Consider the following 121,923-nt stretch of genomic DNA (forward strand, 5'->3'; position numbering starts at 1 on the left):
CTTACTTTCCCTACTACAGAAGAAGTACATCATGATTTCACCAACAGTAGGGGCTGGTGGATAGGCATTCAATGCCAGTCTATGGAACAGTACTGTATTGTATGCAGTTCTGTATGGTACACATTCTTTACATGATGCCAAAACACGCATTGGGTGAGAGTACTTTCTCAAGTTAATGATCCTTGAAACAGACAACAGAACCAAACTGACTTCAGGACTTTTATTAGTTAGTCGAGTTACATTAGTTTATTATATTATTCAATATCTTGTTTGAAAGTGTGAACCACTGATAACATTCAACATCAATAAATTGTACCAGAGTACATAAACGCAGGCCAATAGGCTCTGCTAGTCGCTTATGGGTGAGACAGGAAACAGACTACCTTTTATGGCAGATCTAAAGATCAGGACTCAGGAGGAAGAGATTCTAATGTCTGGGGTCATTGTTAAGCCGCAAGAGTTAATACCCCCCTACAGTCTGAGATGAGCAACTCAAATCTTAATCTGTCCAGAGCCGAGGTATCGGAAGAGGGGATAGAGCGCTTTACCGGGAGGTAACGACCGGACAACCTTCACTGAAGCCATCAAGGTTTCATCAGATTAGCCAGTAAAGGGGGCTAGAATTCAAATATAGATTGGCTAGATAGAGCAGAGGCAGGGTAAGACTGTGGCACAAGCAGTGTTAGTAAAATGTCATTGTTCAATTCGATTAACACATCACTTCTTCTTCCTATCTTGCGTAGTGGTGAACCAAGCGTCCAGCAGCTTCTTGCTGTAATAGATCTGCCAGCCGTGCACCTGGACGGCAATGACCATCACCAGGTACATAACTGACACAGCTGAGAAGCCAAAGATGAACCTGTAGGCTTTGCCATGCCTGAGGAGCTGTTGTGCCACAGGAAACATCTCCATACCGCCATAGATGAGCGGAGCCACGCAGAACAGCCCAGCGCTCACCATGGAGATGACCAGGTAGCTGATGTTGTTGCGTGGCAAGGCCATGAAGCTGAAGATGGAGGGCAGGATGCTGAGGAGGTAGGGGTACTCCCAGTGATAGGGTGCAGCCACCACACTGTGGGACACCAAGTTCAGATGGCTCACTGTCACCTGGGCAGCAAGAAGTACCCAGATCAGCACATGGACGATGTTGAGCTTGCGGATTTCAGATTTGAGAGCCACACTTAAGGGAAAGACAGGAGCACAAGTTGGTTAAAAACAACACTTTATAGTAAGACAATGAACTGACTTAAGACTACAAATTATCATCCAAACTAGATACACTAAGAATAACATGTCATTGCTGCTTTGTACAGCTTGATTGAAAAATAAAGCATGCCAACCTCATCTGGTAGTGTGAAGCCACCCTCTCTCTGTGCTGGAAGTCACTCCCGTCAGTGCCCTCTGCCCGAGGGCCAGCTCTTGAGGCCATGAGAGATACCTTATAAAAGAAAATAACAGATGAGCTAACGGTCAATTCATGCTCAATTCGTGAAAAAAGTATGTTCTTCTATTACATATCCTAACTAAAATTACCCTCATAGACTAATTGTCAATAATCGAAGACTAAAGCAGCCAACACAAGTGACTGTGTCGTTTATGAAATGTCCCTACTATCCACAATGTGATTAACGTAGCTCTGTAGTTAAATATATGATCCCTTCCTGATCTAGACGGATGAGATGATGAGGATTTTGCTAACGCTAACTCTTTCTTGGCAGGAATTGCAGCATTACATGGGAACCTTACGAGTGGTCTTGCTTTTAGCAACCTGGTGAGTAGGGACGGACTATCAGCAAGCCAGCTTACTAGGCTAAAGTCACATAAAACGAAATAGTTAGCGTCAATATTTAAACATGCTTTGATTTGACTGACATTGGGCACATTCTACCAATCGTAGCAGCGGGAACTCCACCAAACTTTAGTGCTCAGTAAACTTTGGCTATCCCCACCTTCTGAATCTAGTTAATGCTGAATAGGGCTAGAAAGCTAGCGTTAGCTCAGTTGATGTGGCGCGTTGAGCTTGCTTGGATATTATTGCACTTGACTATCTGCTAACTAGCTAATGCTACAGTATCAACTGTACATGTTAAGTATTAGCTTACCTAGTCTAGTTACAATTGACACAGTATGTCGATAAAAGAGTACAGCCATGCATACCCGTTAATTTCAGTCTCACTATTAACGTGCCTAAGACGTAAGACAATCTATCAATATGGTCACTGCATAAAACCAGTGTGGTAGTCTACTTACTTTTAGTTCAGTACAGTCCCCAAAACGTTGTTATTATATTACGTTGTTCTCAAACTCATTTAGTAAATCAAAGAAATTAAAAAGAAAGAGGCGTGCTAAAAGTTTTTTGATCACATTCTATATAACTGCAGCTGCTGTGCAACTTGCAAGCCAAAGTGTTAAATCCGGAAGTTGTGACGGTGCAGCCTGGGATTGGGCAGACAACGGAAGTCAATAGTTTACACATCTGCTAACATTTTCGTAATTGTGTATGATTTAAGATAATTAGCGCAAAATTAAAGCTAAATTAACGATTTCCCCCACTGAAAGAGATGGTCGTATTTTTCTGTGTAATTTTTGCTTGTGTCAAACTAACTTATTTGGTCACATTGTAAACATGAAACAGGCCTTCAGCCTGTATACAGTTTAAATGCTATATTCCCTTAGTTATATTAGCCTACTTGGGTTGTCTACAACGTTCTTACATGACACACAAATAGTGTAGCTGGCATCAAAGATTAGAGGGCAGTCTTTATTATAACAATCACCTTAAGTATCAACAATTATCAAGAACACTAGCATATAATTTTTTTAACACACTTTTATTGAGAAGTGAAGAGTACAAATCAGTGCTAATCCATAATTCAAATTTAACACACATACTTCAGACGCAAGTTTATCATCTTCATTTGTAAATTCGTCTAAATTACAATCATAGAAGATAAGTCACGTTTGAATCACTTCATCTTTATTTAAAAAAACAAGAACAGAAATACAAAAATGTTAAACTATGTTTACCATTTGCATATACATTGTAGCACCATTGCCATTGCCACCATTCAGAAAATCTTCCAACACATTTTAATTATTTCTTTAAGGCAGACTCATTTACACACAATTACAGACAATCAGTAGTCAAACAAATAATTTACAGGAAAAAGATACTGATATATACCTTCATTAAGTGTGATATGTTACTGCATATATGGACCTAAATGTGCATTATTTTACTGGATGTACATGGCTTGAAAAGAAGGCAATATATGTGTCATACTTATTTATAATACATACATAATTGTGGACAGATAAAATTAACAGAGAGTAGGCCTATGTCAAATCTTGACACTAAATAATATTTTCATTTTCAATTACTGTAATGTAGGAGTTGCTTGCAAATCGGTGATGATTAACATATCTGAAATGGGCCTTGTACTGGCTTGTAGACCAAATTCAACTTCATGTTAACATTTATCTAATTCTAGTTTGTGGTTTATAACGTTGTACAAGTTAGAAGGTCAAATATACTTGAAATAAATAACAATAATAGATAACCCAATATAATTGAGAACAAGTGAAAAATGTGGATGTTACTTTGTCCTAACCTTCCCGTCCAAAAATAGAAACAAAACACGTTTTTATATGATGTGTAGCATTAGATGCATTTAGACTAAATTCACACTGGATTATGCCACAGGTATGCTTTTTTAGTTATGTGCCAAAGAAAAAAGCATAGCACGTGGTTTAACAGAGAGACATGTTTCTGTTTTAAGTTAATGGTTTGAATTGAAATAACATGTATGCTGTTGATATGCACAGAACTGCTGATGGACAGAGAATATGTAACGGTTTACTTTAGACTAAAACCAACCAAAATGTTTATTATTATATAATGTATTAATACACAATGTCCCAAAAGTGCATCTTCTCTATGGGCACTGACTGAACCAACTGCTTTTGAGTTTAGTGAGAGCAGCAGAAAGATCCCCCACATGCATTCTTCCTTATGCAGTTACATAAACATAAGCATACTGAACTGTTCCATTCCATTATTTAACTCATCCAGGCCTAGCAGTTAGTAGTTTTACCTCTTTGGGTCAACAGTTTGAAATTGGTCAAAAGTAAGCTAGAGGGTGTTTTTTTATGTCTGTCGTGGGGTTTACATTGGGTATAATAAATATCCAGAGAAAGATGAGTGGACATATTGACCGGCATAAAGTCCTGCGGCCTGGTCAGAAGGAAGCTGTACATGCACAGTGTCTCCTTGCTGTAAGGGGAGTACAGCACTCCCAGATGCCTGATCGAGGAAGCCCTTTTTGTACTCATCATATGTGTACATCACTGGCTCATTGTTCCTCATCAGAGCTACCCAGATATTGGCTCCTTTGCAGTGCACATGGTAAGCAAAGTAGTAGATTCCTGGTATGCTACAGGTGAAGACCCCATTCTGGGGGTTGTAGTTCTGGTTCCCATTGTAGAGAAGTTGATCAAAGACAACAGGTGAGCCAACAGGAGGGAATGGCTTCATGAGCTTAGCCGTAAAGGCAGGCATCTCCAGGCCATTTCTTCCACCAAATTCAGGCTTTGGTTTCTTATAACCACCTGGTTTCTGACCGTTTAGACCTGGACCCACTTCAGGGAGAATTTGTCCAAGACTAGGTGGATGAGCAGGGGGGCCAGGAGGGCCTGGAGGACCTGGCTGTCCTCGTTGTCCAGGCTGGCCAGAAGGACCACTAATGCCAGGTTTACCTGGAGGACCTAAAGGGCCTGGAACTCCAGGTTTCCCCTCACCTGGGTAGCCTGGTTTGCCTGGTGGACCAAGTTCACCTTTTGGCCCAGGAAGACCAGGAGGTCCAATTGGTCCCCCTGGACCTGTGAGTCCTGGAATTCCCTTGGGTCCCTGGTAACCTTTTTCACCAGGTTGTCCACCTTCACCTCTCGGTCCAGGTAACCCTGGAGCACCCGGCAGACCTGGCAAACCTTTGTGTCCATTATCCCCTTTTGGGCCAAGTGGCCCTGGTAGCCCTCTTGGTCCAGGTTGCCCACCCTCCCCTGGTAAACCTGGTTGTCCTGGAAGTCCTTGAGGCCCTGACTCACCAATAGGACCTGGTGGCCCTTTTGGCCCCCCAGCTCCACCTTCTCCTTTAGGCCCGGGAAAACCAAGTCCCCCAGGTGGTCCTATAGGACCTGGTAAGCCTGGGGGCCCGTTGGGCCCTGGAGGACCAATAATTCCTGGAAGACCTACATGACCTTTGTCACCTTTTGGACCCGGAAGACCAGGAAAACCACCGTGTCCTTTCTCACCTTTTGGCCCGGGATATCCTGGTTTTCCATAGCCAGGTAAACCTGGCCCCCCTGGAAAACCTGGTGGGCCTTTCTCCCCTTTTCCTCCTGGAAATCCTTGTTGACCAGGTAGACCATCTGGTCCAGGCTTGCCAACACCTGGAAGACCAGATGGTCCTGTTTCTCCTCCTTCACCTGGTGGCCCTGCCAATCCTGGTTCTCCTGGAGGGCCAGGTTTACCTGGTCCACCTGGTGCTCCTGGTAGTCCATTCAAACCTGGTTTTCCAACCCCTGGAAGGCCCCCTTGACCTGAAGGTCCTGGGGGTCCACCGGGCCCTTTCAAGCCTGGCAATCCAGGTAAACCAATCCCTTTGTCTCCTTTTGGCCCAGGCAGGCCGGGGATTCCAGGAAGACCTTTATGTCCAGGTTCCCCTCGGGGCCCAGGTTGCCCTGGAAGTCCCTGGCCCCCTGGCTTCGCAATACCTGGCAGGCCTGGGGGCCCGGGGAGACCAGATGGACCAGGCAACCCAATTTGTCCATCACCCCCGCCAGGTCCCAGCTCACCCTTTGGGCCAGGTAAACCCGGTCCTCCAGATTTGCCAGGTATCCCAGGAAATCCAGGTTTTCCTATACCAGGATAGCCTTGAGGACCAGGAGGGCCTGGCTTTCCCTGAGGTCCGGGCATTCCGTGGCCAGGCAACCCAGGTGGGCCCTGAGGTCCGGGAGGACCCTGAACTCCTGGGGGTCCCTCAGGTGGAGGACCTTCTCCTGGAGGAGGACCCTTATTACCTCTGGGATAAGTCTCACCTATGGATTACAACATAAAAACATAGTCAGGTTTAAAAAAAAACATTGGTATCATTGTTTTTTTATGGCATTAAAATGGTGTGCACCATTGTTGGTCTCCAAGTATATTTTAAATGTGTTAAAGGTTCCTTCAAAATGATGACCCAAAATGTTAAAGTGATAATATCATTTTCAAATGGGCTAATTCTGTACTACTATTAAAAGAACACAAGTCTCACCTTTGCCCTCAGTTGGCTGCCTTTCTTTGCCCATGTATGGCAGTTGGGGAAGCTCCTTCCTATACTGGGGCATTATTGGCATCTCTTTTCCATATGGTGCATGTGGCATCTCCTTTCCCAAATATGGTTGTTGTGGCAGGCCATCGTTACCAAGTGGCAGATGAGGTAACTGTGGCAAGGGTTGGTGTTGTTGAGGATGCTGTTTGTGCCCATAGTATGCCCCCCCATGGACATGGTTTAGAACACACAGCTGAAGTGCCACCACCAGGAGGTGAGCAGACAGGTAGGGCATGGCCTTCTCCTGTGGAGGAGAGAGGGTAGCATGTATGGCATTCAAGGCTTCGTTGATTCACCAACAGATGAAGGAAAGAATCGTACAGTATCGCACAGGATTTTGGTCAGAGGTACCTTTATGCGTATATATTCCCTTTTCACACACCTCAATTAAAACAGCAGCCCTACAACTGTATTGATAAAGTATGACAAGTAAGTATTTCATTTCAAACTACCTTAAATTCACGTATGTACCCAATACATAAATATCTGTGTACCACAGAAGCACAACTCTTCAAGGACAAACTGTTCCGAATTTACAGTCTAACACGAATTAGAGAGGGTCTTTTTATAAACAGAAATTTGAATTAGAATAGACTCATTTGGGGTTTGTATTAAATACCTTGTCTTTCAGTGTTGACCTTTTTATGCATAATTAATCTACCCGCAGGGAGTCAGATGGCTGAGTGGTGCGGGAGTCGGGCTAGTAATCTGAAGGTTGCCAGTTCGATTCCCAGCCGTGCCAAATGACGTTGTGTCCTTGGGCAAGGCACTTCACCCTACTTGCTTCGGGGGGAATGTCCCTGTACTTACTGTAAGTCGCTCTGGATAAGAGCGTCTGCTAAATGACTAAATGTAAATGTAAATGTACCCGGGTAGCTCATGTTAAACGCCACTACCATTGGTTAAAATGAGTTCACAAAGTCTATTTTTGGGAACTAACTACCCATGTTTTCATATGCGAAGGTGCATAGTGTTTCACACCACAATCAGCCTGGAACCAGATGGATACAGATACCATCTAGCATAGATTTATGTCTGAGGCAAGAGAACTCATGGACAAGATTAATGGTTTCTTATGACGCCAAACACACTTTCCAAAGAGCACTTAATTGCTTGTCCTTGTCTTTTTACTGGCTTTGAGAGTAGACTCCAGCCAAGAACAACATTCACAGCCATTCTTATTTACAGCAACTGAAACAAACACTAGCTTATTAGGGAAGCTACTGCACCTCATAGACCCAGTTAGCATACTATAAAAATCACATAAACACAAACCAGTTTCTAAGCACGTGCCATGCAACAAGCTTCCATAAATCTCTCAAACCATGACATGACAAACACATACAAAACACAATTTTTCCACCGAATCGATAAGAAAAATGTTTGTGGAGCCAACAGAGATTGTTAGCACTGCTGGTGCTACAATGTCCATGTCTATGACAAGATGGCATTGAAAGGTTTTTTATGGGTCTGACGAGTACATAAATTCCTTGTGTAAATGAAAAACCAACTTGACCAATTTGGAGACATTCACATAATAAATGTAAAGTCTGAGAAACACTACTCAAAGCATTTCCTTGTCTTGGATTAGATGTCAACTGAGGACCATCCTTTAAACACTAATTTTAGTTATGGTGTTAAGGAGCATTTGTTAAAAAGTGGAAGTATTTTTTTTTGCAAGGTTAGCTTTTACTTTCCAAGAATAACACTCATTACACTGATTAGTTACATATGAAAATCAGGCGGATCAAGTTCATGTTATTGCTATTTTAGCCCCGTCTGGATCAAAGTAAGCGAATGATAATGAACAGCTGTGTATGTTAGTCTTATATTGCAAATGTTTATGCATGTTTATTCTTACTGCAACATTAGTAGATTAAACCAGCATGAATTGTTACAATCAGAGGATTATTAAATAAATCCATAAATGGGATGACAAAATGCATTAATATGGTATTGTTGCGTATATGTTGATGCATATATTTACATTTACATTTAGCAGACGCTCTTATCCAGAGCGACTTACATTAAGTACAGGGACATTCCCCCCGAGGCAAGTAGGGTGAAGTGCCTTGCCCAAGGACACAACGTCAGTTGGCATGACCGGGAATCGAACTGGCAACCTTCGGATTACTAGCCCGATTCCCTCACCGCTCAGCCACCTGACTCCCAACGCTTGCATACAGAAGTATTAACAAGTAGGGTGGCAATAAATACAAGTAACATGTTGTTGTAAAGCTTCAAAGCAATTCTAAAAGCCACTTGGAATGTGTGGTTCCTGAACACCGTCCTCACAGTCACCTCTCCTGCCATTTTGGCATATTCACTTGTGGAACACTTTAATTAATTAATTCGTATTACCACTGGAGGGCGCTATTTAGGGAGTCAGAGGACCTATTGTACAGTATGCTGTTCAAAGGACCGTGCCTTTTCTCACCACCAGTACACATTTATGAGACATTGGTCAGATGTAACAATTAGGTTATAAAGTGCAGAATATGACAGATTGACATTATCATATCATAATATGCTGGATTCAGAAAAATATATAAATCAACACAATTTTGAAAATGTTGTAGAAAAATGCCCTTCCCATGTTCTGCTTGGATTAGAACTGATGTTACTAGAACAACTCAAGAGGTCAGAGATCAGGGCACATCCTCCAGACCTAACAATCACACCCCTGCCTCTTCCAGCATACCAACCTCTCTGTTGACATGTGTTCATGCCTTAAGTACCAACACTACAGGAACAAGAGATATTCCTGCGATCAACCAGCCAAGCCACATACACACTTCCGATAAGCCAAATCCCTCTACCTCTTAGACGTGTGCATTCCTCTTCTCCTCTTCCCTCAATTATATCCCCTCTGTTCATCATTACTGAGCCCAGAAGAGTCACGTTTTCCATTGGAGTGTGTGTAAACGGAGGATGTGTTGCTAAATGGGGGATAATTGAGATGCCTTGTGGGCCCACTGCTATACCGCAGAGCACTCACATTGGGTGTGTTAATCCGTAAAACATGTCCACCCTGTATGGGGATTAGCAACATGGGGCCGAGTGGTCAGTGTAGAAACAAACAAGGAGTTTTAAAGTTTGTTTGCTCCCCGTAATCAAAGGTGGGTATTATGGGGAGATGTACTGTACTATACTATATTGCACTAAAAGAGTGAGATATTATCTTCACCTAACCACTTTAGCTAAGGAACATCAAGTGGTTAGTGACACTAACTGGTCACATCTCCCCAAAAGATGTTGCATAGTGAAAGATGTTATCACACCAAAAAACAATCACAAAACATGCTAAATATTTTCCTTTCTGTCTCTCACTTTCACACACACACACTAGCTTCGACCATGGGACACTTGCTTGCTCTGCAACATCATATTCAGATCAGCTGTGGCATATCATGCCTAGCAAAACATTTCACACATATCAATAATGCATTAATGATAATTGCTTACCCTTCAGTCTCCTCTCCTCAAACCAAAGGCCTCACGATGAAGTCGGTAGGTCCCCTGTCTGTCTGCTTGGCTGTCTGTCTGGCTTGGCTGTCTGTCTGTCTGGCTTGGCTGTCTGTCTGCTTGGCTGTATGTCTGCTTGGCTGTTTGTCTGGCTTGGCTGTTTGTCTGGCTTGCCTGTTTGTCTGCTTGGCTGTCTGTCTGCTTGGCTGTTTGTCTGGCTTGCCTGTTTGTCTGGCTTGCCTGTTTGTCTGGCTTGGCTTGGCCCAGCTCCGGCTGGCTTAGTCTGCTTCCCCTCGTGTTGGGTTGCGTCGGGGTTTGCCCAAGGCATGTGCAGGATTCTAGCCACAGGTCCGTTTGGCTGCCTGGCTGGCTGACCGGCAGGCTGACTGCTGGAGTCGAAGGCCCTGTGAAAACGATGATGAATGGCAGAGGCTGATGTGCCATGACTTTTCTCAGGCGGCTGGTGTTTTAACACTGAGCTGCCATCTCCACCACCTGAAGGAACTTGGCCTTGGTACAGTAAAGACAGGCACTCCTCCTAAGGAAGGGAAATTTCAATAATGCAAAAAATTCCGAATTATCCATCCTGGGAAGTAAGATTTGATTATAAAATCATCCTCTGCTTGTTGGTGTTCCACTGTATATACAGTAGAGGACATATTGATGAAGGGTGTGCAGGGTGTCCTCTGTAGGAGACAGTTCTATGGTTCTGGAAGATGGTGTTCCTCATGCCTGTTTTCGTCAAACTGTGACTTTGCACACCCATCTAAAGGTACACCTATCGGCCGATCATTCAGGTACATTTCATCATGCCAGTCTGATTGCTCTACAGTCATCCATTCACTTAAACAAACCCTAAAAGAGGGTGAGACGGACAGCCCAGACAGTTGTCTTCAGAGGGTCAGGGGGCGTCTGCACATAGCATACCATGCTGTTCTCACCAGGGGGTGTGTCCACATGCTAATATGTATCTTCCCTGTACATACATTTGTACCTTCCATTTAATAGTCAATAATAATAAAATAACCAATTCTCAGACTGACTAAATATAGAAGAGGAAGCTTTCCAGCCACTTTGATTCTTGAAAATAATACTGGCAGTGCTTCAGCCAGACCTGATATTGTACAGCACTGATCTCTTAAGTCTCTTGCAGACTTAATAGACAAGCCTTTGAGCCAAGTGTCAACATTGTAGCAATAATCAGGTAACCTCAATCACCTGGCTATCTTAGTTTAAATGTTTTTATGTAAAAGGTGCCACTCTCAAGCCATGAGAACAAAAAAGCAAGGATATCTCAACAGCCTGCTGAGAGGAACCACACAAAAATACATCCGTTAAATTACACATTATATCTTCTTACAGTTTATACATATACCGAAGGTCATTTAACAAAGAAGTGCCTGGTTCCCAGTGTGTACAATAGGATCCATGTGAAAGACAGACATGGCTCGTCTTTCACAAGTATTTTTATACTGTTAACAGACCGTTCTGGATGCTTCCTACATCCAGACACTCACCAATTAGGTGACTTGTAAAAAGAGATATGGAAGCGGATGTTGGATTGTACGTAGACTTGTCAAAATAACAAGACATCAAGAAAATTCTCACCTAGTTCTCAAGATCAGGTCTATCAACCCTCTAGACGCTGTAGCATCTGTTGTATTCTTTCAACCGTGTGAAGATGAAATAGCAGAACATCAGGTTTGGCCAACTTGTGAAAATGAACAAGCAACACTATTAGCCCACTGAGCTAAAGCCTTGTAATTGGTATTAGCTCTAAAAACACCCTCACTACCATCTCAGGCAGGATTATTTGTCACCAAACCACCACAGCTGCATACAGTAATGACATAACAAAAGCAGTTCACGTAAACCTACAGGATGTCAACATTCGTCTTCACATTTTGCCAATACTTACAACCGCAGCGTGGTCTGCTTGGTGATGAGCCACAAGTCTTTTATTGCCCCTCCTCTGCTTTGAAAATAATCACATTTCCATTTCTCCTCTGTATTCTGCTGACTGCTTCCAGATGGGAACGCTAATGCTTGATAAACAAATCGTGAGGGAAAAGCATGCAAGAATACCGGCCATGTCATTGCTTACGGATATCTGCCTCCTTAATTGCCTGCGGTTGGGCCTAGTCTCTGTATTTCAACCAGATTGGTGTGGTTTATGTCTCTCCTCATCGGGGAAGTACAGTGAGCGAGGCAAGCAAATTACATGATTCTATATCAAATGGCCCGGCACCACCAATGAATCCAGAAACCATGTTGTTCATCACCAAGTGAAGAACAACATGCTTTAGAAAGACGAGAACGTGATGCAAAACAATCAACATAACAACAACTAATAATCTGACCTAACCCTTTATAAGACATACCAATCATGATGGTCTCACACACACACACAGACACACACATGACTGACAGGATCACCTGGAACAGGAGCCAAGCAAACATCTGGGGACTGTAAAACACGTTAGCCCTTTTAACCCCATCTATCACCTCTCTTCCCATCTGTGTCACAAATTCTACTTCTACAATACCTCACACCTTCTTCTATAACTCCCTGATCGCGAAAGTAGCAACGATGGGGAGAATTGTTGTGGTCCAATGTCCTCTCTCTAAACAGCGGTCAGTTGTTGACCATCAGAGCTAATGGTCACCTGATGCTGAGATTGTTGTCTTTCTTCCTTTCGTTCTTTCTATTGCTCCACCCAGCCAGCCTGTTTTCTCCTCCCTCTAAACCAGGGCCTAACGTTTCAACCCACTGTCCTCTCATATCCTCATATCGGTTCAGCCATCCTCCTTGCCATACAACTTTGGCAGCTCCGCTAAGATTTCCCAACTCACTGGGTGTGTTTGGAATTCAACAAGCTGCTCTATGGTGCTAGCGGCTGTATTGACATCCACACGGCCATGTCAGGATGATTTATCGCTTTATCCCCCTGCAAACAGTCCTTCCACTGCACCTAAATACCTGTCCACAGAGGTCAGTGCCTCTACCAACCCTTCCCTTGTTACGATAGTCCAGTCTGCTGCCCGATTCTAATAATTTGTGTGCCTCCTGCTTCCAGCATTCCTTCACACATAGACACTTTCTTTGCAGAACAGAACAGGAGCCAGGGGTCAGCCCTGGGTGGAATGAGAATTACATAAGCAGGTCAACAGCTTTCTGTTAGACTGAAAAGGCTGCATTGACCAAACTTTAACTGAGTCAACAAGGTTAACCAGCCTGCCTATGCCAGAGGGCTACCAGAGTGGGGGGGAAAGAGAGAAAGGTGGGAGATTGAGGGGGGAGAGGTGAGTTATATTGAGATGGAGAGGAAGAGAGGGAGGAGGAGAGAAAGTTCAGGCTTACTAGGAACTGGGTGGTTGACAAGCATTAAGACAACAACTATATGCAGAATCATATCTCCATTTTCTTTGGCTGTGTCAACACTGATCATCCTGTGTCCAAGAAGCATATGAAAACACTATGGGCCAAGATTTGGACAATGATAGTGTAAGGAAATTCCCAGTCACATGTTTACAAGAGTATTTCTTTGTGTGAATATAATTGGACAAATTATGCTGAAAAAATGAAGTAACTGTAAGCAGCACTGAGGTGTGGTCCAAGCAGGGTTAGGCACTGAGAACAGTGTTCAGAGTGGGATTTGGGCCCAGGTAATGATTTCGCTTGGGGGCACAATTCCGAATGAAAAGCTCCATGGATCAACAAACTCTATCCCTAAACTCATATGTAAGTTCCACACAACAGACTGTATGAATTAGACACTTCTGCAGTATCTCTACAGCATACATTGTGGAAGAATAGCAACGCGCAAATAGATGTGTACTCTGAATGTCATGCTATCAAATGTCAGGTGGCCTGACTGATCATGTATGTGATGTACACCACACATGCCATCTAACATCTATCATTAGATTGCTTGCAGAACTCAAATCATCCAGTTCAGCTGATTCAGTTAGGCTCTCTTCCTCTTCCAAGTGAATTCAAAGATAAGATATGTGCCACATCTCATGTGCCATGGAAACACAAGACACCTGCTGATTGGTAGAAGGATTGAAACGCTGCTGTTAGGTAGTATGGTTTAGGCTGGCAGCCAGGCAGGCTTTTATCGAAGCCACCCTAGAGCCCAGTCCTATGAGCCAAATACATTATTTTCAAGAAGTGAGAGAGAGAGAGAGACAGAGAGACAGAGAGAGAGAGTGAGAGAGAGAGAGAGAGAGAGAGAGAGAGAGAGAGAGAGAGAGAGAGAGAGAGAGAGAGAAAGAGAGAGAGAGAGAGAGAGAGAGAGATAGATAGATAGATAGAGAAAGAAAGAAAGAAATAGAAAAAAACAATACCTGATTTATTCATCTTTAAACCCCTCCGGTGTAACTGTCAGATTGTTGGTTTAAATTCAGCCATCATTTGGATTGAACAGAAATGCCAACCTGTTACCTAGCAACCTTTTATGTGCTCTGTGGGAAAGCTTTGGAATGCTCTGATTGGGGACAGGAGAATTCAGACGGCCTCAGGGAGGAGGGTCAGAGAACTCTGCCAGAGGAGCTGAGGGAAACCTGTGAGGTTTGGACATGAATGAGCCAGAAGCCATGGTGCTATCTGGACACACAGGGCAACAGAGCTACTCGATAGCTGCTACATCAGGAACTGGCCATGACATCAGTGGCACAGCTGCACATGATCCTGACTACAGTGTGGATGTCCCCAGTAGTTGCAACCTTCTTCTAAAAGGCAATGTTACAAATATTTGTGTTGCCATCAGATACTGCAGTAATAGCACAGTGCTTACCTAAATTATTATTAGGAACATAAATATATGCTTTCTGAAGAAACTGGACAGCTGAGGCTATTGCTCTTATATGTTGCCGATACCAAACATGTCAAATTTTATGTGGGCCACATTTTATGTGGACCTTCTTGTCCAGACGCTCTTTCATACACTTAGGACCTTAACAGCCAAGACACTTGCAGAGAATCTCCCTCAATGTGCATGACAATTTGTTCCAAAACACAGTCAACAGAAGAGGAAAGAATGCAGACATTTAAAGCACAACAGTGAGGTGCTAATACAACCCATTTTAGAGGATTAAAAAACACTCATGTCAATGAAGCCCTCCACGGTGACACTCGCAAGCATGTACGTCAGCGATCTTGAAGACAGCGATATCACAGAACATGTAACACCTCTGGGCTGTTCTTACCTTGCTCAGAGTGTTTCTGCGAGGAGGAAGTATCACAGGAGTAGGAGAAGTGTGGTACAGACTTCTGAGCAGCAGCAGACCGCATGGACGTAGTTTATATGTACAGGTGGGTGGAGCTCCACCGTTCCTCCCCAAAAAGTGGGCTGACTGAGACATGCTCCTTACGGAGAGAGAGAGAGAGATAGAGATGGGAGAGATAGAGATGGGAGCGATAGAGCTCGGGTGAGAGAGAGAGAGAGAGAGAGAGAGAGAGAGAGAGAGAGAGAGAGAGAGAGAGAGAGAGAGAGAGAGAGAGAGAGAGAGAGAGAGAGAGAGAGAGAGAGAGAGAGAGAGAGAGAGAGATGGGAAAGGGAAATAGAGATAGGAGAAGGGAAGATAAAGAATGAGATGGAAGAATGAGAGTGAAAGATGAAAGAGGGAGATGAGAGGATAGAGAAAGGGACATGATTCACACTATGCTAAAACAACCAAACTCCAGGCAAACACAATCCACATCCAACTTGAAGGGCCATTCTTTGCACGATGATTTCCTGCAGACAGGATACTGCTGTAAAACCTTGTGGTGTTAGGGATTACAAAGCTCCTCAATCAAAACAATAGAACATACTGGAGATCGGAAAGCCGCGCCTTGGTACAGTATCTCTCGCCTATGTTAGCTGCCAAACACAAGCTCTGCAGAACCCAAGGAGGTCGAGGACAGATTCAAAAGGACACAGCTGGTTCAAATTGAATGCTGAATTGGAAATATTGTGTTTGTTTGCATTGTAATGTTGCTGTTTGCCATGTCCTCCTCCCCACAGAGTTCTGTCTTATGGAGAAAACGTTATGAGAACCACCACCGATTTAACTGTCAGCGTCTCTATACCTGTTTCACATCAATGAGGTTGGCTCGTTACAAGAAATCATAATGCAAATAATTTGTTATCTCTCTCTCTTTCTGTCTCTTACTCCATTTTTGCTCTCTCTCACAAACACACCCCAGTTTTGGATCAACCTTTTGGCTGTGAACCTACACTGCCAGCTGCCTTAGATTAAACTGTAAAGAGGGACCAACTCACCCTTGTTTGTATCAACTTATCATTACAAGTATTATTAATGTCATGTAGACATATTCGCTTTAGCTAAACCCACAGTTTAGAACATTGAACAGCCAGCCGAATGGAAATATTGACATCATAGCTGTCTAGACTTCCTGTTAATGTAGTTGGCTCTGAGATCTAAGTAGCATGTTAAGTTGTTGATTTAATGTCAGAGCAGGCAGAGAACACTGGCCATTATTAAAATATGCTTCCTGTTGCTTGATCAGCTTCTTTTAATCGTACAGATGGCAGTCTGCAGTCATGACTAATGGAAGCAGGTGGATGATGCTATGTAAGCAAAGCTATTGCCCTGATCTTAGAAAAACACAAAATACATGATAAACCATTGAATAACAATATACAATATACCTGTCAAAACGAGAAAACAAGGATCGTACTCAATAGCCAACAGTTATCACCACTGAATGAATCCATTCTCAGTCAGAGTGCACCATAAGAAAGTGTTTTGTCTGCCTACCCCTTCACCATAAAAGTTATGTTCCCTTTAAAGTGATCAAGTGGTTCATAAAAAATTATACCAAAAGATGCTACCAAAAGATAACAATAAATGTTCTGGAAGAGTTTCTGTAGTACTGGAGTAGTACTTCTACAGGATACATTTTAGACTGTTTTCTTGGTTTCCAAGGCTCCGTATGGAGAAAGAAGGTGAGGATATGTAATGTAGCACCACAAGTTATGCTTGGGTTGAGCACCTAGCCTCCGTTTAGGAGAAGTACAGCTGTCAAGCTTGGCTGTTGAGTTGACACGTTTCCCTCTGAGAACATTTCATCGAGTCAGTCATGTGCTCCTCGAAAAATGCAGACAGTCCCTTCTTCCAGAGCTCGACAGTCAGAGTGATTTGTATATATGTTCCTGATTTGATGAAACCTTAATGATAACTGGTCATTTTAATATCGATCCCAGGAAGTAAAGTATGTATAGAAAGTACAAGTCACACATGCCATTGGTATGTAAACTGAAGTAACTCCAGACTCCAGAGTAATAAAAGACTGGAAAATTTTGACATCTCATATACAGGCCAATGACCTATTTCTATGGCTTAGCCTCTACAAGTTTGTGGATGTTGGCTGTGGTGTATGATACCTCATGACTGAACAGGTGAAGTCACTACTGGCCAAGATAGAGCAGAACTTGCTTGGTGAACTTGCCCCATGCATTTTAAGCATGGATTAACACAAAGCCCAACTCAGAAGCAGGCTGTAAAGCAATCCATTCACATTGCTTACCTGGAGAAAGTGTTATGTTATTGTTTCTGACGGTAGATCATATCTACAATTGTTTTGTGTATTGTTGTACACTTCTAAATATTGCGATTTTTATACCTTTTTCAGGATATGATATACCATGTTTTGGTACTCTTACACCCACATGGTCACAACATGCCACAGACCTTATCCAGATATACATATAAAGTGTGAGGTTTGAACTGACACAGATACCACTAGGATTAGAACTGGAAAACAGGACTGCAAAGACTGAGCCACTCCTCAGATTGGCCTATTTGTCAAAAGCTCCAGACTGTATTTAGTAAAGTATGCCTGTAACTCAAAGGTCTTGAGGAGAGATTTATAAACTTTCTGCATCAATTCCTTGTCTGTTCACAGTAGGTTGCAATCATTATTCTCACATTCACAGACCTATATCAAGTGTCGTGCATCATAAATAATCTAGTTTACATTTCCGAATAAGGATGAAAAGGGTTTAATCACAGGATTCAGTCATTTCCTAATTGTCAACAGACTGTTTGGGCCATATGATGCAGAAAAAACGGCATCCACTGCTGTGAAAAAAAGAGTGAGTCTGCTTGGCAGTAAACTTGTGAATCACAATAAAAGTCTGTTTAATGTTATGTCTGTATTGTTATTGGAACCTGTTTTGGGATATTTTTTGCTCAAGAATAATCTTTCCGTCATGATAAGGTTTCAACTATAATTGTCATGACGTTATTAAATTAAATGATGCAGCACAAATGTCATTTTGGACTATGGCGCATGTCAAAAAGCAATGAGGCAAAACTGCACTCATATGCTCACTTAATGTTGTGAAAGAAAAAATAGAAGGAAAAAAAGACTGTTTTCACAATGCATTGAATTGAATGTAAATGCAATACATCACTCTGTACTGTACTCACCACTTCCTCACAGTGACATAGTAAAACTGATGGAGGGGTTTTGCACTGGAAACCTTTATGTGGTATGAAAGTCTGGCCAGTTGTTTGCTTACACCCGGTAACCTCTGCTAGCGGGTAGAGCCTGAATTTGCTGTCCGGCCGTTAATCACCCGTCTCTGGGGCTGGCGTGGAGTCTGATGCCTGGGTTGTCCACCGGTGTTGAACACCAGGACGATGGCGTTGGGTGCAGAGGAACCAACAGTCTGTTTAAGTGGAGGCTACCCCTCTGCTAACAGTGATGGTGGAGGGAGTTTTTCTCTCAGTATATAACGGCAAATTTGAACACATACATTTCGGTGTGTACTGTACATTTACAGTGTAGTTAGTTACCATCATCCATACAGAGCTTTCTGCTGGAAACCGACTCAGCCTGTTCGACATCACTTTACATTAAGGTTACAGTAACTACCACCTTTGTAACTGCATAGTAATACTTATAGTAACATCCAACAAGGTTAACGCAAGAGAAATTAGACAGACATTCAGAGCACAGAGCTTTGGCCACTGGTTTCCACCAGGGTGCAATCCCTCATCCATGGGGTCCCCCTCAACCCCTTCCAGGTGTGACTTCCTCCTTTATGAAGAGGAAACGGCAGCCAAAGCAACACTAGCAGCTTAACGAAAGGAACATGGAAAACCATGAGCATTGTCTGGTTTAAACCTGACCTTGGTGTTTGAGATTCAGGACTCATGAATGGAATCAATGCAAGTATTATAACCTTTAACCCTTGTGCTGCCTTCGGGTCACATGACCCAAAGGTTCATAACGAACCATCGTTGTGTTTACCCAATTTTACCCAATACAAAAACAAATAAAAAATAATTTTCTTTTAACCTTTGCAATGTGGGGGGTCTGAGACAGCCCACGGTTAAAAGAAAATGCTTCACTTTGTTTTTGTATGCGGTAAAGTTGTCGCAATACGACGGTGGGTCACAATGACTTATGGGTCAGAATGACCCGAAGATAACACAAGGGTTAATAATGTCAGCATGTCCCACTGCAGAAATGCATATTAATATAGGCAGAAATACTGTATGCAGTGCACATTTGAAGATTTTCTTAAATCCATGGTTAGTCTCATAAGACTGTATGTCTTTTCATATGGTTGTATTGGTGAGTTTTTTTTTACTTTTCACAAAGTTTAACAAAGAAGTCACATTTTAATGGGTATGAAAAAACCTTCAACATAATTCTTTTTGCACACCTCACCCTATTTGTAGAGACCGCATAAATACAGTGAGTGTCATTCATGACCCCCGCTAGGAGTTTGTCAACATCACAGATGCCCTCTGTACCTTTCAGCCTCAATGTGTTTTCATCTGGTGAGGTCAGAGGGTGCTGTAGGGCAAACCAAACACCAGTTGTAACCAAACACACCTGAGGTAACAGGAAACAGCCAATTAGCCTTAACTGACATTCCTGCCGTGGGCACCAGTTCATGAAACAAAAAGTGAGGGCAAAATTAATGAAATATCTCCACAAACCCTTGATGGCTGGCTATTCTCAGAGTAACTTTATGGATGGCAGACGGTTCCTTTACCTATTGAAGAATTTTCCAGTCAACTCTATATTAGATCACCCTTCACACTTTGACACAAAAGGCATCCTTGTCCTTTTCACTTCTAAACTTTGTATTGATATGCCTAAACACAGTTTTCTTCCCACTATTTTTATTTAAACCTATTCTAATGGCAGGCAGTGAGTCAAACTGTTAAAAACATCACTAGTAATAGAATATTCTGTTCTCGTCTGTCTTTAGGTGTGTAAGATAATGTTACAATAGATTACCGTTGTATTTAAAGAAAAGAATCCCACGGAATTGACTACATATTGTTAATTGGTTTATTCTGGACAAAACTGCCTTGAATGTCAAGGTAATCCCTGACCATCAGATTATGACATAGTCTTTGATTATAGCATGGGATTCAGGGAACTTTCTCTTTCTCTTGAAAAATATTGTATTTATTTGTCCATGACCCTGAGCCAGCTGTCCTAGGTTAGGTTTTCATTCCAACACTGCCCTTGGAAAGCCCGCCATATATTTTAACTGGCAACTGTTTGCTGGGAAGTAAATGAATAGGCTACATTAAAGTAGATCGAAAAACTCTTGGTAACACTGAAAGCTGCAGAGTCATTGTCAAATAGTTGGTCCTTGTCTGGCCAATGTCTGGACAAAGTAAGTTTGAAGTAAATGTTTGAGACTGTTTTCAAAAGCGAGAAGTTCAAAGTCGTAGCAAGGTGGTGAGGAAGAGTAGACTCGCCTGTCCTCCACTATGGCTCTTTCTGTTTTTCTTTCCCTTCCCCTTCGAGATGGTCTCCTCCATAGCAACCAGTTGGCAATTGAAAGCTACAATTACTTTCTCTGATGCCTGATGCTGCTGTCTGTGAATGTCAAGTGTGAAAATCTTAAATCTGATCACACTGACCAACAGGTAAAGATAAATGTTGGAGGTCAAAAGGCCTACAATTTCTTGCATAATACACAAATAATGTAGTATTAGATAACAATAAACTATAAAATCAACTAAACCTGCCGTTTCTCTATTTTGTATGCAGGCCTTTTATGATGCCTTTCATTGTGACTTGCATAATTTACAAATGTCTTACAGTAGGAAAATGCTGATTTTGAAGGTTGCCTCATACAGTAGGTTGATCCCATTCAGCATGCCACTCTCAACTCTCATACCATCCCTTCCTTATGGAGGGAGATGAAGGGGGCCCAGGTTGAGTTCCTCATAGGCTTGCTGTTTGAACAAGACAAAATAGGTGTCTGGACACACCACAAACCCCCTTCACGTCTCTGTAATGAACAAGCCTATCTTCTGACTGACACATGCCTTAAGATAGAATGGGAAGGAGGGAGGGGGATCACAACACTTCTTACACTTTTCAAGCATCTCAGAATGTAGTTGACAGCCCTTGAATTTGGACTTCTTATATGATGTACAGGTTCCATTGAACCTGGGAGTCTAAAAAAAGCTTATCTCAGTTACTTGTGACAGTTCCTGAAGAAATACAGTAAGATCTGCTAGCTTTACTGAAACCTGAAATCCACAGGAACCTTGCGTTATCCAACTTGAAGAAAACTTCTGTAGATAAATGCTTCAGGTGTGCATGACAGACAAAAGTACAGTAAAAACAAAGCAAGCCTGTTTCAGGCACACAAGCGAGCAAGCACATCTAAAAGAGCGGCAAGACATCAAGGATCCAAGTACAAAGAGCAGATTGTTTAAAACCCTCATAAAACAAATCTCCCTTTGAAATAATGTTAGCATTTGCTGTGTCTCATTTATAAAAAGCTGTCACACTGGGTAACATTTGAAAATAAACAAAGTGTTGAGGGAAGAATGTGGGATGGATCTCAATGGACAGCACTTAAAAGGGGGCAGTTCACTCAAAAATATAAATACTTACCTGTAATGCCAATTATCCATCTACATTCTTTTGGTGTGACATGCAGAGTCCGCGCCAACTATATCACGAGGGAGTAAATGCACGCTTTCTTTCGTGTAGGTATACGGTTGGCGGGTGTAGTTTGGTAGAAATAAAATAGTTCCGACATGAAACTGCTTATGAAAAGGGCTCTGGATTATCTAGTTCCATTTTATTTGATAGTAGGCAGACATCTCCACAGCCAATATCTCGCAAACTCGCAACTATCTAGATAATATCTCTACAAGTAAGAGGAAAAATATGTATTTTTCATTTTGGGGTGAACTGTCCCTTTAATAAGGGAAACATTGAGCCATTAAGCAGTAAACTGTAAATCTCAACATAATAGGCATCAGATCCTTTAGTACAACTGAGAGTCTGTGCTGTGGTTTAATGTGTTTATCAATCGTTTCAAAACAGACTCACAGATTCTGTTCTCATATCAAACCACATAACCCTTAATGTTGCAAACTGGTTCCAAGATTGTGTCTTTAGGAACAAGGAGCATTCCATCCCCCACACACACACACACACTCACACAAATATACTCTTCTTTTTGTCCATTTCCCTTTCTGTCTTTCTGTCTCTCTCTCACACACACACACATTATAAAGCCACTGCAACACCACACAAGACAAACACATGTATAACAGCTTGTGGTTATCAACCGCTGAAGCTCTTGGAAGATAAAACACAAAATCATAAATGTCTTGACAGGCCGTAGGGTGGAAGTATCAAACTGGGCCACGTCAGAAGAAGCACTGAGACAGTGCAAACAATTCCGTGAATTCCTTGAGGAACCAGAACAAACTGACCCCGGCATTCTCTTACCACACAGTTGAGGTCACACAGGCCTTGGCCTCGAAGCTCATTGCTGCCTGTCAGGATATACACTGCTGCCTGGCTGCCTGTCAGGATATACACTGCTGTCTGGCTGCCTGTCAGGATATACACTGCTGCCTGTCAGGATACACACTGCTGCCTGTCAGGATACACACTGCTGCCTGGCTGCCTGTCAGGATATACACTGCTGCCTGGCTGCCTGTCAGGATATACACTGCTGCCTGTCAGGATACACACTGCTGCCTGGCTGCCTGTCAGGATATACACTGCTGCCTGGATGCCTGTCAGGATATACACTGCTGCCTGGCTGCCTGTCAGGATATACACTGCTGCCTGGCTGCCTGTCAGGATACATACTGCTGCCTGGCTGCCTGTCAGGATATACACTGCTGCCTGGCTGCCTGTCAGGATATACACTGCTGCCTGGCTGCCTGTCAGGATACACACTGCTGCCTGGCTGCCTGTCAGGATATACACTGCTGCCTGGCTGCCTGTCAGGATACACACTGCTGCCTGTCAGGATATACACTGCTGCCTGGCAGGATATACACCACAGACTGCTGAAGAGCTACCTGTCTATAGAGAGATAGGACATAGACATCCAGGACAATGATGATGTGGAGATGAAGAAAGAGGCAAACAGGACATTTGGTGTGCCCAGTCTGCCTCCAGTAGGGCATAGTTTCCCCAGCGGCAAGGCCAGGGCTCTTTGTTTACTCAGCTTTGATGGACTGCGCTCTCTCGCTGCCTGCCAGTAGAACAAGTTTACACTGGCATGCCACTGACGGCTGTGTGTCCAGGGATGGAGCAGGCACAAGTAAACCCAGATTTCCCTTTGAATATGTTTACCGAGGGGGGATTCTCCATCAGACAATATACAATGTGCTTCTATCGAGTTTCAGATCTGTTAGGCAAAGGATGGGAGTAACTTCATCCAATGCTGTAGTGGATTAGGATGGCGAGAACGAGTTCCAAAATAAGAGTGTACATTATCCCATCCAAACCTCATGCCATTAACAGCTCTAGAAAGCTTTTACCTACAGGTTTGTATTTTATATCACAATTGTGGAACATCTTGTGGAAGTTACAGCACTTAGTTATACCCAAATATTCTCCCGTTGCAGCTGGCAACACATTAGGCAGAGGTTAACTGCCGTTGGTGTGTGTGTTTGGGGGTTATGGGGTTGTTTTAGAATACCAAGGCCATGAGCCCCTCAGACAGTGCATGAGCCTTTCCACTCCACAAATATGTCAAGACGCATATTAGGCAAATACCCCCTGATCCCCCCACCCCCCAAAAGACACTTGCCAGTGTACACACCCCACAGTTCCTACCATCAATCAAGCCTCGCTGAAGTGCTACACTCAGGGCCCGGTATTTACGACCATCAGATTGTCGTCTTGGCCGATCCTGTGAAGAGTTGCTGTGGAAGCGGTGAGACGCAGATGAGCCAGCCCCTCGTGAGACTCAGCAGCTCCTTTCTCCTGGAGTCAGAGTCAAAATGGCCTCCCATAGTCCTCCTCCAACTGTTATCGTATGGCGTTTTCACAGGCAGGAACTCTCACTTTCAGGAGGGGCCTTTGTGGGCACCGATTTAGCACACATCAGCCAACTCAAGGCAAGAACTGATTCAGCTAATGAACGCCTTGACTGAAGACTGCCATTAGTTCATTATCTGAGTGGAGTGGTTGGAAGCTTGTTTGGAGAACGGGCTTGTGCCAAAGCAGCCTCACACACATGTGAGTGATGGCCAACACCTAATGTAAACTCTACATAGTGTGTTTGTGGTAGTGGATGAGGAATGCTTTTGTAGCACTTCTCCCACATGCAATAGAATTGACTGATAGAATGTCTCAATCTTTGGATCCCATTCAATACCATCTCACAGAGGCATTCTTGTTCTGTAATGGAAACTTCCGAGTAATGGTGCCATTCATTGTTTGGATTGATTCATTGATGGATTAAATCATCCATCTACTCATCATTAATCTAAAAACGGTTCTTTGTGTCGGATGTGTGCCAATTTATTGGATTTTGGCTTTTAAGACATGGACAAACAAAGCACTGGTGTTTGAAGAATGGAGAAGGGAGTCAGGTGGCTGAGCGGTTAGGGAATCGGGCTTGTAATCTGAAGGTTGCCAGTTCGATTCCCGGACGTGCCAATTGACGTTGTGTCCTTGGGCAAGGCACTTCACCCTACTTGCCTCGGGGGAATGTCCCTGTACTTACTGTAAGTCGCTCTGGATAAGAGCGTCTGCTAAATGACTAAATGTAAATGTGAATGTAAGAATGGCATTTTCTGAATTCTCCTCAACACTTCTGGACCAATAAAGGTTGTGTGATGGATTTAAAAATCTACAGGTACAAACAATGTGGCACTTTATTCAGTTATGTTCTTGCATATGAAAACATGGACACTTATACTTTGACACTAAATCAAAGGAATGAAAAGGCTGTAAAATCCATTAAAGGATGTGTTTGACATTCGTGTTTTGTCCTAGGCAACCCCTGTTCTACAAGCGTGTTACCCTCTGAACACCATTCCTACAGGCCTTGTAAATGTAAAGGTCTTCTGTTCTGGTACAAAGACAACAGCCTCACACAAAGTTCACGCCGTCCTGACCTCCATGAACGCATTCACCCCTCCACATCGTGTGTTCACCTAGCTCAGTACAACAGAGCACAACCAACACTGGTCGCACACACACATACCCCAACCTGCCCGAAAGCGTCTCATTTTGAGACAGTCTGTCTCGTAACTAAACGTGTGTTATATCGCAGAACACATACTAATGACTCCTTCACAGTACTGGCGTTTCCTAAACACACTTAGAAAGAATAGTCTGAAAGGGCCCATAACTCTGATGGAGACCGTGTTTCTTGCAAACTGTAGAATACGGGGCCATGAAACACTGCAACTTCTGGTCACATGTAGGAAAGCCAGCTCCCATGCAGACAGTGTGTAAATGTTTAGTCTAACGTGTTTTATTTTCACACTCTTCCTTGCTGTCCCTGTCTGCCAACACTTAGTGAAGCTGCTCAAACGCTTGTTTTGCCACTCTCCTTCCCCATGTCTCTTTTCCAAATGGCTTCTCTCTTTGAGGGAATTCCACATAAAGTAGCAAAACAAATGACTTCAGCGCTCCGCTGTGCGCTCTCTTTACACAGACGAAGAACAATCCACAGTGGCCCGGGTCCTCAAACAGGCTTTGACTGCCTCACCAAGAGGACATGTCAGCTCACCGTGGATCATGAGAAATAAGCCGCTACAACGAAAGGTCATCATTCCACTATTGTTAGAATTTATAGAAAAAAATTGCGGGCTTCATATGCAAGGTTACATATTTTGGTTTCTGATTTATTCACAGTGCCAGGCGCCCCAAAAAATGAGCAAAATGTTAAAATACAACATTCTACGCAAATCAACCTAGATCGGCGGTCAACCGTTTTAAAGCAGCAGAACGTCAAAAGAGAACATTCCTCATGGGCAGCACTCTCTGGATCAGGATCTGTAGAGGACTTGGCATCAAGCTGGAGAGGCAGGTTTTACACTTCGATTCCACAGCTTGGGGAGGACTTGCTCACAGGACAGCACTGACATGCTTCTGCCCAGTCAGACTTGGCAACGTTACCGGGCACATGTGCCACCGTTTCACATACTGTTCACCCCAGCTCATTCTCTCAGTGATATAGTATGATGGGGTTTGACTTGGAGCAATGGGAGAGGACTGCTTTGGTCTTGCATCCAAAATAAACAGACTAACATTACTAGAGCATACATGTGGATTTGGGTAACTAGCGTGTCGAGTTATGGAAAATACTTGGCTTTCTGTCTTTGACATCTGCTGCTAAAACAGAGCCGTCCTAAGGTCATGGGGCCGACACGTACGTCTGAGGTCCAGCACATTGCCCTCTGGTGGGCATAAAAAGCAACTGTTTCTAAACATTTCAAAATTCAAGAGACAGAACACTAATCATGAGAAGGGGCATTTGAGCACTGAAGAACATGCACATGGAATGTGTTACTCACAGACAGAGTAACACATTAGAATGTGTTACTCTGTGTTACATTATCTTTTGTGTGCGGGAAATCAGCCCTAAATAAGTATTGACAGAGAACAGTTAATAATGGAAAACATGCAGTGGTCAGTTTTACAATTTTCCAATTGAATAATTTTCATTTTTAATACCATGGTGTTCTGTGAGGTACAGGCGTCATTTAAAATTGCTTGAACTCAGGAACAAGTCCCCTTGCCTGAAAGGAGAGACTAAAACAATTTCTGCATAACATCTGTCCACATTTTCTTGGCATGTGATGTTCAATGTCTCAGCACATTCGGTCTATAAAGATCTTATTTCTTAAATTGACGTATTTGAGGTAAATGCACTCATGCTCAGATAGACTTTCTGCGCATTCATTGGCAAAGTTACTTTGAGCTACGTAAAAAGCCATTTCAAATAAAAGCATTTCGAGCAGGAGATTTGATTATATACAGATTTTACTTGTGTTTGAGTAGCCTACACTTGAAACTGATACAACAGTGTAAAATCATAAAACCATGCAAACAATGATGGTGGCCCCATCTTACCATCTGAGGCCATAGTGTTGCAGGAAGAACTGAGTATACTGCACTACCTATCCATAGATAAACAAGGTGATATAATATGTATACATCTTTTGACCCAGGAAAGGGATTTTGGAGCTGCAGAGGTAGAAGGCAAGGTCTCATCCCCAGACCTTTTGCCAGGGAGGATCACTTCAAGGATCACTTTGGCTGCCTCTTCTACAAAGGCTGTGTGTGTGCGCGCGCATGCGTGTGTGATGACTGTGGGACAACACAGCGCAGCTGCTAATAAAGATGTCAAATGAAACATTGGGGGTCTGGAGCCAAAGTTAGGTTAAACAGTCTTACGTTGAATCTCTTTGTGGAACTATGTCTCACAGTACACCATAGACAACTTGTCTATAAAAAAAAACTAAAAGAAAAAAAAAAAAAATAAGAAAGCTCATTTTAAAAGATGTGATATGGCACAGTTGGTCCACAAGGTAAAGAAAGCTTTTCAACTCTTAACAAATCTACTTTTTATATTAAAACCACTTTGAATAAGACTCATTCCGTACCATTCTTTAAATTTGTAGACCATTTTTATGTTTTATTATCTGTCTAGTTTGCATGTAATGCACCACTAACAACAACAAAACAACCATCAATCTTCATCTTTTACTTTATTAACAACCAAACTATAACTGATTCTACAGATAAATCGATAAAAAAATTAAAATAACGTAAAACCTTATTCATTTTACAGTGGTGATTTTGCTGGCAATTCTCTTTGAGCGTCTGACTCCTTCAGTGGGAACCAGTCCTGCTGCACCCTTCATGCCTGTGGCAGCTTCTGGCGCTTGAACCTTGGGTTTGGTTGAACCTTGCAAAGCCTCTGGTGGTTTTGATCCCCCATCAGCCTTTCTGGTCTTCCTGAGCACTTTGGAGGTCTTAGCTGGACTGATGCTGAGTTGAACAATTTCCTGACTGTGTAAGTGTACAGTACTTTCCTCAAAGTGTACAGCATTTGACATGCTTTGAACATCTTGAACAGTGGTGACTTTTCTGTCAATTTTTTGGGAGCTTTTAAGTGTGACTGCTGTGGCCTTGCCTCGTCTGCCAGTGGCAGCTTTTGGTGCTTGAACCTTGGGTTTGGTTGAAGCTTGTGAACCCTCTGATAGGTTTTTCTTCTTTGACACCTTTGCAGCTTTTGTTGTGCTCTGTGTGCCTTGCAATGTAACCTGGGAATTTCCTTTTCCACCATATTCAGTCGACTCTGGACCTTTGAATTTGCTACGTGTCTTTTTTACAGTCTGTGAAACCACCCCGGAAGTCGACTGTTCCCCTCTCTTTTTATTATTCTTGGGTATTTTTGAAGTGCCCCCTTGTGTAGTAGAGGCATGTGCAATTTCCCCACTCTCATATTTGACAGTTTTGGGGCCTTTAAGGGAATCCACCTTGCTTTTATCACCTAGTGAATGTGCCTCTACAGCTTTCTTTTTGGTCTGTCTGAACCCTTTGGGGGCTTTCACATGATTGGTGGAGATTTGCGACACTTCCTGTGAGTTCGCGTTTGGTTCATTGCCAGTAGGCTTGGGGCCTTCAGAGGCCTTCTGTTTGACTTGAGTGACTTGGAGAACCTTTGATCTGGACTGTTCATCAACCTTCTTCTTAATCCTCTCCGGAACTTTCCTTTGGACAGGCGTAACTTGCAACGCCTCCTGCTTCACCACGTGCCCCTTTGCGTCTGGTTTTTCCGAGGCTTTGAGAATGTTCACTTCGGCTTTAAAAGTATGTGTAGTCTCCTGTGAAGTCATACAAATGTTTCTCGTATCCCCATTGGAGAAAAAGCGTGTATTTGAAGTTCTAAAACCGAGCCCTCTAGTATACGTAAACTTTGCCGCAAACTAACCAGCAAGCTATGCAGCTTCAGTGAGTATCTTAAAACCACAGAGCTAAAACTCACCTCTGTTTCTTCCAGTTGGGATTGCAGGATGGACAGTTCTTTCATAAGACAACTGATACGTGTCTAAATGGGAAGATAAAGGAGAGTAAAGGCGAAGGGATTTGCGGCAGTTAGGCACATGAAGTAAATTCAGTGAGGTCGGAATTTCGAAAATGTCACCTGTTTTTCGAATATTCTTTGCTCTAGGAGTTTTTCCTCCAGCTCTGTAATCCCAGTCATCTCCTCTTGTAGGACAAGTTGAACATCTGTAGTCTTTATCTCGGCAAAGAGAGACTTGGGGTTGAGGTCGTTCATGTCGGCCATGCTCCGCTTCCTGGAGAGGAACTCTTTACCAAGCTCAAGCAACTGCTCACAGGGAAGGAATTGTAATGTAACAGAAAGCAAAGTCATCAAAAGCTCAAAACATCTGATTTCAGATCTAAACAGGCCAGGGAGTCAAGAACCGTGTGCATGCTTCTGTTGAATGTATGCATGAGGGGAGGGAGAATATTGAGACAAGACACACCCACTGTGATTATAATGTAATTATTATTTTCAATATAATCATCATTATTAACCCTTGTGCTGCCTTCGGGTCACATGACCCAAAGGTTCATAACGAACCATCGTTGTGTTTACCCAATTTTACCCAATACAAAAACAAATAAAAATTATTTTCTTTTAACCATCGCAATGTGGGGGGTCTGAGACAGCCCAACGGTTAAAAGAAAATGATTCACTTTGTTTTGGTATGCGGTAAAGTTGTCGCAATACGACGGTGGGTCACAATGACTGATGGGTCAGAATGACCCGAAGATAACACAAGGGTTAAAGTATTTCAGAGGGTTCTGAGTTACACGTACGGGTGTTTAACTAAGTGAGGAATAGATCTTCAACACTGATGAGGCACCTTGTTTAGGTTGTCTTGCATTTCCATACTAGAGGCATAGGACAAGTCCCTGGCTTGAATCGCATTTTTCAGGAGCTTCCGTTTCTCCACCAGCTCCTCCTGTGACAAGATAGCACCTTGCTTTGTTATGTCCTCATTTGACGTAGTATGATGCAAATCAAGCCATTCAAATATGGCCTACATAAACACTGATCAACAAAACCAAACACAAAAGGTTTTGAACTTCCACCCCATGAAATGCACATTTAATTTGATGACGATGGGATTCTAAATAAGTACGGTAACAATCTGTATGATGCCAGTAGGTATTTTACCTGTAATTCTTTGACTTTTTTTTCCTCCTTCATTGTTTTGATGAAGTTCAGGTCTGCTGGGGTCCACTGGTAGCCAACCATGCCTCTTATCAACAAGTTTGGGTCCTCTCCTGATGTAAAACGGTGCAGGCTGAAAACGTTGGATTGCTGACATAGAAGTTTAGGGATAGGATAGCCTACCAATCTTTTAACATATTAAACCTTTAAAAAACATTGCCAATTTTTGAGGGTAGGCTATCCTATGATGGAATTAACAACATTTTTTCATTGGATAACTTTAACATCAGTAGATTTTTTTGTTGATCAGTAAATCAGTTGCTGTACTTGAACACTCAAAGCAAGACTCCATCTTGCCTTGTGGGTTCACGTTTAGGTGGTAGGCAGGAGACATCTCTGTGTTGGGTGGTGTTGTGTTCTAGGGAGGAGAAGGCATTGGACACGTTTAGCCCACTTTTGTCCAAGTGAACCTCGTCATAATTATTACATTAGGCTATTACATTTTACAACAGTTAATTTAAGTAAAGCTCCAAACATGTTACTATAAGCTACCTCTTCGCGTGTTTCCAGCATTTCAAATGTGGAGTCTAATTGATGGTTTGGGTTCTGACCGGCCTTGAGATTAGGCCTGGATTGAATTACATCGTCAATTGGAGTGGAGTTTAACAACAAGGTCCTTTTCACCTCCGAAATTGGAGGAGTGCGTACCAGTTGTCGCCCTGATGGACATACGTTTGATTTCCTCAAGAATTCCACTGACGGAGAGATTCTCGATGTCATTTCTCTGTTGTTTGCGCCAACCGTGTACTGTGATAAATTCATAGCGGATTGCTGTAGGTTTGATTCAATAAAACGCCATCTACCTATAACATGAATCTATCGTCGACAATGATGAGTGACTATGCGTGCGTCTGATTGTATTCAATTTAACACCTGCTGTTGCTCTACGTGTAACACAGCAGGTGCAACGCCAGTGACCAGTGCATTTTTGTAATTCAACCAAACTTATTGAACTGCATTAGTTTTTGTACTGTTTTTATGTAGATGTAAATTAATTTTATAGGCTATTGTACTTTCAGTTCATTGAGTCAACAAGGAGTGTTCCATTATCCAAGAGTTCGTGGGGTAACCTTACTTTTAGTAGCATCTACACACCAGCAGGTGGAGCCAAACTATGATACTCATTTCTTTTTAGGATGTAGGGCCATTCTCCAAATGTAACGATATGATAACACCAAATACCTAGACTATAGTAAAGTCTCATGTACCGTGGTGACAGTTATTTTAATAGAGGTAGTCAGACTTGACATTTATGATTCAGCTGACCTAGGCCTAAGCGAACATGTTTTATTTTTAGTGCAATATTCAATTTAGGCTATAGTATTCAAGATAGATTATGTTGAAAGAACTCAAAAGGCTAATTTGATAGCCAAGCTAAACAGACAGCTATCTTTAAACCTCGTTTTGCAGGACTCGGCACATGCTAAGGAAGCTCCAGGAAGGCAAGACGATAGTGAATGCTGAGTCATAAATAATTCTGTTTTTACACTGTCAATGTCAATCACACTGAAGCGAGGGGTGGGAGAAGAAGGAGGGGAGGCCTGTCGGTGAAGAGGAGGGGACAGGGGGGAAGGTGGGAGGGCATTGGCCTGTAAATCTGAGGTTTATGACTTTGCCTTGCAGTGAGCATTTAGTGGAGGAAGGTGTTTCATAAAAATTCTACATCGCACCCAACATTTTTGTCTTCAGCGGGAATAAGTGTTTCTTTTTATGACTCTACAATGTCGCAGAACTATAGACTTAGATTTACAGCAGACATAGACACATTTATACACAGACACACAAATACACAATTACACACTGCCAAACTTGCCATTAGCACTGAAAATAGTACGTAAGTGCTAGGATTAGTCCCTAACAGGTCATTTGCATCTGTTATTAGTCAATAACGGTCTACTCATCAGGCCAAGACAGGTGGTGTAAAGCCTGTAAAAGTACACAGATGAGGTGGTGGGTGGGATCTTCTTCACTCAGAGCAATGTAATGTTTAAGGAAGAAAAAGCAGACAGTGAATTCTTCAAACTATGAGACATTCACTTTACCCAACAACCTCAACAAACACAAACCTGTGTTTGTGTGTGTGTGTGTGTGCATGGACACAGATCCTAGTGATTCATTCACTGTATAACACCACCATTTTATGGCAGGCTTTTTGTGACATCAGAAGCTAACATGGTGTTGATTGGAGGCGGTCACATGGGTTTTTAAGTGAGAGGACACACAATTGAAGTCCAGGAAAGGGCAAGTGAAGGTGGCAGCAGATCTGACGAGCGGCAAAGTGACATGAGCATCGGTGCCTTTGACTCAAGACGCTGGCTTCAGTGTAAGCCTGTAAGGGGTGGTTGTGATGTGTAGAAGTGAGTTTAGGGGTTAAATGTAGCCTAACTCATTTACATTTGTTTAACTCACTCATCAGAAGCACTGGACACCTGCACAATCTTATTGGTAGATTGTTGGAAGGGGAGCTGGGTCACTGTTATCCAGGGACAGACCAAACTAAAGAAAAAGTTACACACACACACACGTACATACAGATGTGCATGTGTGTGTGTGATATAGAGAGAGTGCTTCCTGCGTATTGAAAAGGCTGCACATTTAAAGTGTCTGGCAGCTAGCGTACAGCAAAAGGCACTTAGCGTACATCATTCTTGGAGGTCAAAGACATGACTCTCTACACACCAATCGCTAAGTGATGGTCCGAAATGAAGTATGGTAGAGAGAAGGTCATTCAGGCAGCGCTGTGGATTTCTTGATAAAAAAAAAAAGAAGAAATCTTGTTTTTCTGTCCCTGGGCAAGGTGGAAAGCTATACCCATGTTATCCTCTCGTTTTATCTTCTTATCTTAAAATAATAAAAAATACAAAGAAAACACACACAGCCACATCCATCACTCTGCTAACTGCAGAGGATGTGAAATGGCATTGCAGTCTGCTGTAGGCCTAAATAAACCAGGAACCTAATACCCATCTCTCTCAAAATGGCTGACATAGCTGTACTGTAGCTGTCAATGAGGTCCATCAGTGCTGGCATCCGGCATTCAGCATCCTCCTGTGGCTAAGCCTTATTCATCAGGCCTCAGCTGAAGGGCAGCTATGAGCGAGTCATACCTGAGAGAGGCCAGGGAAGTCTGAGTTCTTGGTGACGTGAGATTCTCAAAGCAGCAAAAGAGACACCAAGACAAGTGCACTCTTTCACCTCTATCAATCTCACTCTGAAACCGACCATGTACGTATCCATGACAGCCTAATGTGTCTTCAAACAGAAGTGTGTGTGTGTGTGTGTGTGTGTGTGCGTTTGTACACGTACAGATTGTTCACAACTCTGTGGGGATGTAGCTTCAGACATGATTCATCACATTTTTCACCCCACAGTCTAATTAAACCAGGAGTACGGTACTGTACAAAGTGAAGTGGTGGAACTTCATGTTACCCTGAGAAGGACAACAGTTGCCTTTGACAGCCCACAAACACAAGCTGAACCCTGCTATGACAACGCAGGCCTTGTGGTAAATATGAGGAGGGGGGGTCTATAGCAGGGGTTGTACTGCTGACCCCAGAGCAGGAGTATGTGAAGCAAACCTCGCTGTGTGTTTCTGAGAAGATTTATGAGTGTATGTCAAGGAGAGGGTCCGGTGACAGCAGGGGACACTCATCCTGACGCAATGGAAGTCTCACACACATGCACAAAACACACACACACACACACAGACAAACCCACATGTAGGCATGTGTCTGCAGGCGCAAATGCAAATACACATGTGGGTTAACACATAGGATGCATTTCATTGGCGTAATGTACATGCTGTATAGCTCTCTCTCTCTCTCTCTCTCTCTCAATTCAATTCAATTCAATTGGCTTTATTAGCATTAAGGAACAAATGTTCATATTGCCAAAGCAACGGTGGAGCCACAGAAACAGTATTCATATCATTACTATGGACATCGGTATTATTACAACTATTACTATAACAACCAAACATGGCAAATTCAGTTGAAAGATTAAAGGATTGATTACGTAATATATATATACATACAGACATACACATGTCAGTCACACACACAGTATATTTTGTGTGTGTGCTTTGTGTGTGTGCCTTGTGTGTCTAGGTCGCTCACTGTCTCTCAGGTTGTGGCATACTGATACATACTGGGCAGCAAGGTATGCCCTGTCTCCTTCTCCTAGGAGGATTTTTACCTTTGAGAGGTCACTAAGACCTTTGAAATCTGACATTACAAAGTGGAGTTTGTTACAGTAATCATTTCTTATATCACGGAATGTTTCACATTGTAGGAGGAAGTGCATCTCCGTCTCAACCTCACCTGTCGAACAGTGACCACATATTCTGTTTTCTTTTGGTTGCCATGATTTTTTGTGTCATCCTGTTTCAATTGCCAATTGGTGGTCACTGAGCCTGTACTTGGTTAGGATCTGTCTCTGCTTTCTATCTCTGACAGTATAGAGGTATTCTGCCAGTTTATAATCTCTTTCTAAGGCTAGATAACATTCCTCTCTCTGTCTCTGTCTCTGTCTCTGTCTCTGTCTCTCTCTCTCTCTCTCTCTCTCTCTCTCTCTCTCTCTCTCTCTCTCTTCTCTCTCTCTCTCCTTTCCTACTGGGGAACAGTCCCTGACTCCCAAGGGCTGTGTCCACTGACAGCCATCTGGCTAAAGCTGTGTGTGTGTGTGTGTGTGTGTGTGTTTTTTGAGGCAGCAGGAGTGAGGTGTCAGGGGGAGGGGGTGGGTTATTTTTAGCAGAGAGTGGCTGATATCTTCATGCCAGGTCCTGTCCTATCCCTCCCTTCCTCCTTCCTTCACCCTCTCTGGTCATCTCTTGCTCCAATCTTCTGTTCAATCCCTCTGTTTGGCACTATTGTAATCTCAGCTCTTTCCCTCGCCTTTCTCTCTCTCTGTTTGTTTCCCTTACCTCTCATTTTCTGTCTCTCATTCCTCTCTCTCTCTGTTTCTACCCCTCAGTCTCTCTTTTTCTCTCAGTTTTTTTTCTGTCTCACTCTCTCTGTCTCTGTCTCTGTCTCTGTCTCTCTCTCTCTCTCTCTCTCTCTCTCACACACACACACACACGCAGGCACGTTTCCCATCTCCGGTGAGAACCAACCAGGGAGCCATTCAGCACACACACATCCTCCCACCCCCCATCCACCTGGATCGTACAGAGAGGCAAGCTGAGGACATCACAGATCTGACTTCTCACCGGGGAAGGAAGGAGGCGAGTGACTGCAGAGGACGTCTCACACTGGATATCATTTCTTCTCTGCTGGCAGAGACCATAGCAACACTGACGCGGCACAAGTCTTAGCGGAAGAAGCAGACAGAGCAATAACTGCAGTCTGGACTAAAGCTTCGTGGCTCAGCACTCACGAAGGTAAGACTATCGTGAGGATTGTACTTTCATATTTGTATTAATTATAGCACACACACACAAATGCACCCCCAGCTATTTGCATGCACGGTTACAGAAATATACAACAGCCCCTTGCGTATCTCTCAGATTGTGCAAAGTCAGACTAGCTGTCAGTCAGTGATGAGACGAAGGAGCTGTGTGATGATGAGGCAAATCTACTCAATCTAGCCACAAACAGATCTATGGCATGGTTGTACACATCTAGACAGCAAATGCAATTTTCTGCAGTAGTACCACGAGTCCCTTGCAAGTGCGTTAATGCAATGCCTGTCCACTCACAGTAAGTGGATTTTCTGCGTAAACCTCGGTAACATCTGTGACTAGAGCATTCGCTTGCTGTAACATACATCAGCTGCAGGAAAGACATGAGGGGGCAGGGTAAAAAAGCTTGGACAGATATACAGCAATCATGCAGTCCTCTTAGCTGATTGTATGGGAAGGTATAGATGGAGAGCTTGGTGAAATGGGCTGTGAGATGGATCCTAATGCATCATACTGCATTGTCATCTGCTGTCTTGATGTTGCTGGCTGCGGCAGTCCAGATGATGCAAATGAATTGCAATGCATAACTCGGTAAGACATGAACTGATTGAGAATTTAGCCAAATGACTGTACTTTACATCGGTTGACAAAGGGTGTTTGTCATGCATGTAAACTTCCAGTTCCAGTTGTATAGTTCCAGCTACTCCAGGGATCAATATATTTAGTCCTGCATGCTCATATCTACACACCACTGAAAGAGCAGCAGGCTATAATGCACCAGTCACCAATCCCTGGTTGCATTCATCGGTTACATTTACAGCCATCGCACATAGTTATTGGGCAAAGTAGCTGAGCGTATTGATTGCAGGGTATTTCCAAAGGGCATCCTGTCCAGAAAGCCCTGAGTGTCTTGTCGAGAGGGTGGGGGGTGGGGGTGGGGGGGTGGTGAGGGTTGGGGGGGGGGGGCTCATTGGGCCAGTGCCTCCTCCGGTTACAGGGCCTCCACCCTCTGCTAGTTCAGTAATGATTGCACCATGGGAAAGAGAGGAAGAGGAGGAGAGGACTGCTTGGTTCCTGCACCAAGCCTTGCTGTAGCCAGTTTCAATCAAACTTCAAATGTGCTATTGTTAGAAGGTGTTGACCACTGCACTCACAGGCGACCTGACCGGCCCATCCAAGGTGGAGGATGTTGATCTCTTTCTGGGTTGCTGAGACCATCTCACTCCAAGTTGTCTCAAGTCCATCCCTGTATCAGTCCTCAACACCCTATCCTACTTGTTCACCCTCTTGTAAACAGATGTTGGGCCACATGCTCCAATGTAATCTTTCCTTTAATCCTTCTCCTGTAAGTAAACATTTAGACTGACAGAATGAGACCAAGCCAATGCTCCAGATGCACTTTTAAAAGGCTTTGGACCAAAGAAGAGCAGTTGGTAGTCCAAGTGTCGGGCTAATCTCTTTAGAGCAAGCACTGGAGCGTGGAGAGCCCCCCTGAGCTGTCTGCCTCAGAGAGGCAGGAGCAGCCCTGTGGTGGGATGTCTGTTCTGGGTGAAGTTGCTGTAGATCTTAGGGAGGGTGTAAAACTCAGATTAGAATGATCAGTTATATCATAGCATGTGAGGAGAGGTGTCGGATTGAGAGTACAGTTGTACAGACCTCTATCAGAGGCCTTTCCAGATCATGGAATCTTACCAAAATGAATATTCTCTGCACAGTAAAACCTAACAGTGAGTTTTTAAAGTCGGAGTGTGACCAATTTACTGGAATAAGCTTACCAGGAAAGACGTTGGATAGCACTCATACTGGAGCAATCAGACTAGAGGTGACTCCCTCATTTGGCCGATGTGAAGCCATGTCAGCACTGAGAACCTGATCATCATCATTCTGTCCCATTAACATGTGGTGGTGGGCCATGGCCCCCGATACCAGCCAAGGCTGCATTAATTCGCCTCCCTTTCAACTCATGCCAGGCGCTGTCAAAGTTCTCAGAGAACAGATGTTTCAAAACTCCTGTAAAGTAGCCTATCGACACGTGGCTGGAAAGTGACAACCACCCCCACACTTTACAGAGAGCTCCATAAATACAAGCCGGAGTGTGAAGTTGGACCAGGGATGGTTGACCAAAAATGGTCGACCAAAACATGGGTTTCAATAATGTTTGTTTATCGTCCGAGTGGCCACAGAGGAGTCAGGGGGCGGAGCTAGCCAGCGAGAGTGACAGCGGGTGTTGAGTTGAGGCTGACGTTGACCAGTGCGAAGTACATAGAATGCACATGGCGTTCCCCAAAGAGGGGCAGTGGGTCCAGAGTCGGTTTTAGACCAGGGGATCCAGTTTCCTCACAAAATGCCAATGGTGGGGCTCTGGGAAAAGAACTCTATAAATATCAGATCCTGGGTCAAATTCTATTTGCAAATACCGCCAAATACTTTGGGTGCACTTGATGACGTTAACCCAGTACATTGAAGTCAATCAAACCATCCAAAAGGTACTAGTTATGTTCTAAATCCAATCCAATACTTCAATACTTTGATTTGATGCTTTTGATTCAAATACTGTATCTAACCCAGGTCTGAAAAACACTATTGCGAGAATATTTCATTACAACCACTCACAAACTCTGCCTGCCTGCCACGAAACTGTGCTTCTCAGTAAAACGATTGTGAGTTTGATGTTAATCCTATTGCTGTAATGTTTGGATGCTTAACTCTGATGTCGGCTAGTGGCTAAAGTGTTTAAGTGTGAGTTGTAAAGACAAGTGTCTTCAAATGTCAGAGGCCATTGCAGTGTGGCCAACTGCCCCTACTTCTCTCTCCATAACATGAAATGAAGTAAATGAATGACTGCCAGTTGCTGCATAAAATATACCCAAGTCCAGAGTGATTCATGGAGTGTGTGCAGCATTCAAAACTCAGCAGTGAAATAAAAGGGCCTCCATTTAATGTATGAAAGAGCCAGAGGAATTCTAACCTGGGTGTCTCACAGCCGTGTGAATCCCCTGCAGTATAAAGCTGTCAGAGGGAGCTGGATGGACTGCTGAAGCCAGTGTACCTGCTGGGGAACAAACCTCTGGTTAGGTCAAATAAGAAATACCAAAGGTAGGGTGGGAATTTTTAGGCTATCCAAATATCCTCTGCAACACACAAACACTCTCAATCACACATTATATCTTACAATATACAATTCGAGTTATAACCAGGAGGTCTGATTGAACTAAATGTTCCAGTTTTTTTTCACATTGGGGAGTTAGACATTAAAAGTGAAACAGTATATAGGCAAATCAATGTTTTCTTTTTGATAAAGGTACAGTGGATGTTCTACTACAGGAATCTTTCAGGATGTGGTGGGATGGTACTGTGCCATGTCATACGGTTATGATGGTTATGATTAACCATCATAACCATAACGGTTATTATTATCATACCTGATATGCCAATAGGAGATTGATTAAAATATTTTTATTGGAGTGTTTTGGCACCCTTGTCAGCATTCTCAGAGTAGCCTACAGTCAACATCTGATTTTCTAATTTACCTTCCCTTGGTGAATTAAGGTCCACAATACTGTAGTACATGCAACCTTTCACCATCCTCTAAAGCCTGGAGAATGTTCTATTTAGGCTATGTATTCTCAGCTTGGGTTGTGAAATTCTTAAAATGCACAACATGATTAGATAAGACTGCACAGGTGTTAGCTCACTGCTAAATAAGTGCTGGTAAAGGGTAGAGGTCGCTAAGGGAAGGAGAGAAAGAGAGCGAGAGGGAGAGAGAGAGCTGAATAGATAAATATAGAGAGAGAGAAACAAAGAGAGAGGGAGAGATGAGTTGTTAAAATGTCCCCTATTGTCCCATCATTCCCATTGTTGTGCCTGTGTGGTTTTGTGTCGCTAGGGACCGTCTCTAACAGTGACAGTGGGCTTAACAAGTCCACATGGCCCTTTTGCAAGTCTAGCATTCCTCAAATGACAGGGGCAATTATCTGTCTATTTTCTGCCCCTCTACCCTCTCTTCTTCCACCCTATACTTTCTACACCCTGTACCCTGAACATTGGTTTGCTCTCATTATTTAAAACTGCTGACACATGTACAGCACTTTGGGTGATGGAGTGGGATTCATGTAGGGTCAGGGAGGGCTGGATTGGGTCTGGGTTAAAGAAGGTTGGGGAAGGTGAAGACATGGAGAGCAAGGGAAAGGGCACATGGAGGAGGGAGGTTTGAAAGTCTGTCACAGTGAAAAAATAGAACTATTTTGCCTAAATTAGATGAGAGATCTTTCAAACATCTCATGTACTCTGTAAATGTGTACATTTTTGCTGTCCGAGTTCAGATCTCCTGACGATAGTGATAATCAATAATAGTAAGTGGTTGTAAAGAGCCAAACCACTCTCTTTTTAGATCAACGAGGAGGCGCCCATTGATTCATCGAGTGCCACAGGGAAATCATTGGTCCCCCTATATGACCCCGACAGCTGGTCAATGGTCTGAAACTGTGTTACCTCAACTTGACGTGTTGTCGAAGCAAATTCCCTGCAGTCTCGTGTAAACAACCCATGGTAATGCTACATCCTCAGTGTGACCCTAGCACACCAGACAGGAAGGCAACCTGACAGAAAGACAACCAGATTCTATCGATTGACAGAGACAGAGAGACACCTGGCCTAGAAAGACCTGCTGCTTGCGTAGAGCTAATCTGATAAACTGGTGATAAAACCACCATATGCGGTTCTTGGTGTGGCGCTAAGCAATTAGTTTGATTAAAAGGACCAGTCAATACTAATAGACTAAGACATTGGCCACCTCACTATTACACAAACATACACACACACACACATCACACAGAATATTGCACAAGAGAAAGCTTCTGAAAGCCAGCGATGGAGGTCACAAAGTACAGTACACCCCCTGTGTCTGTGTCTGGCTGTCTCTCCCTTCACTACAGCACAGTGGATAGAGTGACCCCTAATAATAGCTACAGGTCCGTTGGCCGGCGAGCGGCGTGGATTACAGGGCGATCATCCAAACTCAAGCCCGGGCGCATAAACACAGCAGAGGAATGTGGAGGGGGGGATGGGATCAGCACGGTGGAGGCTTAATAAGGGCAACGCAGACAGCAAGCCCGGCTAGGGCCCACTCCCCTATGGACGTGTTGACCATATCAGCAGCGGCGGCCACAGCTATGTGTGTGTGTGTGTTTGTGTGTGTGTGTGTGTGTGTGGGGGGGGGGGGGGCAGGGGGGTGAAACTGGGAGAAGACTTTACAGCATATAGAGTGAAGCATATATGGCCACCAAACCGCATTATAGACTAGACTAGGACAAAACATATGTTCATCAAATTAGTGCTTTCTCTGTAAGATCTATGTTTTATAGCTGCATTGCAGGATTTATTTTGTCCAGTGTGTTTTCCATTTAGTCCTGTAGGGGGCACCATCCTAAAATGTGTGAGACGAAGTGGTCAGAACTTTCGCAGCAACTCTAAATCATATGATTCCTGGATTATAATATTCTTGAAATAAAAATACTTCTGTAAAAATACACACACACTTTAAATTGAGTGTGGCTAAAAGAGACTCTTACTATGCTGTAGTAAAACCAAAATACCTCACGCAGTCTAGATTTGGTAAACCTTGTATTAGCCAGTGAAATATTAGTAGGAGGTTAAAATACATTTCCATGCTGAAAAGATGAGACCAGTGATCATATAAAGCAACTTGTTTGCCTCCATTCTCAAGATTAAGTGTTTGTTGCAAATTTACTCTAATTTAAAGAGTACCTGTTCCTTATTTTAGCATTGTTGTGCCTGAACTCTTGAAAGGATTCAAAAGTATACTTGTGAGGATGCGAGGCAGTGAAAGTGATGAAATGAAGAATGGCACCATGGAGATGGATCACCATAGAGAGAAGACTGTGAAAACCCAACCTGATTGACCAACCTTCTGTTTAGTGGACCCTCTAACCCCCTAATCTAACCCTGTAATCTCACCCTGTCAGACCTCCGTCACAGCAGCATCAAGGAGACATGGATGCAGTGAGCCAGTTAGCCAAGTAGCTTGCTTTAAGGGACATGGCTAGCTAGCCAGCTAGTAAGCATCATTTGGATTTACCTTCCTCATGGAAATCTTGCCATAGTAGCTAGTAAACTGCTACATTTAGTGCAGTGGTGTTGAGTAATGGTGAACTTTATGAGGAATTGTGTTTTCTCACTAAAATACAATGTTAAGTCAAGACTTTTAACAGTTTTCATGTGGTGCTTGCTCCTCGCTCTCTTCAGCCACTTTCACCTAGCAACAAAGAGTGTTGTTTAGTCTTACTCTAACATAATGGTATTTTTCAGTCTCTGTGTGAACATTGAGCTTCTTACCCAAGAGGTGTCAAATTGCTGCCACCTAGATCAGAGACAGAGGCAGCTCTTACACAACATTCTTCAGACAGACCCTAATGGGACTTTTGCATATGGTTTTGAAACAATAGGACTTGCAGCAGGTCCACAGGGAGCAACAGTACAGTAGGAATGTGTACAGTATGTCTGATACAGGACGGAAAGACTTCCACCTCGCTTGTGAGTGTATGGGTACAAAACGATCAGTCTTCCATAGTGGCCCTCGCGGTGACAGGCCATCCCCACTATTCACACTACCGCGATGGGCCCCTGTCTGGGACTGCCACACCAGCCCCTCACCCTTACCTTATATTCCCTTAACACATGCTCCATGCTAAGTCAGTCCCAACATCTGGGACAGTACTCTAGGCAGCAGGCCTCTCCCTTCAGACAGGCGATCGCTGGACTCGGATGTCAGCTGCGTGATTTGAAAGCAGAAGCTGGTGTGACTATCTGACAGCTCTTGGCCTCATACACCGTCTCCCCTCAGGCTCCTCATTCTCCTCATTATCACTTGCAAAAGGGAAATATTACAGTCTGGTGCTGAAGATGATCCTTTGCTGCCTTGCCCTGCCAAACGAGGAAACCGGAGAGTTGGTATCAAATATGGTTTTACTGTACAGCAGATGGACATGGCCACACAACCACAGACTCACACACAAGCACATGCGCACACACGCACATACGCCTAAACATAAGCAAACTCATTGAAACACGCATATACTGTTCACAGACATACACACATTTCTTCCCCGCATACCACCTTGCTCATAAACCATCCTATTAGACTTCGGCATCTGGATTAGACAATGACATCATGTGATAGAAGACTCTCCATGGCAACACTTCAACACAAGCGGAAACATTTTGATAGAGAGCCAATTCTCTACTATTGAATCTTTATTGTGAGTGTGTAGTGGGGTGTGTGTGTGTGTGTGTGTGTGTGTGTGTTTGTGCGTGTACTGTAAAAAATGAAACTGAACAAAAAAGGAAAATGAAAGGTAAAGAAAGAAAAAGTGAAGGACAAAGACGTGAAGTTCCTCAACATCTTTACAGTTTAAACCTTTCTGCAACGTGTACCTGGCAGGTAACGTCCCAGCTCAGACTGGTTGTTCTTCCTGGTTTACCTCCCTGAGGGGAAGAGGCCCCATTGTCCCCTCTGTCAGCGGTTCAGGTTATTAGAGAGAGCTCAGAGATTTGAAACAGATTTATCTGTTTGCTTTGGCTGAGTACGTGGGAGGGGATTTGTATCCCTCAATGTTGAATGTGTTTGCGTGTGTTTGGTTGCAAGTCTTCTCCTCTTTCTCTTTTTAATGCTGTGTTGCAGGCTCACCCTCTCTCTCTCTCTCTCTCTCTCTCTCTCTCTCCCTTTCTATCTCTCTCTCTGCTTTCTCTCTCTGTCCTTGTTTATCGCTTCTCATTTGGAAGTGGTAGTGGTGATCATCTCATTTGGAAATTCTAAATTCACGTCCCTCAATCTAAAAGGCCGTGTGACCTATTTAAACCCCAAGGCTAACTTTTCTGTGAATGAGTAATCAAGGATTTAATTGTGTCACTGACCCCCGCAAAACGTACTGAAGCACTTTCTAGCATGTGTGTACGTGCTTCATGTACATGCATGCATGCTTGTTTGGACGTGAGTGTACATTGTGTCCAGTCTCTTTCTCTTCTTGAGAAGCATTAGCCTTCCACCACAAAAGCCACAATGAGCCACCGTTGTCATATTCTTCAGGGACATACTTTGTAGTTGAACTAATAGTTCCAGTTTGGCCTGGTCGGCCCAGTCTCAAACATCCCTCCTTCACTTTCTTAGGAGTTACAGTTGTGTCCCAGGCAGAGCCTTTCTATACCTCAGAGCAATGGAATTCCCAAATGAGTTCTCTGTTGTTTTACAGTTCGGGACTAATGTACCAGGAAACTCTCGGACGGTTTTATAGCCCACCGTCCACCTCCTGAGGGAGCCAAGATCGCTGCCCGTTGCCACGGTGATCACACCGCTGTTTGTAAACAACTCTCCCCTTGGCCTGGCGACGGGAAAGCCAGAGGCTCCTGACTGAGAGACTTGGCTGAAGATTTTCTCGTTTCTTTTGAGGTGTTAACGGCAGGCCTACAGATGAACTACCACCAGCCGATCAAGTGACGATGTACTATTCCACAAGTAATTTGTTGTTAAAAATATTAATAATGTCCTTGCTCTTTCACTGTCAGTTCACATGACACTGACAGTAAAGGTACAATTTGAAGTGTAGTCTACTGTACTCCATTAGTTGTGCAGTATTGGGAAACACGTAAACCCCCCCAACACCCCCCTACACACACACACACACACACAGCAAAGGACAGTCCTGGGTCAAGGTTCTGGTGTGAAATATTTGAGGAAAGTGATAAAGGTAAGACATGGAGAGGGGCTGATGCAGTGGTGATTGATGACGCTGAAGCAGGGCATGACAAGGTGTCATCTACGCATTTGCTGCCAGAAGCCCGCTGTGTCAACATGCTGCACTGACACTGGAGCAGCAGCACTTCTGAATTGTACGTCTTGTTTTAAACTTAGTTCAACTTTAATTGTGTATTTGCTCAAATCAGATCAGATTCTTTCAGAGTTGTTCTTGTGTGTTCATGTGTGTTTGGCCAGTTGCATGCATGTGTGTGAGTGTGTGTGTTTGGCCAATTGCATGCATGTGTGTGAGTGTGTGTGTTTGGCCAATTGCATGCATGTGTGTGAGTGTGTGTGTTTGGCCAATTGCATGCATGTGTGTGAATGTGTTTGTATGTGTATGGGTAATTGTTTTCCCTGTGCAGGCAGAAGTCAGACTGAAGAAAAATATGACATTGTGATGTGTTAGGAACGATAAATGACAAGCACAAAATGGACCCTTCAAATAAGCACAGGGGAATACTCCTTCTGGTATTTGCAGCAGAAAAAAAAAATCTATTCAGTAACAGATAGCTGTCATAAATCACGGAACAAAAAGTGATCTACGATTACGCAGTCCGACAACGGATATGATCTTTCTTCCGTTTGCGCTTGCATTCAGGCTGCTTGCATTCAGGCTGCTTGCATTCAGGCTGCTTGCATTCAGGCTGCTTGCATTCAGGCTGCTTGCATTCAGGCTGCTTGCACAATGCTCTGAGCTTGAAAAGCTAGTGTGTATCTGGGTGGGGAGAGTGTGTAAGATAATCTTGTTTAACATTCTGTGCCATTATGTGTATTGTTCTCATTCTTACAGTGTCTCAGGAGACAACGACTACGTGAGAAGTGTGTTACATTAAATCATATTGTCACTATGTTTTATGATAAGGTGATATTAGCGTTTAACTTTTGTGCAACCCTGGGGGTTTTAATAATGTCAAATGTTGACAAATCTAATTTGGTGTATGTGTGTTTGTGTATGTTTGTGTCATCTTGACAAGAACTGACTTTCCTCTCCTCCGCCTTTCTCTTTTACCTTCTCTCAGTCATATTGACAAGGTCGTGATATGGGCTCCAAGAATTTGAACTGTATTTTAGCAGTTACGTGCATGTGCGTCAGTGTGTGTGTGTGTGTCTGTGAACTTTCATCTTTGTGTGTTTGTCTGTGTGTTTATGCGCGTGTGTATATTTGTTAGTGTTCAAGTGGAAAAACAGTGGAAAAGTTAACTGTTGGAAGCACACCTGCATCCTCACCTTTCGACCCGTCCCTTTTAACAACCTCCCCTCCCCCGGCCTTCCAGCACACACACGTGAAGTGAAGTCATCACCGTAACGGACTCTGCATTCTGGGACTGCAAACACCCCCTTTGACAGCCGAGGACTCCTGCTAAGAAAGACTTCATACATTACGGAGTTGCTATAGTATCTATAGCATAGCACTAACAAGGAGAATAGCACTCTTATCCAGCCACAGGATAAATTATTAGAGAAATTGGGAGAGAGAAAGAGAGAGAAAACAAGGCATCATTGCATGGGTCAGGCGCCTTTGACCATTTTTGTTCCACTGGGTAAGGCTGTCTCTCCGCCAGGTCCGTGACCTCATAACCAGGCTGGAGCACAGTGGATCCTTATGAATCCACAACCACACAGTCCTCGTTCTCCCCTGGGTGGCTAAACCACTTTCCTGTCACAAGCTGTCACAGATAATCTCATTACTGAGTGATGAAATCTTTAGCAGCGGCGATGGAATGTTAGGAGCTATGACATTTCGATTGTTTGTAAAAACGGCAGATATTCAAGTAAACACAGTGTGCTGGGCATACTGTGTGTGTGTGTTTCGGTGTGAGACAGAAATGTGTGTTAATCATAAGGTTGCAGCAAGTAAATAAGTTGTGAACCGAAAGGTGGGTTTGAGATATGTGCCTTCTAATATTATTCTGAAGCAATATAATTTGCATGAAAAAATGACTATGTTGCGTGTGTACAATGTAGTCCTCTGAGCCAAAAACGAAGGCTAATCCCTTGAAATGGTATGAGCGGCTGGTCATCATTAGATCACCTTTTGGCACAGATCTGTGATCACATTACTACACAGAAGAAGGGGCCTGAACCAGTCAGTTTGAAAATGACATATGACGCTAGATTGTTGAGATTAATGAGAGATCACAGTGAAATCATCGTTAGTCAGATTGGCACACAAACTCATTCATTTAAAGATTAAGAGTGTAGGGTAAGGTGATATTTGACCTTATCTGGTTTCAAAATGGGAAGGATGTTGTGTTTTTTTTGTGACTGTGTATATAAGCTTGGTTTAGTGAATTTCTACATGGATCATGGGTGGGATAGAAATAACAGAGAAATCATTCTTGATAAAGTTGCTTTAGATATTTTTAGAGATATATTGCTTGGTGTAAATAGTCTTTGTGCCTTGCTTTGTGTTCTTTGTGCTTTTAACATGGTTATCCCCTCTGACTCCCTATGTTACTAATGCCCTGCTTTGTTTAACCTGCTTGTTTTTGTTGTTGCTTTTTTGTTGCTTTTTTTCTGTATGTATTGTACTGCTGTGGTTGTGTGCTTTTTAACCTGATTTTTATTTTATAGCCCCCTTCCCCTCTCCCTCAAAAAGCTTCTGCTTTTTGCCAGGCCATCACTGAAAATAAGAATTTGTTCTTAATGATTCTGCCTGGTTAAATAAAGGTTAAATAAAATAAATATAATACATTTCCAAGCATGTATGTTTTTATATGCCCTGTTCATCAGGGGGAGATAGTTTTCGGATTAATTTATCACCATGACGGGCACATCAACATCCTCCTTAGCATTCCGTTGCGAAGACTATCTAAGGTCCAAGTAACCAGCTTGCTAATTAGCTGCTTGTTTATTGGCAAATTCCTCCTCACACCTTGTCTTTTTTGACTACTCAGAAAACAAAATGTACTCTGCGAGAAACTATGTGCACATGGCACAATCAGGGCTGATGTTTTAGTGTTATCTTTGGAGAATACAACCGAGAAGACCCTCTGGAAATGTCCAAACATCATCCCTCAAAGTTTGCTTACATTCCACGGCATGTCTGAATTCACAGACCTTCTAAACGTCACACTTTTCTTGCATGAAAGAATTACAAGGGAACAGTGGTTGAAGCTGAGAACCTTCAAACAAAGCCTGTCATGCTGTTGGTAGCTACAATAGCCTACTTTTTGTATTTGTAAACCCTATAGAGAAAACTGTCTCAGTTCTTGTAAAGTCCGTCTGAACCCATTAGATTTTCCAGCGAGTCTCCGATTGACTCCTGGAACAGGTCTGCCTTAAGAACTGTCAAACTCAACACTGACCAGTGGTGTTAGCCCTTGGCAGTGTTTACTCTCCAAACACAGAGCTTTGTCTAAGAAATCAGTGCCAAATGAAGACATACACAGGGCGCTACGGTAAACTGAAATCAACTTTCTTTCAGTTTCCCCACAATGCTTTACAGGACTGGATGACATGTCTGAGACTGAAGAGATTGCACTTCACAGAGATTTTGTATACACACAGGGGCTCAGGCTGTGTGTGTGTGTATGTGTGTGTGTAAAGTTGAACAACCTCACTTGAAACCTGGATCCTTGAATTGCAATAGCAATCTCACAAAGACATGGCAAAGCATACAGTGTGAGTAATAACCATGTCTAGTCAGGGTCTGAACTTGTCGTGTTGTTCTATTGCAAAACCTTTCTCATCAGCAGAGAAACTGACAATGAGTTCTTGGAGGTCGGGCCTCAATACGGTTTTCCTGAGAATCTGCATTGTGATACCGTGAGCAAACACTTACGGATTTGGCTTTCTATGCCTGGAGCCCAGATCTGGGAGTTGATCACTCGAGCTAGTCTTAAACTGTAGGGATGACATCATGCTTGAATCATTCTGTTTTTTGCCGCAAATGTACATGTGCAATCACCCAGCCATCCTTCTTACTCATAAACTGTCAGAAAGGCACACTAATACAACTTGTGCTGATATAAATCACCGGGGGTGATTTTCATCAGCTCAAACACAAAGACAAAAGAGATTTTTAGTTTAGTTTTCACTTTCAACATTCTCTTTGTATTTTACACAGTAAATCATAAATTACAGCATGAAAGGAGTGGTTGGCTTTCCCAACTTACACAACTTAATCATTGTCATGAGTGACTAAATCCATCTACATACAATGCTTGGGTGAACAGTCCCTCAGGCCGAACACATCACACACATCACACACATCATACACTCTGCCATTCATAGTCCAGCTGTCTCCCGTCCCGATCCCAACCCTGAGGCGCACACATTCACCACATCCCTCCCTGTCGCCCCCACAGGTAAACAAAGATGCGTTCCCGTAGCAACAGCCTGGAGGACGTGGCGAAGGCCAAGCTGGCGCAGCAGCCGACGTGCTCCCGGAGACGGGCCGCCGAGCGGGAGGAGCCGTCGGGCCGCGCAGGGGGGAGGGCGAGGCACCGCGAGCCGCCCGACGACACGGGAACCGTCCAGAGGAATCACAAGAGCGGGCGTGGAAGCGCCAGCAGCAGCAGCAGCGCTGGAGGCAACACGACCCAGAAGGAGAAGATGGCGAGCGGGAAGGGCAGGGACCTCTCTCGTGATGACCTCCTGTTCCTCCTCAGCATGCTGGAGGGAGAGCTGCAGGTGAGGTGGGAGGTGGGGACTAATAGTTTGGCAGTCAGGGAGATACAGCTTGTAGAGTCAATGTATCTGGCCTGAAAGGAGTGGTTGTACAGTGGATCTGGCTAAAGGGGTCGTTGTGTAAATAGATGTACTGGATGGAGAAGAAAGCCGGACCTGTGTTGAAGGAAAGTGAGCAGAGAATGGTTTTCCGAAAACAAACAGATCAGGAACAAAGCCAGGAAAATTCCTTGTGAACAAAGTTGGACTGGGCAGCGGGTTCATTTGGCATTGGTTCCACAGGCCTGGCAATGGGTCAACTAGGTCAGGCCTTGTCTGTGATAGTGGTGCATCAGGCAATGAGTTGTCTGGGCAAAGGCCTTCTCCTGGTAACAGACAGACAACAGCTGGGGAGTGTTCCGACATCAGGCACTGGGGGCACCCCCCCACGGTGATGGATGGCGCACACATCCGTAACACAGAGGCCTATAAAAAGAGATGAACCGGTGAGATGAACCTATTAAAAGAGAACAGCACATCTACAGCCTTTTATGAATCCTCAGACTTGAGGCCCCAAATCCTTTCCGCAGACGGCCGAGTCATGGTGACCTTGGCTGCAGGAGTGGAACGCCACTCACTACCGTGGCTTTTTGATAGAGTGTGACCAGGGGCAGCTGGACGGTTGGTGGGATAGAGGGATGGAAGGACAGAGGGATGAAGGGATTGAGGGATGGTCTGGAGGCCCTGGACACTGTTCTTTAAACTAAACATTAATTTATCAACTTCTGAAACAGAGGTTGGTGGTGGTCTGAAAATAAAACTTGCACAAACTTTTGACCAAAACCACTGGTGTAAGAAATATCTCATAGTGAAATAGACATATTTTTCTTCATTCCGTTTAGTTCCCATGTATACATTAAGGTCTATTTACTAGGCTTGACTCTCCTCCACTCGCAGGCCAGAGATGAGGTGATCACTGTGCTGAAGGCTGAGAAGATCGACCTGGCTCTGCTTGAGGCCAAATATGGCTTTGTCACTCCACAGAAGGTGCTTCAAGCTCTACAGAGAGACGGCATCCAGGGCAAAGTAGACGTCTTCGAGGAGGACATCTACGAGAAGCCCATGGCTGAGGTACAACAGCTTCGAGTAATGTTGACGTTTCCCCCAAAGGTCTTTTGTCCTTAATTCAAACCCTTTGATGTTTGTCCTCAGCTGGACAAGCTGGTGGAGAAGCAGAGGGAGACCCACCGCCGCATGCTGGAGCAGCTTCTGATGGCGGAGCAGTCTCACAAGCAGGCGCTCTACAAGCTGGACGACGAGAAGAGCAACCACGGGGAGTTCATGAGGAAGAGTGACGAGTTCACCAACCTGCTGGAGCAGGAGCGAGAGAGGTCGGTCTAAATCTCGGAAACAGGAGCTTACGTAAAGCAAAGTTTGATTAATCATCAAATACTATAGAACAGTCTCTGGATGACTTTTCAATAGAAAGACCTACCTTGAGGAAGAGTGACGAGTTCACCAACTTGCTGGAGCAGGAGCGAGAGAGGTCGGTACTGTAGGCTGTCCTGGTGGTGATTGTGATTTTAGTGGTGCCGAAAAGAGGTTGGCGCACATCATGATTTATGGTGATTGTCAAGGTAGTTCAACTATACTGCTTGGCTGTTTGTAAATCATAGCAACATTATCAATAACTTGATGTTATGACTTCAAGTTTTCAATCTTTGCTGAAATATACTACCACTTGTGCCAAGTCTCAGAAGTAAGATGTCAAACAATTATTTTCTCTGTCTAAATCTCAGAAACAGGGGCTTACGTAAAGCAAAGTTTGATTAATCATCAAATACTATAGAACAGTCTCTGGATGGCTTTCAATAGAAATACCTACCTTGAAAATGAGCTAACTTCAGTTCTGTTGAAACATGTTACCCTGAAGCAAAGGAACTACAGTTTATAAGAAGTCTTTAGTTTCTAGCTTCAAAGCACCTTCAAAAAATAATGAAACAACAGCTGCCGAGCATCACAAGAAATCGACGACAGCGTAAGATGATTGCAAGCAACAAATCCAAATCTTTTAATTTATTTGAACAGAGGTACAGACTGTTACCCTGTTATAATTGTGAAATAGTTCACCCATGACCCACTCTTGGACAGGAAATGTGACTTTTGTTGGCTGGACACAACAGCTGGAACATAACTTGGCCTAAAGACTTGGCCCAGAATGAAACTTCCCTGTGTCGTTGTTATAGCAGTGTTTCACTAACGCTTCCACAAACACATACGCTGGCCTAGTCTAGGGGCTCAAATGTGAATGTCTTTATTAGGCAGAAACATTGGAAGTATCAAGTCAAAGGGGAAGCGAACACTAACACTGTTACAACGCGCGATAAGGGAGGAAATGAAATTTGAGGAAATGTCCTTCAGTGTAAATCGGTGTGAACCTGAATGGAGGGTACTGTACGTGCAGGTCGGTTACAGTAATGTCATAGGTAATCTAATCATGTTCGATTAAGAATCTTGACACGGTGAAAAAACAGTTGAACAAGGGTGGTGTGATATACCACCCTTGATACCTCTACAGCTGAGGTAAGAAAGAGCTCTCCCCGCTGCCTCAGATACTTCACACACTTGCCAAACCCCTCTCAGGCTCACAGGGTACAGATCAGTGGCAGGTAGCCCACAGAAGTGGTCTGTCTCTGGTGGCAGCATTATCTGTGCTGTGTTGGCGTACAGTTTTATTTGGCTTAATAGTGGTGATGAGGATGAGGGCCTGCGCTCCGTCACTGAGCATGTCAGGAAAGAGAGGCCGCCATGAAAAACAGTCATCTGTCCAGGGTCATGTTAATTATCCCGTTGAGCAAAAGCGAAAGATTTATATGGGGTGAAAAAAGGCAAGGAATACAATGACTTGGAGAAGCATTAATTATAGCTCATGTTCAACAAGTTGTCAGGTTGTCATGGAAACGGACGGACCTTCTTTTTTTTTGTGCAGGGAGGCTACAAGTCTGCCAGAGGACATTTGGCTGCAGTGGACATGGATATGTGTGTGTGTGTGTGTGTGTGTGAATGAGTGTGAAAACAAGTTTCTGTATTTGAAAGAAGGAGTGAGAGAACAAATGAGCTGTGCTGAAGGTTTCTCTACATCTGCCATCGTCATCAATCTCTGCTCAGGGACTCTGCTCTATGTTTGTCTAACAGAGAGCTACGTTACATCAGCAGAGTAAATGTGTGTTTCTTAGGTGTTCTTTTACTTCTTCTAATCCCAGGTTGTTTGTCTAGACAATCCTCTGAAGAGAGATTAGCCTTTTCATTGGTCTAATCCGGGTAATTAAGAGTTATGCTTTACCATTTCATGCTATCAAATATCCCTGTGTCTCTGACCTTTAGGAGTTGTTTGGAGTTTTTATGTAGGCTCAGTGTAGCGAGGCTGGCAGCTGTCATGGGAGGATGTACAGTGTTTAGTGTCTCGTTTCCTTGTTCAAAATCAGCAAAGTAGGGCACTGCTTGATCATTTTAAAGCCTATGAAATCGGTTGGATGTAAACCAACATGGAACCTCGTAATGTCTTTTTTGGCATTCCTTTGTTTATGGATTAAATTGAGCCGAATTGAGCAGAAGTAGATACTGCAGCACACAGCCATCCAGCCATTCACGGACCTCAGTGAGTGCTGTTACGGCTTCTGTTCTTAAAAGCTCTTTCCTCCCTAAGACCCAGCCACGGAGGTTAGAAAAACAGTGAACTCCGGAACATTCAGCTTCTAAAAGGAACTACTTATCACTTCTCTGAAGAGGGTAACAACAACTGTCTCTGTTATCAAAGCCACAAGCTGGGTCGTGGCTGGCCTGTTTGAAGAGCACAGCTCTGCACCGGGTTTTAATTTCACGCTTGTTAATCCATTGTTGTACAACGCATTTTAGCTGGATGTAATCATTTCCTTTCCTGGGTCCTGGCAAGCTGTGGCGGTGATTACATACTCTGTAGGCTATGTGTAGACAGCTTTGGGAACAGACACCATGGTCCTCTCTTTCTTTCTCCCTCACACACTCTACTTCTTTTTATTTTGACCTTGTTTCATGGCTCTGAGCCTCCGACTGTTGGGTGACCCCTCCTTGGGAAGCCCAAGAAGCATGTTAATCTGGGGGGGTTATGGGTCAACCGGTACCCCCCCCCTCAATGGCTATTGAGCTGCCGTCCAGGGCTGATGACCTCACTGCTGCAAGCCTGCTACAACAGGCCAGGGATGTGAGAGTCTAGCTCCACTCTAACCATGAGCAGATGTTGCAGCAAACATAACTTAAGCACACACATGCATACGCTCAAGCATACACACACCCACATACCCTGACCCTGCAACTTGATTCAAATGTTCTCTTTGGACGTTTAATTTATCTTGCAAAATAGCACTCAAACGTCCCAAGGCTGAAAACACAGATATAATATTTGCTTATAGCATTCTGCCCCTCCCAAAGGTTTCCCAGTCTCAGGTAGCTCAGTATTTTTGTGCAGTTGTGTTATTTCAGCAATGACATCATTCAGGTGCATGTGGAACATTCCATTGTGATGTCATCGTTGCCAGAGATGCTTATTATCCAGTCCTGCCTCCCTTACTCTTTGAAAATAGTACATTGCGTGTCCATTTGCTATCTTGAATCCATTATTATTTATGACCACCTTACACTTTTGCTTCAGGCTAGGTAGTGAACTTTCCATGTATGTGCATATCTGCTACAAATCGCTCTGTTACAGGAAGATGTCAGCCAGCTGCCCATTTCTTGCTGCAAGCGTGAGCAGCATCCACCTTCACAACTTTACAACTGCATGTCTGGTCCATGTACAACAGACACCATCACTCCAGTGCTCGTTGAAAAGACTGGCATCAAAAACATCATTCATCTAGCTGACAAATTGGATTCCTGAGCCCACAGCCAAGGTTCTTATGTCTGTCATGACTCTTCAGAATTGCACACCTGTATTCTGAGGACTTCCCAAATGGTTTTCACTCGAGCATACTGTACATTCTTTTAGTTTTTTACCGCTGATTACCAGGGCATGAAGAATTCATCAAGTGACTGCGTGCAACATGTAAATCACGAAACCCTACTTGACATGAAATGTATGTTTTAGCCTTGCTTTGTGTGACGGTGACCATCAGGAATCACACAAATATGACACATTTACCAATTCCTTCAAAAAATAAAGAAAATACTTAATTGCCTCGAAGACACTGAATTGCCCAAACAAACTCATCACTATTTCCATGTGAACACATTTTACACAGATGTGTTTGTTGTAAAATATGTTTATGTTCATGCTTTTATTTGAGATGCTCTGGAATGGATACTACACAAGCTTCTCTTTCCCCTTCATGGCCTTCTTGAGTGTCTCACTAATGTCACTGTTTCAGACAGGCGTGGTTTTGGACACTTTGGAAAAAGTGAGCCAATTCCTGATTGTGCTAACTTCGACTAGTCTGCCAGCCACCTTGCCCCCCCCACCCTGCCCCCCCCCCCCCCCCCCCCCTACCTCCTCCTCCTTCTATTACGTCCAGATAGTGACTGGATTGTCCCATTCACTCAGCCATGGGAAACCAAAGAATCACTGAAGTTAAAATCTGTTCGATAAGACCACTGTGATCAAAGTGTTCCACTTGAAGTTCTGTAACTCCAGCCGCTTGCTGATCATTTAGATTAGCCGGTTTGTTTGCTTGTTATTTAGCTAACACTAACTAGCAGAAGCTAAACTCAAGGCATTTTAGCATTCTGCCTTAGTAGCAAATAGATTTCCGTTTATAATACAGACTTTTCACGTCACCTAATACTCAAAGAGCAGCATCTTTGCAATCCCTTCATCCTGCAGATCCCAACTCAGCGTGTGTTTCAATGGGGTGGAGTACGACTGAGACCCACATGAAAGTCCAGTTTAAAGAGTGTGTTTCTGCTTTGTTTGTAGAGCTGACAGAAAATCCTTCTTTACCTCCATAAATGTAAAAGGTATTTAGGTCCAGGGAGCCATCACTGTATGGCTTCATGTGATTACAGATCCCTGAGAGAATGCAATGATTACCCCACCAGCCACAGCAGCCTCACAGCTCGTATTATTTTCCCTCGTTCTCCAGTTTTTGTTGAGGGGTAATGCCTTGTAAGGAATACACGATTAAAGGGAATAGTCTTCCCTGGTTATCACACTGGATGGCATTTCCCAAAGATAAGGTCATGGAAAATAAAGGACTAAATATGGCAGAGATTTCTGTGGGGGTTTGATTGAAAAATACAGAAAGTCTACCATACAGGGATGTGTGTGGGCCCCAGTAAATTACACTACCTGACCAGTTCTGTGGCCAATTTTGGAATTTTTGGCTGAACTATCATGTATCACATTTTGCATCTTCAATTTAAACTTGCGTAGATTTGCCAAGTTTGTGTCACTGTCAAGAATAAAAAAAGTGATGCCTTCAGCTGGCTTCAATATCACTTGAGGGATTGTTTTCTAAAGTGGAGGCCAATGTTATATTATGAACTAAAGAGCTAAATAGTCAGTCAACAATCAGTCAATAGTCATCAACAGGGTTGGTCAAGCAGTATATTTCTACTGAAAGTTCAAGTCTGTCCGAGTAAAGAAACAGAACATAGAATCTATTTCCTGCACTTTCTGTGAACCATGTAATGTTACTACCGAAGCCAAAGACGGAGAATACAAAAAACTGAAGAGCAAATATTCCAATAATGACACGTGGAGGGTACTTTTACCAACCAGGCAGGGTTATCTAATTTATCATAGTTTCAGAGACATTACAGGATAACTCTTGAATTACGACTTGGCAAAAGTTGCAATAGAGGAAAACACTAGGACATTTTTTTCCCTCTGGTTTTGTCAGCCTGGAAGGAAACGACAGTGAGAATTTGGACATGACGTCCTTCAGGCTGGCAGCTGCTGTGTCTGAACAATGAGGCTGTGCTTGTGCTCCTAGTAGTGCCAACATGGTGTCAAGATAGTGAGTGAAATATGGACGAAGAAAAAGGCCCTAAAGCTGCCAGTTGAAATCTCTTATCACGGTGAAGGCGTTCTCCGTCCGGCTCCAGTTGAATTGTGCAAACGAATGTGCTAATGTTCCTTGTTGTTTCATTGGAAGATCACAGAGAGATTTTTATATGTTTAAAGTGCTGACAAACATGGGCCAGTTCATTGTTCTGTATTGTTTCAAGTGGAGTGACAACCAGCAGTAAGAAACCAGACATGTCCTAGAGAACTGCTTGTAACATACAGTGACAAGGCCAGTTGTGAGCAGGTTTTGCTTGTCTTTGTCATTAGTTGCCACTGAGGTAAGGTGTTATGGTTTATTTCAGCTGCTGTTGAGTTTGTTGAGGCTTTCACAAGTTTTATTGAAATACTCCAGATTGTTCTCTTCCCAGGAACTGCAAATCATCACAGTATATGGTCCAAAATATGACAGCTTCATAGACAAGGTACATGGTACAGGTATAGCTCAGTGATTTAAGATTTGACTGTACATTAAGAGGTCTCAGGTTGAAATTCCCCTGCACATTGTTTTGCATGATAGCGTCTGCTAAATAAACACGTTATAATTATTATAAATTCAGAACAATGTCATATTAACTGAAAATTCTAAATGATTGCAAGAAAACTATTGTATATTGCTTGCCATATTCCTGTTATTTGGATTACCAGTTAGTGGGTTCCTGGCACTGTGGTGTCAAACAGAGCTTCTGAAAGTGGTTAATTAGATTTGTTTAAAATCTTTTTTTGTGTGTGTTAGGAAACAACACTAGGTAAGACCAGTTAATTACTAACACGTACAGGGATGGGGCCTCAATTCACTTTTCCTTGACGGAGCTCAACTGATGCAGACTCAATAGGGTTGTCAAAAAGATCATTGTGTTGTTTACTTGCTCGTTGTGAATGCACCCTTTGTTTGAGAAGAGGTAGATTGGCTTTCTCATGCTCCTTTCTGTAACTTTCCCCACCCACATTCATCAATTTGGGGAATTTACAAGTGTCGACTTTCCAGTGTTTCAAGTCCAAGTTGAATAGAGCTGAAACTGAAGTGGGGGTGGAAGGAGGTGGGTTACCATGGGAGAAATAGATTCAAGGCCATATCCTGAAGCCCAACACTGCCTGTCGAGATTGAGGTGGTCGGATGTCAAGGCGGGATATAGAAACCAAAACTAAAATATTTGGGCTGGACTCGTTGGCAAGTAACAATGGATCTGTTTGAAGGATCACACTGTCCCAATCCATCCATTGGAGGACTAAGCACTAAAGAGACACTGTTGGGTCTTAAATTTCGTTCCTCCTTATGTCTTGGCAAGGTTTAATGTGAGGTGTTTCACATGATTGATGATGGACTATTCCTCCAACATACAGTAGGATTGAACATCAGAAGTATAATCTTTTCTTTGCTATTTTGTAATGTTAAAAATACCATGATATAGAGTGCCTCTTGTAGTAGTAATTGAGAATGTTGCAGCAAAATTATTATTTAAACTATTAATTTATAATTACATTATAAAATGTTGACAAAGGAGGTTATTAATCATTGCCACATGGGCTTACAGTAACTGAAACATGATGTATCAAACTGTTCATAGCCAACCAATCTTTATACGGAAAATTGCTTATGAAATTTAGACATGCATGGATTAACATAGAACTTGTCACATTTTTATAGAAACTGTAGAGGAAGCATTTAATTCATTTAACGGTTGTAAACTGCAAGTCTATTGGCTCAGTTAATTATTCGGGCAATAATAATACATGGCTGTAAATATAATCCAAATGCAGAGTGGATTTGATTTCATCCAAACATGTTTTGTTCTTCTCAAAAACATAATTATAAAGTAATCTGCAAAATTTCTTTGTAATGCTAATCTCTTGTTGTTTTCAGTGGTTTCACCGCACAGGACCCAAAAACACAGTGTACAAAATATACTCCCCAAGGGTAACATAAGTAAGGGCCAATTTGTGTGACACTACTTGGAACATTAAAGGATAAAGGAACAGAACATTGGGGCCAGAGGGGATCACTAGGGATTAGGTATCATACGCTGACTTCACTTTAAGATTAGAATGATGAAACTGAACCCACCACCATCATAACCCCCTGTATATATATATATTTTTTTTTTTTAAGTTTTGCTCTTCTCTTCTCACACAATGAACACATGGTCTTACTGGGTCTGACTCCAGAAGCTGATATCTGAGGTAAACTCAGAGGGGTCACAAATAAGGTAATACCCTGGCTGTGAAAAAAGTGCCTTACATTTATGAGTGGGGGCTGGAGAGAGGACGGGTTCAAAGACATTTTAAAGCTGGCTATAGCATTTCGGGAGCCATGCCAAACAGTTGGCTTAAGTTAAAAGGGCAACTGGGAAGTTTCAATGTCAAGAGGATAAGTCAGGTTTTCACCTTTTTATCACAGAGCCTGGTGAACATCTAGAGAGTTTGAGACAAACCCTAAACATAGACAAAAACGACCAACATTTTCTTTCATTCTTTGCATTATGTAAACATGTTTGTTTACAGTATTGTAATTATTCCATTCTGGAGTTGTGATGCCAAATTAGAAGACATGAACATTAGTCCAGCCTCCTTTCCTCCATCATTCTCCCTTTTTTCTCCCTCGTTCTACTCATCCTTCAAATGACATCATGCAATGAGTTTAGCCAATAGCCATAAAGTTTGAGTCTGCATGGAAGGTAGTGACATAGACAAGCAAGCACATGAGAATTAAATAGTGCTTAAACACTATGGCTGGATCTCTAATTTGATTTAATTATACCATGACTTCATGTCTAAAGTACACTTTTTTTTTTTAACAAAGAACATTATGATCTCATGTTTCATGTACCCATATATTACTGGCAGTTGATTGCCCCAAAATAACATGAAAAATCTGATATACTTTTAGGGTTCTAGCAATCTTGACTAAGATGCTTACTCACAGTAAATAGTTAAAAACATAAATCTCCAACCCCAATCAAATCGTGAAATTTAGAAATCTTCACAGTATTTACGTGCCCCAAAGGCAACACAACACTTTGAAATGGAAAAGGAAAAAAGCAATATAGATGTGTTTTATGTCAGGGAGCATATTTCAAGTTGTCAAAAAATGCAATATAAATGCATCGGAATGATAACAAGGTTGCTTTCCAGACCATTCTCAGATCTCTCGGAGGTTTCCCACTGGCCGGATAGAGAGAGCACCCTCCTGTGCTCTACCAAAGGGCCAGAACAAATCCAAACCATCTGTTGTGTCTTGTCACTGAGGTGAGAACAGCTATGTCCCAAACTATGACATCAGCCACAGAACAGACCTGCAAGAGTCAAGGGAGCTCTCATTAATATCTCAGAGTCGATCCCCTCATGTCAGACAGGCCCTTGACACGGTCAATGATCTCCTACTACAGTACTTGATCAAGATTATACACAGTACGTGAACTGTACTGTTGACTAACTATGTCTCAGTCTCTGTAACTCTGAGTATACAGTATGTCTCTCCTTATAACTCACTTGTTTAGAAAAGCTGCTGGCCAAATAGGGAAAGAATCAGAAGGAAATGATGTAATTGCCTAGACAAAGCTGTAATCTCACCCCCCTACAAACAACTAAAACATTTATCACAGTCCGACAGACTTGTCGCTTTTTACTGAACACCAGTGAGTGTCAAGCCTGGTTATCAAATCACTATCATTTACATTCTTAGTTGAATACAAACGCTTACATGTTTATCTGTGGTGTGGAAGGGAGGGTCTGGAGCAATCTGTTGGCTAGCTTTAGTGGAAATGCTGAGTGGACAGGGGAAATGTATGTGTGTGCGGTGTGTGTGTGTGATGGAAGCAAAGCTGAACAATCCCTGTGTCATTGGGTGGACTGTTCTGTTAAACTGTCCAAAATCTTGCCACACTTTGATTAAAGATCACATGTTGGCATGGGTGAATCTTCATTGACATGAGAGAGAGAGAGAGAGAGAGAGAGAGAGAGAGAGAGAGAGAGAGAGAGAGAGAGAGAGAGAGAGAGAGAGAGAGAGAGAGAGAGAGAGAGAGAGAGAGAGAGAGAGACTGGCTAACCACAATTAGTTTACTGTGTGTCTGTTCCTTCTCCTAATTGAAAACAGGCTATGTGTTCAGTAGGTAACTAACGATTGAAACATTCAGCAAAACCGTCATTGCCATCTATAATTAGAACTGTTTACAAGGAAGAGACAAAAATGTCCACTTGACTGCCTCTGTTTTGACATAGCTATGTGGTGATGTTGGATGACAGAGGGCTTATTTACTAACAGAGAACCTCCTGCTTGTGAGTTTCTCCCCCAGTGCAATCGCAAAAGAATGAATAGATTGGGAAATCATTTCCTCTGTATATAATAACCCAGCAGTGTTTAGACATATAAGATAATAGCCTTCTATCAGCATATCTCTCTCGCTCTCGCTCTCGCTCTCGCTCTCGCTCTCGCTCTCTCTCTCTCTCTCTCTCTCTCTCTCTCTCTTGGAGGGGAATAAACAAGTGTTTACTGTAGGTTTGTTGGGTAATTGAGGGGGGCGCCAGCCGTGAAGACTTTGAAGTATACAGGTATGCTAATTGCACAAATTTTACCTCAGTATTGTTTCAAGCTGAGACTGGAGGGAACACCAGACGTTTGTACTGCTACTTAGACACACAGTAGGGGTAGAAAAGGGAGTGGCCAGACATTTTAAATGGCAGCTTCATATTCTTGGCATCTTTTTCTCATCTTTCAGGCGATGATGTAGCCTGTGATGTTAAGCATGGCAACAGCTGAGTGTATCTAAGGATAAAGCAGGGAGTGTTGGTTCCTTTTATAATAGGTGTTTACACACTCTCTGTTTCCTGTCCACAGACACTAACTGTAAACTAAGCATTGATGCTACAGGGAATGGGCTTGATTGGGTTGTATGGCCAGTGCTGGGACAAGGAGACTTAAGGCTAATAGTATCATCCATTGATCCATTCATCAGTGTTTTTATAGGACATCTTTTACTGACCTGGAAAACAATTGGCTCACTCTTCAGGGGTCTTAACCAAATTCAAAAAAAAACCCACCAGTTTGGGACTTGGGCTATTTGTAGCAAGTGGTTATTTATGGAGGTTAGCTGGAGCCAGCCTCTGGCTTCTCTGCATGGGGAGCTAACAAGTCATTTGAAGAGGGGGGCGAGAGGCACAATCCCACACTGTCTGATGTCTAGCTGAGCTCAAGCAAGTGGTTGTGAAAACAGTTATTGGAGCATCCTCTGTTGTACCCCGGGGGCATCAAAGTCCAAACACTCCCAGCAGTAATCATTATCAGCTGTGCCCAGCATCAGACATATATCCTGATGTCTACACACATTATGGACACACACACACACACACACACACACACAGATATATAACAGTTATATGGCTCTGAATTATAGTTTGTCAGGTCACAGCTCACTGACTGTAGCTGTTCATTATGCAACATAGATAAGATTCAGGTTCACATTCTGTTTGAAAGAGAAACAAATACTGTATGTATATATGTGTGTTTAGGAAATAGTAAACCTGAACCTTCTCAATGTTGCATAATGACAGCTAAAATATCAATATAGATATATACACTATACAAATATGTGTATAGAGAGAGAGAGAGAGAAAGGGAGAAATAGCAAGTCAACAGCTGTAAACACAATTAGTGATTGGTACTTGGTACTTGGTAAACACACAGGATATGAGCCAATCAGGATGTCCCCTCTCAACCCTTGTGTTATCTTCGGGTCATTCTGACCCATCAGTCATTGTGACCCACCGTCGTATTGCGACAAATTTACCTCATACAAAAACAAAGTGAAGCATTTTCTTTTAACTGTCGGGCTGTCTCAGACCCCCCACATTGGAATGGTTAAAAGAAAATTGTTTTTATTTGTTTTTGTATTGGGTAAAATTGGGTAAACACAACGATGGTTCGTTATGAACCTTTGGGTCATGTGACCCGAAGGCAGCACGAGGGTTAAACACAGAGGCCCCTGGTGTATGACATAAACATTAACTTCAAACGCGTGTGTACATGAATCTCATAAAACTCACTCAGCGGTTGAACTATGTAAATCATGCAGAGGTTTGAGAAAGAGAGAGAGAGGGAGGAAGGGGGAGCGAGCGAAACATGTGGAGTTGATTATGAGCCAGTGATGTCATGTGTCAGGTGATCAGGCCGCAGGCAGCTATGTTGTAGCACTAGTCTCTTCACAAACGGGTGTCTCAGCCTGCAGTCTGAACACTCGCTGCAGTCATGAAGGAGAGTGCGTCCGAGACATCGATAGAGCCGTGCTCTGCCGCCTCACAGCAAGACCTTCCGGGGTTCAATTACTGCATGGGGCACACCCTATATGGTTGTGTGTGTACCACATAATACATAAAAAGATGAATCTTCTTCCTCTAGAACAGTGGTTCTCAAACCTGTCCTCAAGTACCACCATGTTTTAGATGTTTCCCTGCTCCAACACGCCTGATTCAAATAAATGGGGCGTTATCTAGCTCTGTAGAAGCCTGGTAACGAACATGCATTTGAATCAGGTGTGTTGGAGCAGGGAAACATCTAAAACATGCAGGACAGGTGGTACTTGAGGACAGGTTTGAGAAACACTGCTCTAGAAGACTATAGTCACTCAGGTAAGACCAGCTGACTGGGCTTCGCCAGGCCTGATTATTTGGTTCGACCGATACAATAGTGTAGCCGGTGTTGATCGGTTAAACTCACTCCTCAGGTATGTAGCTGGCCACCCGCGCCAGCGAATAGCTAGCTTTTCGTTGGCGTAGCTGGTAGTTGTTCGCGCATGGGATGTCAGAGGTGGCGGGTTCCATCCCTGTGAGGGGCGAACATCGGCCGAGTGTACCTCTGATGGAGCAAGGCCACGTCTGTTACAATAGCTCATTAAGGTTTTGGAGGGAAACAGAAAGGATATGCTTAGTTTTTCCTCTCCACAACACTTAGCAATGCACGGTTCGGAACTTGTGACTAGTTGTGTCTACAAAAGACTTCACATTTTGTACTGATGCATATATGACACTGGATCATGAGGTTGAGGAGCCCATGCTCCAGCATGAGGTGGCCAAAAACTGTTCTGGGGAAAACACACAAGTTATTGAAACAGGCCCAATCCTCGCACTTAACATTTCTCGTCACTGTGTCAGAGGAAGAGCTTGCACCAGAACGTTGCATAATACAGCTTAATTTTGCCATTATTTGCCATTTGGAAGATGTTCACAAAGCTAACTTGTTTGTGTGGCCAACTGTTACAGATAAATCTGAACATCTGGCTTGTTTGAGCCCTAAAGCCTTTGGAAATGTCCAAATTCGGTAACTAGGCAGATCTATTTTGGGTCTCTATTTAGAGGTGTGTGTTTGTTCCAACAAACTATTTATTTTGGGGGTAAACAAGTAAGAAGCTGAGACATCCGTTCGGCAATCTATTACAAAGTAGTATGTGACAATCAAGTATTTTGAAAGTCTCTCAAAAGACAGCAGCATTACATACTATAGGATAAATAACCTTACTTTCCATAAGGCTTTTTTATTTTAGTGTGGTGACTGACATCTATTTGTTCTGGACAACAGAACAAAATGATGTTGGATGTTCTCAGAGAATCTCTATTTCCTTCTTTTTGGCAACTCTCCCTACATTGGTTTGGCAGCAGACTCCAGGCCATTGTACAAACTGTGACATATCAAGTGATTTAGAACTTTCCAGACAGAACATGTCTCTATGTTTCCTTGGTTCACCCTAATGAACATGACTGATGCCCCAGTAAATCCGTTCGGATGCTGAGTTCTCTCTGCTGTTCAAGCAAACAGTAGATTTTCTTCCAATGAACAATAGGAGCTTTTCAACAGGAAGATGAAAGAAGGAATGTGATCCTGTTTATCACTATCACTGTTACATAAAATCAACTGAACCTATTGTTTCAAATTGGAATTATTCGAAACCACAATGTTGACATATATTGAGTATAAATAAGTTAATATGTAATAAGTGTGGATGTATTGATTTGGATACTAAGACTAATTAGCAAGGCACAGTATGGAATGTACAGTTGTTTATTATTCTGTACTATGGTGTCCAAGACAACTTACATTTATTTATCAAAATACATATATATATAATCCACCCACAGAGTCTTACTAAGTGGTCTTTTACGGACACATTTATTGACAGAATGAATGACCTTTCCTGAGGAAAGCCAGAAGGAAATGCTGTAGCCTAAACCACTTGTCTCTCCTCGCTCTCTGGTTTCTTCTTCTCTTAAGCACTGACAGAGAGAACAGATATTGCAGATGTTACACACATCACACTTTTCTTTCCTGGTTTTTAAGACACACACACGTTGGTTGACACTCTCTCTCTCCATGTCTCTCACACACACACATGCACACACACACACACACCGACGAGCACACCCCCATTGAGAGCCAGTAGAGCATAAAGCTCCATATAAGGACATGGTGATGATGTAATGCTTATGGGCAGGGAGCATGCAGTGAGCACATCTCTTATTGTTTGGTTTCCTTGCTGGAATGTCCACACCACAGTCGATGAGAGAGTTGAGAGTACGGCCAAGGATAGAGCTTCAATCAGTGAGAGTTGGATAGACGTATGGCACAGGTAAGAGGCAAAGCATTGAAAGTTTGGGTTCTCTGTACAGGTTTTGAAACTTTCTAAACTGTGGTCATTCTTTACATGTAAATCTCGAACTGTGAGTGAGTGCTGTGATAAGTTTCAAGATTGAAAGATTGTGGGGTTTCTAGATACATTTAGAAGTAGCTTTGTCCAAAAGTATGTAAAAAAACATTCTAAAAATATTTAGCAAGCAGATAATTACTCCTAATGTACCACTTTAATAGCATTATGATTAAAATGTATATGTTCTATGTAATTCACAAATTGTACTTTGGTATATATTATTTTGCTTATGCTATTTATCTTATTGATACAACATTGCTGTTGAGACACCTGTACCTTACTTGTTCTTAAACACTTGTTAAGCAATTACTATACTATGAAGTCCCTCTTAATAAGTGTCCCAAGATACTGTCTATGTAAGTTAAAGCATGTTTCTCTGGCAAGATCCTTTGAACCGTTTTTTATTTTTATTTTTTTTATATTTTTTTTACTTTTTCAAATATATCAATGTCAAGAGAAAGCTAGATGACTGAAATAATGAAAAAGGATGATTTTTCGGGAGATCTGTCGCAGATTTGAAGGATACAGTACATAAGGCTTTACTTCAATTTACCAATGATACAATCTTTAATTTGTCTGCAGTAGATTTATGTCTTAACTAGAGTCAGATTAGTCGGGTTTGTTTCTCATGTTTTAATCTTGACTGTAGTTTACCGTACAGAACTGTCAGGGCTGCTGACAGATTGCCATCTACTGGCCCAACGCAAACTCATTCAATGTGCTTTAAACTAAAGGACACCCACCAATTCACTAACAAATCTATCTTGACATGAATACATGGCATTTACATGAAAACCTCTACATAGCCCGATTTAATCAGTTATAGGAAATTACATTAGACACAGACATGGCCAAAGTACTCAATACACATGCCCAAACTTAAGTCTACTGCCAACATTAAATCGGCAGAAAATTGGAGCCAGAGTTTCTTAGATCGTTGTTTCTCATGTATATATGAGGGAATATCCTCTGTTAGTCAGTGATGATGCACTAATTCCTGCATTTAATTTTTACCATATGCATATTTTAATACATATTTTTACACTGCTTTCAGACGTCCTTTGACTCTACGTTTCTTGTGAATTATTTCAGTAATTTATTCAGTTATTTAACATTCAGGCTGCTGACATCCTGTGTGTTGGTGAGCTTAGGGATCATATCAAAAGGTTATGCATGGGTTGAATCACCATCTGTGCCCTACCCACACCCCACGACATTATTACTGCTTACTGTGCAGTCTGTACAACTTTCCATGACATATTAACTACTTTTGGGAGTGCACCATTTTTGAGCAACTAAAATGTGCTTGTGAAAATAAACTGTGACGGTGTAAGTAATATAGTTAAGATTTAGATGTAAAGTACCATGCAATTAACAGTCAAGTAAAATATGAGTTAAATTTGAGTAATAATGAGTGACATGAGTTATACAGATATTTTGGTATACTGAAAGATTTTAACTAAATTATAAGTTATACACTACAAAAGATGACATGCTGTAGGATTTCTGAACCATTCTTATCTCAGATTAATTTCTCGGGGTAGTGTATTTACTAGAGGTTTTATAAAATTGTATTTAATTAATACATTTTTTAAAGAGGATTACTAACAACATGGGACATAGTCAAATTACATTCCTATAGAAGGAAAACCGTTCTTGGGTCAAGTGATTAATTTAGTGTAATATACACTTCCTACCTTGATCAATTTCATGTAACACATGACAGACAATACACAGTGCATTTCCCAGTCTTGGATAGCCTATATGTCAACAAGTTATGTTAAGCTTGAATGTTTCCGACTGGAGGAAATACATTGACTGAAGTCCAATCCAGGGACTCATTACATCACTGAATAAACAGTGGTGAGAGTAAAGTGATAAGGGTCAATTTAGATTACAAGAAGGCATTAGAGAGAGCTTTACTCATGGTTTCTCTTTGCCAAGGGTTGTATGCTCAACTAACCTGACTTCAGAAGAAAGTCTTCCTATTGAAAAATAAGTAAACTATTAAATCTTTCTGTTTTAGGTATATTAATTAGATAGGACCAGATGTTACATAGGTTTTAAATCACTTGAGCCCGTTATTAACAGCCACAAAAAACAGTGAAATTACAGATGATTTACCTAAAATCAGCTTTGATCAGATCTTTCCCTGCCACACTGGAACATGTGGAATACATTCAATCATTTACTTTTGCCTTCCCCCCTTCCATCCCCGGCAGCCGAACACACGGGGGTGACACATAGTAGGTTGGGTGAGAGAGGGACCCGCCCTGCCTTGATGACATCATGATTCTACACTGGAGGCCTCGTGGAGTCACTGATCCCTCAGAGAGGGGGCTCTGCCCAGCTGCGCTGCAATTGACTCTGGAAGAGGGGGGGGGGGGGGGGGGGGGGGGCGGCGATTCCTCTTTGTATAAAAAGTAGTGGTACTGGTGGTGAGGGAGTTCGAGGTGGGAGGGGCAGAGGAACTCCTTAATTAAGGGATTGTTCCATGCCAGTACGACATCTGTGGAGCGCGCTGGCAGCTGCGCACACACAAGTCATAACATCCCCTCCAACACTGCTGGCACTTGGCCTGGTGTTGTACTGCATGCCAGCCACCATGACCATGACTTCCCCCATATACTCCCAGCAATGTACCATACAATGTATGCCTTTGACGCAGATAAACTGGGTAAAAAAAGACAGAAACACAACTACAGGCCCACAACACAACACATTTTACCACTACCCACCAAATTGGTTGTTAAACTAATGTTTTGAGCACAGAGAAGTAGTCTCTTGAGGCAAGTCTAAAGCTTTAACTCGACTAGGAACAACATTTTCAAATTTGGGTCAGTGCAAACTATCAGCACTCCAGATCTGTCTAGTTGGAAACAGAGATCAGAACAGACAGTTCAAACATTATGTGGAGGGTGCTCTTCCTGAGTGATTTGCAAAGCTCTTCATTTACTTTATCATACATGTTTGGAAAGACACCTGTACAGTAAATCCGTAAGTGTTTTGGTATTCTTTGGTGTGTCTTGGTTATTGGTTATGATTACATAGATCTATTTAGGAGTTTAATAAACCATTTGTGAAGGAATTGGCATCAGGGGAAATAAAAACTTGCCCTGAAAGTATTTTCGGCAATGGGCCTGGGATAGTTAAACACAGGGGAATTTATGATCTGTGAAAGTTTCCATGACATTAAGTTTCAAACTCTTACACCCTTACGATATTTTCAATGGTTGAATAAAATTGGCTCTCATGAGTGTTTGAGTGTTTATTGTGTGCCTTTATTGGGACTAAGACAGGTGTATGGGTCCAAAATGCAACTGAAGGTTTACAATATATCAAGTCTATATGGTTTTCAAATTATTGACTCATTATTACCATTCAGCTATAACACTTCTGTCCATTGTTTACTTTTTTGTGGATTTGTATTTATCACACTGTATCCAAATTCTCTACTGTCAATAAATATGTTAACACATTTTTTGCATTTATATCTGACTTAATACTGTTATAGAGAAGTTCATTCTTTATCTTAAGTTCCTCTTTTGTTTTGTTTTTCCAGACTGAAGCTACTAATTGACCAGGAGAAGGCTTATCAGATAAGAAAGGAGGAAGAGAGCAACAAGAAGGTCAGCAGCCTCAAGGAAGAGTTGACCAAACTGAAGTCATTTGCGTTGATGGTTGTGGATGAGCAGCAGCGTCTTACAGAACAACTGACTCAACAGACAACTAAGGTCCAGGAGCTAACCACCACAACTTCCCAAGCTCAGGAAGAGGTGAGCTCTGCTAATGTCAGACTGCAGGAGGAGGAGAACAAAGTATTCCGCTTAGAGTCAGAGCTACGCGACCAAGCCAGTCGCCACCACCAGGAACAGGAAGCCATGACTGCCAAACTGACCAATGAGGATGCTCAGAGCCGGCAGCTCCGACAGAAGCTGTCCACACTCAGCAGGCAGCTGGACGAGTTAGAGGAGACCAACAAGACTCTGCGAAGGTCTGAGGATGAGCTCCAGGAGCTAAGGGACAAAATCAGTCGTGGGGAGTGCGGCAACTCCAGCCTCATGTCAGAAGTGGAGGAGTTACAGAAAAGGGTCCTGGAGATGGAGGGGAAGGATGAGGAGTTGATCAGGATGGAGGATCAGTGCAGAGACCTCAACAAGAAACTGGAGAAGGAAAGCAGTCAGAGTAGAAGCCTAAAAGCAGAGGTGGACAAGCTCAACCAGAGGATTATGGATCTGGAAAAACTAGAGGACACATTTGGCAAAAGCAAACAAGAGTGTTGTTCGCTGAAGTGTAATCTGGATAAGGAAAAGACCGTGTCCAAGCTTCTGTCCAGTGAGCTTGACGCCCTGAAAGTGAAAGTCAAAGAACTGGAGTCTGTTGAGAGTCAGCTGGAGAAGACAGAACTTACCCTGAAGGAAGATCTCACCAAGCTGAAGACACTGACTGTTATGCTTGTGGATGAGAGAAAGACCATGACTGAGAAGCTCAAACAGATGGAGGATAAGGTCCACAACAGCACAGGCAAACTGCAAGCCGAGCAGGACAAAGTTACCACCGTCACAGAAAAACTAATTGAAGAGAGCAAGAAAGCACTGAGGTCAAAGGCTGATCTGGAGGAGAGAATGTGCAGTGCCACCAAGGACAGAGATGAACTCCAGGCTCAACTCAAAGCCGAGGAGGAAAAGAGCAATGATCTGCAGTCCAAAGTCAGCATGATGAAAAAGAGGCTGCAATCACTGGAGGCAGTGGAAAGGGAATTCTTAAGGAGTAAAGCTAAAGAGGAACAAATCAAGGCACCAACTGCCAATCGTTTTCAACAAGAGGACAACAAAGTCAAGGACTTAACACAGGAAGTTGAACGACTGAGACGCAAATTAAAAGACATGAAGGTGGTGGAGGATGACCTGTTGAAGACAGAGGACGAGTTTGAGTCCCTGGAAAAGAGATACTCTAATGAACACGAGAGGGCCAAGTCCTTGTTGGAAGAGTTGGAAATATCCAGGAATGAACTCTCAAAGTACCAACTGGCAGAAAAGAAAGAATCCAACCAAGAGCATGTTCTATACAAGCGTTTGAAAGAAGAGGAAGCGAAATCTAGTCATCTTACCAGAGAAGTGGCAGCCCTAAAAGAGAAGATCCATGAATACATGGGAACAGAGGAATCCATCTGTCACATGAAGAATGATCACTCGACCTTGCAGAGGAAACTCACCCAGCAAGAGGTTCGGAACAAGGAACTAGCTCGAGAGATGGAGACCCTCACTAGAGAGCTGGAGAGATACAGACGTTTCAGCAAGAGTCTTCGTCCTGGCATGAATGGGCGGCGCTTCTCTGACCTGCATATGTCTACGAAGGAAGTCCAGACTGACCCAGCTGACCATCTGCCAGCCAACTCCAAGAGCGTTGCGCCACTGGAACGTGCTGTGGTGAATGGAAAACTGTACGAGGAGAGTGATCCAGAGGAAGATCCGAATTACAATCACGAACTTCCCCTCACAAAGTGTAACCCGTCCCTCATCAACAATGTCAATAACCTGAACAACAACATGAGAAGAGCCAGAGTCCCTTTACTTAAGAGCAAAGAGAGCCCCCAACTGGTCAATGGCAAAGTGCAACCCAGACTGAATGGAAACCATGTTCAGCAAGATTTGGTTTTGACACACAGTCCTGGGCAGCCATTGCACATCAAGGTGACTCCAGATCATGGCCACAACACAGCCATGCTTGAGATAACCAGTCCCACTACAGAAAACACCCAATCATTCACCAGCACTGCAGTCATACCCACAAGTGGAGGTCCGCCTAAACCGAGAATCACCATCATACAGAATGCATCCATTTCTCCAACAGCAAAATCTAAAGGTTCGTCGTCATCATCTGAGGGCATCTGCACTCCGGACAGGGCTGTGTCACCTTTCACTATGGCTACCTATTCAAGGGCCATGACCCCAGACTCTTCTGGTTCTGTGACTCCGGACCGAGCGATGTCACCCATCCAGATCGTGTCCGTCACTACCGGCACCCCTGACCGATCCTTGTCAACTGAGCCGGTAGAGGTCGTTGGGGGTCATGCCGTGTTTCGGGTGACACCTGAGAGGCAGAGCAGCTGGCAGGTTCAGAGGTCAAACAGCACGGGCCCAAAGGTCATCACAACAGAAGACAACAAAATTCACATACATTTAGGAAGCCCCTTCATTCAGAGTATTAACAGTCCATCCCAGCCTGTCAGTCCTTGCTATACACCTGGGCAGGAGCCAAGAACTCCACTGTCCAATGGTACACCTACAAAAAGCAACAGCAAAATCACAAGTAGTATCACTATAAAACCCACCTCCAACCCAATCCAAAGACCTTCACATATTACAGTAAGTAATGCCTATAACTGACACCTTACCGCCCCCACCCCCCCTAAAAAAAAATCCCATCATACCCACCACCAACACTCATCGACCCATCCACCTTTTTCGTTTGATGTTGTTTAGAACCTGATCCATATTTAATTTCTCCATTCTATCAGTCGTAGTTGTAAATGTGTTTGGTTCTATTTGGTTTGTTAGTTTGTTGGATTCTGTTTGGAAAGATGTTTGCATGCATGAAGTCTTATTTCATCCCATAAAAATTAACACTTTGAAAGCACTAGAAACTTTAGTTTAATTCTTGTGTGCACTTACTGTATTCGCTCAATGGTGAATTGCCATGTAACAAGACTATTCACGGATGTACCCTTTTAATTCTGTTTATACTTCATATTACACAACTTGCATTTGTCAAAGTTTATTTCTTTTCTAAAATTAAAGTGTGCCAAAAATTGTCATATGTTTTAGTTTGTCATCCATGCCTGCATATCTTATTTACTCACTCAAAATTGTGCAAAACAACGCATGATGAATGATGGAGTTTGAAGATAATGATCTGGTTTACAGAACCAGAATAAAATCTATATTCAGATTGGATTTTATTGCAAACAACGCATGTACATTTGAATTGAAATGTTGAAATGGTATTGTGCCAATGAAAGCTATGACAAAGTGACAGTCAATAGTTCATTTCATTACACTTTTTTAAGTATCTGAACCAGACAGGATCCTGGAGGAACCCCCATGTTCACAACGTGCAGCGTTTACATAAAATGACAAGGAAGGAAAAAAAAGGGATTCTGACATGTGTTTGCTTGGTTGGGTTAAATTCATAGGCTGATGTCATAGTTACTCCCACCATCCAAAACACAGAAACCCAGTTACTGAGAGTAAAAACTAGCATGAGTGAATCTGAAGTCCTATTTAATGATACAATGGAAAGTTTGCTTGGTTCTGAAATATTTTAACTGTAAGTCCTCCATAAATGTAGTTGATGGCTTTTCCAAAATTTTCCAGAAAAGGCTTATTTATTTTTCCGATTTTTCTAATTATTCAATAATTTGATTGCAGAGGGTTGAAGTCAAAGCAATTCAGCACACGACACTGCTTCAACATTTCACATATTTGAACTTGTCTTGTATTTGAGGCCATTGAACCTTTACTCAGAAAAATAGGTTATACAACACACATACGGGTGTACCTCACATCTTGAATAGATGATAGGCTCACTGTATGTTACAGTATGTATGTATCACTATATGCTATCTTAAATGTTGCATGCTTACTGGACACAGGCAATTTGCAAATCAGCAAAGTGGAAGAAAAATCATTACAATCCTTAAGCTTCCGCTGTCGGTATTCGGAGATCAGAGACAGAATTTAAATGGTACTGCATTGGCTCATACACACATAGGCACACAAAACGACCAAGTCCAAGAATAAGTTGCCTGCCAAACAAGTTGCTATTCATTCATGGGGATTGGAACAGCTGTGAGTAAAAAATACATTGTTCTTTGTCCTTGCACATCCCCAAATGCCTCATTTAAGATCACTGTAGGCTGACTTCTACTGAGAAAGGCCTGATTTTAAACATTGGAGATTTAGTTAAAATAATGTACTCAAATCAAACCAAACTATTTAGGCTAAATCACCTTCTACTTCTTCGGGGTACCAATTTCCAGGGTCAGTTTTCGAAACTTAACCCTAATCAAAGCAACCCGGGTGATGTACACACCTCAAAATACAGAAGTGTTTTACATAATAAGAAAACAGCAAACCACTCAGTGACATGGCCAATTTTGAACAAAGGTCCATGTGAATAAAATAGTATCCTGGGGAGTTTAACTTGAGTTCAAAGTGCCTCTTTACCACTCCAATCCAAGCGCCACCAAACAAATCCTGTGTTTGGTTGCCATGGAGAGAGCTGTGCCAGTATTGCAGAACACATGCTGGTCCCTGGCAGGAGAAATGCAAACCCTGACTCTATCCTGCTCCTGGGATTCAATAGGAGACATTTAATTATGGGTCACCAGTGTAACATCAATATCACGGCCCCCTTGACATGATCTCTGTAGAGTTTTTTTGGTCAACTGCCTTTGCTAAAGGGATTAGTCTCTGCCCAAAACCATGTTTCAGATGTATGACCCCATTAGGTTCACAGTACTGTCCATCGTACAAATAATTATGTTCTAAGGCACGTTGTGGTTTCATCCTCAGAAAGCAACCACACCAAACTGACCTTATCCTTTAATTCTTCAACAGCTTAGATGTTACCGCACAGGTGTGGGTTTCACAAAGGAGATCTTTGATGAATAGTGATCAGTTGTTCCTAAAGACCACAAAACACACGAGCACAAGCACATATTCTCAGAGCAATAATGACTCGTATGTGAATTCACCATGTGGCAACACTGAGTAAGATAATTATTTAAATTTAAATAATTTTGCAGATGCTAACATTACATTATACAACAGTTGAGGAGCTGATTCTGCAGGAAACAGAAAAGTCATCCAAACAATGTTAATGGATTTGACACCACATCACAGAAACCTCCAAATATACACAAACTCCATGCTTTCCTTTTTTGTTCCCCTCTTACTCTTATTGCTATTGTTTGGTGAAACTTATTCCATTGACTCACTTTAAGTTTAGATGACCAGACCAAAATCACAGATTATATTATATGTATTCTCACTATACATTATGTCCACTTAGCAATTACATGAAAACACTGTCATTTTGGAAACACAGCAGAGGCACTCAAAAACATATCATTTGGCACCATCTAGTGGTCAAGGGTATTTTGTAATGGTTTGGGACCTGCATTATGTTGAATTCAGAAATAGTTGAATCAGAGGGTAAACTACATTTTTATTTCTCTCTCTTCTCCCAGATACCTATAGAAGCATTCCGACGTCCAGGCCCAACAAGGATCCCTAAACCCAAAGGCTACAGCATGCCTAAAGGGACAAACAGTGTGGTAAATCCAGGCCAGGGCAAAGGTCAGCCTCTTCCTCTAGCCACAGGGAAAGACCAACACACAAGTCCAGCAAACAACCTCAATATGATCAACCGCCCCACAAAAATATGACATTTATGATTCTGGTTCCATCTGAGTATCTTTTTAAAGGGTGTCTTGACAACCTTTTAATACATTGGCTATCCTACATGTGCAACAAGACTAAAGCTGGCAAGGAACTTTATTTTCTGGTGTGCACAGACACAGTTCTACTTACCGGTGTGTGAACACTAACCCATATATGGCTCATTCAATCACAGAAAATATATTTTCACACTGATCAGATGATGTAGACCTGTTACTGCAAATTGCAGATCAAATACTGTGACATTATAGTATTGTAAGTAGATAATAAATAATAATAATGTTCTTGTTGTATCGTTTTTGATGTTATCTGATGTGCATCCTGTACTTCAGATATGTCCCAAGTTCATGGCAAAAGAGTCATTCTCTGGCAATAATGTACATAAAGATGTATTATTGGTTATTGATGTATTATGAGTGTAATCTTCTCAGAGATGGTCTATACAGTGTAATAGTTACATGTGGTTATCTTGATGTGGTTATCAATAAAGATTTTTTATACCTTCCTTTTGTTTTCCTGTTGTTGACTGATTTATTATCGAAACATGTAGCCTAGGAGTAGTATGCTGGAAACGAACACGTATTGCTTATTTTTATATATTTTATTGAGTAATTTATTTCCTTATAGATTGCACAGATAACATTTTAGGAAATTAACAGTAAGGTTCTTTTTTTCCACGTTTCCGGTTTCCTTTAATGTTCATCGCCTTTACATTTTGCGCCTGACCGACGTTGACCAATCTTTGGTTGAAGCCAAATTAAACCACGCCCGCGCGGCAAATTCTTGTTAATGCAAGTTGCGCCTCTTCTTCATTTGAGTTTAGCATAGGCGGGAAGAGTACTTTTCTGATTTGCTTACCTTAGATATGTAGTTTGTATAGCAGACTATCAACAGTTAGTTTAGGACTGTCAATGCACTTTTAATAATGTACGTGTTTATTTTTTTCTAAACGTTTACCTTTACACCGAGGCTAACCGAGCGGCTCTGTTTCATTTTACCAGGATAGCTACCCAACTAGTTTTCGCAGGCTAACAGAAACTTAGGGTCAAGGGAAAATAAATTGTGTATCTTATTTTTGTAAATAAGTACTGTACAATGGCAGCCATATGTCAGCCCAGACGTGCCTTGATGGAAATTTGTCCTCCACAGCCCAAAATTGCAGGTATGTGACTTTAATGTTGCTGATGATGTTTGCTAACTACTAACCACAACTTGATTTCTAGCTACATAAACTAGAGATTGCTAGCTAGCTGACAACAAATTCATTTTTTTTTTGTAAAGAAAGTGTTGATGCTCCACGCGCCAACTCCATATACGTCTCATTGGCACGCGCGCAATCATGGAGACAATCAATGTTCACCAAGCAGATGGCTGGCTAACTAGCATCTGTAGCTAGCTAACTTGATAAACCACACTTTAGTGTTTATTTATTGCATAGCGAACCCATCCTGATAAATATGGCGTTGCCATTAAGCAATCTTGTTACATGCAAAGTTAAAGTTTACGTTTTGTCGATGTATTGTAGCCAGGATACGAAGGTCCTATATGGAGATTCTGAGTTCCCGATTGGACCCGTTGTCTGCCACCAGCAGAAGCAGGAATCTGAACATCAGTTCTAGGCGTGGGCAGTCGTGTAAGTTCCACCTCCAGTTTTCAGTCAGAATTAACATTACTGATTGGACACACTGCAACCATGTATAAGTTAGCTTCAAGTTTTTCCCTACAAAATCAGGACCAGTGGTGCCTGTATTCTGTACCTTGTTGTGTGCCACCATCTTGGATATCCTCCATAATATTTGACTTGCCAACCACATGTTAGCAATACATGAATAAAATAAACTCAAAGAAGTTGCCTGTGATTCATTTAACTCATTGTCCACAGTAGATACAACCCTCATCAGACCACTCAGTCTCCATGATGACCACAGTGACAAGATGGAGGACAATCAGACTGTTCTCTCAAAGCAGCAGCTGGTGCAGCACATCAAATCCCTTATCACTAAACAGGTGAAGATAATGATGCCATCTCCTATCTGATTGAACTCACAATGAGTTACTACTTTAAATTAACAGATGTGTGCAATTTAATTGTTGGAGGTATAGTGTTCAAATGTTTTTCAAACTATTCTCAAATATCTGTATATTTGACCTACATTTGTCTGTGTATCAGTCACAGAGACAGCACGTCCAGACACCAACCTCAGACTTGAAACTCTTACAAGAGGACCTTCACCTAAAGAAGGCCAACGTCTACAGGTCTATACCGTACTCACGGCTGGAGTCAAACAGAGATGCACACTGCTACAGAAAGGCCTTCCCACACTTGGTGGCATTTAAAGTGAGTGAAGGTTGTTCATCATAGACAACGGCGTACAGTCTATTTTGCCTAATGCTCCTTCTGTAATAGATTGTATCTTTGCTTTCCTCATGTCCTTTTGTAAAGATTGATCCACGAGAATGTCTAAATCATGTTCCTGTTCTTCTAAGGTTTCATGCCAGGAAGGAGGAAGAGCACTGCTGCAGAGGGAGGACTGGGACTCGGTCCTGGAGCATGCCCTAGTGGCATGGCGGTACACGAGCGAGTTGCCCCAGTGGGACACCAGCAGCCACAACACAGTGAGGGAGCAGTGTTTCAGCGTGTTGGCTGCACACTGCCTCACTTCTCTCCAGCACCAGCCACCTCTGCTGAGCAGAGCCACAGAGCTCCTTAGACGGTAAGCTAGCTAGTCTGACTTAGGAAAATATAATGGCGGAATACCAAGATATGGGCTACAAGGACTGCAAGTTTGACATGCTCATGAAACATTAATTTTGTTTTTCTTTCTTGGGTTTCTAGGTTTAAGATGGCACAAGTGCACAGCTCGATAATTGTGCCCTGCATTCAGGAGTTGCAGAGGATCCTAAGGCAAGCTCAGGAATCTGCCACAAACCATTGAAGTGTATCACAACAACTAACCATTGCTGGCAACATTCACATGTGCCTTCAAGTCTGCATGGTTTTGTATTGACCAGGGAGGCCTATGAAACAATGGTTGCCATGCCAGTGAAAAGTTGTCACTCAATGAACAATAGTTTTTGTGCGGTGACCCAGATGTGGCCCTCATTGTACTGTCTGTTCTGGTTGGGTTACTTGTACTTAGCGTACCTCCAAAGTTATTCATGTTAAAGCTTTTATAAATGTGGGTTGGGTGTTTAACGAATTCAACGCAGGAGATGGCTTTGATTAATTTATAATGAGAAGATCTTGAGAATTTTAGATCTACGGTATAATATTTTCATATGAAATCAGTTTTGGACCCTTCAACCAACCATTGAAACAATGACTATTTCCATTATAAGAAAATGGTGGAATAGCCTTAACTTTTTGTGTTACCTTAATAAGGAGAATGTCATTGCTGAAAGCCACAATACTTGAAACGTCCTTAACTTTGGCTGAATGACTTGGCTGAACCTGTTTTAATGTCTTTGTTGAAATACTTTTGTCTGTGCCATCATTGTTTACATTGTTCCAACGTCCTGAAAACTTGATATTTTTGATGAAAGTAGCTAATTTAAATAAATGTTGAGCTGTTAAATTGAGCATATTTAGTTGATTCATAGTTAGACTTTATATTGCACTCATGGAATTATTAGACGTCATCATAGAACCTCTGCTGCCTCACTGGTGATTAGGTGTAGTGGGCCAGCATACTAAGATGCATACAAAGTTCATTGTTTGACAAGGAAATATTAAAATGGCCCAAACCTTTAAAAACATATCTGAGGCAAACATTTTTTATATCATTGTTTTACATGTAGCCTAGCCTACGTAATTCACTGAAATGACGTACAAGCCTGGCTTCCTACTTTCATTTTCGTTTTTGTCCTAGCGAGGCACATTTGATTTGCGTTAATACAAGTTTTTTTCCTTTCTCGCAATTAAACTATGGTCAGGATGAACTCTAAGATGTTTATTGTGTTACTCGTTCTGGTAAATACTGTGAAGGCGACCGAATCAAGTAAGTACAGTATAAGTTATAGCCTAACGTTGTTGCAAAAAACGTTTAAAGGAAACAAATGGCATGTGACGTTTAAAGGATATAGGCATACTGTAGACAATTCTTCATTTACAGAGTCAACAAAGTAGTTATTCGAGCTATTACTGATGCGCTTCATCAGTATCAAAAACAAATATGGATTTTGATGGCTTTTTGGGGCGAAGGGCGTAGCCTTCTAGCTTATTAACTTATCTTGTCGACGTTATGTAGCTAGCCTACATATGGTTTTACGTTTACCGTTTTCACTTTGACTTTAAAGAGAACGTTACTCCTTTCTTTTTTTTTTTTACTAAAACGTGAATTGCTGAATGATTTAAGAGCACAACATAAATTGACCTTATATTTGCCTATTCAACTATGTTTTACTATACGTCGGTTCTTTACTAATGCAATCTATTTCTCTCCAGATACCATTTCCTTAAAAGTTGGCGACCAGCTTGCGCTTCCAGGTGGCATAAATAAGTCTGTAAAACAAATCCTTTGGAAACTAAACGCCAACAAGGTGGTAGAGTGGGACCCATTCTTTAACACAACCGTGTATGGTGTATTCGAGAAACGCACAACTTTGGACATTGCCACTGGAAATATTTCAATTCGTGATGTGCGGACATCAGACAGTGGAATGTTCTCTTTTGAGTTCGATCACACACAACATAAGTCATTTAAAATAGCAGTGATCAGTAAGTGAGAAATTGTGTGTTGTGTCTTTCAACAGTATACTGGCTAGTCATAGCATATAATAGTACTTTTGAATGCGTTTGTGAGAGAAAAGGAGGGTAGGAATATGGCTGTAGATATCTCCTAACCAATGGCTTTATCTGTTCCCCATTGACAGACGAAGTAGCCACACCCACAATTAACTTTACCTGTGACACAGCCATGACCTCATGCAATCTTACCTGTGTGGGAGACGTCGCTGGAGCCGGGACAGTGATCTACAACTGGAAAGCAAATGGAGCGAAACTCAATGTTTCAGACAAAAACCATATCACTGAAAATAACAATATTGAAGCATTCACCTGTATGATGGAGAACAGTGTGAGCCAGAAGGAGAGTGCATCCCTCAATAACCCATTGTATTCTCCAGTTCCGACTCCTTCAGGTGAGTACCCATGGGCTATAAACATGTGCAGTATGCCATACACCTTCCAGACATATTTTAGCAAGCATCTTTTGGAACCATGAACATGTAGAAAGAAGGAAGTGTTTGAGAAATGTGTCATGGTTTTACAGGGAACCAAAATTGAACTATTTGCAGATGGTAACTATCCAGTATAAGTATAGATTTAAAATGACCTTACTACCTTTTATTTTCAGTGAAACCGGTATTGCCATCAAAGACCCTGCTTGGTATTTCACTCTTCGTTTTATTAATCACTTCAATCTTTGTGTTCGTCTTCATGCACAAATGTAAATCAGGTGAGGACCATTTGGATTTGTATCTTCATGTTTCATGTTCATGTTGTCACTGGGGACCTTTTAATTGAAGTATTAAAGACTAGGTCTGCATATGGTTCTCTTTGATATGTATTATCTATGTTCCTATAATTTCAGAATAAGAGTTAAGATACAGTTCAGTGTGTAAATTAAGAAAGTTTATATTTTTGTCTTTTGTAACTTGGCATGTTCAAATGTTTGAATCTGAATCTAAATGTATTTCTGGATTTCCCAGGAGTTTGGTTCTATGAGACAGGTAAGGTGATACTATCTCTATTTCTTTTGTCATGTTTTCTTTTCCTCTGATTACAAACATCCAACTCCCTAAGTACTCATTTAGGAGCAAATATAACTCTCTTGTTTGACTGTTCCTTAGACTCCATGCCTTGGGAAACAGGTAAGAGTCGATCGATTCTTTATTTGACTGTGCTTGGAATTCTTAGGGTCTTTTTAAAAACGGTCTTTTATAATACAAGCCTTAAGAGGTACAACACGTGAGTCTGTTCCCTTTCTAGACTACTCTGACCCCATGTCTGTCTAATTATGCATCTCTTGACCATTCTAGACTTTTGGAGAAAACAGGGAAACTCTGGTAAGTGTTTTACAAAATATGAATTGCATCATCCATCGTTTAACCTAATATGAGTCACTGTATAGAATGTGCTGATGCAGGTGACCAAGAGTCCCCGGAGATCAACCAATCAAAGAAGGGCGTCAAAGCTGGAGCTGCTGAGGATGCAGTAGCAAAGGGGCCAAAAGAAGGTGAGCTTCAATATATACAAATGTAGGACTACTACAAATGTTGACATTTTTCCTTTTTTTTTACACTTTTAGTCATTCAGCAGACGCTCTTATCCAGAGCGACTTACAGTAAGTACAGGGACATTCCCCCTGAAGCAAGTAGGGTGAAGTGCCTTGCCCAAAGACACAATGTCATTTTGCACGGCCGGGAATCGAACTGGCAACCTTCAGATTACTAGCCCGATTCCCTAACCGCTCAGCCACCTGACTCCTCCCCTTGACACCATAAGCATTTGGTGAGACTCCTTTTTTAACTTATGAAAGTAGATTGGAATATGGTAAAAAGGTGCGTTCTCGGCAGTACCTCCAAAGACATCGGAATGAGATAGGTTATATATTTATTTTGTTAGTAAACCCATGATTTGCTTGTCAGTGTGAAGAGGGAAAAACTTACCTTTAAATCGTGTTGTGTATGTTTTTATTCAGAAGACAAACTGATGACTTCATGGAGCAGAGCTGAAGAAGATGCTAGTTGTTTGAATGGTATGTTTGACCACAGTTGGTGTTGTTGAATAAGTCACAACATTTCTAATGACAACATGATTGTTGGTTGAAAATCCAGGCCACCACTAGATTTATTACCTAGGACTATATACCATTATCATTATTATTTTTTACCTTGTATTATCTAGCTGTTGCAGTAATGTAATATTCTAAAACAATCATTTTATAACGGACTTTGTGTTGATCTGTTTTAGAGAATGGAACCTAGGTTACTCATGAACCATAATGATGGATCATGATGAGTGATGGCACAGAGGATCACTGTCACCAATCTCATCCAGTTACTCTGTACTATTGGTGAATGAAGAACAGCCATGCTGACCCAATGTCTGAACTATGCCGATGTCGAAAGTACACCTGAGATAACCCTGCTTGTACAGTATTTGTGTATGTATGTATGTATGTATGTATGTATGTATGTATGTATGTATGTATGTGTGTACACAAACCTAGTTTTTTATTATTATTGTGCCTATATGTTACACGTAGTGTACAGTGGATGGGTCACACAAAGTATAGGTCACACAACTTATGCGGTTGTAAAACAGTTTGAGCTATTTCAAAATAGTTTGAAATGAGTCAAGCACTGTTGTCTTAAAGTATTCTGTTCATTTCATGGAATGACATTTCTCTTGTTTTTGTAGTGCTTATGGGACAAACTGGGAGGTGTAAAATGTGAGCCTTTAAACTATTTCAACAGAATGAACATTGAAAACTATTTTTTTAATCGCATGACTTCTAACATTTGAATGTAAACAACCTGTATTGATTAACCCTGTGTGTATGTCTCTTTGAATAAATCCACTCTGTTTTGTGTGTAAGAGTTTTGATATGTATAAAATAAAATGTATAGCCATTAAACAGTGCAGTACTCATTGCAGACCTACAAAGATGTCTATTAAAATCTCTGGTAATTTCTGAATTGAATTTATCTGAAATGCATGCAGTCCAAACAGGAAGTTTGTCTGATCTGTTACATTACTTCCCATGTCAGCCCTCTCATGCCATCTACTGGACATAGAGAGCACTGCTGTTCAGGTCAGCTACCAACACAAACAATTCTATTTCAGGCTTTGACTCCTACCATACTTAAGTTTCACACCCTGTGCTAAATTGTGGGACACACCAATATTTGTATTTTTTATTTAAAAACCAAAACACAACATAATTCAACCGATTTCATATCACAAAAATGTAACAAATTCCCCAAATCTGCCCCCAAAAGACAGTCTAAAGCCAGCAGAAGTAAGCTTCTGATGCTAAACACAAGTGTTCAGTCAATCTGACAGGATCCCAAGGGACTGTGGTCCCTAAACCTTGGGCAGATGTCCATCTCTGCCGCAAGGTGGATGAAGGATAGAGACTAGGGAGATAACTGAAGGATCTTCCCAGACCTCTTCACCTCAGCGTTTTGTGCCACAGGTCAAAGCAGGGCACCACGTGGAGCCGGACGTACTTCTGCCCGCCGGTGGAGCACTCCAGACAGCCGTAGACCGTCTCCCTCCGCTGGTGTCCCATGCCGCAGAGAGAGCATGGACCTTTCGGGATGTTATGGTTGAGGAGGTTGACACGGGTGTGCGAGCCCTCCCTCAGGTAGGTAGTAGACAGGTCTGTCATGCTGGCTGCTTTCTCATAGTAGTCAGTCACCACGTCATCCATGTAGGTGTCTGATTGGGTGAGCTCCTCGAATGTCCGGTCGTCTGAAAAAAAAGAGGAAAAAGACAGCAAAAGAGGGGGTTATGGGGATAAGAATTGGAGAAACCTCAGTTTAAACTGATTGTGCTGATTTGAACCTTATACTTTTCCAAATTGTCTTTTGACCCCATACTGTGCAGTAAGTGAGAAGTCAGTTTCTCAACAAAGCTTCATCAGATATTTTTGATTAGTCGTAGTTCTGCTATTGAAATGCGAGGGAGAGCCAGGAAGTTAGATGCGTCCCACCTGCTCTGAAGGGGTTGCCGTAGACGATTCCGGATAAGAACCTTCGTAGGCGTCCCATAGAGAAGCGACCAATGAAGCCTCCCAGCTGTTCTCTGATCTGCTCCTTTTCAAATCCACCCAGTGAATCCGGGGCCACACATATGTCTGTTTACATAGTGTAGAAGGTGTGTGTGTGTGTAAGAGAGAGAGAATTGTGAGTTTTTTGACACGGTGTGACTGTATGAACATAACCCTTAATGTGTAACTTACCTAGTCGGCCATCGATTCGAACATAAAGCTCAAATATGCTGAATGCTATGGTGGTGTGAGCTGGGATAACTATGGCCTTGTCTCGCCCTTTGGGGTTCCGACCATCGTCGATCTGAAACTGTTGTACAGCAGTAGGTGAGACAGCAGGTGATCAACCGTTCAACACTTAACTTAACCGTGACCAACACACATCTCAGGTGTCAGTGTGTGTGTGTGTGTAAGTGTGTGTGTGTTTACCCTCATAGTAGTCCCTCGCATGCCTGCATGGACGGTGAGAGAACACTGGCGTGTGGTGCGTATACTTTCCATGACAACACAGAGAACACTCCGCCCACTTTCCTTGGACTGACGAACGAGGCAGTGATCCAGATCCACCTTCCTGAGGATGGTGGAATGGAGGAAAAGCCAGAACACAGACATAAGTCAGAAACACTAGATGCATATCATTATTCATGAGTAAGCCCATGTGTAAACATTACCTCTTGTCTACACAAATGCCTATTGGCAATGTCTTCAAACTGGATCAACACTTGACTGAAACTGTTTTCCGTTCTGGTGTGTACCTGGAGGTGAGTTCCCTGAGTAGAGTTGGCACCTCCACCTCGTGCTTGGTGACGATCCCAAAGGAGGCTTTGACTGCCACAGAGTCCGACCCACTGATGTTGAATCCCACATCATTCATAAGGTGGTTCCCAAGTCTGCCGTTTAGGGACACGTCTGACTTGTCCTCATAGTTGAGGAGTTGGTAGGATGACACACCTATTTGGTTACATTAGGACACAGATTAGGACAACCAGTCAAATACAGTGTACACAACACAGAATTTGTTGTTGCCCTTATCAATCTTACATTAAGTTATAATTGACTACATGCAATAATTTTGTCTCACTTTAGATTGAATGAAATTCCCTTCATGCAATTTTATGTACCTGCTGTGATCTCTTTCTCACCCACCAGGATGTCTTTTAGTGAGAATGGGGTTGAGGCATATTTTGTTTTCTTCCAGAAATGCCTCTTCCTCTTTCTCGTGACCAGGCTAAGGGGCTGGTAGCGGTCAGCTTCACTCAAGCTTGGCACGGGGATCAGACGCCCTGTGTCCCCGACCTGCTTCACAAAGTTCTTCGTTGCCGCTGCAAACATTCTAGTATCCGCAAAAATGGGGTCTTGCTGCTAGGAAAGCATGACAAGCTCAAATACTTTGGCTTGTTGTTAAGTATTTGGTGTTGAATTTGGTATAGTTGAGTTTGCAGCTAAAAGGCCCATGTTTTCTTCCCTTAGACTCACACTGAGTACGAGACAGGTGTCCTCACTGCAGGAACGGTGTGGCTTGTGGATTGAAGCTCTTGAATAATAGAAAGACACTGTAAGGGGATATGGGACAAGCTGTTATGTTAACCTGATAGTCACCCACTGCCCTGGTTCTTCCTGTCAGGTGACCAATGTGCTCATTGATGCTTGCGGTCCAAGTCATAGTGTACCTCTGTTTTGTTCGGGTAGAGACTGATGTAGACGGAAAGCATGGCCCACGACCCAATACACAGTGCCTACCAGGCAGGCTGAAGGTCATGGGAGAGATTTACAGTATACTGTATGTTCAAGGCAGCACCACTGTATGATGAGTGTGTTCTATCTCCCTTGGAAATCTCAGGGCCCCATTTCAGCTAATCTCCAGGCAGAATATATTTGATAACGTTTACAAATTAAAAATCCATATGTTGTGTACAGTACGTAAACATCTGTCCTTCGTGTCATGAAGACACGAAGCCAGGTTGTATTTTTAGAGTCATGGGGAGGGGGGGGATTCGGTCTGTATAGTATTTGGAAAGTCCTGGGCTTAGATTATTACTATTAAATGAATTATTTATAAGTATAGGATTATAAACAAGGGTACTGAATTCCTCATAACTCCTGAAACGTAAATTCCATCTTTTAAGGTCTTTCAAGGTCTGCTAATATAGCATTTGACATATTTTTACAAGTTGAAAGAGTTGCAAACCTGGATTGTAAAAATAGTACTTTCCTGCATAGTCCACACATTTGTGGACAAAAAAATACTAAATACAGAATAGGCTATAACTTTGTTCTTTCAGCTCTTTACCCAGTAAAGAGCTCTTTACCCAGTAAAGAGCTGAATTACTGTTTTAAATGAATTACAGTAAAAACTGTGGGTAGTTGGCAAAGAAATGCTTTCTATGGTTTTTCCACACTAGTTTTTTGTTACATTGGGCAGTCTCTTCAGGTACAGTAAATAACCAGATAAGCATTATAAAGATAAGATAAAACGTTGCCAAAATGCAATTGCATAATGTTAATACAAATGGAAAAAAGATAACACATGCCTCAACTCTAAATCTTAAACCAAATTCTAATATGATTCATCAAACCAATATCAGTGAAGACGATCAGATATAAATTCAAAACACATATTTGTGTCACATACTGTACATGTACTCTACAGAACATATTTCTAATTGTACAGATGACAGAATTGTGTATGACTGCGTGTTTAGAGGGAGCTTTGCATTTCAAACTGACCCGATGGTCCCAGTTTCCCTTGTCGGTAAATCATCTGCCTGGTCTTTTAACGCCTCTAAAACAGGCCACACAACTCTGATAACTTCAAAGCTGCTCTCTGTGTTCAACACCAGAATCACAGGTGGACCAGCAGACAGTGATGGAGGAGATGGTAGTGTCACAGTCATCTTCTGTCCTTTACTTGAAGGGTTTTGTGCTTTCTTCAAAGAAAGGAAAAAATCTCTGGTGTTGTCATTCCCACAAACTGGCCCACAAGAGTAACGCTGGAAATCAAATTAAATGGAGATGCATGTGACTTCAGTAAACAGTCCGGAATAGCAATCAGCAAAGACATGCTGAAGATATAGGTAAAAAATATGTAGCCAAACACTGTATTTCTCCTCTAGTAAAGTAGGAGTTGAAAAGTATGTTCTGGAAAATTATTTCTTTTAATCTTGCCTGAGTAAGTAGTCGTTTTAATGGTTGTATCCACAACTGTTTGTAATGACATACTGTATTTTGTTCCTGAGTCTTTTTCATCTTCACAGAGGGCATCCCTCACTGGGGCACAGCTGTCTGGAGACCAAAAAAATAGGAAAAAAGCAGGCCAAATGATAGGTTGAGTCAAAGCATGGAGAGAGGGAGAGTGGGGCATGAGAGAGAGAGAGTGAGAGAGAGCTAGTTTGTTATATCCTATCCAGTTCAGGCAGTCATTCTGCCTTCACAGGAATGCTTGGATGTTATTCTGAATGGTATAACTTCTTCATCCTCTTGTCCTGACCCTCTGCCTCTCGGTTTGGAGAAGGTGCGTGTTTCCCCTACAGACATGGACACCTCCGGGCGCTCCAGGATTATTCTATGTGTGGCAATATCCTTGGCTCAAGTGTTTTCAGTGACCACTCAGCATGTCAAGCCAGGTGAGTAAATGTAAAAGTCAATACTGTTATCAAAGTACTGTATCTCTGAATGACACAATGCGATGCAAGGTGCGGCTGAATTTCGGAACGACTGTAGGCTGAACTCTCAGTCTACAGTACTTATTATTGTGGTGTGAAGAGAGAGAGAGAGTTTAGGTTGGCATAGTTGCTCAGATCACCAATATCAATGAGAGCTTTTTTTTTTTTTACTTCATGACTGTAATATTTTGCAATCATTGTAATCATTTGCATCCCTAAAACAATTAATGATACAGAATATCTGTGTCTTTAATGTTGTGATGGTCATTGTTTGCTTGAAAACATATAGGATTGTATATTAAGTGAAGACAGTTTCTATATATGTAATTCTCTTCTTTTGAGCATACACAATATCACACAATATCTTCTTCTTAAACTTTCAGGGTGCTTCATGCTGTATTTAAATATTACTATCTATAAAGTATGTCTAACTATGTCTAATGTTCAGAGTATTGTACACTCATTTCCGCCACCCACAGCAGATATAGTCCAACTTCCACACTGCTCTGCCACCCAACATCGAAACCACAGTGGCCATCATGGTGTCTGACCCTGAATCAAACATCACACCCAAATAGACTAACCCAAACCAAACCATAATTATTGTTGAAGGAAGTCAAAGGACAACACAGGTGTTGAACGCTGGCTGACAAATAAAATGTCAATAGATTAAGCATGCAATTCTTTTTTTTGTGCATTTATTTGAATTAATAACTGATTCAACATTCCCTTGTAAAATAGACAGCTAAAACCAAAATATGATTAATCTATGATACCCTTTAATCTGAAATGTCTCAAACAGATCAGTTCCTGATTAAATGGACTGTTTAAAAGAAAAACAATAACAATATCTAAGGTGGGAAGAACTGACACAGGATCTTTGTCAGTGGATCTGATCTTCGTAACATTCTCACCACAAAGAAAAATGTAGAAGTCGCAATCAAAAATACACTCAAATCCTGTGCTAAAGTCTCAATGTGTGCAGGTCTGGCTGGGTTATTTTGGTACGAGGCAGAGGCAGAATGAAGGGTTTTTGAAGGCCATGGTTATAATGATGTGGGCTCCTGGTGGGGACCGACTAAAACAGGCCAGTGATTTTGGTCAGACTTCGTGCCAAAGACAAGACACACCCAGTGAGATAATGCTGGATATGAGAATATGCTTCATACTATACTCATCTCTTCACATAACCGTATGAGGATTTCAACTTTTCTGCTGCGCAGGGAAGAATGTGGTTTACTGGTGTGTCACCTGACATGACACATCTTAATTCCATCTTAATACCATCCAACACCTTACAAGTTTTACTGTAACTGAAAAAGCAACTCCCATTTAGGGAGGATTTGCAAACATTTCAAAGCTGCAAGCATTGTTTGCCCTCTGAAGTGCAGTCCATTTTCTTACTTCATTTGGAAGGATGGGTCATAGATGAGAGAGACAGCAGCACAGAAATGTTTAGGACCCGTATTTTAACCACGGTAGATATCCAGTATATTCTTCATGTTGAAGATAGTTAAGGCCGAACAGCTGAAACGATGGAATCCACGTGGCTTGTTTTATATCATGGTGAGTTGGAGCTGGAGTAAAATTAGAAAGATAGACAGACAAGAAGGAGTGCATGACAGACTGGGATGTCATGTTCCTATCAGTAGTTACAGCAGGTGTGACGTGAAAATGACGTAGTAAAAGTCTATCACACATGTGACATGAGGTTTGAAACTTCCAGCCAACCTACAGGATGGATGCTATACATTGGATTAGATCCTATACATTTTAAAAACAAGGCAATTGAAAACAAAACTAAAATGTAAAAAGATAAGATGTCAGCTAATACCCAGAAATAAATCATCTACGTCTAACAAAGTCAGGATAATGTACACAGATAGGTAACTGATTCAATTATTACACTTTTTGCTCGTTTTTAGAATGTTAAATAACAGTTATGACACAAGTTGAAACATTTAGATTTTACAGCACTGGGGTTCACTGGGTGTGGCCCTTCAGCTTCTGAACGGCACAGGCTCTCCAGAAGCCCAACATATAATACAACCTCTGTGGTTTCCCTTGAAATAACTCCTGCTTTTAAAAATGGACTACTCTCTTGGGGAGAGGCTCTCCCACATAATTAGTGCTTAGAGCCTTGCTAAATCTATCTGGATTCAGATTTGATCTGGGTTTATGTTGCAGGTGGGGTGTGTGCCCCACACATTATTTTTCTTAATGTGGAGTCAACAAAGCTAGGTCAGGAGGTTTATAAAGCAGCAGCTGGTTTTAAGTCACATTTGGAGAAATAAGATCAGATCTAAAGATTTCTGTGCTGGCTGGGCAAAAGGAAAGACTCTAATCACAAGTGTTTTTTCTTTCTTTTTTTCTTCTATTTTTATTTTTTACCAATGTCACAAGAGCTCACACAATGTGACAAAACTATTTAAAGTGAAGGAACTTCAAATTATAAAAGCATAATTATTGGAACTGAAATCCTTCATTAAGTTCTAGACAAGGGTATTTTGTCATCACAGTAGTTACAAGTACTCATGCAGGTCATTCTGTGACACGGTTTGTCCTGTATGAGCGCCCTCTACTGGGAAATAAGTGAAAGTACCATCATGCCGTCCCAGTATACACAACCACATACCTTGTTAGTACATGACTATTGTGACAGGGATACCCATCCTGATGAAAGTTAATGTTCCTGTGCTGTGTGCTTGACAGGGGACAAAGATAGCTGTACAGAAAATGGCCATGTCTACTCCAGCAATGAGATATGGAACCCAGAGCCCTGTAAGATTTGTGTGTGTGAGGTCGGGACTGTGGTCTGTGAAGAGGTCCAGTGTGAAGACCTGACAAACTGTGAGACAACAGTGACACCTGAGGGAGAGTGTTGTCCTGTCTGCTCTCAGGCCGCCTCGACCTCAGCACCTGGCACAGATGAGAAAGGTGTGAACTGTGCACAAATTTGACCTGCTCATTCAATAAAACCAGTGTTGCAGTCAGTATGGTCCAGTTTTCAGTTTATACAATTTTTACAAAATAATTTTTGAAAACCACATACAATACTGTACTGTAAATAGTAGCGAAACATTAAAATGTATACAACTTATAAATACAAACATCTAAAAACTTTACTTTGCAAATCATGTAGACCACTGTTGATTTATAACAAAAAGATCCAAAAGGTTGTTGATGAATCAACTGTGGTCAAAATATTGGGCAATTCCAAACATTTAAAATCTTAGATTGACTCTTTAATGTAAGTGGTGGGTGCTTGCTCTACAGGGGACGAAGACATCTGTACAGAAAATGGCCACGTCTACTCCAACAATGAGATATGGAACCCAGAGCCCTGTAAGATTTGTGTGTGTGAGGTCGGGACTGTGGTCTGTGAAGAGGTCCAGTGTGAAGACCTGACAAACTGTGAGACAACAGTGACACCTGAGGGAGAGTGTTGTCCTGTCTGCTCTCAGGCCGCCTCAGCAGTAGAACCAGGTGTGTAGACTCCACATTCTCACATTCTGAACACGTTTAATAAGCAGAACGTCCTCTTATTAACGTTTCACGCAAAAGTACTGACAATTAATTGTGTTATTTGGGGGTTTTGGATCTCATTTTTCAGATGAATTTCTGATTTGATTGACGAACAGTTGACCCCAACCCTATTATACTCACAGATCAAATTACTGTAAATCTCTTCTCCAACCTGCCTGGGATTCTGTTTGGCATTAGTTTCTATGGACAGGTTTTTAGCTTCTCATACACAATGGTCAAGGGGAAAACCAAAGGAGCGACTACTCACCCAATCTTGTTAACCAGACCCATGTTTGTCTCTGAGTGTGTCAGTGTGGTTGATCTGTACAATGATAACTTCAGGATCAGTGTGACTGCCCTGCTGTACCTATGAATGCAATCAATTTCGTATCATGACTGAAACTCATTCTCGCTCCTTGTCTCCGAAGAGGTGCAGAGATTGGAACACTGCACAGACAACGGTCAGGCCTACGCACACAATGAGATCTGGAGGCCCGAGCCCTGTCGCATGTGTGTGTGTGATGGTGGCGTGGTCATCTGTGACGAGGTGCAATGTGAGCCGGTGGTGAACTGTGAGAGAGTGGTCATCCCAGAGGGTCAGTGCTGCCCACTGTGTGACACCTTCGCCAGCGCTAAGAGGATCATACGTGAGTGGTTGCTTTTACAACTGTGGAGTGTTGAGGTGTGGCTCCACTGGTTGGTTTTACATTGACATTGTAACTCCCCCCCTACCTCTTGGGGAATTCTGAAGTATTACATTGTTGCACTGATGTTAGATAAAGGAAACAGATGCTGACTCCATTACATTACCCACATATACTGTAGTGGGAGGTGCTATTTATACCACAATGTTGAATTACATTATTCATGGTTGTGATATGTGGTCAAAATACGTGACTGTTGAAATCAAGAAACTTGATTAATACATTATTTTCTTTTTAATCTCCCCCCAGAACTAATGGCTTTAAAGGTAAGACATAATTCAAAGTATGAGGCATATTAAGCTTTTTTCTTTTATACCTCTCATGGCATTAAACATCAGTTGTTAAAAATACAAGAAGGCTTGATGCCAAAACATGTCAGAGCCATGACAGTAAAGGTGTTTTAAGGAGTGCCTTGTCTTTTTAGTTCGCACGGACCCCCCATCCAAAGAACACCAAAGACTAAATATTTTTTAATCCTTGAAGTGCTCCTACTCAAATAATTTTTAAACATCAGTGAAATTCAGTTTCAGTTTGTGTCTGACTGTAATTGAGACATTTACATTTGCAGGGCCAAAAGGGTGAACCAGGGGACATTCCTCACGTAAGTGTCTATTCCAGATTGCATGGAAAAAGTGTGTTTGTTGCTGGATCTCTTGAAATAATGTCATATTTGTTTGTATATTTGTATATTTAAAAGAGGTGTGCCTGGGTTGATCATGGCCTTGCACCACAATTTTTTTTTTGAATAATTTGGCTTTGACCATAGAGATAACAGTCTCCATATAATTTGTTGTTGAAACATATGTTCATGTATTTTTCTCCAGGTTGTTGGAATTGTGGGTCGACCTGGACCTATGGTAGGGAATACATTTCTTAATAGTTTTTTTTTTCTCTTTAATACATTTTCAGACATAGTGAGATCTGTGTAAATCATGTTTACCTGGCAACACTAGATGGTGCCATTGCTTCAATTAAAATCAACAGGATCCACAATTATGTTCTGAAAAGTCAAACTACATGAATCAAGTGTCTGTTTTGATTTTGTGGTAAAAAGTCTTAGGTTTGAGACAGATTCAAACGTCTTTAATCAAGTTGCACCAGTTTCTCAAAATTGACAAAGTATTCTTATTTGCACTCTTATATACTGTAGTATATATGTGTGTAGTATATATGTGTACTACAGCTTTGTTTTCTCCTTGTGATGACCTGTCTTTACTGTGTATTCAGGGTCCCCCAGGATCTCAGGGGGCCACTGGGCACCGGGGATTCAAAGGCAGACGTGTACGTCCAAAATACTGACTACATCACTTTAAAATTATCTAACTACAGACAGCTAAATCCTGACCCTTATGTATTATATACTCATCCAGTTTTTATACCCTGGGTCTGGTTGTTGATTACCTGTATATATTTCCTATACATATTTCCTTGTGTGCAGGGTGTTCATGGACCACCTGGCTTTGATGGGGAACCTGGGGTTCCAGGGAACCCTGGAGAGCCAGGACCCTCGGGCCAGCCCTCACTTCCTGGGGTGAGTGAGTCTGTTGACCCCAGCCCCTGCAGCCTGCATCTGGACTCTAGTCCATAGAAACAGGAGCACAGTTGTGTATGAGAAACCCTGTCCTTCTAGCGCTGACAGCGCCCTAAACAAGGGCTTATCTGCACATAGTTTTAAATCACTTTAATGAATATGCACATACAGTATTGATATCAGGGAGATAATAAAGAAATGTATCTTAATGTCTGTTCTGTCACCAGCCTAGAAAAAGATTTGTACACGTAGAAAAAGGTAGATGTATAAACAAGCAAAAAAACACACTGGACTGAAAATGTGTTCTCCTTTTTTATCACTCAAGAGTCAGTTGGTCTCTCAAATGGCCGCTGGCTTCCATGAGAAATCAGGACTGGCTGGCATGGTGTCTGGAACAAGGGTAAGTGTTTCTGAATCTGTTCAGATTGTGGCCGTAAGTAAAATAAATGTGTACCTGCAGTAGGCAGTGTGTATCTTACCTATCTGTTCTTACTCTGTTTCTTTAGGGTGAAGCAGGGCCAAGAGGGCATTCAGGGTCGACCGGACCATCCGTATGTCAACGATGGGCTGACAACATTTTTTGATCAGAGTCAAATAAGAGTTTTGTAGGAGCTTATATACTTTTTGCTATTTCTTCAGGGTCCTTCTGGAGCGCAGGGTATCCCAGGGGAGGCAGGAGAACCAGGACCCATGGTCAGTAGACCTAGATCAAAATACTATTTTGCAATCCTTCAGCTATTTATATTTCTTCTATATTTTCCATCCATCTTTTTAGTATCTACTTCATATTTCTTGTCTGACACAACATAATTATGCAGTGACAGATTTCAGATGACATCCCTAATGATTAAGGTCATTTGGGGAGATTAAGAAAATCTGATATTTTTGCAATTGAGTAAAGATGTGACTTTGCACTGACCACATGGTTTCTGAAAATGAGATTCATTGTATAACATGTTTTGCTGTAGAGTAGTGATTTAGCTTGTGGTAAAAAGTGATGTCTTTCCATAGGGCTCCTATGGTCATAGAGGACCTGAAGGTCCACCAGGAAAACCAGGACCTGATGTAAGTGCACTAACCAATAAATTCACCAGACAAACTCTTTTGCTAGGGGAATTTTAGGTTATGGTTTGGTTCCTGCTTGAAGTAAATAGCCCAAAGCAATTTTTAGATGATTCACCTGTAAGGTAAGATCAAATGAGTTATGTGTCGTGTTTCCTCATCAGGGAGGGCCAGGCGCGCCAGGAAACACTGGAGAACAGGGATTCGCTGGGTCTCAGGTAGAAACACAAATCCAAACAAGACAACTCTGACATAGCAATGAATTACTGTGTTCATACTGTACCTTTCATAAATGCAAGAAAAGAGATGTTGAATAGTTAGCACATACACATTTTGCTAAATGTGCTACTGAGAAGGGTATCACTAAGCTGAATCAAATGGATTTTAGGGATCGAGAGGTTTCCCTGGCCTACCCGGTCATCCAGGAATGAAGGGTCACAAGGTGAGATCATTTTTTCCAATGTTTTGGATTTGCACAAGGTTAGTTGGGTCAGTTTTTTATTACTTCAGTCAATTTAGGACTTTCTACAAAGTCTTGTTTTAGGAGCTAAGAAAAAGGAGTAATTCTAATTTCATTGTATGATGTTTAATCGGACCTATTCAAAATACACATGTGTACTGTACTAGCTTTATATGGTTGAAGGACAACCTACTACTACTACTACATATTATATGTATTTCTCAATGACAGGGTCATGCTGGCCTTGGGGGATCAAGAGGAGAAACGGGAGCAGTTGGATTAAAGGTGGACACAATTCTAAGTCATATGGTTTAGGAATATACTCAATTAGTTTGACAAGTAAATGTGTTTGTGTGTGTGTGTTTTTTACAGGGCGTGTCGGGTGTCCCTGGAGGAATGGGGCCTCTGGGCTCACCGGTAGGTTACACAATGGTTGCATGATGATTGAATTTGTAAACATGAAAACGTTTCCAAAGAAATACTGTTCTAATAGACCAACTATAAATATTTCAGGGTCCCGTGGGTATGCCAGGAGAGAGAGGCAGAAATGGTCCAAGTGGAGCAGTGGTAAGTGAAAGCTGATGAGAAACAGACAAGTTTGACAAGAGTTGATGAGAGCATGAGCATGATGAAATCCTGCCTCAATTGCTGTCCTTTCTCTACTTACAGGGAAAACGTGGTCTTTCTGGTCATATCGGTAAACCAGGTCCCATGGTGAGAGTTTAAACCAAACCCAAGCAAGACTGAGTACAGACTTAACTTAACACATTAAGTTTTAATGGATTTATCTATTTCTATCTATTTCTATAGAGGTCAAAGTACATTTCTCCTTTACTGTAAACAAAGGGACACATATGCTACACGAATAGGGAGCATATTCATATCTTTACAAATAATTTATTCTTATACATATATTCTACACTAATATTTACTGTAATATACACTTCTAATCTCAGGGTCCAGTGGGGATCAATGGTGCTCCAGGTTATCCAGGTGGTCCTGGCATGAAGGTGAGTCCACCACCTTTGTCAAAAAAAATGTCTTTAACAAAGCGACCATGATATTTGATTTTTTTGCTGAAGTACTACAGGACTCTTTTAAATGCCTGATACAGTATGTCAAATATCTGTTGTGTCCAGGGTGAGGCGGGGCCGACGGGGGTCCGGGGAACAGAAGGCCCCCAGGGGCAACGAGGGGACGCTGGGCGCTTGGGACTTCCTGGACCCACAGGAATTAAAGTGTGTAGCTAGTCAGCTAAGATAATTGCAAACATACTGTTTTCAAACTCATCTTCTTTCACTTGAGTTGATCATCTGTATAAAATATTTTCTAATCCATCCAGGGTCCTTCGGGAACAGATGGAGCTCCAGGAAGCAGGGGCTCCACGGTATTAACATGTCATATGTTTTATCCTGTGTTTCTACTTTTCATTTTAAAAACATCTGTATTCTGCCCATCACAAATGCGGAAAACAGCTATCAGGAAAACAAGTTTCCCCCATAATAAATAGTTTCATTCATAAGATTCACCAAAATGTTGGATTGCATTCGAGAACATGATAGACTCGGTGCAAGTGATATGCACCAGTATTAGACTAGTAAATAGTAATCATGACTGATTGGTCATGATTATTATTTTATTGATTGGCAGATTATTATATATATATTTTAAAATAAAATCGTAATATAACGTAACATAATCTGCGAAAATACGTGTATCTGGGAGCAGAAAGGACCTTTGTGACAATTGTGTCATGTAAGGAGAACGTAAATATTACCATGTGCATGGGGATCTTACTTTTGATAGGAGAGCCTAACTTTCTATCTATTTTAGGGAATGCCAGGTGTTCTGGGCCCAGTCGGACTGCTCGGCCCAGCAGGAACACCTGGACCTCAAGGTACCACAGGCCTAGACGGGCCGAAGGGACAGCTGGTGAGAGTTCAACTTCGCTGACCTGGGTTGTTCATCTTTCTTTGTGGTATTTTTAGGACTGGGTGAAAAGCAACTGTGAATAACTGCTGTTTCCCCTCCAGGGAGATTCTGGCGTGGAGGGCTTCAAAGGAGAAGCTGGACTCAAAGGAGAGATAGTAAGATATGCCTATTTGTATTAGTGGCCTTCAGTGCTGTGTCCTCAATGGGTCCCTGTGTGTGGATGGATGGATAAATAGATAAATTGATGGATGGAGGGATGCAGGGAAGGATATATGTATGAATGAAGGATGGATCGATGGAGAATAGAAAGATGCATGGACAATGGATAGATGGCGGTATGAAAGGATAGATGGATGGATACATTGATTGATGGATGTTTTAATAGATAAATTCATTTTTTCAAACGGGACGTCCCCACAGGGTTCACCGGGTCTCCACGGTGCATTAGGGCCAATGGGGGAGGAGGGAAAGAGGGGTCCGAGGGGGGACGGCGGGGCCGTCGGCCCCCCCGGACCTACTGGTGAAATGGTGAGTGTCTGAACAACATTGTTTCTCTTATCAATGAGGTTTTCAATGAGCATTGAAGAAATAGTGTCTAAAATATTGTATATTTTTATTGTAAAAGTTACATGTTATTTGTTTCATTTCCAGGGTGCTCCAGGAAACAGGGGCTTTCCTGGTGGAGATGGACTGCCTGGTCAAAAGGTTCGCTGGATTATTTTAAATTGTGTTTGCTTAATCCCAAATGCAATTTTTGTTACCTTTTGAATTAGAATGTATTCAAATTGAGTGACATAAATCAGACACTGCATCATGAATTCTTAGTCTTCAATGGGTTACCAACCCTTTGATCCTCTTCACTTTCCTAAAGGGGGCCCAAGGTGAAAGAGGACTGGCCGGGTCATTTGGAGCCAAAGGCCTTGAAGGTGATCCTGGACGCACTGGAGAGCCTGGTTTGCCCGGAGCAAGGGTGAGATAACAGCCATGTTCTTTTATTTTACCATGCTATCATATACCCAAAACACACTGTGTATGGTAAACTGGAAGGAATAAAATACGGAACTCAATAACAGATGGCATGTTAGTGTGCATTAAATGCTCATTTACAAAGCCCAAAGCCTAAAACTAATAAAAAATGTTCTACTTCTTTTTCAGGGCTTGACTGGCATTGCCGGTAGCACAGGAGCCGAGGGAAAACAAGGACCAATGGTAAACAGAGTCATGACAAATACAACATACTGTGTTGCACTGAGGAGAGAGACAGTCATGTAGAGACCAACACTGAAACCTCTGTCTGTGTTTGTCGGCCTGCCTTTCAGGGAGGTTCTGGAGAGGATGGGAAATCAGGACCAGCAGGGCCGGGTGGATCAAGGGGTCTAGCTGGTTCAATGGGCCTTCCAGGACCAAAGGGCTTCACTGTCAGTACCTCTCATGTCATCAGTGTTAAAAAGGCAGCTTGTTAAACTACCTGAACTGTTATGTTTTGTGTAGTCCAAATATGACTTACTAACGCATTGGATTAAATAGAGCAGCGACCAATGTTGATGCCGAAATCTTTTATTTTCAGGGAGATCCTGGGAAGACAGGAGAGGTGGGCACCCCAGGACCTGCAGGTCAAAGGGTAGGTCCAGAAGAAATCCTTTCCAAATCTTTTCTTTTGTGATTTGCTGTAAGACTGCTGAAAGATTGAGAAAGTATCACTCTGTTCTACAAACTGTATGATATAAGTCACTAAAAAGTGATTCTATTTCAGGGAGTTCATGGAAAGGATGGTGAAGAAGGTGCAGCAGGTTCAACTGGCCCAGCAGTAAGCCTATTCAATTCCAGTTTTATGATTTATAAAATTGTATTTTACTGAATTTATACCTGCACTTACTAATGTTACTATATGTGGGCTGAATTGAACACAACTCTGGCAATAAATGACAAGTTAAGGTTGCCATGGAGTTGCAGCTAATGCAAATCTTCTCACAATTATCTTTTTAAAGGGAACAGCAGGGAAGAGAGGAGAACAAGGACCTCCAGGTCTAAACGGTTTTCAGGTGGGTTCCATAATTATACTAGATTACACACTTTTCAATACAAATACATTTTGGGTGCTCTGTGGTTGAAATAATGGACACTTCTCAGTAATCAAAGACATTTCAATGAGAGCCGACGGAAGCTGAACTTGAGTAAAAGAGAAAAACACTAACACTTGAGTTCTGTTCTGTCTGATTGCAGGGTTTACCAGGGCCCCCAGGTCCCCCTGGAGAGTCCGGGAAGCCAGGAGACGAGGTACAGCAGCAGATGTACACACAAGATAAGAGTATCACACACACTATAGTCTCACACTTCTACAGTATGAGACACACTGTAGAACTGTCACATGCTTCTCAATCATATACCTGATCTTGTGTGTCCTCTGTGTGTGTCTAATGATACCTAAAACAAATCTGGTAAACCTATTTTGGAAAGTAATCCATAGCTTTACTAGGGTTTAATACAATAGGATGAGTAGAAACACCATTTGGTTTCTACCAAATGGTTAAATTCAACAAAAATTCGAAAGAATTGACTGAAATCTTTGTTGTGTCCAGGGTATTGCTGGAGAGGCGGGAGGCGTAGGTCTGACAGGACCAAGGGTAAGTTATTTATGGCACTGCCATTTTCACTTTGACCACAATGGCGCCCAAATCATTGATCTTGGATTGTACCGGTTTACGTTCCTAGTCCCAACCATATACCAGGACTGTACATAGAGAAAGCAGTTGAGAAATGACTGATGACCAAATTCATCCTATATCCTAGGGTGAACGTGGAACACCAGGAGAGAGAGGAGAGGTGGGACCTAATGGATTACAAGGGCCTAAAGGTGGCCCCGGAACACAAGGACTTGATGGTCCAAAGGTACATCCTTTATTGTATGCACTGTAGGAGAACGTGTTCAGACTTTATACTACATGCACACATACTTAATGGCATACAGTTAGTCCTAGTATATTCAGTGAAGAACATAATATAATTGCGAATGCTGTCTTTGTTGAGAATGGTCTCAAGTACAAGAGAGACAGATACTTCTTCACAATACACCAAACTGACTAATAGATGCGGTTACACAAATGAGTGTCTGAAAGTGAACTTCTGTATGTTTCCATCCTCCATATGTTGTAGGGTAATGCTGGTCCAGCGGGTGCTGTTGGAGACCCAGGACCCCCAGGCCTGCAAGGAATGCCAGGGGAGAGGGGCATTCCTGGCCCCTCTGGGCCAAAGGGAGACATAGTATGTTGGACTGAAAATCCACTGTAGAGTATAACACTATAACACAAACAAGCATCTGGTGCTTTACAGCAATTGTGTGGGAGATATTTGTTTCATATTTAGCAGTCTGATGCTGTGATGCCTCGTCGGTTTGCAGGGGTCAGTGGGTGAGGCAGGACCAGTGGGTACTGCTGGAAATGATGGTGCACGGGTAAGACACAATGGCATAGGTCAATCAGATGTTCGTCCAACTTTTCAGTAAGAAAATTGAATGTCTTAAAATAGCATACTTTTGTCTCCAGAATTGTTTTGGTCTCAAATTTCTCTGCATGGCCCCAAAACACCTAGTCTACATTTTGTAATTTAAGTATGAACAATTAATAGTGACCTCTCGTGATTCATGTATTTTATGTTTTCATTTAAAGGGACTTCCCGGTTCACTTGGACCAACAGGACCTGCTGGACCCAATGGTGCAAAGGTGAGCCACTCAGTGTCACCAGAAACTTACTAACTTAATGGCTAGTTTTATTTAGACAGCTGGGAAACAGGGGGGAGGTAGACAAGGACAGGGAAGTGGAAAGAGTGGGATCTGGGAACTGAGCACTGGGAGTGGGTTAGTGTTTACATGTTTATTCCTTGAAATGTTTAAATGTTCCATTACAGACTGAGAGATTCAGAGATGTCAGTGTGGATGCAGACTGATGATGATGATCACTATGTTGTGTGTTTCAGGGAGAATCTGGCCCTGCAGGGCCAGCTGGACGAAGAGGATCCAGAGCCATGTCTGTCAGTAGAGCATTCATGTGTAAACTTTTGGCACTGATAAAGTATTATTGATTGCATTTTAATTGATCTATCTATTTCGGTTTTAGGGATCTCGTGGTGAACTTGGTCCAACTGGTGCTGTTGGATTCCCTGGACCTCCTGTGAGTAGCCACTATTTCACTTTTGACACCAATGTAGCTTTGGGTTGGTGCTGAAATCTGTGGTCACAACAACTACTTAATCCCAACAATCACACTACTATTTTCATGTTCATACAGTCGAGGAAACTGCAGTTATTTGTTAATGTTATGAATTATGCTATCCCTATTCTCAACCAGAGTGACATGGAGATGATCTATGGTGATACATCCCAATACAAGTAATTAATTATTTTCTTGTGTGTGCTCTAAGGGTGTGGATGGCCAGCCTGGGGTCAAAGGTGAGACAGGTGAACCAGGCCAGAATGGGGAGGCTGGATCTTCTGGACCTCAGGGTATAGCAGGAAAAACAGGAACACAGGTATGGGCCAGCTCTGTGGGACAACTAAATCCTTCAATGTGCAGTGAAAATGTTAATCAACATTCATAAAAAAAAATAGATTTGCCAAAACAGGGCATATTGCAATGCTATATTAATCTAGAATACTGAACTCAAAATGCTATGTTGATGTTTATCAGGGGCCTTTGGGTGTGACTGGACTAAAAGGTGGAAGGGGGACACAGGGGGCAGCAGTGAGTAGAGGTTTTTCAATCATACTCACACATACTTTGAGTCTTTGATTGAGCATTGACATACTATCTATCCTACATTAAAGGGTCCATCTGGATTCCCTGGTCTCGCCGGCGGAGTTGGACCCGTTGGGTCAGCCGTGAGTTTTCCTGTCAATGTTGCAAATCCAAATGACCACAATAGCTAGCTCTGCATTTGTGTGTTTTTTTTAAAAGTGAAACTAGTTCATTTAACAGAAATTTGACTTGTTAAAATGCACTGTATCTCATTCCCACTGACTCTCCCCCAAACACCTCGGACAGGCAGCAGAGTAGCAGTCGGACAACTTTCTTTCTCTGAGTAAACATGTTTTTATCTCAGGGTGCAGTTGGGGCCGCTGGGCCTCTGGGTACCACAGGCAAGCCAGGTTCTAAAGGGATTCTAGGGGAGAACGGACCCCCGGGGAGCCAAGGAGAGAGAGGGGCTCCTGGTCCAGCAGGAGGCTTTGGAGATAAAGGAGACTCTGGAGAGGATGGACCAGGGGTAAGAATTTTGATTTGAGATTTTCCCACCTCCACAACGCTTTACAGACTGCAGTTATTATATGTTATTGATATATATATATTTGACTTTAGATCAAACACTTTGATGAATTCCTTTGGTGTTAGCAACATCCAATTTTAAAATCATGATTATTTCCACTGTATTCTATCAAATTATTCTTTGTGTTAATTATATAATATAATAACAAATCATGTTCTGTGACAGGGTCCTGATGGGCCTCCTGGACCTGCAGGCATTTCAGGACAGAGAGGCCTAGTGGGTATGCCTGGACTCCGAGGAGAGCGCGGCATGCTGGGACTTCCTGGTCCAGCTGTATGTATTAGTCAGACCCGTGGAACTTGCCAATCACTTAGCATTCAAATAAAAATAATTACATCTAATGTCATTTGTTTACAGTGGCAATGATTAAATACTGTGCATAATGTTAGAGATGTACCTTCTTCTCAGGGTCCTCCAGGTAAAGCAGGGACTCCAGGGGGTCAGGGAAGCAAAGGGCCCGCAGGTACGGTGGGCTTACCTGGACCAACTGGCCCTAAAGGAGAACCTGGTCCTGAGGTGTGTTCTCAGTTCTCACTACTTATAGTCACACTTTACTAATATCAATTAAAAGAGTGATAAGCAGGTCTGTATCACAGATGTATTTAGTAAGGTTGCCTCTCTATGCAGGGAGGGGTTGGAGAGGATGGGACGCCTGGAAACGATGGCATCATTGGAGCCAGGGTAATATTGACATAATTGTAGTGTGTGTGTTCGTGTGATGCATGCACACCTTCATCTGACTGTCTTGCCTGTGTAGGGAGATAGAGGCAACACCGGCCCTGAGGGTCTTGCTGGTGCTCAGGGGGGCACTGGGTCCCCAGGACCCATCGGCTCCTCTGGAAACCCTGGCAAGAGAGGAAACAATGTGAGTCCTCTTTTCAACTCATTTATTTTGTTTATTCACTGGGTCTGCTAGAACGATGATCTTGATGGAAATAGTTTCCCCTTATTGGATTCTGTCTGTTTGACAATAGGGTTCTAGGGGACCACCTGGCCCTCTAGGCTCAGTAGGGATACGAGGAAAGTTGGTGAGTGGTAACTTAGCTCTTATTCATTGTGTCTTTAAGTGTTTTGCACTTGTAAAGCTTGTCATTGTCAAATTATGTTGATTAAACAACAAACTGACGTTGTAATGTAGAGTCAAGTTTGCATATGCATATTGACAAGAAAATACCTTTGTGTGATTCCTAGGGGCCTCAAGGGCCCCTGGGAGATAAGGGAGCACGTGGCAATCAGGGAGAGAGGGGCCAGAAAGGACACAGGGGCTTCACCGGACTCCATGGCTTGCCTGGGACAACCGTAAGCAGAAATGCGCTTTCTCAATCACACCATAGAATAAAAATACTACAATCACCCTGTAGAAAATACAGGAAGCGCACAGCAAATCACACACCTCCACATGATCCTAGTTTTCCAGGTGTCTCCTAGTGAACTCACAGTGAACCTATTCCAATATTCATAATAATGAAATGGTTGTTTCTGAGCAGTAACAGGACAATAAACACAATGATAAACACAGCATGCTGATGGTTAATTACAGATGTAATGTTTGTTTATCTAGGGACAATCAGGGGATGTGGGAGCACCAGGCATTACTGGACCGACTGGACAGAGAGTAAGTGCACAGAACAAACTTGACCAGAATGTGTGTTTATTGAGGTACAGTCAAGCTATCCATTTTCTAATTGTTACATTTAGGGCCCCCCTGGTGTGGTTGGCCCCCCAGGAAAGGAAGGATACATTGGACATCCCGGGCCTATGGGCTCTCCTGGTACAAGAGGAGCCTCTGGCGACATTGGACCAGAGGTATGAATCTTTTGGCCCAGAAAATATGTTGTGTAAGCTCAACGGTCCAGCTATATACAATCGTTTCCAGTTTGGCTACAGCTGATAAATTATTCGCATTTTTGTTAAATAACCTTTAAAAGTATATTTTAAACGTTTTTCTTTCTCCCCTAAGGGACCTCCAGGAGAACCGGGCCCCCGTGGTCCTCCTGGATCTCCTGGCCCCCCCACCGCTGCTGTGGATGACCTTTTCGGGAGCCCCTTCGACTATGACTTTGACGGGGGCGCTCCACCCCCCATAGAGTTCGGCAAGGCCGCGGACGCCCCCCCTCCCCCGCCAGAGTTCAACGAGGACGAGGCCCTTCCCAACAAGGCCTCAGATGTGGTCCGTGTAGATAAGGGGGTCCAAACCACGCTGAAGACCCTCAGCGGACATCTGCAGAACCTGCGCAGTCCAGACGGCAGCCGTGCTCACCCAGCCAAAACCTGCCAGGACATCAAACAGTGTTATCCTCTAAAACGCAGTGGTGTGTAGCTTTAACATGCTTTAACGGCTTTGACAGTCTGACTTTATTAGCTTCTTTGAAGGTCTGTGTAGGTCTTTGTAGTGTGTGTAGATTGTGAAGTGACTGACACTGGCGTTTGATGCGTTTTCATTTCATAATGCTTTTGTGATCTGATATTCTGTTATTAGGTGATTACTGGGTGGATCCCAACGAAGGGAATGCCAAGGATGCCATTAAGGTGTTCTGTAACATGGAGACTGGAGAAACTTGCATCCCAGCCAACCCTGCAAACATACCGCAGAAAACATGGTGGACGAAATCTACTCCTAGCCCAACCAAACCTTTGTGGTTTGGAGCTAACATGAATGGAGGAACAAGAGTGAGTACACAAAAGACGAATAAAAACAATTCTGAATATTTTTTCTGAAACTCACTTTGCCCAACATATGATTTCAGTTCAACTATGGCAACAAAGGGGACGAGCCCAACACTGTGGCCATTCAGATGAAGATGATACGACTTTTGTCCAAAGAGTCGGTCCAGAATGTCACCTTCCACTGCAAGAATAGCGTGGCCTACAAAGATGAAAAGAGTGGCAACCTAAAGAAAGCACTCGTCCTCAAGGGTGCCAACGGACAGGACATCAGGGCTCAGGGTAACAACCGCCTCCGATACACTGTCCTGGAAGACGGATGTTCGGTAAGTTATCCACTCTGACTGTGGCTGTAGTAGAGCAAAGAATTCTAATGAATTACATATTCACCCTGCTGTTTGGATACAGTATGTTCCGCATACCAGTCGCAGCTGTTCTTCAACTGAACACGTGTCCAGGAAATGTTTAGTTGTATACCAAGGGCATAATAATGTATCATTAAAATGTGTTTTTCCAACTTCTTATTTTCTTGTGCCTTCAGGAACCAAATGATATTGGGTCCAAGACTGTAATTGAGTACAGGACTCAGACAACGGCAAGACTGCCAATTGTAGACTTGGCCCCCATGGACATTGGCAAGGCGGATCAGGAGTTTGGTTTGCACATTGGGCCAGTTTGTTTCTCCTAAACTCAAACACATGAACATAAATCGTTAGCCCTTTAAGGAGATTTAGTCTTCTTCACAGAATGCCTTTCTCATTGTTGTTTGAATTTTGCAATGCAATTGGAGAAACAACCATAATGTCTGTAGTCTGTGGTCAGTCTCTTCTACAGTATTCTATTTTCATGGTGGTAAGATGTCAAAAGCCACTCTAAGGGGTAACCCAGAGACTCTTGAACTACCTGCTGAATTGTTCAGTCATGTACATACTGTCAGGTCTGCTATTGAAATATTTATTGTGTCCAGAAATCTAAATTTGTTTTATTCTTAATTGAAAACATGCATGCACATGGATTCAGGCCCCAGAAGGAGAATCTACAGTATGTCCCAATTTTATCTTAGTTTGCTGAGGATCTTTTATGGAAAAAAAATATTTAGGGTTTTCAATATATGATGAATTAGGCTTGTAAAAAGGTGTTCAAAATGAGGGTTTGTATATCAATGTTTCCTTGTTGATGACAAAACGTTTGACAGTAAAGGCAACATCATGTAATTTTCCTGCAAATTTGTCTCTTATCTTTTGATATTTTTTTGATATTTTTAATTATTTTCTGGTGATTGTTATATAATTCTAATGTTAAATAAACTAGAATGAATGTATGTATTTTGAATCAAAAATACATTTTTCAAAAAGGAGTGGGTGAATAATTTATTCATAATGAATCAAAAACTGTGATATTTCTATGTCGTAGAGACAATCCGAGGATATTATTTGACCGTACAAGAAAGTGGAATTCAACCATTATTCTGCCAGGTTTAAGTAACATAATGGGAATGATTGCATGCTTGCGTAATTATACATAATATTGGGTTTATAATGCGTAATCGTGGTGGGATTATTTCTGCCATTGATAACCTTATTTTGGAATAAACTAGCATACAGGATGCAAGAAATAGGAATCTATCTGACAGAAACCTCAAAATAAGTTGTTTAATATCGTTTTTCCTCCAAAAAAGGCACAGATTCAAATCTGAACCAATGAACAACTTGTAGATTTTCATTAGGTCTTCAAAGAAACACGTTTTCTAAAGAAATTATCATCTTGTATTGTTTAGTGTTATCGTCTTCTTCAGAGGTGTTTTTATACACTCCGTTTGTACATTCATTCCCTTTGTACCCTTTGTCATTAAAAGTGAATCTAAATGTAAATTAAGTTAACTTTCAATAGCATAGAGTACTAATACTGTACAGTACAAAGTTGCAATAGTGATTGAGTTTCAAAACGTAATATCCCCATTTAATGGGACACTATGATGAGTGTCAAGGGACCACTTTAATGTGCTTTGTGGTGCAAGATAGTAGAAAACATCTTTACAATTAGCATTCACACACATTTGGACAAATGTAAATAGTGTTGACAGACACAAATATTACACCAAAAGACATTCTCATTTTAGTATTTTGTCCTTAAATTATACTGTACGTATTTCCATATGCTTAAAGAAAATCTAAAGTAGTCCACATTTGGCCTGGCTTTGATCACAATAAACAGTTAAGAGATATGGAATAAACACACAAAGATTATGGTGTCTATATACAGTGATTGGTTTGCTAAGAAAAAATAAGGTTCTGCTATTAGCAGCGACTGTCCACAGGGTCCATGGAGAAGATGGTGCCTTCCAGTGTTAGTCCCATATTGAACCCCTCCTTAAGAACAAGATACAACAGGTTTAGGTCAGTAAAACAAAATAAATCAGTCAAATCTCTCTATATACTAAAGTAAAACACAAAAAAGATATACCTGAAAAGATGAGACAATAAGTAACCAATGATTGGTCTTCAAAAGAGCCCTAGATATCATTTGGTTGAGTCTAAAGTACAGCCTAATGCAAAACGTTTGAGTTTTTAGAGAATTCTATCCATCTATATTTCTGGTTTTAAGAGACATCGTAAACCATGCAGCAGCCAGAGAATGTGGCAAGTGACACGTAAGGGAAAGTGTACAAACCACCGTTGACGCTGCATGTTAGAAAGAAAGACATAGTTTACACACACTGTACATCTCTGCTGGATATTACTTGTTTGGTAATCAACCATTAAAATGAGCAACTGATGATGATTTTTAATATAATTTTCTGAATAAAAAGAGGGATGGACAGATTAGCCATTTTAAAAAAGGTGGGTGAGCCATGTCCCACCCATGTATGAAGAAACCTATGCCCCTTTTTTCAATTCAATTAAATAAAACTACCAAATGACAAAGCTCGTTCAGGGGAAACAAAATGTCAAGATTTTCTGTCAGCAAAATAAATGCGACATATTTTTCTTGCATCTTCACTGCTTACATACCTGCATCTCATCCAGTTTAGATTGAACGTGTGGAGGGAAGTCTGTTGTATTGCAGATAAATGGATTGAAAGGTGGTGCTCCAAACACATCTATGTCTAAAGGAATAAAATGATTGAACAAGCGGAGAGGGAAACCATTGACACAGAATCTAAATCACAACCAAGTAGAATACTGACCTCTTTCTTGGAGTGCAACAGGTGGTGGAGTTGGAGGAACTGGAGGAGGGGAGGTGCCATTCATTGAGTACTTGGCGACAGGGGATGCAGAGGAAAACGGTACCATGTCAAAAACATCAGTGGGCAGAACATCAGACTGAATACTTCCTGCCTGGAGGGGGAATGAGTGGGGAGGGGAGGGGGGGGGGAGTGGGGGTGGGAAGGTGAGTAGGGGGAGTATGCAAAAAGCTTAGGATATATGATTGTCGTACAGTATAAAATATGATGTGTGAACCTCAATGAAAACCTTCAAGTTAAACAGTGGGACCAAACAAAACGACACACATAAATCAAAAGAATTAAGTATTAAAAATAAGAAAGGAACCAATTTTGATTTGACATATTATTATATGTATTACTCGTGGACGAGGAACACAGCATCCACTTTGTAGCTTTTGGAGCAGGGCTGGTTTGGAGGGTGGTGGTGTTAGTAGGCCTGTTGAGATGCTGGATTCTGGAGAACTTGCAGGGGTTAGAGAGACAGAGGACATCTCTAGACAGGATATAGATGTTAAGCTGCCGCACCAAAACATTGACGATGTCCGCTGCAACATGTTGGGTTTGCTAACAGATGTTAAGTGGAGATGCTGAAAAGAGAATCAACACATTGGACTAGGAATGAGAAACTGCATCAGGTTAATGTCAGTATTACGTATCTCACAGTGGGTAAATGTTAGTTTGTGTTACACCAAAAATAGATGGCCATTGATATCCGAATTATACTGTACAGTGTTATTTATTTATATACGTTTATTTGGTTGCTTAGGTCAAGCAATCAGATTGGTTCAAAACCGTGGTTTCTGCATTGCATCAGGGCGAAACAAATGCCCCTGTGATATTATAACCATATATCACAGGTCTGGCATGAGCTATTACTTAAAAATATTTATCCTATATCAATGGAAATCTATTTTACATACAGTATATACTGTGAATATATAAATAGTATATATACAGCTTATACACTGTTTTAACAGACAGCACAGAAAGACAGTGATTCACTGTAAAAAGCTTTTTGCCGTACCGGTGAATCTATTAAGTGCTCTTCAAGATCTTTTAGTCGCTTTTTTAATTTGAAATTTTCTGTTTCCAGGTCTTGAATCTGAAGGACACAAACATGTTTGTCTATATTATAAGTACATTGCAAAATAGCAGCAATAACATTTGAGGAATCACATGCCATACACATCAACATAAAAGTAATATAGAGGGAAATATAAGAACATTGAACACAAAAGCTACAGTGCACAGTTGATAATTTTCCGTTGATCCAAGACAGATTTTTTATTTTCTTTATTTACAGTGAGTTTAGAGTAGCGTTTAACATACTCTTTTCTGCAAGCTGCCAATCTGCTTCCTTGTTTCCACATCCTTGCCCCCAGACTCCAGGAACTTCCTGTATGCTAATTCAAAGGCTCGCCCAATGGTTACAGTTATCTCTTCAGCCTGCAACCCAGGGAGTGTTGGTATCAAACATTTGGTTAGAATCCACAAATGGATAGTTTCCTCTCTCACATTTACATTCCTAATCTAGACAGTTATAACTGGCTGACATTCCATCATGTTTCTGCACTGGTTAGTGGTGCATTTAGTTGGCCCCAATCAATTTAGTTTAACCCCATATTGAGAAAAGAGAATCCTGCGTCTGCATCTGATCAATACTTAAAAAGTCAAATAAAAAAAGTAATGAAAGTACTGCTTACACATTTGTCACTGTCAAACACATAGCAGAGGTGTTTCTTGCTCTCTGGTTCTGTGCAGATGTAGGTGACTATCCTCTTGTCTGTTTTGTCATCAGCGCAGAAGGATATCCTATGCAACTGACAATTGTGCTGTATGTCCTGAGTTGAGAAAAAAATAAGAGTTTCATGGTACTCTGGAACCTGCTTGGGAAAGCAGACGATTTATGAATGACAAAATGGATCTGAACTTGACTTACTTTTGTCTTTGGATCTAATAGTTTCACTCCATAGATAGATATCTGCAACTCCACTTTAGGGGTTTTGTGTCCCTCAGATTTCCTGATATGTTTTTGAAACTAAATAAGTGGAACACAAAACACATCACAGACAGCATTCCACTCTGCCCCAGCCAAGTCTCAATCTCACACCAAGTCGTTTCAGAGATACAAAATTATGATTATCAGTACCTTTAGCTTTCTGACTGCCACCCTAACAATATCTGTTCCTTTGGGTTGGGCTACCTCGGTCACTCCAAGGAACTGTAAGGACAAAAAATCATCATGTCATTACAGCAATGCATGTCAAAACATCTTCCACAAGCACACACACACACTCACACAAACAAAACATACACACACCATACTGTGATAGTAATAACAATAGGGATTTTATTAGGGAATGATCTACCAGTTCACACTAACCAGTAGATGGTGGCATTTCATAATTTACAATATGCCCCTCATTTACGTGACATGTATGCTAATTGTTTCATGTATCAACCATTATAAACATAATTTATTGAAATTATTTATTTGATATATGATGATTTGTAACAAGTCATTTGCAGCATTTCTCACGGCACCTACTGTATTATGAACCAGTTCCAGAGGTCCGGTAGATCCTGCCTACCTTAGCATTGTATGTTATGTGACTGTTCACCAAAGACTCAGGAGAGGGCATCACTGTTTTATCTGTGGAAAGAATGAGATCTGTATCATAAACAATGTCTAGGTGATCGCACAATGATACAACAGAGCAGAGAAAAAGGCTCTATACCAGAACATAGCACACACAGTGTGTAAAGCACATGTACATGTGTATTAAGTATATTGATAACAGAAGGCAGGTGATAAATAGGAGCATAATTACATAGTATAATACATGTATTTCATTTTCTGAGTTGGAAACAATTATAAAGCATATATACAGCAATATTGTGAGTTGGTCAATGTGAATAGTGTGTGACACATTGTCGAAGCATTGCCTTTTTTGCACCAATTACCAAATCATTATGTCAGTCCATCTTCCCTCAAACAAATGTATCATAATCAAACAGGATAATCAAAACTAACTTATGCAGTTATGCAATCTAGGATCTATTCAATTCCAACATCTTTTTTTTCTGCTAAATTATCATTCACAGACCACTACCCATTATCTCCTTTTCAGCTATGTTTTCCACATTAGTGAATTTTGTTTAAGGCCTATTGTTCCATGTCACCAAGCTGATTGTTTGATGTTGGCGGCTAATCACTGTCTAATTGTTTGATGTGGTACTGTAAGGAGGGGGGGTAGCAGGCAGCGGTGGATGTGGGGGTCACATGAGATTGGGTTCTGTGTTCTCAAGTAATGCGATCAAGCTCTTACCTTTTCGCCTGTTAAATGCTCTGTTCATGTTGGAGGAGCCTGAGACGGGCTTTGCTACGGTTTAATCCTGGAAAAGAGAAAACAGGGTAAACAGCATTGAATAACAAATAAACTAAGCAATTAAAAAGTCTAACTAAAATTAAATAGACTGCAATATTATATGTTTTGATTGTCTTCATAAGGCAATCCTCTTAAATATTATTGTTTAAAAGAAAATGTCAATACTTAGTCTTGATAGCAAATGCCAAAGTTATTTCAAAACTCTTGGGAACTCATTGATCCTGCATTCTGGAATCCAGATTCAACATGGGTGGAATCCCATACAAGCCAAAATACAACAGGAAATATTCAAATGTGTTCACAAACATATCCAACCCCATTGAGCAGGTGGTGAATTGTGAAATTGCCCTACATTGCTTGTCTGAGCACAAATCACTGCAAAATGTTCCGCCATCAAAATGCATTCCTTAGAGCTTATCCAGATCCATTAGGTCAACAGAATACTAAGCTTTAGCCAGAGCTTAACTTTAAACTCAAACATAACGTGTTTGTGGCATGATCGTTGAATTTCATTTCTCCTTTATTTTCCTCTCCTTTGAAGGACAAGAAGGGTGGATAGTCCAGTCCTATCTATATACTATAGGACCTCAAATTAGTCCCCATAATTACTTCTTATGAATACACAAATAATCAATGAGGAGTAAGATCCTAGGGCGGCAATTTAAACAGTTCAGTCCACAAAGCAAGTACTCAATACCCCTTTTCCTTCCACAACTTCCTTAATCCAGTCTGATTCTAATACTAATTTATCCTAAATTCTCCTGCAAGGCACAGCAGCCTGTTTGTTCTGCTGACCCGGTCTCCAGATCCTGATGCTAGAGCTGTGTCAAGTCAACAGGGGGGGTCACATGTCAGGCTGTGGTTCTCTATCAAGCTACTCACTGTACTTATTGAAAGAAAGCTATCCTGACCACCGCAAGGCCAAGCCCAGTAAGTCCCAAGGAAGTTAAATGGCCTCACGTTTCCAAAAAGTTAAACCAAATGTATGGAATCGTTTTTAAGTTTCATAGTAACGATTGCTTTGCACTGAGGTGTGTGTGTTCTTTATACTGCACATCAGTTGCTACGCTGGATTTCATAGCTATGCAGTGAGGTGTCTGTGTGCATGTATCAGTGTGTGCTTGCATTTGATTGAGAGGGTACGTGGGGAAAAGACAAAGCACTCTAGAATAATGAAGTAGGTCCATAAATCTCATTGAGTGATTCCCATGTGACCCCTATGTGGCTTAAACCGTTTTTAATAATTTCACTCTAATCTTCATGGCTGGTTTTGCATGATAAAGACTTTTATGTAAGTAAGTACTGTCCAAGACACATATATAATGTGACCATATTTTACTGTCATCCGTTGATTTCTAAGCAGTGTTTTCTTTCTGAGAAATAAATCCTCAAGGACAAAGGGAGACTAAACAAAGATTTGTACAGTGATCCCGCAGTTCAATGTCAGTTAAATAGAAAGTAGAGAACGTTTTCTGGGTTTAAAGAAACTACTGTGCTCCGTCTGTTAAGCCTTCGCTGACATTTTGTGTTTTTCTTTGCTTTACTACCTTCTTATTTTTTAAATGTATAAAGCACAGAACAGTGATTTATCAGGGTCTTAAACTAATACAACTGAGATAGACGTCAGACTGTAGTATGCACAGAGATGAAGGAATTATCTCCACCAACTGATATGAACAGACAGGAAGGGAGACTTACTGGACACTATCAGGATAAGATACTGTAACAACACAAATAATACAATACTGTAATAATACAAAAATCATACAGTACTGTAATAATACTAAAATCATACAGTACTGTAATAATACTAAAATCATACTGTACTGTAGCGTTGTACAATATTGATGACATGTACTGTGTGTTCCTTAGTTTATGGCAATCACTTATCTACAGTACATATCTGCCTACGGATTCAAATCATTCCCCCCCATTCAGTACACACCAAAACAATTAATCTGGCTCATATTGATTAGGCCTAAGGCAATCCTGATGAAGCATGTAATCTCCATAATGACAGCATGAATGAGGGATCTCAATGCTCTGCTTTGCCTTTCAAGATGTACATTATATCTGGTCTATACACTAGCATCGGTATCTTTAATAACACTTAATAAAAAAATAATTCTATGGAATCACCGGTGCATCTAGACATGAAATTGTATACTACCGAGAAAAGTAATTAATTATATCAGAGTATATTCTCTTGTTTCAAGACGAGTAAATATTGCTTTCAAATGGAAATGATAAAGTGTGTCTAGGAGTTCAGCTTGAGCAGTAGAAAGTCAAAAAATCACTTTATCATAAAGTAGGTCATGGATACAGTATGTCTTAAATGATATATAGCTGAAGATGCACCAAACTATCTGTTTGTTGCACCTGCAAAGAAAACATGATACAAATGTTTTGATTGGGAAAATACTTGGTGCATTATGCTATAATTGACAAAATCCAATGTATGGCATTATATAAGTATATATTTTAGCTGACATAACCAAGCATTACATCACTTTATCTACAGCTTTCATGACTAATTGAGCCACGCAGTGCATTCCCCAAAGAACTCAAATGCTTGTGCAACCCTTGAGTCTCACTGTTCTCAGAGTGACTGAGGCAATCATGTAAAACAGTTACTAACATCCTATCTGAAAAGTGATTTTTAATGTTATACAGATATACCAAAAATCAACACAGTTTTGGATCTATGTAGTCAGATCATGATATGCCACATTGACCAGTGATTAGGATACTGTTGCACATATTGACAATACCGCTGTAGAAAGCCAGGAAGCTTAACTGAGCAGAGATGTCTGGAACATCTGTCTTCTGATGGATGCCAAGGTCCAAACCAATGGAACTGTGCTTCATTCCAGAACCTGCTATCTAGCTCTTGCAGAAAGACCAAACTCGACTAATCCCTTACCACCACAATTACACAGCAAATGCTGCATTGGGCTGACATCGGTTTGGACCACAGACATTCCAAACCCAACAATACATGAACACCAAAGGGATTGTGGAGGACAATGAGACTGACAGACAGAGGACTATGAAATGATAGACAGACAGAACAGCAGATGTGACCATTGGAGAGAAAAACATGGGGATAGGAGGAGTTTTTCATTTTTTATCCCCAAACAACATCTGGCTAAAACATGAAATCTGCCTCAAGACCCATTTCTACATCCTCAGTCCATAGACTTTTTCCTGTTTCTCCAAGGCTGGAAATGACATAATGTGTGCACTGCCCCATTCCAAAACATGTATTGTAGATGCAGAGATACAGATCTTGTCTACTATATAATATTCTATATTTAGAATAATGTGCTGAAAAACCTGCCTTGATTCACAGTTTGTCAAGTGTAGATTTAACTTTATCATATGCGTATCTAAACTACATAAAATATGTTAAACTGTATTACTGTTATTGTTGTCCTGACAACAGAAACAATGGGATTATTTTGGCAGACTTTGTGAAAATGTATTTGCCTCTGTGAAACCAATGACGAGAATAACTGATGCAAGTACTGCACATATTATGCTAAACAAATAGCTTACTTGATCCATATTATACCACCCTAATTTTTAGGAGAAGAAAGGAACAAAATTACAAGGTGATTAATTAGTTTTGAGATAAATTACAGTGTTCAATCACAGAATTCAATAAAGACTGATTGAACAAGAAGAGCTGGAAAACCAGTGAATAGCTGGCAGCCATCCTCGCCTAAAAGAAAATAAAGAAAAAATAAAGAAAACAATTCCGTTCACAGTGTCCAATAGAGTTGAAAGGAACCATAATCATTCCTCCAGTATCAGCAGTATCTAAATTAAGATCAAACACATGGGTATTCCTCGATGAAATGATGAATGGTGTTTTAAAGGGAGAACACCATACCACATTGATTTTTAGACCACACTAATCTGTTTTAAAGGAAACCAGATGTTGTGTACATACTGGCTAGTACCAATTAATTTGAGCAATTGTGAAAATTCAAGAGGGATTAAGAGGACTCAAATCAACCAGAGCAAAACTGTAGAACTTATAGTGCTGTACCTGTAGTACTTGTAGAACAATCACCAATCATGCAAGACATGCACAGGTGGTGACATAAATATATTTCCCCCCAGCAAGCACAGCAGAGGGCAACAAATACCAAGGTCACGTGCAAAGAAGTATTACACATTTGATTAATTGGCATTAAGGCCAATGTAACCTAATCTAACCTGTGTGCACTGCCCATTTGTGACGTGCTAGACAATGTATGTCTATGTGTATATGGGATGTACACAGTATGAATGCTTCTAGATGTTGAGAGGCATATAGGGAAGGCTGTGCCTTGATTCTGTAGATGCTGAAGTACACATTGAACTGGACGATGCTTGTCTATCACTGGTACTTACCTCATGTCCCACTCATAAGTGTGGGTTTAGGGGCAGGGAATGGGAATGGGACATGTCCCAAACATTGAAACGTCCCTGTCAATATTTACATTTACATTTAGTCATTTAGCAGACACTCGTATCCAGAGCGACTTACAGTAAGTTGATTCTGTGCTCTCAGCATAGAAACATGAGGTCTTATTTTTTTCTTTGGGTACGATTTACATGCAGGTAATCCCCATGGGGATTGAACCACCAGCCTCCCCATTACTGTAGATGATACAATTCAATCAAGTTTATTGTTATGTACAGGATACACAAGTATACAAGTAAAATCAAAAGCTTTGTGCCGCACATACCAGCACATACCCATCCCACCCTACTCATTCTCTAACCACCCTTGTCTAAATCGAGTTTATTGCCTCACACAAGTCAAGTCTCTTGCCAGTCAATATAGCTGGCTAATTGGCTTAACCATCTTCATTAGTGTTCTGATTGCCAAGCCAACTGCTGTCCATAGTGAGTTAAGCGGAAACTCGGCTTCATCAAGGCAAGAAAAGTAGATTTATATCCACTGGCACAGAAATACAGAACCGCAATTCATGAAACACAGTACACAGTGCACAGTCGGTACAGACACTTCATTTAAAAATAAATGTTCTCTTTTTTTTCATCCTCAGGCTGGTTTTATCCGTTTTATACTCAATGTATGTATAACAATAAGTTATAGTAATATATCCATATTTCCATTTAAAGAATGCCAGCAGACAGGGCTAAAAAGCTGTTATTGGCCTGTTGCAGGCTTCAGGCGTTGCAAAGCCCATTGCTGATTAATTACTTTGAAGTGTCTCACACTTTGGACAACCATGGACCGTTGTTATTGCTGTTGCATTGGACGCAATGGTTATAGAACGAGCGTAGTTTATCCTAATATGTATTCACACCCTCAACTTTTTCAACATGCTGGTTCAGCCAGCACTTTCGAACAGCGTATACGCTGTTCGATATAAAAAAAATAATGGTTTTGTTTAGGCTGTACATCGTTTCGGGTTGCAATTGGGCTCCATACATGTGTGCAGATTGCACTACTATAGAATATCGACATGTAATACTCTTCCGCTTTTCTAAAACGATCTCTAACATAATTTGGTTATGGCTATGACAAAATGCACTCAAAAACAATGACTGCTGTCACTAACACACGAATAAAAATATAAGATAAATTCAAACGTTAGCTGCATACACTGCTTAATGCACTTCCTCTGATTTTTTGCTTTGACTGAAAATAAGTTTCGTATGCATCCTACATAAACATAATTATTTGAAGAGATACATGAAGTGGAATTACTTACCACTGAACGATGGATGGTAAAGAGCGTGTTCTAGTCACATTGAACGGGTGCGAATTGAATGGATTGGTTAAATCTAAATTCCTTATCCCCTCCACTAGCCGTCTCTGGAAGCACAGTGGTACAGTACGGCCGCGCTTCAAAACTTAGTGACGTCAGTCAATAAGCCTATCCTGCTGCTACCAAACTGCAGTCATGAGTCCTATATGTGGATCGAGAATATTCTTTAACATATTAAAAGTCGAAACATTCTTCAAAAGCAATATCATGGTGAAAGTTTAAAAGCAAGAAATAAACAACTTGTGGTTGATGGATTTCAAAGAAGATGCCCTGATATCCTTTTTTTTTTTTTTTACTGCAGTCAGGTTGCTTCAGATTGATGGAAGTAGCCTCCTCAACACCTCCAGAGACAACAAAAATAACTGTTTAGTTCACAAACTAAACTCTCTTATTTGTCATTGAATAGCTTGGCTCATAACATTCAGCTTCGATAAAATAGACTCCGGATTGAACCTTTCAAAGTGTTTTTTGTGGGAGGGGAATCATTGTCAGTTGGGGGAAAAACTTCTAACATGAATCTTACGCTTGAATGTGCTGGAGGATGACTGACATTCTTTAAAGGTAATACTTGACTTATCACTATCGTTCTGTGATACAAAGTCTGACCATGTGTAGAGATCAGCCTTAGTGTACCATTCAATTCCAAGCTGTCATTAATCATACACAGACACTGATGATAGCAATTTCTGCTGCAATTTTGTCCTCCTGAAATGGCTTCTATTTAGATCAATGGGAAAATGTGCAGATGCATCACCATTACAACGGAAAAGAGGGGCATAAATTCGTGCAAAAACATTTCCACCCCTGAACATAAAATATGCTTTTTTAAATGACCCACATAGCTCAGTAAGAAAGCTAAGTGAAAGAAGTGTCGGTATGGCACATGTCACATTTTCAACATCTGAATGTTTGAATTCAGTGAATGTACTGTAATGAGTGTCAATCCCAGGTGTTCTTACAATGCCCCCATCAAATCAAAGAAGAGCTGTAGAGTGGGTAAAACATAATCACACCAGGCTTTTCTTGGCAAACTATCAAACACTCCCGTCTCTCAGTTTCATGTCCACCTGATATTATACCTAAATGTATGAAGCAGTATTAAAGACATAGAGCAGATTTTGCTACATAAGGGAACATTTGTTAAAAAATACTTTTTAGTTAACTACTATTAAAAAGTAGAAGAGGAGGAACATTCACCATGTATTGCTGCAATTTTGGAAGCAGGTAGGAAGTTAGGATCTGGTATATGTTAGCGTTAGGAATACATAAAAATGAAAAATGTTTTGGTGATCCATTTTTCAAAAGCTCATCAGGAAAACAGATTTATTGTCAATGACTTTGAAAGTACATTGTAAATCATGTCTGTAGAAATGGTTTGAGCTCAGGGTTCTCTATGGGAGGGGTTGACATAATTTGTAAAATGTAAACCGTAAATTTATGTAATGCATATGAAATCAATAAATCTTCTTTCAAATTGTATTCTTTAAAAAATATTCCACAAGCTTGCTACTCAACTTGATTCGGTCAGAATAGCAATCATCAATCGTATGTTAATGCACACCTGATCAAAAAAAGGAGAGAGGAGATTCTAGGTCTACACTAACATCAAGGTACCACACAATGTTGTTACAAGGACAGCTACATAAGTAATAACATCAAGTTGTTTCTTAGATGTTTAAAGCAGTCTTTTTATGAAAGCAGAAGTCGTTTTATTAATAAACACCTTGATATGGATATGGTGCGGACAAACAACAAAATCACTGCATGCACTGTGTACACAGAATATACTTTAGGCCTAGAGAGCTGATTTGGCTATCAAATGGGGTATATGAAGTAATCATATCATACAGTTATTTATCATTGTACTTATTCGCGTTTATCTTTGTATGTCGTTTGTAATCAGTCTCAGTATTATGAAAATCACCTTGCTGTACTGTGATCGGATGCACCGAGCATTTAACATTAAGTGATTTGGGGTTGTACTGCGATTGGGATACATAAACAAGTTATGATGGTTCAGTATCCACTGTTACATAGTTGTCAGGTAACATAAACAAGTTATGATTGTTCAGTATCCATAGTTGTCAGGTAGATGGGTTTGATTGCACGTGAGCACCCTAAATACACACAACATAGACATGCACACACACGTGTACAGAAACGCACACTGTAAGGCACAGCATGTTGCGGTTCTTTGAGCCCCTCAAAGTGTCAACAAAGACATGCTGTTACTATATATTTTTTTGAATACCAGACATGCAAACATATAGTTATCTCAATTATTTCCAAACTGGGTGAATTAATCATGCTGATTAAAAGAGTGGCAGGCTCCATCCATATCAGTCACCCAGTCACCTAATTTACCAATTTTCATTCATCAGAAACTCAATATATCCACATGACTGAGATATGCAAATGAGCAATACCATCCATATTCATTGGCTCATGATACAGTATGTTCTCAATTTGATAATCTGGAATAATCATACCTTGCATGTCTCTCCTGAAACAGTGGCAATGCAGTAGAAAAAGCTAAGAGCAGACTAAGTTTAATATAGATTCAAGCAAGTTAATCCAATGATTGGCCAAAAGACAGATTGCAGTTCAATAGCAGACAGGCCAGTCAGTAACTCAGGTAGACCATGCTCCAATGAATCATCTCAACCAGATGAAAGACTCTTTGCTTGATACTGTTTGCTGTCAACACACATTAGTCTCTGACACTATGTATACAGAAGCATCTTTGTCTTTACAATGCATGACTTTTCATGGCTCCAGCTCGACGGGGCATCTACAAATTGTGCTGCGTTACGACGCTAATGATACCATTAGAATGCAGCAGAGAGTGGGCACATTATCAACACTCCTTTTCATTATCCAGGCTGGACGTTTCTTAAGGAGACGCACTCTGGCATCCGTTTGGGGCTTGAAGCAAGACAAATGCGTTTGAGGAGACTGAATTACAGTATGGATGGCACAGCTCTACTGACACAGAACGCTTATTGCAGGTTATTGGGTGTAATTATGAAAGAGACAAAGCTTCTGGTTTAATTAATGTTGACACTTCAGTCCTCTAAGAAATTACCAACATTCATGATCTGACAGGCACATTGTGAAGGAAAAAATAAACCTACCCTAGATTCTAAAGAATAGTCCACTGACTCTTTTTGCTGTACAAATGGTAGATTTCTCATTTCAAGTTTTAATAGAAAACCTTGCTGCCTTCAATTCACTTTAGCAGCCAAGTCAGTCATGCATGAAAAGGATCATCTTTCCCCTTAAACCTTTTTTTTTATCTTTCCACTCACCACCCCAATTTCATTTTATCTGCAGCACAATTAAAATGTCAAACGTATTACACCCATTTCAAAAGTTCATCTTGCACTGTAAGAGAACTTCATACTGGGGAAGGATATTGCAAGATCTAAATTTGTGAGCATGGTTTATAGGAGCAGGGGTCTATTGAACTAACTCATAAAGGCCAAGGGCACAGCCGATCTATCACAAATAGATGATTGAAAATGAATAACAAAAAGCTAAAACATGGCTTTTACTGACTTTTGGGGACTTTATCTCACTTATTCACGCTCTATCTCACCCCTCGACCCATCTTCTCCACTGTGTCTTTCAGCACAGCCTCCCCTCCCCTGTGCGATACCTTAGATCTGCTCTTAGGCACCCGAATGAACTTCAAACTGTTTCTCATTCCCTCAACATTTACCGGTAGTTGGCATGAAAGCCGGTGAGGGGGAGTTTGCTCTAGAAACGGGTGGACTATGGTTGAACTGATCATTTATCATAAGCCCATGTGTGTATTGTGTGCACTGTGAGAAGAGAAGGTGTAGGAGATTGTGGCCAAATAAGACATTTCTCATTCTGCCTGTGTTGAAATAGACCTTATCCACCTCTCCATTTATATGAGTGATAGCGTTTATTATGGCAGGTGTGTAATAGCCTTTTCCATTGATGTTCCTTGAATAAAAACAAAACAAAATGCAAGAAAATATCAGCATTAAGTAGTACAAGACTTCAAGGTACAGCCGTGGAGGAAACCGACATGTTTATGTGCCTGCATGTCATGTTTTGCAGGTCTCGGCAATAATTCAAGGATTCATTGCAGACCAGCCTCTCAGAATCTTTTACACTCGTGTTGAATCTCAAACGACCAAGCATCACTTTGTATACACACTAACAGCAAACAGTTGTAGAGTAAAAGCACCTGCACACCAAGTCGGAAGCGGAATATCCAGGAGGTGTATTTGAACACCTGGTGGGTTCCATCAGCTTTGTCCTGGTCTTTTCCAAAATAGTAATTTGGTGTTTTTTGAAAAGCAAAATGTTCTGCAGAAGTTCTTCATGACTCAGAGATAATCGGTTTGGTGAGAAACACAAAACAATTTGAGAGCACTTCCTAGTACCTTTTTTTTTACAAAACTGGGACATCTGTTGGACAGGGTGGTTAAGTAGGAGATCGTAGTCTGCACACGTCTCCCCTTCCTCTGTTCCCCAAGTAAGACCCACAGCAGAACAATAAAGCTGATGGATTCACAGCTCCGAACCAGACTTTTATAAAGCAGCAGACTGGCAGTATCACTCACCCCCCCAGCCTTAAGTCTGGGCCTAGCATTGCACTGTGCTACATCTTCTGTTGCGTAATTTAAATACGCTGAAACGGCTTATGTAGGGAGAAAAGAGGTAAATTAGCAAACTGCACCCAAGTATTAGCTACAATGAAGCAGAGTCCATTTAGGTAGCACTATGCAGTTGTTGTATATTACTATAGCAACTATTGTCCACGCAGAATTAATTTGCTTTTATGGTATGCATGATAAAAAAAACTGTAATTTCAAAGCCCAGCAGCCAAGTTTAAGAAAAGCTTTTAGACAGCTCTTGTCTTCTTTTTCAGATGAAAAGAAAATAGGGTCACTCCAAGAGACTCTTAGATGTGAGCTTTCAGAGAGTCAGGTCTGATATCGTCCAATCATTGTGTGTCTCTCTAAGCCACTATCCTGTGGAAGCAAAAGCTCATTGTAACTTCTGCACTTTAGGCAGTATTGTGTTTCTAGTTTACTATCTCCTCTATATAGTAGTAGAGTAGTAGTAGTACTACTATAGAGTAGTAAAATAAAGAACGCACACTAGTGAATGAAAACACATAATACTGAATGCAAGTTTTAAAACATGATAATTGCATGGTCTGAAAACTGTGTGCAGAATTCTTCTGGATAGTAGAAATAGCGTATTATAGTCAGTCCACCATTGAAGTGCAAGATCAAGTTAACCGACATTTCTTTTATGAATGGATGGCTTAACCTTCACTATGACTTGAGCAAATCTTGCACTTTTAAAATTGTAAGGGCCATAGTTTCAGTAACTTTGCTTACCCTAGTCATAACGGATTAGTTTTAATTTGTCACAGTTTTCAAGGTTGGTCCTTTGAACATTAATCTAATATTACTTAGAACCACAACTTATATAGCGTGCAATCGATGCATTTTCATTGCAACCTT

General features: G+C 41.7%; 9 protein-coding genes across 22 annotated transcripts; 4 read left to right on the forward strand and 5 right to left on the reverse strand.

The window, feature by feature from the left end:
• Nucleotides 1-206: 206 nt before the first annotated feature.
• Nucleotides 207-2,438, reverse strand: LOC134007753 (protein jagunal homolog 1-B). Its single transcript, XM_062447412.1, has 3 exons — nucleotides 2,251-2,438; nucleotides 1,341-1,438; nucleotides 207-1,180 (listed from the first exon to the last, which is right to left on the reverse strand). The coding sequence occupies exons 2-3, from the start codon at nucleotides 1,427-1,429 to the stop codon at nucleotides 718-720; spliced, it is 552 nt and encodes a 183-aa protein (XP_062303396.1). The 5' UTR covers nucleotides 1,430-1,438; nucleotides 2,251-2,438; the 3' UTR covers nucleotides 207-717.
• A 517-nt stretch (nucleotides 2,439-2,955) lies between these two features.
• LOC134007699 (collagen alpha-1(VIII) chain-like) lies at nucleotides 2,956-15,133 on the reverse strand. Its single transcript, XM_062447326.1, has 3 exons — nucleotides 15,048-15,133; nucleotides 6,315-6,615; nucleotides 2,956-6,096 (listed from the first exon to the last, which is right to left on the reverse strand). The coding sequence occupies exons 2-3, from the start codon at nucleotides 6,604-6,606 to the stop codon at nucleotides 4,166-4,168; spliced, it is 2,223 nt and encodes a 740-aa protein (XP_062303310.1). The 5' UTR covers nucleotides 6,607-6,615; nucleotides 15,048-15,133; the 3' UTR covers nucleotides 2,956-4,165.
• Nucleotides 15,134-27,806: 12,673 nt separating this feature from the next.
• Nucleotides 27,807-29,426, reverse strand: LOC134007424 (uncharacterized). The gene is made up of 3 exons (XM_062446876.1): nucleotides 29,264-29,426; nucleotides 29,105-29,167; nucleotides 27,807-28,943 (listed from the first exon to the last, which is right to left on the reverse strand). The coding sequence occupies exons 1-3, from the start codon at nucleotides 29,405-29,407 to the stop codon at nucleotides 27,894-27,896; spliced, it is 1,257 nt and encodes a 418-aa protein (XP_062302860.1). The 5' UTR covers nucleotides 29,408-29,426; the 3' UTR covers nucleotides 27,807-27,893.
• A 5,763-nt stretch (nucleotides 29,427-35,189) lies between these two features.
• On the forward strand, nucleotides 35,190-74,856 carry filip1l (filamin A interacting protein 1-like). Of its 4 annotated transcripts, XM_062446412.1 has the most exons (6): nucleotides 35,190-35,741; nucleotides 48,885-49,209; nucleotides 50,143-50,316; nucleotides 50,398-50,576; nucleotides 68,474-71,279; nucleotides 74,165-74,856. In XM_062446412.1, the coding sequence occupies exons 2-6, from the start codon at nucleotides 48,895-48,897 to the stop codon at nucleotides 74,360-74,362; spliced, it is 3,672 nt and encodes a 1,223-aa protein (XP_062302396.1). In that variant the 5' UTR covers nucleotides 35,190-35,741; nucleotides 48,885-48,894; the 3' UTR covers nucleotides 74,363-74,856. The 4 variants fall into 4 exon arrangements, with proteins under 4 accessions (XP_062302396.1, XP_062302397.1, XP_062302399.1 ...); XM_062446413.1 differs by lacking the exon at nucleotides 74,165-74,856 and having other exon boundaries at nucleotides 35,191-35,741; nucleotides 68,474-71,728; XM_062446415.1 differs by lacking the exons at nucleotides 35,190-35,741; nucleotides 48,885-49,209; nucleotides 50,143-50,316; nucleotides 50,398-50,576 and adding an exon at nucleotides 50,584-50,731 and having other exon boundaries at nucleotides 74,165-74,855.
• Nucleotides 74,857-75,178: 322 nt separating this feature from the next.
• On the forward strand, nucleotides 75,179-77,954 carry LOC134007877 (uncharacterized). Its single transcript, XM_062447593.1, has 6 exons — nucleotides 75,179-75,537; nucleotides 75,901-76,008; nucleotides 76,258-76,382; nucleotides 76,546-76,713; nucleotides 76,863-77,089; nucleotides 77,212-77,954. The coding sequence occupies exons 1-6, from the start codon at nucleotides 75,471-75,473 to the stop codon at nucleotides 77,309-77,311; spliced, it is 795 nt and encodes a 264-aa protein (XP_062303577.1). The 5' UTR covers nucleotides 75,179-75,470; the 3' UTR covers nucleotides 77,312-77,954.
• A 239-nt stretch (nucleotides 77,955-78,193) lies between these two features.
• LOC134007788 (uncharacterized) lies at nucleotides 78,194-82,071 on the forward strand. Of its 3 annotated transcripts, XR_009928079.1 has the most exons (11): nucleotides 78,194-78,373; nucleotides 78,820-79,092; nucleotides 79,248-79,514; nucleotides 79,730-79,831; nucleotides 80,085-80,105; nucleotides 80,226-80,246; nucleotides 80,415-80,441; nucleotides 80,522-80,611; nucleotides 80,684-80,886; nucleotides 81,077-81,133; nucleotides 81,349-82,071. XR_009928079.1 is itself a non-coding variant. In XM_062447465.1 (10 exons), the coding sequence occupies exons 1-10, from the start codon at nucleotides 78,301-78,303 to the stop codon at nucleotides 81,360-81,362; spliced, it is 945 nt and encodes a 314-aa protein (XP_062303449.1). In that variant the 5' UTR covers nucleotides 78,196-78,300; the 3' UTR covers nucleotides 81,363-82,068. The 3 variants fall into 3 exon arrangements, 2 of the variants coding, with proteins under 2 accessions (XP_062303447.1, XP_062303449.1); XM_062447465.1 differs by lacking the exon at nucleotides 80,684-80,886 and having other exon boundaries at nucleotides 78,196-78,373; nucleotides 81,349-82,068; XM_062447463.1 differs by lacking the exons at nucleotides 80,684-80,886; nucleotides 81,349-82,071 and having other exon boundaries at nucleotides 81,077-81,341.
• Nucleotides 82,072-82,332: 261 nt separating this feature from the next.
• On the reverse strand, nucleotides 82,333-84,597 carry pjvk (pejvakin). Its single transcript, XM_062447254.1, has 6 exons — nucleotides 84,274-84,597; nucleotides 83,908-84,103; nucleotides 83,582-83,723; nucleotides 83,345-83,462; nucleotides 83,096-83,239; nucleotides 82,333-82,854 (listed from the first exon to the last, which is right to left on the reverse strand). The coding sequence occupies exons 1-6, from the start codon at nucleotides 84,482-84,484 to the stop codon at nucleotides 82,553-82,555; spliced, it is 1,113 nt and encodes a 370-aa protein (XP_062303238.1). The 5' UTR covers nucleotides 84,485-84,597; the 3' UTR covers nucleotides 82,333-82,552.
• Nucleotides 84,598-86,566: 1,969 nt separating this feature from the next.
• col5a2b (collagen, type V, alpha 2b) lies at nucleotides 86,567-105,366 on the forward strand. Its single transcript, XM_062446451.1, has 56 exons — nucleotides 86,567-86,775; nucleotides 89,527-89,751; nucleotides 90,091-90,300; nucleotides 90,768-90,986; nucleotides 91,293-91,309; nucleotides 91,612-91,644; nucleotides 91,868-91,900; nucleotides 92,271-92,324; nucleotides 92,482-92,574; nucleotides 92,900-92,974; nucleotides 93,081-93,125; nucleotides 93,214-93,267; nucleotides 93,586-93,639; nucleotides 93,801-93,854; nucleotides 94,025-94,078; nucleotides 94,328-94,381; nucleotides 94,469-94,513; nucleotides 94,610-94,663; nucleotides 94,766-94,810; nucleotides 95,053-95,106; nucleotides 95,236-95,334; nucleotides 95,439-95,483; nucleotides 95,930-96,028; nucleotides 96,130-96,183; nucleotides 96,449-96,556; nucleotides 96,680-96,733; nucleotides 96,900-96,998; nucleotides 97,184-97,237; nucleotides 97,348-97,446; nucleotides 97,596-97,649; nucleotides 97,782-97,835; nucleotides 98,017-98,070; nucleotides 98,252-98,305; nucleotides 98,608-98,652; nucleotides 98,819-98,917; nucleotides 99,182-99,289; nucleotides 99,426-99,479; nucleotides 99,694-99,747; nucleotides 100,002-100,055; nucleotides 100,142-100,195; nucleotides 100,446-100,553; nucleotides 100,712-100,765; nucleotides 100,849-100,902; nucleotides 101,124-101,285; nucleotides 101,511-101,618; nucleotides 101,754-101,861; nucleotides 101,973-102,026; nucleotides 102,103-102,210; nucleotides 102,320-102,373; nucleotides 102,537-102,644; nucleotides 102,907-102,960; nucleotides 103,044-103,151; nucleotides 103,306-103,657; nucleotides 103,825-104,015; nucleotides 104,093-104,335; nucleotides 104,551-105,366. Exons 1-56 carry the CDS (start codon nucleotides 86,685-86,687, stop codon nucleotides 104,695-104,697), a joined length of 4,971 nt encoding a protein of 1,656 aa, XP_062302435.1. The 5' UTR covers nucleotides 86,567-86,684; the 3' UTR covers nucleotides 104,698-105,366.
• Nucleotides 105,367-105,941: 575 nt separating this feature from the next.
• gulp1b (GULP PTB domain containing engulfment adaptor 1b) lies at nucleotides 105,942-116,490 on the reverse strand. Of its 9 annotated transcripts, XM_062446457.1 has the most exons (13): nucleotides 116,357-116,490; nucleotides 110,565-110,631; nucleotides 109,827-109,888; nucleotides 109,385-109,456; nucleotides 109,175-109,273; nucleotides 108,939-109,076; nucleotides 108,565-108,681; nucleotides 108,260-108,337; nucleotides 107,595-107,822; nucleotides 107,197-107,347; nucleotides 107,021-107,115; nucleotides 106,680-106,690; nucleotides 105,942-106,378 (listed from the first exon to the last, which is right to left on the reverse strand). In XM_062446457.1, the coding sequence occupies exons 2-13, from the start codon at nucleotides 110,590-110,592 to the stop codon at nucleotides 106,357-106,359; spliced, it is 1,101 nt and encodes a 366-aa protein (XP_062302441.1). In that variant the 5' UTR covers nucleotides 110,593-110,631; nucleotides 116,357-116,490; the 3' UTR covers nucleotides 105,942-106,356. The 9 variants fall into 9 exon arrangements, with proteins under 9 accessions (XP_062302441.1, XP_062302443.1, XP_062302439.1 ...); XM_062446459.1 differs by having other exon boundaries at nucleotides 105,942-106,690; nucleotides 107,197-107,266; XM_062446455.1 differs by lacking the exon at nucleotides 106,680-106,690.
• Nucleotides 116,491-121,923: the final 5,433 nt, after the last annotated feature.

This window comes from Osmerus eperlanus, chromosome 21 (assembly GCF_963692335.1).
Source record: "Osmerus eperlanus chromosome 21, fOsmEpe2.1, whole genome shotgun sequence".
Classification (NCBI taxonomy): Eukaryota; Metazoa; Chordata; class Actinopteri; order Osmeriformes; family Osmeridae; genus Osmerus; species Osmerus eperlanus.

Excerpts from the sequence above, each read along its gene's own strand:
- LOC134007753 (XM_062447412.1), bottom strand. The coding sequence starts at position 1,429 with ATGGCCTCAAGAGCTGGCCCTCGGGCAGAGGGCACTGACGGGAGTGAC. Across the intron at positions 1,181-1,340 it reads GCTTCACACTACCAGATGAG|TGTGGCTCTCAAATCTGAAA; the intron begins GTTGGCATGCTT and ends CTTTCCCTTAAG.
- LOC134007699 (XM_062447326.1), bottom strand. The coding sequence starts at position 6,606 with ATGCCCTACCTGTCTGCTCACCTCCTGGTGGTGGCACTTCAGCTGTGT. Across the intron at positions 6,097-6,314 it reads GCAGCCAACTGAGGGCAAAG|GTGAGACTTATCCCAGAGGT; the intron begins GTGAGACTTGTG and ends TGTAATCCATAG.
- LOC134007424 (XM_062446876.1), bottom strand. The coding sequence starts at position 29,407 with ATGGCCGACATGAACGACCTCAACCCCAAGTCTCTCTTTGCCGAGATA. Across the intron at positions 29,168-29,263 it reads AAAGAATATTCGAAAAACAG|ACACGTATCAGTTGTCTTAT; the intron begins GTGACATTTTCG and ends CTTCCCATTTAG. Across the intron at positions 28,944-29,104 it reads CCCAACTGGAAGAAACAGAG|GAGACTACACATACTTTTAA; the intron begins GTGAGTTTTAGC and ends ATGACTTCACAG.
- filip1l (XM_062446412.1), top strand. The coding sequence starts at position 48,895 with ATGCGTTCCCGTAGCAACAGCCTGGAGGACGTGGCGAAGGCCAAGCTG. Across the intron at positions 49,210-50,142 it reads TGCTGGAGGGAGAGCTGCAG|GCCAGAGATGAGGTGATCAC; the intron begins GTGAGGTGGGAG and ends CTCCACTCGCAG. Across the intron at positions 71,280-74,164 it reads AAAGACCTTCACATATTACA|ATACCTATAGAAGCATTCCG; the intron begins GTAAGTAATGCC and ends CTCTTCTCCCAG.
- LOC134007877 (XM_062447593.1), top strand. The coding sequence starts at position 75,471 with ATGGCAGCCATATGTCAGCCCAGACGTGCCTTGATGGAAATTTGTCCT. Across the intron at positions 76,383-76,545 it reads AATCCCTTATCACTAAACAG|TCACAGAGACAGCACGTCCA; the intron begins GTGAAGATAATG and ends TCTGTGTATCAG. Across the intron at positions 76,714-76,862 it reads CACACTTGGTGGCATTTAAA|GTTTCATGCCAGGAAGGAGG; the intron begins GTGAGTGAAGGT and ends TGTTCTTCTAAG.
- LOC134007788 (XM_062447463.1), top strand. The coding sequence starts at position 78,301 with ATGGTCAGGATGAACTCTAAGATGTTTATTGTGTTACTCGTTCTGGTA. Across the intron at positions 79,093-79,247 it reads ATTTAAAATAGCAGTGATCA|ACGAAGTAGCCACACCCACA; the intron begins GTAAGTGAGAAA and ends CCCCATTGACAG. Across the intron at positions 80,106-80,225 it reads AGTTTGGTTCTATGAGACAG|ACTCCATGCCTTGGGAAACA; the intron begins GTAAGGTGATAC and ends ACTGTTCCTTAG.
- pjvk (XM_062447254.1), bottom strand. The coding sequence starts at position 84,484 with ATGTTTGCAGCGGCAACGAAGAACTTTGTGAAGCAGGTCGGGGACACA. Across the intron at positions 83,724-83,907 it reads CTCAGGGAACTCACCTCCAG|GAAGGTGGATCTGGATCACT; the intron begins GTACACACCAGA and ends CACCATCCTCAG. Across the intron at positions 82,855-83,095 it reads CGGCAACCCCTTCAGAGCAG|ACGACCGGACATTCGAGGAG; the intron begins GTGGGACGCATC and ends CTTTTTTTTCAG.
- col5a2b (XM_062446451.1), top strand. The coding sequence starts at position 86,685 with ATGGACACCTCCGGGCGCTCCAGGATTATTCTATGTGTGGCAATATCC. Across the intron at positions 86,776-89,526 it reads CACTCAGCATGTCAAGCCAG|GGGACAAAGATAGCTGTACA; the intron begins GTGAGTAAATGT and ends TGTGCTTGACAG. Across the intron at positions 95,484-95,929 it reads CAGGAAGCAGGGGCTCCACG|GGAATGCCAGGTGTTCTGGG; the intron begins GTATTAACATGT and ends TATCTATTTTAG.
- gulp1b (XM_062446452.1), bottom strand. The coding sequence starts at position 110,592 with ATGAACAGAGCATTTAACAGGCGAAAAG. Across the intron at positions 107,116-107,196 it reads TGTTGCACTCCAAGAAAGAG|ACATAGATGTGTTTGGAGCA; the intron begins GTCAGTATTCTA and ends TTATTCCTTTAG. Across the intron at positions 106,691-107,020 it reads CTAAACTGGATGAGATGCAG|CGTCAACGGTGGTTTGTACA; the intron begins GTATGTAAGCAG and ends TCTAACATGCAG.